Genomic DNA, 144,179 nt, shown 5'->3' with positions numbered 1-144,179 from the left:
GCCCAGTGTATACCGTACACACTTAGCTGATCAACAAACGATCAAAATGAACAGCCAACTTTATCTCCTTCCATCAGAACTGCCCATTTCTTCACTTTCCTTATCCTTATTCATCCCTACAGTTTCTTTCACACTGTTGTTTTTGTGAACTCTTACCTTGCGTCTCAGCCTGAAGATATCTTCCTCTGAGTCAGATGAAGGATCTTCTCCCTCCACTTCAATCCAAACCCCCCATCAGAGCGCTTGTCTGGTAAATAAAAGATGGCTGCCGCTCTTCCACTGCCACTGAAAGTGAGCATGAAAGAAATGATTTTTCTTGCGCTGCGCTGCTGTCACTCTTTCTCAAACTTTTACTCAACTTCACTAAATGGCCTTAGTAGTACTGTATCAGTCCACCGTGACGTATGTCTTCATCCTGGCAGAATTTGCAGCTTTCAGTATCACAGGAAGTGTTTTGACTTCACTGATTGGAAATACCTGCTGTGACATCACTGATTAGGGTGTGGCCAGAAGTGCAACATGCCCTCTGCTGCATCCAAACAGCATCAGCACTTTCATGTATACAAAGTAGTGCCTATGGCTACTCTCTGCTAACAATACCACAATGCATTGCTCCACATTTCACACACAGATATCAACAGTCATGTGACACTACACCAATCAGTGACAATGCAAAATGACAGAGATTTACAAGTGTCCTAAATCTTTACTTACTGCCCACTATAGAGTACAGTACTGGGTGTATTCTAACTAACACATAGGAACCTTCATGCATTATTCCAAGATGGTTAACCCCACTTCTAGACTTGTACTTAGCACCATTTTAACAGCCTAAGATAGATATATTAAAATACAATAACAGCAGGTACATGAACAAGGCTTCATGTGCTGAGGATTAATAACTTCTAGTTATAATAAAAAATGTACTTGTGTGTTAGAGCAATCAAAAGTAATCAAGTAAAGTGCTAAATGAGTTACTTTTCCCACATTACGTATTTCTTCCTTAAAGTGAAACGAGGTACAAACATGTAGCATTTAATCATTTTATTTTGAAAGTCCAGAAGAAGCCGCACGATTAGATAATGCAATCCCCATTCAAATCAACCAGATTGCCAAACCAGAACTTGGCTCATCCGGCGAAATTCTCTAATGCGCCTGCTCTGTGGGCCACACAATACGGAACCAGTTATATGATTGTGCCACTGAGCCGCCTTCATATGAATGTGAAGAACTCCACCTTGAACGCTGTATCCAGTTCTCTTTATATGCCCATGGTAACCGCCAATGATAGCTCAACAGCCATGTTGCCAGCAGTTTGTTGACACTTCTTTTCACCAAGTAGGAGATATCGTCAGTGTCAGAAATTCCTGTTTGTTCATTATTCCGGTCCGAACACTATATAACGGACACAGGGACGGTTCTGGCTCACTCACTGTCGCTGCTTACTGGGACACTTGAATAGAACGGAGCCATCATTAATGTTATTAGTAACACCTGTGCTTTTCCTACGAGTCAAAATGTCTGCAGGGAGAAAAAAAAACCCACATAACTTGTTTACACTGACTGCTTTCTGATGTCATGTTCTGCTGTTTATTGATGCACTCACTTTCTGCCAAATCCCATCCACGTCACTTTGGAGGTTTAATTCATTTGACTCCTGAGTCTTTAGATTCAAGGTAGACGCACCGGAGAGAACGCAACCGCTTCTGCCTCATTCAGCTAGTAATTTAACGACATAAATCTACATGATAAAGTCTTAAAATGATGTAAATTATTTAGTTTTTAGTCAGATGCAGCTATTAAATTAAACTGTGGTGTATAATATGAAATGATATTAGCCACAATTGGAAATAAAGGGTCTCTCCTTTTATCTCCAATTTCGTTGTATGCAAATGCAATGACAATAAAGGCTATTCTATTCTATTCTCATCTCATCTCATCTTCATCCGCTTATCCGAGGTCGGGTCGGGGGGGCAGCAGCTTTAGCAGGGGACCCCAAACTTCCCTTTCCCGGGCCACATTAACCAGCTCTAACTGGGGGATCCCGAGGCGTTCCCAGGCCAGTGTGGAGATATGATCTCTTCACCTGGTACTGGGTCTTCCCTGAGGCCTCCTCCCAGCTGGATGTGCCTGGAACTACTCCCTAGGAAGGTGCCTAGGGGGCATCCTTACTAGATAGATGCCCAAACCACCTTAACTGGCTCCTTTCAACACAAAGGAGCAGCGGCTCTACTCCGAGTTCCTCGCGGATGCTGAACTTCTCACCCTCTCTCTAAAGGAGACTCCAGCCACCCTCCTGAGAAAACCCATTTTGTCTGCTTATACCCGCGACCTCGTTCTTTCGGTCATGACCCAGCTTTCATGACCATAGGGGAGGGTAGGAACGAAGATTGACCGGTAGATTGAGAGCTTTGCCTTCCTCAGCTCTCTTTTCGTCACAACGGTGCGGTAGAGCGACTGCAACACCGCCCCCGCTGCTCCGATTCTCCGACCAAACTCACGCTGCTTCTGGAAACAAAGGGTGATATAAGAAAATAAATGCCAGGAAAGTGTTGTTGCCCTACAAGCAAGTGGAGTCTTGTAGGTGAACTCATATCAGGGGATGTCTTCTTTGTTCCTCCATCCTGTTAAAACACTTCATTTATCATGAGTTTCTCACTGATGGATGCAAACCAAAAAACAGACGTGTTCCCGTACTCATTGGTGTTAATTACTCCATCAATATTATGTAATGTAATGTAATCGAAGGGCTTACCCGGAGGTTTTTGCATTGTATCGTTCGACTTTGCTACAGAAAACTGTGCGGCAAGTCCTTTGAAGTCTTGAGCTTCATGCACAAAAGACATTTCTGAGTCACACTCTGATGGTAAAATGGATTTTTAGAAATATGATTTTCCTGTTTTCATCATTCATTGAAATCTTTCCCTGCCTTTGAGAATAAATAAGACTTTTCACCGAGGCCATCTATGTTACAACAGCTGTGACAAAGCACAGAAAACCATTAACTTTCAACAAGTGGGAGAGTATAGAGGACGGAACCTGCCAAAATAAAATATAAATACACAAATAAATAAATGACAAGATGAATAAATTAATATGGCATCAAATGTCCCAAAAGTATTACAAATAAATGTAGTGAATAATGAATTGAAAATATGCAACTTAAATTGATATTTCTTTTTTAACTTTCCTATTCAACTTACCATTTTGTTTATTTATATATTTACTTGTAATCATTTTAAAACGCATGTATTTGTTTTTGCATTTATTGTTTTATTAATTTTGACTATATTTTTTAAAATGTATTTATGCATGGGGATATGGTGGTTAGCATTGTCGCCTAACTGGTTCGAATCCCAGCTAGCACCCTTCTGTGTGGAGTTTGCATGTTCTCCCCGTGTCTGTGTTGCATTTTCTCTGGGTTCTCCGGTTTCCTCTCACAGTCAAAAGACATACATGTGTTAATTGATGACTCTTAAATTGCCCTTAGGTGTGAATGTGAGTGTCGTTGGTAGACTGGCGTCCTGTCCGGGGTGTACCCCGCCACACGCTCGATGTCAGCTGGGATCGGCTCCAGCCCCCCTGCGACCCCGATAGGGACAAGCGGTTAAAGATGAATGAATGGATGGGTGGATGTATTCCTTTCTCTATACATTTCTTTTTGCATTTCTTCTTTATTAGGCAAATGAGGGTGGGGTGTGTCATGCCCGACCTTTCACCTTTTTGGTTGAAAATTTCACAGTCACAGACCCACAGAGGCAGCAGGCTAACATCCTACCTTCAGTCAGAAGATCACTGGAGAACTGAGGCGGTCATGCAGCTGACACTCATCACTTTGTGGGCAAACCAGCTGACACTGCAACTGTAGTGCATTACTGACATTCATTGCATCAAATGGCCCAGATCGAGCTAACCGTGAGTTAGCCGCTGTGGCTAAAGCTAGCGTTAGGTTACAAACATTTGGGAGTAAGTCTGGTTTTAAAAAATACAAATGCATACTAAAATATAAATAAAAATACGGTTAATTTTGTTATATTCACAGGTAACAAGTATAAAACATGTCACCAGAGTTGACCACTTTGTGTTAGTGAGTATATGCTATATTATTTATGTTTGTATTATTATTTTATTGTGGCAGGTTCAGTCCTCCACAGTACACGGTGAGATAATTAACTGCTTTGTGAATTATAGCTGAGTTAAGTTTGCATGCAACATTTAGGTTGTAACCATTTAAGTAAATATAGAGACTACCGTAAACCGGAGTACATTTCTACCTCTTTAGAATCTGTGTACATTTACAACATGCATAAGACTGCAGTGTGACACACACACAGCCCCCCATTCAGCTCCCTTCATTCCTCCACTGATGCATCTCATCGTTTCTCTTTTCTACCTGCTACCACTGACTGAGGATGACACACACACACACACACACACACACACACACACACACACACACACACACACACACACAACACACACACACACACACACACACACACACACACACGCACACACACACACACGCACACACACACACACACACACACACACACACACACACACACACACACACACACACACACACACACACACACACACACACACACACACACACTAACACACACACACACACACACACACACACACACACACACACAGCTTTGGAAGAGTGAGTCACAGTGATAGTGTGTGTCCCTGGTCTGTCAATCAAGCCTCCATTAGTGGCTACTTGGCTGGGTGGCTCGGGGTCCACTGCTGTAGATGTAGATGTGAGATGACAGCTCTGCGTTTCCTCCTCAATATACACATTTTCCATCCATGTGTGTGTATTGTTGTGTAGTGTGTTAAACCAAGTCACAGAATAACACAAATGCATGTGCCTTACACACACACGCACACACACACACACACACACACACACACACACACACACACACACACACACACACACACACACACACACACACACACACACACACACACACACACACACACACCTGCACATGACTATGTTTGACTCACACAAGGAGAAGACATTTTTCTCCTTTTCTCATCAGTTATTTCTGTGCGTGTCTGTCCGTGCGTGTGTGCGTGTGTGTGTGTGTGTGAGCATGGAGATATAATGTTACCCCGAGCGACGTTGAGATTCCTGCAGGATTTAAATTGTATATGAAATTTGAATCTCATTTTGTGGACTCACGAGCATTTAAAGTGTTTGTGAGTGCGTGTGTGTCTCTTGTGCCCCCCCTGGAGGCAGGTCGCCATGAATCATGTCAAAGCAAATCTGCTATTAAAAGGAGCTTTCCGCAATGAATGGAAAGTGTCACACACACACACACACACGTTCACACACACGTTCACACACACGTTGGCCAGTGGCTGGTTTGTAGCCAGCAGTAGTGAATCACAGCGGTCATCACTTGGTGTTTCATATGCGGAGCATGACAGACACAGATTAGTGGAGCACTGCTGTATCGCTGGCATCTGCTCTGCTCTCCTCTGCACCTCCTCTTTTCTCTTTCTACCTCCTTTTTTATTTGCACATTCATCCTTCTCTTCTCTATCCTCTGTCTTTCCTCACGCACCTCCTTTCTTCTCATTGCTACACCTCCTTCCTTTGCTTCTGCACCTCCTGCCCTGTCTTTGAGGACATACCTGAACTCCTGTTCCATCCTCTGCACCTCCCTCTCTCTCTCTCTCTGTATCCCTCCTTTTTTTTCGCACCTCTTTTCTGTTCATCTGCATTTCATGTTTCATCTCCACCACCTTGGTTTTCTCTCATTCGTATCCCCACTGTCCCTTTCTCTTGCACTTCTGCCGCCTATTTCTCTTCTTTCCTTCTCTACCTTCCTTCTCTCTGTTCTCGTGCACCTCCTTCCTTTTTCTTTTGCACCTCCTGCCCTCTCTTCTATTACAAACGTTTCTGTTGTTTGCACGTCCTGTGGTTTACTCTTCTGGACGTATTTACGCATATGTTCTTCTTCCCCGCACCTCCTTCCTTCTCTTGTATACACCTCTACTCCTTCTGCTCACTTCTTGAAGTTTCCCCTGTCCTCCTCTCTTCTCCCTCAGCATCCCATCCTCCTTTCTCCTCTTCACCTCTGCATCCGTCTGCTGTCCTTTGTCCCACCTCTCTTTCCTTCCTTCTCGGTTACCACCCTCCTCCACTCAATCCTCGCCTCCTTAGTCAGCCCAGTGCACCGTTCAGTTAGGTCAATATGAATAATGCATGATTGGTAGATAAGGGATGTGATCAGGTCCAGATGTTGGAAAAAAAACAAACGGAAAAAAAACAGATCAACAAAATAGATCCGCTCATAATTACAAGTCAAGGATTAATTCTAAGTAATTCCCCCGTGGAATTTAACCTTGTGTGATTAATCATTTGCAGGTTGCCTCCAGGTTGCCTCTCAGTTGCTGCGTGTGCACGTCTTCGTGGTTCGAAACGGATAATAACTTGTGTTAATATGCTTTGGATAAATCTTCATTTCTTTCTTGAGGTTAAATTCTTTTAATTCCTTTTCAGATATTCTCTCGCTTTGTCCCAAGTTTGAACTGTTTATTAAAACATTTGGTGCATGAATGTTTCATGTATGGAGTAAGAAAATAACTGGGAAAGAAACACAGCTCAGGGAGAGTTATTCTACAAGACACGGCATGATGTTGGTGCGTAAACTGAGGGCAAGGCTGCCATCTATCGTCCCCACATGATCTCAACATGTTTGCATCCACCGTGGAGCCACACTGAGTCTTTCCTTCATCGACATCTATCACGCTGACCAATGCTCAGTGCAGTTAGTTGCTTTAAGGCTACTTCTCTTCAACCAGTAATGAGTACATGTGCATGTGTGGCCATTCAGTTTTAAAATGTAGAATATTGGGGCTTGTCGTCGGGCCACTTCCTCAAACAAAAATGCATTGTGGTCTCCTGCAGCTGTTACTCACACTCCCTGAAGGATTGCTGAATGAGAAATACCAAAGTGTTCCAATAGTGCTTCTACTGTGATTCTGACACATTGACACTAACACTCGACATTTGCTGTTGTTTTTACAAACGCACTCGCTGCTGCTGGAAATGTTCTTGCTGAAAGGCAGACCCATGTTTCCTGTTTTTATTTCTTTTGTGATTTTACACGTTTGGCTCCAGAGGGTTGAAATTATAGCTTATACTTTAATATTGCTTTCCACCATATTTCACATTTTACAAATCCCTCATTAAGCCGCCTTTTTTACCTTCACGACAGCAGTGGATCCGATGGGTAAACGCATTAACGATTAGGGATTTCAATGCTCATACGCTGCATTTGTAATGAAATGTTCAATAATTATCAAGCAGACCGCATAAAGGACTTCTATACACAATCAATGAAAGTTTCATTTTGGCTATGGGCCAATCGACTGTGTACAAACACACGGAGCCAAACTTTGTACTGTTATTGCTCACATTTCTTTAAAGCTCTGCAGTGAAGTTGTTTGCCTAAAGATCTGCTATGTGCTGCGAGATCTAACCTTAAAGTGCAATATGATGTTTGGAATGTCTGAGCCTCTGAGTGCAAATCCAATATATTTCTTTGCTTTCCAACTCAATAAAGTTCTTGAGGAGAAAATTGCATTCCTTCACCGTTTGTCGAAGCTACAGAATTATCTTGTTAGTTTTGCTTCAATTTTGCCGGATTATGTGACGGGCTTAGTTGTGAGGAGTTGCAGCAGACTAATGGAAGAGTTCTCTGGAATGCGTGTTCGCGGCTTGAAAATGAAAAACTACAAGTGTGGAGGACATAATTCAGTGGATATACTGTTTTCTTAGTATGACAGTTATTGTGTTTGATGATGCCCTGGGTTAAAACACTGATTTTGACAGTTAAACATGATGTTCAGATGCTTCTTCATGTGTACAAAGTGTGACTGCTGTTTTACTTTCGGTCACTTGGCAGATATGTTATCACCAGAGATGAGAGTAACAGAGGAGTAAAAAAATGTGTTTTAAAGCCCTGACTTTTTCATTTTTATGATTTATATAATGGGTTTTTCTTATGTTGACAGAAAAGAACAAACTCAGATCCTCATTAGTCGGTTTTAGAAGTCGTTCTGGTGTCTCTAGCTTGTGAGATATTTTCTTATTTCTCTAATTGTGTTTTAGACCTATGTTACCTCCAGGCACGTTGCCGTAGCAACCTCTAGTTAGGCTAGAAAAATACTACAAGGTTTTGATAAGACTTAGCCCCAATTAAGCCAGCCCACACAAATTTAGAAGGCCAGAGAGGAAATCGCAGAGCCATTCTTCCGGAGGGCTTTTTTATTCAAGAAATCTAATTTTGCATATTTGTCTGCAATGGGACTTTAACAAAGTAAAGCTTTACATGATTAACTGTTTGACTAGATCAAGGCAAAATTAGAATTATTTATCCATTCCCAGAGCTTTGTGTGGGTATCTGTGTGTGTGAGTGCTTGCGTTGGTGTGTGTGTGTGTGTGTGTGTGTGTGTGTGTGTGTGTGTGTGTGTGTGTGTGTGTGTGTGTGTGTGTGTGTGTGTGTGTGTGTGTGTGTGCGTGTGTGTGTGCGCTTGTGTGAGTGTGTTTCCCAGCCTTTCCTCAGTGCAAACACCCAAATATAAAGAGAGAACATAAACCTTAAAAATACACACTTACACACACACACAGTGCACATGTAAACATCCCTCACAACCAAGCCTAACGTATAAAACTCACAATACACTTGTGCAGGATGTTTTTTTGGATATGAAAAAAAAAACAAAATGTGAATTGACTGAAAGAGATAAGCAGTTGTTGTTTTTTTTACCAAGTGGGACCATAGGGGCAGGCAGACCAGACACTGTCATACATCATTAAATAAGGCTCGGTTTGAAAGCTGTCGATATAACAATATAAAAAAAAAAATGCAGCCTTGTTATAATTGGGTAGATAATGACATGGCCAGGGGGCAGTTTGAGGGAGCATGAGCCTAGCTGCTAGCAAATAAATAGGAGTTTTGCCTCCTGGGTCCTTGTTAATAATGTATTTTTCAGGGTGCAGGTCAGCTGGGACTACATTTTGCTCTCTTCCTATTGTTAAATTTGACCCAGCTGCTCAATTTATCACATAGGAAACGAAGAAGGGTTGTTTCAATACAAATATTATACACATCATTTTAGTTGGGCTGCTACAGCGGTTCAGTACATTTACATAAACACCATTAATTGCAAGATGTCAGTACATTGTGTTGCACACGCATAGGACACCTCCCCTTAATCTATACTTTAAAAACTTCACTAATAAATAATTTAGAACAATTAATTATATTAGCATGTGAAGTAAATGGTAAATGTATTTATATTGCGCCTTTCTAGCCTTCTAACTACTCAAGGAGCTTTCACAGTGTTTGTCACATTCACCCATTCACACTGATGGCAGTCGAATCTAATGTAACCATTCACACCACATTAACACACCCATGGGCAGCAGGGGAAGCAATTCGGGGTTCAGTGTCTTGCCCAAGGACACTTCGACAAGTGGACCAGGGGAGGTGAGGATCCAACCGCCAATCTCTCGAATGGAGGTCAACCCACCCTTCCACTGAGCCACAGTCGCCCCCAAGTCACTATGTCTAATGTAAAAGGTGTAGAGAATCTGCACCTGACTGCACCGATTTGATTTCCGGATAGTTGTTTTGGTTTTATATCCCCCCCAATTTTTTTTGCGGTCACTGTCATCACTCTCATGATTTAAGCTGTTTTCAGCAAGACAGCTCTGATAAACTCATTACACACTACCAGCGGAACAGACAGAGTTAACAACTAGCATTTAGCAGTTGTTGGAGACAAAGCCGGAGCTTAAAAAGGAGATTAAACATTACCGGCGTCCGCTGTTCTTGGAGTTTCTGGCCGTATTCTCAGATAAATTGGCATCACTACAGCAGTTGCCTTATAAATATCACCGCGGATGGAAAAGCATCTAAACATATGCCGTGAATTACATTAACATACAGTTTAATTCCCGCTCCACTCGTTTTTCTTCTGAATGACATATGTGCAGAGTTTGACATGAGAAAGCTGTTTTACATGAATCTGCTGAAAGTGGGAAGTTTCTCTGTGTTACAAGCGTGTTTGGGTTTGTGTGTAATCACAACTAGTTTGGAAGTCAATCCTGGTCCATTCCTTGAAGCGAGCAGTTCAGATACACAGAGAATAGTAGGAAAGTAGGAAACATTGTGTGTCCAGCAGGAACGTTTTTAGAAAGAAACTACATTTGCATATTCCTAGATTTGGGTATTTTTAATGAGGTAGAAGGAGTAAATTACTTTTAAAAAGATTTACACATTTTTAATGACATTTAATTTAATTTATATTTTCATACAAAGACATAACAGACACACATTATTGTTCCGAGCAGACTTTTATTTACGTCTTAATAATTGTCTGGAGGGGATCTTGAAGAAAGTCTATCAGCAGGTGGGGTTTTTAAACATTGTATTATTACAAACTTCAATTATAAATGTCAATGAGATTTTGAATGAGGTTTTCATCCGTACTTACTAAGTTCTGGTTTCACATTTTGGCTCCCTACACAGGCCACCCTCAGCCAAAAAAACTATCTTAAAGGTCAATTGTGCAGGCAGCTTATAATGACCAATATTAATGTTTTTTGTTAGGTGGCCTCTAGATGCTGTAGTAATTATTGCAGGGGTAAACAAGGAAGTAAGTTTATGTAGTAAAAAATAAGGAGGGAGGATGGGATGACGAATGGGTCAAACAAACACAGGACTTCCACACAGGAGACTGGAGTTCTGCTGGTCCTGTCTTTTGAGTTAACCAGCTTCCGTCTGTGATGTGTTTCTGTGTGTGACACATATAAGGCAAATCCATAATCTTTTTCTAACTTTAACCAAGTTTCGTTGTTGCCTTAACCTGACCATGTAGCTCTGTTGTCTCTGTTAATCACACTTACATGTAATAAGGAACAGTGGAGACACTGTATCCTGAGAAATTGTCACTTTGTCACTTTATATCATCACTACATCACCTTATTTAGTTGTATTGTGACTTAGTTCAGTAAGAAAGGCTGCTACACTTGACTGTACTTTACTGTAACTAACTTACTTCAGTAAGAAAGGCTGCTACACTTGACTGTACTTTACTGTAACTAACTTACTTCAGTAAGAAAGGCTGCTACACTTGACTGTACTTTACTGTAACTAACTTACTTCAGTAAGAAAGGCTGCTACACTTGACTGTACTTTACTGTAACCTAGTTGTGTAGGAAATGCTGCTACATTTTTAACACTGTTATCACTTATCGCTCCTTATCACTTATTTAGTTTGTACTTATCTCTTTTCAATATACTGCTAAACTGCACGGTGCGTATTGTTGTATATTGTATAAACCTACGTTTAACCACAATGTCTGTTGCACTCTGTCACACTTGTATGTTTTATACTTTATTTGATTTGATTTATGTTTTTATGCTTATTGTCACTCTGATCCTTTCCCATCTTTGTATTGAAACTGTTGCACAATAATTTCCCTCGGGATAAACAAAGCTTCTTGAATCTTGAATGGTCATGTGATCAAAGCAGTCACACATGTTTCAAACTGCCACTGTGCGTCTGTTTCACAGAATTATTAAATAGAAAAGTCTTATACGTCATTAATGAAGTCATCTGCAATCACTCTACTCGGTCATTACTCGTTCGATAATACGTTAATGTTCTGTTTGCAGATTGTTTTGGTCGCTCCAAAGTGGCCAAAAAGTCAAGTATTTCAACGACCTGCACATGTTTATTCATGCCCGGTGTCAAAAGGTTAGCACCAGTGATGGGAAAGTTGCAGTTTCTAACAGGAAATGGGGTTTTAAATGAGGAAAAACACAAATCTTTGAAGTCATATTTTTAGGGGTTCAGAATTGTTAATTCCTTCTGAAACAGGAAGCAAAATGTCATAGATTTTGATTTCCCTTTTGGAGTTATGACTGGTAATTTTTGTTCAGCCAAATCCTAATATTCTTCTACTTTGTGCCAAGTGCCTACTCTTCTATATCACACCATAATCTCAAATGCAGTAGCTACTGTGTGGGAGCACCACAACATAAAAAAGCACACTCCATTAAAAGAACTAAATACATATGAAATCAAAAGAAAAATCGAATCTACTGGTTATGAAATATACTGCATGTCCGTTTTATCTGCAACAACCTGCTCATCTCCTCCCTGCAGCATCTAATAACACTGTTTAAACAGAATTCATGACTTGAAATGTCAAGGCTGCTGGTTAACACTTATCTAATACGTCTGTGTGGTTGCTGTTAGCAATGGGTATGACATCAAACTGTTTTTTCTCCCCCGCTACCTTGGCACATTGTGCTGGAAGACAGAGGAACATCAGGAAATGTAATAAACTAGTCCCTAATGGCTCCACGGGGCTAATAAGCAACATGCTACATTGAGTCTGAGGGCCAGAGTTAATTCTGGGGTTTTTAACACGTTTAATGGAGCTCTCATTAAAAGGAAGGGTAAGAGGAGCTAAAGACACATTTAAGATCAAAGGTAACATCATTAAAACTGTGGGCATCAAACCTGAGATCTTGTTTTTATAATGAGAGTCATAGCAATCATTATTTTGACTTGTATCCATTTCTGTAGCTCTAGTATATTTTTTGTTAATAAACCCATATTCATTCTCAGTTTTTACTCCTGCTTTTCACTTCTGTGTTTTTCCTGTTTCACCTTCTGTTAGTTTTGGTTATTACTCCCAAAGGCTTTCTTTTTCTCATTTAAGAGAAGACTTAGTGATCTAGGCCCGTTTGGGGAGGCTTCCACGGCGGGTTGTTAAGGATAGATGCATTGGTATGAAGTGACGCCCAAGAGCTGACAGCATCTGAGGTCATCAATATCACAGCAGGTCTTTTCTTTTCAAACATGTTCCCGTTCGGACAGTCCAAACAACCCCAGAGAGTCATAGCAGAACCATCAGACCATGTCAGAACATCTTTAGGAGAGTGCAACTCACAGAGATAAAGTGCATACAGCTGTGATCAGCCGTCCCCCCGGTGGCCGCAGGGTCACGGATTCACAGGATGAGCACCTCTGACGGAAACATCGCACAAGTCAAGGACTTGGCTGTGCCTAGCGGGGCGAGACGTACAATGATGAAAATTCCTAAGAGTTTTTGACATCGAGCATTTGTTAGTCTCCGCAAACGGGGATCAAACTATGGATTGTGTTGTCCCGGTTGCCTTGAAAAATAGAATATCTGCAAGAAGCCTCATAAAGCATCAAAACAAATAACAGGAATTCCTAAAGCAGCACTGCAGGGCAGACAGAGCAGCAACTGCATCTTTGGTCCAATCTGATAAGCCTCTATCAGGAGAATGCAAGCGTTTCTATACCTTAATTTAAGTAGAGATGAGAGTCGTCCTCTATTGATCTGTCAGCAATCCAAGTGTCACGGTGCACGAGGGAAGGTGTGCTGAACCTGCACTAGTGATTAAATCCATTTATACATTTGTGCTTATGGCGCACGTATGTCTTTTTCCACATTTCCAATAACCTTGGGCTTTTCTTTTTCTCCAAGCTGCCTGCACTTCCTCATCTCCTGTTAAAAAAAGCATCTTTCAGAATAAAAGGTAAAATAGATAAATGAACAAAGGATTGGTTAAATAATAATATGTACTTCTGTTCCTCTTGGTGCACACTCACACATGTGTTTGAAGTTAAATCTGCGCGGATCCTTCCTGGGAATTATGTGACGTCAGCACATTCAATGACCAATAAAGATTAAGGGGTAAGGTATCCCGCCTTAACAGGTGCAACAGAAAGATGAGGGAGATGTCAATCAAGCACAGTCGGTACACGTCCACACAATTCAAAGTTTGAACTTGAGTCTTTGGGAGTTTGAACTTGATAAGTCGACTCATGAGGACGCTGCACGCTCAATTTGCAATTGGGACGACATTGGTTTTGCTGACAGCTCAGCGAGGCTCTGGTCACTGTCTACACTGAGGGAAATATCCACTCTATAGTCAACAAACAAGCTTTAAAATAAATATTAGATTTTTGGGGGGAGCTTTAAACTGTGTTGTTTATGAGATACGTGAGATAAGTCTTTTATCTTGACTTTATCTTTGACCAAAGCAACTTAACACCACCAGACCAAATTGCAAATACTTGTTAGTCTTTTTAGTTTTTGATTTCCAAGAGGCGTCTTCCACCTCCGTAGACCCAAAATGCCTCTGGAAAGATGTCCAGCTCATAGCCTCCACCGTGGCTGCTGGTACATGAAAAAATGCATGTTGGGATACTTATCAACCCCAGGCTGACACAAGCCATCTCTCCATAAACGTCTGTATTATGAAACGCCAGTTAGACACAGCAGAGCTCTCAGAAAAACGTTTCCTCATCTTAATTAAAACGAGGAAGTCTCTCTTGATTCTTTAATGATAATAAGTCCGACATGGCATCAGTGCAGGGTCAGATCTAATGAGGCACAATAAGTGACAGTACCTTTGTGGGTAAACCATAGGGAATTAAATATTGGCCACTTTGAGCTCCCATAGAGGTTGAGCTGGGTATCAGTATTTCTCCCTGTGGTATTCCCATTGAGACTTATGTACTGCGTGTAGGTGAAAGACTGTAAAAAGTGAATTTAAATGTAGTCTTAGTAATTTCGTTTTCAATTAAATGATAGAACTTAATGATCAAGAAGAGCCTTTATTTACAACATGGCCAATTCTTCTTTCTTTTCTTTAGCATCATCGCGTTGAATCTCTCCTTCACACGGATCCACACACACCCACGTGCACACATGTGTATAACGACATGATGCAACTCAAAGAAAGGTGTTGCTCTATAATGAGGTGTGCATGGGTCATCATAGTAGACATGAACCCAGTTTGTTTCCCACAATCATTATTGCCTTTTCTCTCTGCCCTTCTTAGGTTATCTCTATGTTATCTGATCATACTGGAAGGTGTAAAGATACATCTACGCACACTCACGCATCAAAGAACATCAAAGTTTCAGTTAGCTTTTTTGGAATATTCAAGTCACACACACACACACACACACACACACACACACACACACACACACACACACACACACACACACACACACACACACACACACACACACACACACACACACACACACACACACACACACACGCACACACACGCACACACACACACACACACACACACATGGAAACACACATCTTTGACAAACACACTGATTCCTTTAGGACAGCAAATGGAGCCACTTTATATCCATTTAAAAGCCAAATTACAACGTAATCATAGTTATTAAGCTTATGATTCTTCTGAAAAGTGACTTAAAACCAAGATGCCACCACTCTTACTCGGGAAGAATTGATAATAGCTACATAAAATACATGTATAAAGCCTCAATAAAAAATAAATTGTGGGCAGCAAATCCATCATTAATTTCAGCTTTTAAGAAGTGATTACAGGTCACTGATGTGCCTGAAGCCATCGGCAGAGAATGACAGAATCCCTCCTTTCTCTCCTTCCTGGTTTTAAACAAGACTTTTGGCCCTATTTAGATGATATATGGCGCATGGTCCAAAGTGCACGGCGCAAGTTAATTTAAGGCGTGTGCAACTCCACTTTTGCTAGTTAGACGGTGCATATTCTGGGCGTAGGGACAAAGGGGTTGTGTTTAGTCTTGTCGTTAATCAAGGTTGTGTTTTGGGTGTGACATGAATAGAAAGCATCAGACTGATATTCACCCATTCCCTTTAAATGCTTATTATGCTCATTTTTAATGCAAATTCCATTCGACTGAATATGAGCAAATGCACAGATAACCTATAGAAAGATGTTGCTTTTTAAATAATGTACTGTATGGATGTATTGGATGTAGTATGGCCATAATAGTTGAAACAGTTTGCCCAAAACACAAATCTCAACCCCAGGAAATCTCTAAATCTTCAGGCTTCATCGTCTGGGAACCCCAAATGCCTGCTCACATTTCTTTCTCACTGAAGGCAGCTGCGTCCATCGTGTCCGGTCTGAACGCAGCTTCAAATTGGGTACCTTTCAAGCCACAGTGGATCAAGGAGAAGCCATAAGTGCCAAAACGCTCAGTGTCAAATTCCACCTGACACAACTGCCAAAAAGGCAGCAGGTGCATAAAATAAGACAGAGGTGCGTAGAAAGTGAGAAAGAAACAGGTTGAAAAGCTCCTGTCTGACAAAGAATCAACAATCTACAATATTGTGTTTTTGGTAACTGCTGTATCATACTGCTTTGCTGGAGTTTCAGCATAACATTTCCTATTGATGTAATTATTATTTTAATGTGAGAGTTATAGAATCTTACAGAGATTAAATCAGGATTCAGAACATTAGTCCAAAGCTAAGGAGCTGCCAATATGCTAGAGCCCTGTCCAGAGCACCATAATAGTTCTCATTAAAGAAGGACAAAAACATATATAAGTCGCACTAGAGTATAAGTTGCATTTTTGGGGGAAATGTATTTGATAAAATCCAACACTAAGAAACGACATTTCATCTTGAAAGGCAATTTAAAATGAAACTAGAATAGAGAACAACAGGCTGAATAAGTGTACGTTATATGACGCATCAACAACGAGCTGAGAACGTGCCTGGTATGTTAACGTAACATATTACGGTAAGAGTCATTCACAGAACTATAACATATAGAACATGCTCTACGTTTACCAAACACTCTGTCACTAATCACACAGAACTATAACATATAGAACATGCTCTACGTTTACCAAACACTCTGTCACTAATCACACAGAACTATAACATATAGAACATGCTCTACGTTAACCAAACACTGTCACTAATCACACAGAACTATAACATATAGAACATGCTCTACGTTTACCAAACACTCTGTCACTGATCCCACAGAACTATAACATATAGAACATGCTCTACGTTTACCAAACACTCTGTCACTAATCACACAGAACTATAACATATAGAACATGCTCTACGTTAACCAAACACTGTCACTAATCACACAGAACTATAACATATAGAACATGCTCTACGTTTACCAAACACTCTGTCACTAATCACACAGAACTATAACATATAGGACATGCTCTACGTTTACCAAACACTCTGTCACTGCTAATCACTGAATCCACTGAACTCTTCTTCCTCGGTGTCACTTCTGAACAACTCTGCCAACTCAACGGTACGGAAGTAGCAGCTAGCATTTTTTTTTCACAATGCACTTCTGCCATGACCCGCCCCGAATCTTGATTGGTTGACGTGTGTGTGTGACGATTGCTGATATACGCCTAGTCTCTAAGGTGACTGAGATCAATAATAGCCCGGGCTATTATTTGATATTTTACGGTAATGTGTTAATAATTTCACACATAAGTCGCTCCAGACTATAAAATGCACCCCCGGCCAAACTATGAAAAAAACTGCGATTTATAATCCGAAAAATAAATATAAATATACAATTTCACTCACCAATTCTACAAAAAGCCTTCCAAAAAACTGTGTCCCTCTTACTGAACTATGGTTGAAGCTGTGGCTGAAAATGCATTTAAACCCAAAGAACAGGCCCTGTTGTGTTACATTGTCCCGGGAAGAATTGTCCCATAACCCAGAAATGCTCAGCAGAGAGAATTGCCCGGTTTTAACAAGGCCGGTAGACACAGCAAACCTACATTTGTCATTTCCAGCATTTCTTTAAAAACTACATTTAATAAGGAGGCAGCAAATCCTCGTATAAGTCTAACAAGGTGGATGCCATTTAATGTGAGCCACTTGACAGCAGCTGTGAGAGAAAACATTCTGACAGAAGGTGAGCGGTTGACAGTTTGTTAAAATTTAACAAGGATGGCAGACTGAGGATCCGTCCTCGTTCATTGATCTGTCTCCATTCATCCACACACGTCATCTCACTCGCCACTGATCAAATTTGGACGGCCCTGAGGGAATGATGCATGTCACTACCGCCCAGGATTTCCAAAAATTGCACAGCCCAGGAAGCAAGCCTCAGGTACAGGTCCAACCAAGTGGTCCCTCATGGTCCAGGGGAGGGTGTATTTGTTCTCGGCTTGTTTGTTTTTTTCTCTAGTCTTGAAAGGAGAAGTTGCAACATCCTGCAAAATACATACTCTTCTTCTGAGAATGAGTCATGTTTCTGTAAACAAGGCTAAAGGTCTGTCTTTTATTATGTTTCCATATAACTGATCTGCATTCTTAATTATATTCCTGGAATACATTGGTTTTGATATATTACAAATATATTTATAATAAAAAGTCAATGTTTAAAGTCCAGGAACTGAGGCCATCACACAGGAAACCACTGTTCCTACACAATAAACACACCCGGGCTTTAAACCGTAAACCCATCCGCGGTGATGCTGAGAGCATGTTCTCCTAAGAGCGCCAAACTCTGCATAAGGAGGAGGTAGAGGTGGTCGGGCTGGTGGAGGGATCACCAGCAGTTCATGTCCAGTTCATGTCCTGAACGTCACTGTAGTTATGTTGTAAACAAACTTATTTTAAACCCACCATCAATCTTTTCCTAACCCTAACCAAGTGGGTTTGTTCACTAAACTAAACCTAACCACATAGTTTTCCTTCAAGTCACAACATCATTTCTCAAGGTGAATCGGTGGCTCTTCGATGCTGCAGCTAAGTGTTGATCTCAGCTCCGATACACAGTAACAATCTCTAGTTTAAGGGGGAGTAGAGTGCTTGGACTATTTCTTGGCGAACAGCCCAGCACAGTGACCGTTTTCCTCAAGGGGGAAAAGCTAGCCTGTCTACGAGGTACACTGCAGAGAGTCAGCTTTAGAGTTGATAGTAGGTGTGCTTTTGAACTTCGGACAGAGCCAGGCAAGTAGTCTTTATGCTAAGCCGGGCTTAACAAATCCTGACTGCTTAGCACACAGACACGATGCATCATCTCATCTCACTCTCGGAAACAAAGCAAATAGGCCTATTTCTCAAAATGTTTATCCCTTTAAAGTGGCAGTCTGGGATTTCTATTTTTATTATTATTTCAACAGATCATGTTGGGCACAAGTGCTCACTGCTCATGAACATGATCTATTCAGACAGTGCATTTTAGCTCCACAGAAGCTTCACTCCAGGAGCCCTTTGTCCCTAAGAGAGAGTAATGACAACAGGCAGATAAAGAGAAGTCACCACATTAAACAGCATTAAGCCACTCAGTACTAGATGCATTACCAAGAGAGAAAGAGGGAATGAAGAAAGGGATGAGAGGGGAGAGAAAATGACAGTGAGGCCCGGAGAAAAGAGCAAGGCAATGATAAATCACAGGACTAATCCAGGCCACTACAGAGGGATTAATTCGTTCTCTCGCTGCGCGTTCGCCTGCTCCGTCAGACGGCAGAGGTTAAGCAGACCGCTCTCTCCCTGTCCCGTTTTTACTTCTTTTCTCTCATCCCCTCAACCACTGTCTCTCCTTTTCTCATCCATCTAATGGCATTAGAGAGGTGGAAGTCTTTAATCAGAGGAGCAATGTAGTGAGAAAGGCCTCTGCAGAGCATCACACACACACAGACACACACACACACACACACACACACACACACACACACACACACACACACACACACACACACACACACACACACACACACACACACACACACAGATACACACACACACTCAGGCACGAGTATTGAGCAGATGGAGTGTCGCGCTAATAGATGTCAGTGTTTCTGATAATCTGATGGAGGGAAGCGATAAGAGAAAGAGTCATTGATTTCCCTTGTGGCTGGTGTGTTTAAGTGTGTGTGCATGTGTGTTGCTTATTTCTGCGTCTCATTTGAAATGGACGGTACTATACGTTGTCTTGGGGGGAAAAAACAATTTTCATTGGTCTCGAAATGAAAAAACAAAAACATGAAGCATACACTCAAGTGACGGTGGCCTTAAAACAACACCTGCATATTACCTAATCTTGAGGTCTCGTCTTGTAGAGTGATTTAAATGGAGTCTTTTCTATTAAGTCAAGTTTACATTGTGTTAACGTTTACATAATCTGGCCTTGGTTGACTGGGAACAGTGAAATCACTTAAAAGGAGTCCAATGAGTCGAAAAATTTAGGTGAACAATAAAATTATGTAAAAAAATATTGTTAATTTATAATTAACATTAGCATTCATCACACTTTACAGACCAACTTCCAAGATTAGCTGCTGCTTTGGTTGTTTTTTTCCTGTGCAGTAAGAAATTATTACAAACATTTTGGGTTTTACTGCCAGTCGAAACAGATAATCTGGCTCAAAGGTTTGCCTGCTTAAAAACTGTCTGATCAGTTTCTTTTCCCATCTAATTTAATAATTCGGGATGCAGCGATACGTATACTGATATCATCGCTGACTCAAGTAGCTGGATGTTGTATCTGTGACAAGGGGGCTGATCTATTCAGTTTTATTTATTTACCAGTTATTCCACGGCCCCTTCCCTACGTTCTACCCCTAAATCCGGTCCTTGCTCGGACCACACCCATCTTTGACATCAGCCTTCATTTCGATCTCAACTACACACGTGTGAAGTATCAGGATTCATTCTTGCACGGTTGTGACCCTATGGCGATGACAGAATCGGGTGGCGGACAAAGAGAAGAGTCTTATAAACACATGGCAAAGTGCTCATAACCACCTCAGTGGGTGTTCACGCTACAGTGGTAGATACTCACCTAACCAAAATACAAGCCGGTGTCAACACACAGACAGTTATTTCAACATATCAGTTATGACCTCATAAGTAATGAGATAAGACCCAACCCTGTCTTTTAACCTAATTCTAACCATAAGACTTCATAGCTTACACTAGCCAGCTGCTAAATTAAGTGTCAACACTTGCATAGTATGCCAAATTCGTTTGGTATATGATGATCTACCCGCAATAGTAGGTGTGTCCAGGACCACATTTTGTCATGACGACACAGACACACACAAGGTGGCTGTTAATAAACCAGAAATTATATATAGGCCTATACGTTCTTGGTGTCATGTCATTAAGACAGCTATGTGAATGAAGTAGAAAGAGAAACAGCCCTATCAACACATATGATAGCACTATAGTAAATTACACACACACACACACACACACAAGCACACACACCAAAGAATCTTGTCTCAACAATATATGATGCAGGGACACCTGTGTATGCGGAGCTGTGTCTCTAGTCTACACACATTCTGCACTCTTACATTGCACAGAGAAGTTACACACTGAAATCGTCACATCTTTTACACACATTCTCTTGAAGCTGCAGATAAGAGAGATTTTTGCCACAACCTTCCCCTTGTGAACGGGTAATGACAGGCGTGGGTGTTTACCTCGGCACACGAAAGGTTCAAGCAGACACCAGAATGCACCTCTTTCTCTTTCTGTATTCTCCGTACAACCCCCACCGCAGCCCTCCTGCATCCCCTCGCTTTACGCTCCCCCCTTCCCCTCGCTGCAGTGGTAATTGGGTATGACACGGGATCAACAGGGAGAGAGCGAGCGCGCATTTGAATGCGTCGAATGTCGTCTTCCTCACTTCTCTTTTCTAACCTGCTGCCTTCCAGCTCCCAGCCCTCGCTCACTGCTGTTACCGTAGCAACATCTGCGTGACCGCATCCTCTACCCTCCCTCCTCCACCCCTGTGTCATTTCTTTTATTAAGATTGGCCGCTATTGCCCAAATGTGTGTGTGGAACAGCTCAATAGTGAGGTGCGTGGCAGCAGAGCGTTGCCAGCCTAACTCCCAGCCAATTACTACAGCCTCGAAACAGAATTGAAAGCTACAACTTAAGAGGAATTACCCCGAGCAGAAAAAAATGTAGCCACTTGAGTCAAACTTGTTACATTAAGTCAATCAAGTACATTACTGCACACCTGGGTAGACCTCACTGTTGCTCAAAAGCGATATAGCTGCTGCAGGAGTCACTACAGACGCCAAAAGCCACCAAAAAAAGGTGAAATACAATATTTTAAGATAGCCTTTGTAGTTCCCACGGGCTAAAAGGCTGTGGTTGAAAACTTGCATCTGTTTCTATGAATCTTTGATTTAAATATGAATTTTAAGACGGATCCACTTCTTTGAATGGCCTCTGGTTCAAATATCACTGTCAAGCCATATGTTGCATTGGTGTGTGTTTGCATTTGGTGTCAAATACTCTGATTTGATCTCCTTTTCTGTTGGCGGATCACACTGAGCTGGTAAAACCGTTGCTCACGACACCTTAAATTCGTTTCTCCTTAGCTGAGGGAGCTACGTAAGGGTGTTGAACAGAAAGCCTTAAAATGTTTCCTAAGGACAGTGTGAGCACGCTACACTGTCCTTTTGGCCGCGGCCAAAACCGGTTTTTCAGCTAAAGTCTAGTACCTTTAAGTAGTGTGAGCGCACCCTCTCCGCGCTCAACTGGGGCCAGCTGGGCCGCCACGGCCCGCTTGAAATAGGTGGGCTTTAGCGGAGCCGTTTGCACATGTACGAGCACGAGCGTGCGCACGTGCACGCGCACGAGCACGAGCCCTACGGCAGTAGCGTTATGTCCGCCTGTTCGGACATGTAAATAGAAGGACGGACCATGCGCGGACATTTAACAACAACAACAATGGTGGTGAAAGGTTCACGTTGGTGTGGTGCGGAGGTGGAGTGTTTACTGCAGATTTGGTCGGATGAAAATATTCAAAAACAGTCGACAAGACGCACAAAAACTCCGAGGTCTGTGGAAAGATTTGTAAACAAAGCCACACACACGCGATCAATGCGTGTGACGTGTTACGGCTTGAAGGCGTATGGACAGCAAGAAGTATTGGCCGAGGCCCTGGTAGTGTGAGTACAAACGGGGCTGGGGCGCGGGGGGGAGAGGGAGGGGGGACAAGTACCCTAAAGTCCGGGTCTCGGTCCGGGAGGATAGTGTGATCATTAGTTACGGAAAAATGTTAAGATATTGAAAAACATTTTACAGCAGTAAAATTCTACAGTTTCCATGGAGACTGTTTGTTTGCTTGCACTAGGGCTTGTGATACCATGGGTAAAGCCAGACTACTGTGCAACAAGGTTGGTTATTTTATCTTCATGATCTCAATCTACGTGGACATTGTTTGAAAGCGGATGATTTCACCTTCATATTGCACAAGAACCCAAATAGTTTCTGTCTAAGCTCGACCTGGGTCCGAACCCCGGCCGACGTCTTGGGCCCAAGCCCGATTAAAAACCTGAAATCCACTGCTTTTTTCTATCCATGCATGTCAGTTGAATGAAAAGGACATTTTAAAGAAATTGTAGCCCACCCTGGCCTATCTCGTAGTCCAACCTATCAGGGTGCATACTTTTGGGAAGGCAGCAACGTTAAAGAAATGCACTGCTATGTCACCACCCTCTTGTTTTGACAGGCGCTTTACCACAGTCTCATCAGAGGGGTAAAGGGTGGGCGTTTGAAAGTCAGTGAATGGCGCAGCACACCATTGTCCTGTGGACAGGAAGTGCCTTACCTGTAATTGACTTGAAAGATCACATAGCATAACACCACAGAGCAATCATTTATTGCAAAGGGAAGAGCACAGCTGCAGAAGGAACAGAGGCCCAACTCTAGACGGTCAGACACTTCATGAATTGACTGCCGGTCAAATGTGTAAAATCATATGCATCGGGTTCTCCCAGTCACGCAACACTCATCTTGGGATTAGAGTCTTTCCTTACTTTGGTTGCTAAGGTCTTCTTTGCAACAGTTGTACTAAATTGAGCGTAAGACCAAGATATTGAGAAAACCTTAAATACTTGAGTGAACTTTTTTAGGAAACCTTAAAGAGAAGATTTAAGACGTTTTGTGCCATTAACTGTATTTAAAGGAAACCTTTGCTGGGACTTGTGTTCTGTGCTGGTTTTAATGTACTGTATGCTTTTTAATATTCATATGAATGATCCCTCCCATCAATTTTGCCTCTGGCTTTGAAATTTGACTTCATACCCCATTGAACCATAGCCAAATATTGAGCTTGTCTTCTACATGTGCCCATTTAGTCACAATGGGGATCCTGTCTCCTTGTATTTTCGCTGACAAGGATCAGGATCTGTGCCCGTTATCCCACAGACGATTTTATTCAAATGTTTAACAGTGTTTGTTTATCTGCACTTGATTGCTTCTTTTAAGATGTTTGTAAAGAAAGGTTGTGACACCCCCTGTTTGACAGAAATGTGTAGTAGAGCTGGGTCTGGTCTGATCAAGTCCGTAGGAAGAGCAAGAGGCTGTGCAGTGATTCTGGCCAAGGTCAAACTTACCATTAAATATGCTGCAGCCCGGACACTTTTTCTCATGCATAAACATTAGAAAAGAAATATCTGGAAAACAATTAAGAATATTTCACACACATTCTGACATTTCTATGCGTATAACAACAATTTAAAGACACTTCAGATTTCAGTGGGGGTTGGTGTGATTACAACCATGGCGGTCACAGCAAGTACGGAAGTCTTGGGATTTAGGAGGCAGCAAACCATCTTGGAGCAGCTACTTTGTCAGTTATACAACAGATGCAGTTTTCTATCGTACCATTAGAGACCACTTACTGATTTCATGATACACACGGCATAAGAACCTTTCCATACATCGGCAGGACACAGTAAAGGAGTTGGTTACATTGGTGAGGAATTGGAGATGCGCAGTCTGTTGCCTTCCAGCTCTTTATCTTACATCTCTCTTTGGATGTTCCTGACTGTTCCACTGGTTCGCAGAAAGAAATAATGATAATAACAAAATGCACCATCAGCACAGACTACAGTGAAATGCACTCTATGTTTCATCACTTGAAAGCTTTTAATGTGCAGTTTTAGTTTGAAGCAAATCAGCTCTGATACGAAAGTAAAAGCGATCATTCCAGGGTGAGGTCAATATCAATGACATACAATTACTTCATAAAACAGTAATGCTGGATACATGCATGCATCGAGTCCTGTGAATCCCTGGTGAAGGCAATTTGAATCCAGCGCAGGAATGGCAAACTTCAACACTAGCAATGAAATCAATGAGAGAAGTGATTACCGGCCACGACAGCAATGTTGGTATTGTTTTCACCCTGTGAGTGAGTGTGTGTGTGTGTGAGTGTGAGTGTAAGTGTGTGAGTGTCATCGTTGCAAAATGTGGTGCTGGAGACTCACCTACTTTTCAGCATATGGGCACGTTGATAAACTTTAACTGGGGTGAACGGGATGCCATCTTAATACAGTATATCCATGGAATGGACGTGTACGGGTTTGCAAAAAAAAAAAAAACTTGCCAAGAAACATACAGTGCTGTGAATTGAACCATGAATTCTGCTCTCTACCAGAATGTCCGGCCATCAGTTTGAGACCTTAAGCTCAAGCACACTTGGGTTATGCAGCAGGACAATGACCCGAAGCACACCAGCAAGTTCACCTCTGAATGGCAAAAAAAAATAACCCAAAATGAAGGTTTTGGAGTGGCTTAGTCAAAGTCCTTACATCGGATTGAGATGGTGTGACTTGACCTTAAACAGACCGTTCATGCTCAAAAACACTCCAATGTGACTGAATTAAAAAAATTCTGTCACAAGTTTGCCACAAAATTTCTCCACAGCGATGTGGGAAAACTCATTACCAGCTATCACATCGCCAGTTGTTGGCGCCAAAGGTGGCGCAACCAATTATTAGGTTTAGGGGGCAATTACTTTTTCACACAGGGGTAGATGGTTTGGATAGCTTTTTTCTCTTATTAATGAAATCATCATTTAAAAACTGCATTGTATTGTATTGTAGGTTATCTTTGTCTGATATTAAAATGAGTTTGATGATCTGAAACATGCAAGTGTGACAAAAAAGCAAGAACAGAAGAAATCTGTGAGGGGGTAACTACTCTTTCACAGCACTGTATCCCGCAGAACTTATTAAAGGACATAATCACATGTTGTCATTGAGGTTTTACATTCTTATTAATAATAAGAATATTTCTTAGGTGCCTCTTCAATATCAGAGTGTAACATTTGTTTGTAGTTTCATTGTCATCGAACTTGGCTTCCAGTTGGCTTCTTGTATCTTGAGGAAACTCACCTCTGCATTTCTCAGTGAGGTCTCCATCATCGGCAACTCCCCTCCTTATTTAGCTGTTTCACATTGTGTCTAATCCTCACAGAGACATTTGACCTTGATCCCTCACAGCCCTTAAACTCACATCTAGAAATTATAGTTAATTTATTGAAAACGTTGCAGCTAACAGTTGCTGAATTGTTTTCAGTGTCACTATGCCTGTGAGTTGTTGTCAGTCTAGAGAACATCGAAATGGCAGTTAGTGAAGTGTCCAAATAAAATGTAAAGAAAGGACATTTCCACTGAAAACAACATAGCAGAATAGTCACAGCAACGTCCATTTTTATGTGCCCATATAAACCGACTTGCAGCGAGTCGTGAGGGAGAGGTTTTACTACAAAAGAACATTGCTGTTGTCCCGATGAGACAACTTTGTTTGGCTCTTTTTTTGTGACCGGCGTGGTGTGGAGTCATGACGGATTTAGCACACTAGCTAATTAGCCAGCTGTCCACTGGTTGGCTTGCTGGTTCTGCCGTGCTTTCATGCTGCATTGGTTACAGAAGACGAGCTGGGTCTAATGGTCCACTGACCTGCTGCTAACTCCAGCCCCTGCCGCTCCGAGAAACGTCTCCTGTGCTCATCTCCCAGTAAGCTGTGACACCCTTTCCTGCCCCACCATGGCTACTTAGAGAAATGGACATTTTGTTTTGTACTAGTCAAATGACCCTAGCAAACAGCTCAATGTCCTTTCTGTCCAATTCTATTTACATGGTTGTTCTCTTTAGTTAACAGTGTAAGGTTTCTTGTATCATTCACTATAGATCTGAAAAGCACATTGTTTCAGTCTGAAAGGTGATATTTGATGAAATTATGCATTTGTCTTTAGAAATCAATAAATCACTTTAGTTATAATGAGATGTACTCAGCTTTACAATGAAAAGACATTAAGAATTACATACATAAGCCAGCTGGGTAGATGGAAGGAAAAACTAAAGACTCAAACAAGAGCATCACAGGATATGAATGGTTTAATAAAATCATACAATACATCACAGGTCTGATGGATTTAAGTCATGGCCAGGTGTACCTGAGCTTATTCCTGTGTTGTTAAAAAAATACAAAACTATAACTCAAAAGCAATAAAACTCAATCAGCTTCTTTTTTTCCAGTCAGAGATCAAAACAAGGACGGTCCCTTTGCACCTGATTCATCTCAGACCTGAAGAGATTTTCTTATTTTTCCTCCTGACAGAGGAAGCAGAGTTTTGGACGTACACTGAATTTCACATTCAGATGGTGGAAGAATGACCCTGAATGGTTCTTTACAACCCAAATGTTAGAAATACTTTCTGCTGATCTGGTAACTGACAGAATTGAAAGTGTACCGACTCAGACCATGAATCTAATACACACAATCATTTATTTCTCAGAAGCGTCCCTGGAGAATGTAGCAGTGCAGAGTAATAGAGCAACTTTACTAGATGATACCGCAAATAAATAGCATTATAAGAACCTCTTAAAAACAAGGCATGCTTACAGCAAATCAACGCTCATAATTCAAAACAGGAAAGCGACGAATGCCGCTCTTAGTGCCAAAGTAAAAGCCTTCAACAGATAACTCTTTTACCCTTCTCCCATTCTTCATCCGTGGTTGACCAGCAGGTTCTAAGAGACAAAGAGAAAAAAAAAATCATTGAGAATTACTTTTGCCACACCCTCCGACCTTTGAGATGCTCTTAGGTGCAATGACTGTCCATGTTTTGTCCATGCTCTTCCAGCTTTCACTGACCAAAACAGAAAGGTCAGTGCTGCTAATAGTAGGAATTATCTCAGTAATGGAGTGAAGTTAATCTGTTGACCAATACTACTTAGCCCTACCTTGCTACTCCAGAGGCTTTTTCGTTTTGAAACAAATTGCACCTACAGGAGATAGACAAGATGAAAATTCCTCTCTTGATTACCCCAACTTATACCTGGTGTCCCTCTTTGTTGATGCAGTCTATGTTTGGTATTGGCTGTCTCTAACACAAAGTTCTGATTGCCAGACCTCTTTTACAGCCCAGTACATTTTGCTAGTTAATCAATTAAGTCTCATCTATAGGTTGGTTACATTATTTCGTTTTCTCATTGTTGAATATTTTTTAAGAGCAGCAAAGTTGGGTATTTGGACGAATTTGAACGCAGCCTATCACACAGCTCTTCTTATGTCTTTTCAAATCAATGCAATACCCACAAATGCATAGACTGTCTCGTAATGGAGAGGAGAGGAGAGGTAAGGGCAGTTAAGATTGTGAAAGCCCTTGAATTTCAGTACTTTTCATTTTTACAGTTTTATTTTGAAAGAGATTCAACCGTGGTAGATTTGTAGTAGAGCCCAACCAATACAGGATTATTGAGATCAATACAAATAATTGTTTGGAAAAAATCCAGGCAGCAATGTGTTCAAGATGTAATTAAATCTAGTGGTGATGTTGCAGATTGCAAACAACTGAAACTTTTCCCACGTTCCAAGCGTGCTGGAGAACTATCACTCTCAGTATCACTCTCTTCATCTAAGGGATTAGTCACACTGTCCATTCGTACAGTGCCCAAGCACGCTTCACGGCTGAAGTCTAGTTCGTTTGACCAGTGTGAGTACAACTGTTCCGCGACCACGCACGGCATGCTTGAGGGCCTTGGCCCGGGTGAGAGAGGTGGACTTTTGTAAAGCATGGATGCACATGTACGCCACAAGTGTGTGGACATATAAAAGGGGGGGCATTGATGACGGTACTGTTTTTATATTCATCTGTTCCCCAGGACGGACATTTAAATAAAGTTGCCAAACGGTTTGCTGTGGTTTGATGCGGAGGTGGAGTGTTTACTGCAGATTTGGTCGGACAAAACTAAATCCCCTAGGGGTGATGACATATGAGCAAAAAGCAGCCGCGGCCCAGATCAATTCAAGTAATATGAGTACAAGCGGGCCTGGGCCGTGGGGGAAGAGGAAGGGGGGGGGGGGGGGGAATCACCCTAAATCACAGGGCACGGTACAAATGGATAGTGTGAGCTGCCCTAAGAAGGATACAATGACCTCCGAGAGAGCTATAGCCTTCCAACTTGTACTTGAAAACAACTACATGCAATTGATCGAAGCAGTGTAACCTCCATTTTTCAACCAAAGATCAATGAGCTCCTTGAAACCCTAGCATCTCATTGTCCCTGAGAAAACCGGTCTGACACCATGAATCCAAGCTACCGTGTACGACCTAATCTTCAATACTGTGAGAAGCCTTCACCCTGATTGTGTGCTCTCCCACGAAATGGCAATGATCAATTAACACCTTGAAATCCTGGCAAACGATCCTGAGAGAGAAATGGCCTATCAGGCCAAGGCGATAACTAGCCAATTTGAATAAAGCTTTGCCACCATACAGACATAGTTCCTGTAACCTTGGAGTCAACCTATCAAAATAATCGAGAAAAGCTAGGTGATATATACCTATAGCACATTGTTAGTGTGATGGTGTCAACAGATCATATAGAATTATGTTCCATTTATAAAGTATAGAGAATAAGGATGCTCACATGCATTTAATGGTACGTGATTTGCCTCATATGAGGATTTCCAACAGAGACAATATCTAACAAGATGGCTCCTATAGCTATAATTATATTAGCTGATGACCACAGGAAGACCTGATCCTGTTTTTCAGATGTGGATGTGACACATTAACCTCAGTGTATTTATCAAAAAGCTGCACACGGCTGGAGTTGGCGTTTGGGTCCTTTTAGTGAGTGTTTACAAAGTGTTCCTCTCTTATTTCTGCATATTCCTTTTAGAAAAGATAATGAAAATGATTGGTGGAAACATGTCAACAGAGTGGGACTATTATTCCACTAGATTTATTAAGGTCACACAAATTTGTGTAGAACATTCTCAGGCGTAAAAAAAAACAAGCACAGGTGGGATTTAAACAAGCTACAAGAAAGGTTTAAGTGTAAAAAGAAATATGCATTTACCTTTATTCTAGAGACACTTTAAAAACATCACACAGAGTGAGCACACCGTGGTGTTATCCATAGGTATGGACTGTTGACTGTATGATGTGCTTTGGCAATGCTATGTCTCAATATGATCATGCCAATAAAGCCTCTTGACTGTATCAGTTACAACCTTACTGTGTTGCTAGAGAAGTCCTTCCAAACTACTTCCAAATTACGGGGAATTTTCAAATGTTAGCAACACACTAAATTAAGATTATGTGGAGGGTAACCATTACATGTTGTGACTAAGAGCATGTTAGCATGCTGACATTAGTAAGTACAGCCTCACAAAGCATGTCTGTAGACATTTGGTCTTGATATCTCACCCTTTGATCTATTGTATTTTCTGCCAATAAAGATTTCTTTGGTGAAAACAAAACATGGTTCAAACACTTGTGGCAATTTTGTTCATCTTATACTTTCTTTGATTAAGACAAACGTGTAATTCTGCATTAATGATTCCAGTAACAGTAAAGTTACATCGATTATTAGTCCATGGTTGTTTATTACAAAATAACATATTTTGTAAATTTTTAACTTTGGTGCCCAAGTCAGTAATCGATCAGGCTCAGCTCCACTTGGCTTCTAAGGCCGGACAGCAGCAGGGAGGAGGGTTCTGTCAGAATGACTACTGGAGCCAGCTGGTGAAGAAGCAGACGGCATGTATGTACTGCACAGTATGGGTGCATATATGTGTGTGTGTGTAGAGGGGGCATGGTATCTGTTTTAAGCATCACAGAGTTCACTCCAGCTGTGAAATTCAAACCATTAAAACCACAGAGAGACTCACAGAGCAGGGTGATCAATACGGAATCCCTCTTCAGTCCTCTCATCTCACCCCTCTGATTTCCTCTCCTCAGTTACCATTATCTCCCCATTCTTCTGCTCCACATTGTTATCTGTTCTCTTCCATGCCTCCCTCTTCCTGCACTACTCCGCACTTCACCGGGTAGTGGTAGGAGTTGACATATATTGGGATGTTCAGTGGCACAATGCATGTCCCATGTTCACACACCTTGTGGGAACTGTAGGGATGGGGGGTTGAGTCTTGGATCCTACAGTCCAATACAGTACAATGACTTAGAGTAAACCTGAGTACATATTCTCTCTCTCTTTTTCCTTAGAATTTGTTTAAATTGTTGTGAATGCAACTAATCACTTAAGAGAAAACAAGCAAGAGATGCTCTCAAACGATGTGTGTATATTCAGGAAGTGAGACCATTATAGACCACTCAAATGAGGCAGGGACGAGTAAACATGTGCTTCAATGCATACACAAACAGAAAGACTGAGGACAGGAGGTAGTGACCTTTGACCTTTGCAATCACAATTTGCTGCCTCAAACAACAACATTGCTGTAATGTAGATGTGGAACTACATGTCTCTATGAACCACTTGTGTCTTGCATGACACTGTACCTGCACCTTTCAAGATATAGAACTACATCTTTTCTTTGAAATAACTTACTGACTGACTAATGTGGAGAACAACAAATTAGCTTTCTAGAATTTAGAAATGAGTGATGCACTAAAAAAGACTAAGACTACACATAACCTGTATTGTGGTTTTTCCTCTATAAAACAGAGTCTTTATCATCTGCAATCTAATTACATACAATGTAAACCCCTTCAAAAGCATGCATGATGTAAAAATGGTCTTTGTGGCAAAAATGGGAAGATAAGTAATTTTCAAGCTCCAGAATTGAACCTCACCGTTTAAGCCAACATGAACGAGAAGTACTTAAAATGTTCGGTAAAGTGGAAGTTTAAACATCTAGAATTCTCCATGACGACTGGACAAATTATGATGTGGTTGAAAACTCTGAACATCAAGAAAACACACCTTTTGGTCAGACTGTTTTTTTTTTCAATCTATTCAATTCAATTTTGTGCCAAATCATAACAAAAGTTATCTCAGGACACTTTACAAACTAGGTAAAGACCACTGAGGAGAGAAATTTAGCTCCACCTGCTGCATTGGTATAATTGTGTTTGCCTTGGCAAATTATTTTGCCTGGTTAAATGATAAGGCTGGTGTACATTCTTCATGCTCTCAATGAATCTTATAAAAACCACCAAAGCAGCAATGTGTTAGTAAAGTGCACCGTAATATATGAACCTTACTGTATATCAAGTGTACGCTTGCAGAGAAGCAGTTGTTGGCAATGCATGTTGCAGAGATTAAATGCCATTTGTTGAAGAGGGTAAAACGATGTTGACGGAGGGGAATATGGGGGAGATTACTTACTGCAAGGATTGTCTCCAGCAACAAAAAATACAGGAACCAGGAGGGAAGCTAATGACTACAATTATTTTTTTAATTGATCAATTACTCCAAAACCCACAGATGTTCAATTTACGAACATGTGAAAGCAAACCTCACATCGGAGATGCAGGATATAGCATTGTGCTTTAGCGTAATAAGTGAGATAGTCTATGGATAAAGTTCACTATACTTGTTTAATGATGTACTGCTGACCGCAGAATGAACAGCAAAAGTAATTAGTACTCTGATACGGTCTGCAAAATGGTATCTGTTCACTTCTACTGTGTTAAAAAAAAAACTGGTAACACCTCAAAAACTAACCCACTAACAAACTAATGGATTTCCTACCTGTTGTTCTAATTGAACATCCATCCTGAGTGAAAGGAGCCATAGACACAGTCTTGCTGGGGTTAGACCACACTGCCTCTCAGATAACACATCGGTATCTGGGGCTTTACAACAAGCCTATTTTCATTTCATGTGGCCTGGCCAGCGCATCAGACAGACAGAATGAGGGGAGTGGAGAGGGAAGAAGAGGGACAGGGGCTGAACACGGTAGGAGAGAAAGAAAAAAACAAACGGAAAGTCAGGAGAGGTTGGAGAGCAGCAGAAGTCTGCCTGTTCTCTACTCTGCCTGACCCAGCCTGGGAGCCTTGACTCAATTGGAAATCCATTTGATCTGATGACTGACAGGCAATTGGGGCTACCAGGTGATAGGCTGAGGCTCTGTGGTTGATAGGCCTCCACTCCACTGCTGAGGGATGGAGGGATGGAGATGGAGAGGAATGTGGAGGAGAAAACTTATTACAAAGGTTGTCTCCACAAGTTCCTTTCAAGCTACCTAGATAATCAGCTTCCTCAACTTCCAAATAAACAAACGAATACTTTATTATCAATTGATCTGTTCATTCTTTTTTTTTTTTATGGATAAGTCCAAAACCCAAATATATTTACAAATATACAAAACACAGGAAAGAAAGAATTATCCTTTTTCAGAACTCTCAATCGCTTCCCTGGTGTGATGTGTGTGGACGTTGGATCGTCGGTCTTCAGAAAGTAACAGCAGTGGTCAGACACAGACGGAGTACACTGGCAGCTTTAAAGACATCTTCTTATTTTGCCTGGACCAAATAATAGCAACAGTACATCTATTAAACTAGAATTACCACCTTGTGGTTGTCTGAGTGATATGCCCATCAGTGTAGTTGATGTTTCCATCCACATTTGTCCAGAATGACATAATATATGTAGTGAAGATTTTGAAGGAATTACATTTTTTGGTGAACATGGATGCTTCACACACATCTTCAACCCAGCAGAACACATACAGTTACCACAGTTTCAAGATTATGGTCACCTATTCCGAACAAATATCTCCCTTTCTGTTCCTGAGTTATTGTATTGAATAAAAGCCTGAAAAGGGGTTTTTACAGAACATTATGATGTCACAGAGAAGTTCAGTTTTGACCTTTTGGATATGAAATGTCATCACTCCATAACTTATATCCTATTAGACATTTGTGTGAAATGTTGTCATTAGTGTAGGTATTCTTATAAAACATTATAGCTGTGACATACAATGATGCTCACACCTCAACAATCAGCTGTAGACATTTTCGTTGACCCAGTGCATCTGAAATCCGCTGATCACTTTTATCTATAGTGCCAAATGATAACAAACGTTACCTCAGGACACTTTCCATATAGAGTAGGTCAAACCAGACTGATTTGTTTATGATTTACAGAGTCCAAACAATTCCCCCATGAGCAACAAACACAAGTCACATCAGAATCAGTGACTTGGAAACAGTGGCAGTATCCGGTAACCTGACTATAGCCATATGACTTTCGTTCCGCCTTGACTCCCCAAGCTCCACTCAACCATTTGGGAACGCTCCATAGCAGAGGGATTTCAGGGTCCGTGAAAAGTTGTTGAGCCAATCAGGACCGCTGGGCGGAGTTTTATAGATGTTACGTAGCAGAGAAACGACTGTTATGATTCAGACAACAATGGCGGGTCGCATCGAGGAAGCAGGCGTCAACATCGATGCTGCTATTCCATATGTGTTGTCCAATGTAGCGAATATTTCTTTTTTAAAAGAACACCAGTTAACGGCTCTGAAGGCTTTTGTTGGTGAAAACGATGTCGGCTGTTCTGTTTGGCTTTTCCCTGTGTCGCTCTCATCAGCGTCACAGGTTGGTTTCGATGTGATTGTCTGAAGCAGCACAATGAAGTTATTTATCCAAACATATGCAAGGATTTTTTTATAAGGCCCAGCCTCCTTAAAATCGCTTTGCTATGGAGCGAGGGAAGCAAGGTGGAACGAAATTCATCTGGCGAGAGTCAGGTTAAGTATCCCGTACTTCACATCAAATTTTCTGAGAAATTTGAGTTAGTATGTGCTTGTTGTTATCAATTAAGAGGACATAATTGTATGTCAGAATACCTCGATATATGGTTCATCATAATACGATTCCTTTGGAAGACGATAAATGATCATATAGAATTATCAACCCAGACCTAGCGCTAGTAGCATGCTAACACACTGAATTAAAGTGTACATGGTAAAGGTTATACATGGAAAATGTCAAAGATTACACCTGCTTAGGGCAGGCCTGATAATCTTGTCACTGTGAGAATGCTAGTCTGCTGACATTAGCAGTTAGCTCTAATCACCACTGTGCCTAAGTGCAGCCTAGCATAGCAACTGTTACTCTTTCTCTTGTCATTTTACTGAAGTCCACTCTTCTTGAACAGCAGGAGAGTTGTGATGGACAGAAGTATACCTCACTGCTCTGGGAAGAAGTGTAACCTTAGCCTCTGGACATTGAAGACACTATAGAGCAGTGAGGGAAGTTAGTATAAACCGATAGGCCTAAAGCAAACACATGTATCAGATATAACCCTGAGGCTGACTGTAGGGCAAACCTTTGACACCCTCAATTGTAAGCACATGTCAAGATCTTACCATTTTACTGGACAAAAAACACTACAAATGTCAAGTTCATGAGTCATTTTCATACAATGCCAATACGCATCTACCTCTGGTACATTTGCTAGACAAAGCATTGTAAATAACTGTAAAAGCAATTTCAAAGTTTCACATGAAAGTGAACTTGTCAACACAGCTCTGGGAGCAAACAATAACACAATTGTATTTATTTATTTACAAAAAGGCCAGAGAAGAAAAAAAACAATCGATCTCTTTGGGAGTACAGGGTGTGAATAGGAGAGCAATCACAAAGGAGAGGCAGGCCTCAACTCATAAAGAGAAAGAGGGGGGGGGGGGGGGGGGGGGGGGGGGGTCGGATTGACTGACAACGGGACACAAAAGAGAGACTGGTACAAAGTGGACTGGTCCGATAACGTTGCGGCTGCAACGAAGGTACAAAAGCCAGTGAAAAACCCACCTAAAAGCCCTGCTGTTGTCCTCTCTTATCCCAGCTGGTGGTCTGGGTTCCACAAAACCTCTTGCTAATCATGCCAGAGAGGGGGCGATAAAATGCTGACCAGAATGTTGGTGTGCAATGTGCCTGGAAAAAAACACATCCGAGTGGCTCAATTTCTTATGCAGCCGAGGTGGTATTCAACGGAACACAATACAGGGCTGTGCCGAATTATTATCGGGACCCCCGTCAGAGAATGCAGAAAGAGGGAGAGATAGTAGGGGGTCTCGTGGCGCGAGCCGACAGGCGTGGTGGTGCTCAGAAAGGTCAGCGAGGTGTACAAAAGCTGTTGAAAATGCCTCCCTCAGGAAGCAATTGTAAGTACCCTCAACTCTACCCTCTCCCTCCATGTCTCCACACCATGACTCTCCCCTAGTTTGAAAGCTTTGAGGTTGTCTGAGAGCCACCAGGGGCCACAAGGCAGATAAAAGAGGAAACAGAGGCTCTAGATTTGGCTTGATGTGCTGTTCGATCGAACACTGCAGTGCAACAAAAGACAGGGAGAGGGAAATTCAGGAGTGGGAGGGAGTCAAATGGAAGAATTGAGGCAGAGATAGAGGTGGCAGACAGAGACTCAGCAGGTGTTATGTATCACAAAGAAAAAGAGAGTAAAGAGAAAGTTCCATGTGGATCACAACAGTGGCTGGAGAGTGGTGGAGGTACGCACACTAATTGTCAAAGACGGGCACATGCGTGGACATTAAAAGTTTCATTTCTTTGGAAAAAGAAGAGTAAGGTTGTGATCATTTACGCAGAAGTCTGAGGGAAAAGAGAAGAGAAGCTTAATTCACTATTTAAATGCCCAAATGTACAAGCTTGTTATTTCACTGCAGTGTTGAACTGCTAGACTAAGAAATGTAACCCACAGGGCACACAATACAAGATGGACGAACACCAAAAGAGAAATCACAAGAGCAGATAATGATGCTTGGTGGTGATTGGTTGTGATCGGCTGTACAATGATCAATGCCTGCTTGAAAGGAGGCAACGCTGATGGTTTATGACAGAAGGAACAACTGCCAACAGTATGAAAATGAAATCAATAAGTCAACCGCGGAGCAGGGAGAGAGAAATGAGGGAGGCGGCCAAGAAAAAGAAGAGAGGGGTTTAAAAAAGAGAAACAGATAGGCGAAGACAGAATAAAACACGAGAGACAAAGAGAGTGGAGTAGACACAGAGAGAGAAAAAAAGTCGCAGACAGACGTGGAACCTAGATGAAAGGTGTTGGTTTAAAGGAAGCAGAGGCAGGAAAAAACAAAACTGACAGATGAAGGAAGATTCATTAAAGATAGATAATAAAAAAAGAGACTACAGCAAAAATAAACTGACGAAAAATCAGACAGACCAAAACTGACAAAAACTTTTCTACAGACCCCGGGAGCTGATGTGAATGTACTCGAGCATTAGGGGTGTAACAGTATACAGAATTGAAGAAGTACATTTTCAGTACACTAGATTCGCTACATAGAAGACGTAACTGTGACACCAGACCCTGGACATTTGTGTATGTGTGTTATGTATGATCAGGCATCCATACATTGGAACAGTAAGCTGTTTGGCATTTTCTCTCAACTTCCTCAGGGAATTATGGCCACAGACTATGGCCACCTCCCCAAGTAAAGACATAGATTTAGAAATAGATCCTGCTTATTTGTATGAAAACATGGACAAAGAAGTACAAAATATTTGCCTGATATCAAACTGAATCGTCAACTAGTTACTCTCTGTTTACATCTTTAGTTTGACATTGCCTGCACACTAACTGATTTTCATTGGGGAGGGGGTTTTGATTTTCATGAACCAATCACAAGAGCCTTCCTGTCTGTCCAAGGACCCCTAAAAGGGCTTTGAAGCCAATTTGACATAGTGTCCAAACAGTGGAATTGCAACTCCCGGGTCCATCACCTGATAACCTGACTTGGCCAGATGGATTGATTAGCATGAATCTCATTCGCTCAGCATATCCATGTGGGAACTCTCGTTTGGAGAAATTTTGGGAAGGGGCAAAAATACTTGTTTCTAAATGGATAAACTATATCTATCACCAACATGTGGGCCAAATCAAACAATCAGATCAACGAAGTGTACGACATATCCCGTAACGGAGTCGAGGCAAAGCTCAGAAAGTAAACAACATGTCATTTAAGGATATCTGCCGTTTGTATAATGCGAATTTATTGATAAAATACACAATTACAGGTGCCCGGCACATATTCAACAGAAGGAGCCAAGAGAAAAAAAGCATTAGCGAGATAGCTGCGTTCATCCGTGGAAGCCACCATGTTTTTTACACTGAACAGTTGCTTCTCGTTGCGTCACACTTAGGTCCGCCTGTAAATGCATGGAAACATTTTTTATAGCATCACAAACCCCACGAAATAACTCGTTTCTGTATAAGAGTCTGAATTCTGTACAATGACATTTTATAAGTCTAGAAGAGCTTCCCGATTAAATCACTTAATCCCCATTCAAGTTAGCCGGAGTGCTAAACCGAAAACACCATTTATTTTTAAATTCGGCAGTTGAACTTTTTTGGCTTCATGTGCCATTGAACAAGCCAGGAACTTGGAGAAGGTAGACGTTCTCTTTATACATCCGTGGTTCTGCCTAACTTCTGGTTTAGCCATATAAAAACTTGAATGGGGATAAATATTCAATAGACTCAATACTGCGGCTGTTCTAGACTTTCCAAATGTTACTGGACTGAATTGATAAGGTCCTAAAGTCCTTTAGCAGAGATTGTGGTGCTCAAAACAAATTAGCCACAGTAGCAACAGTAGCAACGGAGTAAGCAATGGAGGAGCCTGTGACGTGAGCACAAAGGGACACACTGACTGTGGAATGCATAGTCAAAGAAAAACTAAACATCCTTCACTTACATATGTAGATTATCTTGCCAGTGGGATTCATTGGATTTGCCGAACATATGCCAAACAATTCACCAATCAAATCAAAACAAATGCTCACATTACTGTAACAAACCCAATTAAATCCTCAGTACTTTCCACTTTCCCTGCATTCCTTTTTTGCTTCCTCTTTCACTAAACTCTCCGTCTAACAGCAGCCTTCATTATGTTTTGAGTCAACACTTCCGGAAATTCAGCTTGTAGGAATCATCCACGCTTGAAATAAATCATTACAGCTCGGACTTGATTGGAAAGCAAAGTGTTACCCTCCTGAACACCCACACGTTGCTGCATCATCTGTGTGGACCCTCCATGGCAAACTGCCCCAAAATAAAGCCAGCATGGTTCTAGGTGGAAAATCAGTCACAGTGGCTATATTTCCATCAATCTTAAACTTTTACATTATTTAAAGTCACCTGAACCACCTTGCTGCAGAGTGTGGAATGCCTCAAACATACTTGCTGTGTCCAAGGTATCAAACATTAATGATGCAGGTAATAATATATGACGATTTGAGGGTCTATGGGTTTTAAGGGAAACAAACTACCTCTGCATGCACCCCACATTCTAGTATTGTCACTACCAATGGATCTATAATGATTAAACTACCAGCTCGGTTTATAAGCGCAACAAGTTGTTTACCATGCGATATCAAAAGATCATCACGCAAGAATCACGGGATCACAACTGCAGAACTGGAGAGTATTTTTTCATTAAAGGAAGAGCAAAGAACGCTACTGAAGGCTGTTCTAGATGGGCTCAAAACTCCAGCAACACTTGTCTTATAATATAATAACTTTTTTTGTTAGACTGACACTTTCTGGCCTTCATCGGGATCATTATCTAGCTCTTCTCAATGAAAAAGGTATTTTTCGCTCTTCTCCCAACTGGCTTAGGACCAAACATGTTCCAATGCGTTTCTCAGATGGTTCTGTGTAGCAAATCCGTGCTTGCACCTTGGACTCAACGCCATGGATTTAAAAATCTATGGTATTAACCATTGTATTAGCACTAACCTATAAGCATCAAAGCTCCATTAAAGCAGCGATATTATCCATTGATTGTTGCAACGATCCGCCATACCTTATCTACTCCTGTCTCTATGATACATCCATGATGTTTGTGCTAGGGCCATTAAATGACACATGACTGGTGAGGGTTACAAGATGTCCAGTGTACTAACTGAATTAATTTTACAGCCCCAGTTTTATTTAAAAAAAACAATAGTTCACTACAGCTATTGATTTGTCAGGCCAACACATAAAGAAAAATGAAAAGGACGAATGATAGAGACCTTCTTTGGTCTGCATCCACTCCAGGTATCCTTAACACTTTTGGTCATTGCACTGCACATACTACTACTACTATTGTGTTCTGGCAAGCTTAAGTCAACTTTTGTTCAACATCGTGAGCTGGGGTCGGGAAAAAAAGTTAATAGATTCCTTGGAGCTTTTTTCTTTTCTTGTCTGTAGGCAGTCATAGCTAATGAGACACAAACAGACCTTTAACTGAGAGCAGAAGAGAAAAAATCTGACAAACATGTTACCTTTTAAAATCAATTCAATGCCTTTGCAAACACGGTGGAAAAATACTACTGAACAATTTGTTAAGATTCCAGATTCTGCACTTAAAAAAAGTTCCATTCCCGTTTTCTCCAGTGGGCAGGAAGTTGCGGCGGTTCAAGCACTGAGTCACAAATAGAATGTCAAAGGATAAAAAAAGTGCGATGTGCACCATGGTACGTCAACTTTGTAGAAAAGTTCTGCACTTTCAAAGAAGAAATAAAAAAAAAAAACACTGCAAGACTTTAGCCCCAATTAAAGCAAGCTACACTAATTTAGAAGCTTGGTGTGAAACTCCCATGCCTGAGTTTTGAATCTGAGCTGGTTTCTCTCTGAACAAATATAAAATTGAGAGAATTTCTGTTCCTTAATTAGGCCTAGTTTAAAGAAAGCTACAACACATTTTGTAATATTTATTCATGCATAGCAATGAGGTCAACGTGGAGTTTTTACTTGTTCGCTTCTCACATTTTGTGTCAGAAATTGAGGACTACATACTTGTGTGTGGAAGTTTTGTGTGTGTGTGCGCAGTCAGCAGCGGGTCCTGCAAGCAGCTGAAACCCCCCATTCTTCTTCATTAGTGTTGACTGCTCAGGGGCCTGCAATCTCTTTCTCTCTGCCTGCATCTTCTCATCCTCTGTCCATCTCTAACCCTTCCTCCATAACCACTTTGCATATCCTCACGGTATCCTCCTATCTTTCTTTTCTCGCTTTTTCCTCCCCTTTCTCTCAATCCTCTCCCCACTGACACGAGCCTTATGCCTCCTCCTCCGACCTTCCCTTTTTCTCTCCCCTCTAGTGCGTCTGTGCAAGTATTTCTCTCCATTTTTCTCTCTCATCTCCCATCAACCCTCGTCTGCCTTCACCTCTGTTCAACTGTGCGCCTCCCCCTCCTCTTCATCATTTTCTCCTCACTTCTGCGCATCTCCCCGTTTTCCCCCCCTCGCTTCTTCAATTACTCAGTGTTCAACATCATGTTTACGAAGAAAATCTCTTTTTCTTCCCCTGGCTTCTCATATCTTTCTCTATATGTTTCACTTTTGTCTTCACATTCATTTCTCTGGTTCATTTTCTTGCAATGTCTCTCCAGCTTTACACTATCACTGCTCATCACAGTTCATCTTGTCTTCTGCTTAAGTCATTTTTCCTCTTTCATACTGCCTTTAGTCTACTCCATTATTCCTTTCACTTAAACTGGTCTCCAGCTTCTCCCTGTCAACATTTAGTCTCTGTCACTTTAGACCTAATCGTTCCTTCTTTCACTGTGCTCTCTTGTCAGGCTTTTAGCACTCTTCTCCTCTTTCTGGTTTTCTCTTTCTATGTCCAGTATTTCTCGAGGCCTTTCAGTCTGTTTCTCATTTGCCTGTCACATCTTAGAACCTATCTAACAGTTATCAGAGCCCTTTAATCTGCAGCGTGTGTTTTCTGCTCTTCAAAGCCTTCTCTTTGTATTTTTCTTCAGTGTGTTTGTCTATATTGTTATCTGTCGGTAGCGTAGCTGAGCTGCTGTGATCTTTGTACCGGCATGACTCCCGGACAATCAACAAAAAAAACTGAAGGTAAAAGAAAGAAGGAAAAAAAATCAATATTAGGTTCTATACCGCTGTGATTCAGTGGCTTTGCGAAAGTCAGTGTGCATTCAGATCTGTAACAGGTACAGATTTATTATCAGTATTGTCAAAAGGGTTTTCCCTTGAGAATGAGCTTATCAAAACTTGATGAAGCTATTTTCTTTATCCCTTTATCTTCCGGTGTGCTACCCATAGGGAATTATACATGTCTGAGAAACGGCACATCGGGCTCCTGCACAACAGGCTCGGCCATTTTGATACATAACAAGGTTCCTCAAAATTCATCCTTTTGTGGTTCTGTGGAAGGTTCAGCTGCGTTAACTATCAAACTGCCCTGCTCAAATGCTCTGCCCAACTTGCATTTACATAAATGACAGAGACAGAATATTGCGAACACGTATTATGTTATATGCAGCACATATATTGCAATGCAGCACATCGATGCCACCGACTCTGGTGTAAAAAAAAAAATCACTATGGAGATGAATCATTAGTCTGAGACAGGTAGGCCTTTTCCACTCCAGGAACTTAATGACCAGTAACTTAAGGTATATACATCGTTTTTCTCAGTTTGGCACTGCCCATAAGGTTGGTGCTAAATCCAATTTACAGGTATATACAGGAAAACAAATGCAACACAGCAAGCATGGTCATTTCTGACACAGAACAGTGACACGTTTCAATGATAAGTACACAAGGAAGTGTTTCTATACACAGGTAATATTCTGATTTAGAATATCGGAGCCGTTTGCACAATAATGAGAAGTACGTTTTTAGTTGTTGTACAATTTCCAGTGATGAGTGAAAAGGAAGGAGCCCATTGAGCCCACTATGAGAAAAGCTCTACCTTGACAGAGCAATTAAGAAATCTTTAAAGTGGCTTCTGATGGACAGCAACAGCATGACATATCATCAGTCAAGTCCATTATTTCACCTACCTGTAGCTGAACGGCATGACTGTCAACGACTGAACAGTCCAACAACCTAATGTGAGCTTATGAGCTAAGCAGAAGAAAGGGGAATTAAATATGTAAATGACTGCCTCTTACACAGGAGAAGGACAGTCAATCTTAATGCACTGGATCAATTTGGAGAATGTCTTTCACTATGATAGCTGACAAATCTGACATCTCATCAGCAAGTCCTCCTACTCCCTACTGTAACTCACCATCGCTATCAGGGAACCGGGGGAGTCATATGGACAGCTTACAAAGCACATAGGACAGGCAAGATGACAAAACACAAATCTAATTTGGTGACTACAAAAGTGCACTCAGCAGAATGCAGATCTCAACCAGGTGCGTCTCCCTTGTTTTATTGGTTTCACACAGGACACAAACACTGGTCTCCCGGGTGAAAGTCATGTGTTGCTTTGACCTTTCCACTCTGACCTCCGAAAGAAAATACACCGCTTCCGAACGTGGATTTGTCGACGTACGCCACTGTCCTATTACCAACCCTGCTGTGCCTCAAAAAAACAACACCTTTTTTCCACTCGCTTGCTGTTTGCACATCCCAGCTGTTACAGCAGCTCTAATGTCAAAATGGCGGCAAAGCTAAAGACAATGGATTTATTCAACTTGTATCGTGCATAACTTAAGTGGATCATAACATATTATGCTCCGATTCCAAATGAGACCAAACTTAGGCTGATGGGTCCAGTAGTATGCAAGAACAGCTGCTGACACAAACACACGAACGAACACATGATCACCATCCAGGTGTGTGTGTGTGTGTGTGTGTGTGTGTGTCTGTGTGTGTGTGTGTGTGTGTGTGTGTGTGTGTGTGTGTGTGTGTGTGTGTGTGTGTGTGTGTGTGTGTGTGTGTGTGTGCCTCAGTAGTTGGCCTGGCTTAAGTGGAAAACACAGCGTTTAAAATTTTTGAGGTCACAACTTGCAGCCGGACAGATCCGGACCGCGCTTTAGTTCAATATACATCAGTGATTCAACATGTTGCTCTCGTCTTTCTACATTTTCCAAAACTCTTTCTCCATTCAGGTGTTTTCTCCACTTTTTCTAATCTCTTTTGTACCTCCGTCACTGTCTCTCATTTTTCAGTCTGTCTGTCTTCTTCCCTCTCTCCCCCCTCTCTATTGTGGCACTGATCAGCATCAGAGCCAGGCTCTCTGTGAGACTGGCGCTAAATTACTTCGGAAACCCACTAGGCAACTATACAGTGCATGTTTGTGTGTTGTGTCTGCATTTGAATCTGAGAGCGCAGATAAATGACTAGAGAATCCCACTGAGTGTCTGGACAGTGTGTAGGTGTTACATGTAGCTTTGCCCACGTCAGGCTCAGCCTCCGAGAGGATAATGACTGGCGGTTGTCTTCTCAGTCTCTGTGGGCTCTGTGGGATCCTCCCTTCATTTGCCATCAAACACGCACACATGTACACACACACATAAAGATGGTAGTGTAACCCAGCAGGAAGATGTCTGTGATATGCAGGCCCGTCTGACCCGCTGTGGCACTGATCAAAACACATCACAGTCGCTTCTGTGAGTCTGGAAAGACAAAACAAGAACTGGACCACATTCAGTCTCACATTTAAAAGGAATGAAAATACGTCATCTGTTTGCTTTCTCCCCTCAGAGAAGTTCTAATATCATATCATTCTTCATTTTGATTCATTGAATAAGCAGTAGTCTCTCTTGCTTAGTCTCGGCCGATCCACATTTTTTAAAAGAATTATAACTTATATTCCCAATATAGAGTGCATCACTCATCAACTGTCCTTATAAATAAAACGAAAACAGAAATTAAAACAAATTTTCTCCAGGCTCAGAGCACACCGACTCTCCTTAACATGCATTTGTATGACATTCGTTACAACGGAGAGAAAATATAATGCTTGAAAAACGGTTTCCAAGAATAAAAACACCATTCTGCTCTTTCTAGCTATGCTAGCAGCTAGCTGTGTAGCCAGACTCCACTGCGCGGGGCCATGCAGTGCTACTAGCTAGTTAGAAGCAGCAGGCAAAATCATTTAATACATATCACATTACTTTAAGTTTGTCATCTTAATAGCTCTGACTTATTACCTCTAGAGCATGCAGGGCTTAGCTGCAACATAATGTGGGCGACTGTGGCTCAGTTGGTAGGCGAGTTGGTTCGATCCCCGCCCTGCCCTACTTGTGTCATGGTCGTTGTGTCCTTGGGCAAGACACTTCACCCACCTTGCCTCGCTTGAATGTGTCTGACTGCTGTATGTTTGAGGAGGTGGTCGGAGGGGCCGTAGGCTGCTGATTAGCAGCCACGCTTCTGTCAGTCTGCCCCAGGGCAGCTGTGACTACTACATAGTTTACCACCACCATGTATGTCTGTGTGAATGACTGGAATCTGGATTCTGTAAAGCGCCTTGAGCACTGAGAAAGACATAATAATTACATAACAGCCAAAGTAGAAACTGAGCTGTCAACACTGTCACTCTGGAGCCATTAGATATATTCAGCATTAACATTATTAGATGTGACTAAGTTTCAGTTAGTTTGTCAAGGCTACTGTAAATGAAAACCACAACTATTGATGAACTTTTAACTTAACAAACAAATCTATATCATTATACCACAAATGATTATGCCAATGCAGCCTCAAAGTTCTCTTCTGACTGTGGCATTTCTATTTAAATTTAAGTGTGCCGGGGTGAGTGTATTTTGGTATTTACAGATGGCGTTGTGCACCTTGAACGCCTAGAATTGGAAGTTGAAATTTTCAACTGGGAAATTCCAACCTCTGATATTGACTGGAACGCAGCATTGGTTAAGACAAACCCCAGTTTTTAGTACCAGGATGTAAACATTTTAAGTTCTGCTGTAAAGCTGGGCATTTTAACATGGAGGTCTATGGGGATTGACTCACTTTAGGAGCCAACCTCTAGTGGCCATTTGAGGAACTGCAGTTTTTGGCACTTCTATGTTGGTGTCATTTTTCAGCCCTGGAGTTTGCTGCTTGGTTGAAATGTTTTTTTCCCCCATGGTGTGTCAGGCCATCTAGTACATTAAGCAAGTCTACAGCCTACACAGCATCTACTCCACATGAAAAATCTGTGATAACTTAGTTGTGACAGCATCTAAAGACACATAATGGAGGAAGAACTTTATAAACTTTCAAATTGACGTTCAAATTGGGTGAAAGTCAGGGAGATGCCTCAGGGGCTATTCGGGAAGAAAGACCTTGATGTGTAGGTTAAAGCACACTGCGACACACACACACACACACACACAGATACACACAGATACACACACAAAGTGTATGATGTGCTGTGCTCTTTAAAAGAGACTTCAAAGAGTGTTCACTTCAGTCCTCGTTATCGCACACCAGCTAATATCATGAAGAAACTCTCACGAGAACAGGCACACACACAAACACCACGCCGATCCTTGTAAGGACATTTGGATCTCCCACACATATAAAAACCACAAACATAGGTTTAGCTGTCTGTATATAAAAGTGTGTTGGTATCGGCAAGAGTTTCATACAAGACATGAAACGCTACACACGCTATTAGAAGAGCACAAAGGTACAGGCAACCGCACACACTGATACGCACATACATTACACCAGCACAAAAGCAGAGGAATCAAGTTTGAGCGAGCTGATTATCACATGCTGTATTACTGTCTGCCAGGGGAAGCCTCAGTGCCCCTGAGCAACGCAGAGGAGATGTGAGCAGAGAGCACCATGAGGCAGAGTAATACGTCGTTTGGGTGCATGATGAGCAGCTGCTCCTTCAAATGCCTCTACTGTACAAACTTTGGAAGGGCAAGCTTCTAGTATGCTGTCCTCCAACTACCCCTCTTCCTCCCCACATTTTCTCTCAAACTTTCTGTGAATTTGTAACATTAAAACCGCTGCAGTGATGCACATTCTTGAGGAGAGGAACTTGTCTTTGCTTTTGAATAATACAGCAGTGGATCCAATTGAGGAATGTGGAATGCTGAAAGCCAAAGTAAAAAGGCTAGATTTGACTTAAAGTATGCATACGCAGTGGTTCTTAACTGATTTTCACCACGGATAAAATACAAAAAGAGTGACAGAGAGAAAAAAAGGCAAGATCTCTTGACTCGGTAAATACATAATTTAAGACGTTATTTGAGTTCTCAGAGAAAAATACGGCTCTAATGGAAAGACGAAGACGTAACTAGGGCTGGAACGGAATATTCAACTATTTGGATATTCATTCAGTGGGTCAGTTTTCGGTTTTCAATTTTCTCAGATTCAGAAAACTGTAGAATAACAGAATCCATAACAAAAATAATGCTTTTAATTAAACTAAAAGACACATGTTGCAGTACAGTGTTTCCATTTCAGCTCAGTGAGGGTTTTTAGTGCGTCTTGCTGTCATTTAGGGCGCAATCACACTGTCCCACCGTGCCCCGTGCGTTAGGGTTTTTTTTTTCTATGTCCGAACAGGCGCACATAAAATGACGTCAGAGCCACCGTAGGCCTCGTGCTCGTACATGTGCAAACACGCTTTACAAAAGCCCACCTCTCTCAAACGGTCCGTGGACGGCCAGCTGGCCGCAGCTAGGCACAGAATGGTCCCACTCACACTGGTCAAACAAACTAGGCTTTACCCGTAAAACCTGTTTTGGCCCGGTACAGAAGGACAGTTTGAGTGCGCCCTTACAGTCGCTTTTCTCTCCGGACGCTGGGGCTGGGAGTGAGCAGAGAGGAGCAGCAGAAGGGTGCAAAAACAAAATCTAAAAGTTTATACTTTTCCTTTAATTTGGTGGAATAGAACACTAATTAAATGTGTGTTATAACCAAAGAAAAATAGGAAGATTAAGAAGTTGGAAAACAAAATGAGCTAGAAGATAAACAAAGACTTTAAAAAATACAGTTACGCTTTAATCGATTTAAAACGTATGGGAGATTCAATGAAAAGCTTAAAGATATATGTAAATGTCTGTAAACTACCTCAAATTAAAAACCAAAGGGGTGAAGGCTGCAGTGACAAACTGAACTGCAATCGAGTACTTATGTCCTAGCAACCCAAACTGTGTCTGCCTTTGAAAAGGTGTCATTTTCAGCATTGGTAGGAGAACAAGTTTGGTAGCACGGGAGAACTTGGATTTCACCCTTTTACATCAGACATTCACACGGAAAGCTGTTGCTAATGACGAGGTTTTATTCAGTGTATAAACCTAACGTGACAGCACTCAAAATCCTATCAATCTGATTTTTTTTGGGGACCATAACTCCCACAGAAAAATCTTGATAACGTGAGAAAAAAAAATGAATTTCTTTCTTTTACATCAGACAGAGTGCTGCTCTGAAAACATCATCATCCCTCTCCATGGAAAACTTCAAAAGACACCACTCAGACTGGATTGTTATGTACCAAACTTCCCAAAACCCTTGCTTCTTTGAGCGGGTCTGTGAATTACAACATATTCAATTATAATAGAGTGTTATTTTTAGCAGAATGCTGCTATTGATATGGCTTTAGAAAGCAATCTTCATAATTAGGATACGATCTAGGTTTTTCCAAATTCATGGAAGTGCTGCCGACGCAATAAATACAATATTAATACATTTGTTATATCAAACTTTCCCCTCCTCCTTCATGTTATACGCCAAATCCTATCCATTTGAAAAGGAAAAACATTCTCACCTTCTTTGCAGCATTAATACACCGCATGTACTGTTTGGCCAGGTCTGAACACCTTAGGGTCTGGTCTCCGTTCTCCCTGTAGCAAGATAAAATCTGCGCCTGCAGGCCAGGACACACAGGGTCTGTATTGCGAGACCTGCAAACACAGAGAGATGGAAGGTGAAAAACAAATAATAATGGTAACTTCTGGTCCCCTCTCCCTCACTGACTGGGCTGCAAAAAAGAATGCAGACTGAAAAAACTATAATCACATGAGAACATCAAGGAAACTAATCAACTGATGAGCGTTAACATAATAATTCCAACTGAAGCTGGTATATCGGACCACACACAAAAAATCTCACTGATTCTGAAAGTACAGTAAACCCTAATTTCCAATGTTCAAAATAAACTGAAGTTTCACAAATCACTCTGCCTTAGTTGAGGATTTTGTGATCGTTGAATTAAAGCCAAAGGAAGTGAAGTCACACACTTAGCTTTACAATTTATTTTGGCTTCCCCTAGGTGGTCTAAAACTTATTATTGAAGGTTTAACTTCGAGGATTATATTTAAATAATTAACCTTAGCTTTCTGCTAAATCTTTGCACTTTTAACGTCAGCACTGTTTTCATTCTCTTTGTCTTTCTGTAATGCATTTTAATTCATGACATGTTGTGCTGTGAAGCACTTTGAGTCTGCCTTGTGTATGAAAAGTTATACAAAGGGGCGGCTGTCCACATTTCGAAGTGTCCTTGGGCAAGACACTGAACCTCGAATTGCTCCCCGTGCTGCGCATGGGTGTGTAAATGTGGTGTGAATGGTTACATTAGATTAGATGGTCTGTAGATGTCCACTGCCATCTGTGTGAATGGGTGAATGTGACACACACTGTGAAAGCGCCTTGAGTAGTCAGAAGACTAGAAAGGTGTTTGATTAGAACAAGCCTTGTTTCAGTGTTTTGTATATTTTTGACATTTTATACACTGTCAAGAAACATACTTTATTTATTTACTTCGGTAGGCATATATATGATTGGTCCTAACAGAACAGAAATAACATCTGAGCAATAAATGTTTTAAGAACAGCCACTGAAACACACTGAGGACTGGTTTTGCTAGTGCAGTTCATGGTTCTCTTCGACTTTCTGTTTCTTAGCCACAAAAGAACAAAAGAAAAAATGTTAAAAAAGAAGAAAAAAAACATGCACAAGGAAGAAGATATCTGATCAAATGAGGCAAGACAAAGATGAAAAACAATTAACAACCTCACCCACTGCAACCTGTTTAACAACCTATGCCGCGTATAGTACGTGCTTCACTGCAAATCACGCAATTAGGGCTAAATCACATTTAATTGAGTGGGAGGGATCATTCTGATAAAATACAGCTAAAAAGTGTGCTTTGAGAGACTGAATCAGCCATGCTTAATTTGATATGTGGGCTGTATTATAATTGGTATTTGCCTGTCTATCTATGTGATTGTTAACTATGACAGGCTTGCCTGCCTGGGTGCCTCACTGTAATGGATTCTGACTGATTGAAGCAGAGACAAGCGAGTTGTGCACACCCACGCAGGTATACAAAAGGCACATGCACATATGTACACACCCCCACGCGCTTTGTAGTACACAGTAAACATGAAAGCGCCACAAACGCGCGCGCGCACACCTCCCTACACGCCGACATGTGGATCCCCTCTACACTGTGCCCCTGCACGCACACTTTCTCTGTGAGGAGCATTTAACACCAGATTTAATTGAAAGCCAAATTAAAGGGTATTTTTGGCTTTGATTCACGGAGGAGAGCTGACCCCCGCGTTTCAATTACAGCATATCCATATCCACACAGGTGCACACATACACACTTTATCATCAGCTACAGTATCATGGTTTCAGTGAGTTTATCTGAGCATGGGCGATAGAGGTTAAAGAGGAACATGAACAAAGACAGATAGAAAAACATATAAAGGAAGGAAATAAGATAAAACAAATTCTTTCACAATTTTAAAAAGATGATTATCAGATGACTGCCCCCCCCCCCCTCCCCCAACACAACACCTCCAATGGTTTATCTTGCCTGTTTAATCAGTCTTTTTCCACTTTGACTATCTTCTCTCCTCTCTCACCCCCTCCTTCTCTCTCATCGCGTTAACAACATAGGGAGGACGACACCATCTTTATCTCTCTCTCCGTTTGAGGCCACTGAAGATAAGGAACTCTCTTTTAATTTGAAATAAATGGCCTTCATCAGAGAAGCCAGAGCCTCCCGATAGCGCTGCGTGGTTTATTAAAGCCGCTTGAAGCAGAAAATTGGCTCAGTCGCAGCGAAAGCTAAAGCTCTGTCCACATGCTACACCGAATTGAAGGTGAGGTCTTAAATCAACAATATTAACTGAGCCGCTTACAAAGAGAAATAAATAAATAGAGAGACAGAGAGCGGTAGAGGCCTTGTTTTTTTTTTCAGCTGCAACGAGGTAAAGCAGCGTCCCTGACAGCCTGTCCAGCCATGCACGAGGTTGTTTTTTGTTGTTAATGTGTCTATGCCCTGTGAAAGCATTTTAATGTGTGGGGGAGCAGCCATTTTTGGGGAGAGTTCTCCACGCATCTGTGAGCGGGAAATATGACAAAACAAACAGTCAGATTAGTTGGTTAATTAATGGTGCTGCCCATTATTTTTAATCTCTGGCAGCGAAGGCAGAGGCGGACGAAACGCAGGGGCCTCAGACTTCTGGACCACGCACGCCAGCTTACCGAGACAAAGAGAGAGGGAGAGAAATGAAAGGGGAGAAATTGGAAAATGGAAAAGACACAAAACACACCACCAACTACAAAAGCCTCTGGCAAAGCTACGAGACTGATAAGGAAGATGCTTTTATCGCCCCTAAACCATGCATCTCTCGGAGTTAGAGTGATGTTTTTTTTGTGTTTTCCCTTAATAGGTTTGGCTATACATATGAAGCATTGTTTGTCCTACATGCCATTTTATTTCTGTCAGCTACAAAGTATTGGTATCTGTTATGTGTTTGATGCAACTAATTAGAAAATCTTGCTAACATCTCACGAGAAGTAGCGCCCAAGGAGGAATAATGAAGAAATTCATGGTAAATGGACTGCTATTATATAGCGCTTCTACCTAAAGTGCTTTAGAATTTAGCCTCTCATTCATCCATTCACACACGCGCAGACATACATCAGGCAGCAAGCTACCATGTAGTAATATAGTGTGTCCTCGACTTTGCTGTAGTGCTTGGCTCTGGCTGTGTATCCCAATGTCAAAAACTGAAACAACTGCATATTTTAATCAATCTTTAATCATTAGGGGTGGTAAAGGAAATTAACAAAACTCCCTTATCGCAATCCAGACGCTTCCCAACAACAAAAACAAATGTCTTTATTATAATCGAATGGATTATCAAAGTCAGCTTCAGACCTACTATCTAGTGCCGAAAAACACTTTTTTCAACGGACTACTGCTCTCCCCATGCTACCACCGCTCATTTTTTTTTGTGTTGTTGTGGCGAAGCAAGACACAGGGACTTTACTTGGGTCTTGAGGAGCTACAACAATTATTCAAAGACAAACCCAAACCTACACTGTACATTCAGTATGACTTAACTGCTGCTTTATTCCCTGCTCAGAGTTTGCCTACCCTTAAAAAACATGATGATTGCCCGTCATAAACTCCTGTAATTGGTTCAAACGATCCAAAAAAGACGCTTTCACATTAGAAACAGACCGGACCGTAGTTCAACTTGATTCAGACTGAGACCACCTCTTTTTGTCTGACGAGGGTTCTGCTGTTTTGTCCTGACCGTGGTCCAAGGGACAGGGCGCACCTGGAGGTGTGAAAGCACCCTAATGCACCCATTTAATTAACCAATCCTGACAAAAACACGCATTTATCATGAGAAGTTTAGTCGCCAACATTTGTACAAGTTTTGTGAACCAAAAACTACGGTCGTTAATATCAGTTTGAGCTGTTGGACTATTACCATTATAGAACTCTTTGCATTCATGCAATTTGTCAGTAGCTGAGGTCATATATTAAGACCGAGCCATTTAAGTGAAATGGTTGCAGTGAGTTTATCTGAGCATGGGTGATAGAGGTTAAAGAGGAACATGAACAAAGACAGATAGAAAAACATATAAAGGAAGGAAATGAGATAAAACACATTCTTTCACTATTTTAAAAGGATGATTATCAGATGACTGCCCCCCAACACACCACGTCCAATGGTTTATCTTGCCTGTTTAATCAGTCTTTTTTTCCACTTTGACTATCTTCTCTCCTCTCTCACCCCCTCCTTCTCTCATCGCATTGACAACACAGGGAGGTCTGGCAGTTATTTTAGCCCTGAACAACTTGAGCCGACACTGTCAGGATTAACATTATGTTTGATATTCTGTTTAACACTCTGCTCTCTTTCTCCCCCTACAACACTTGTGAATTCCTCTTCTTAGCCCTCCTGTCAAGGAGGTTGCTGTTGTTGCCGTTGCAATTTTCTGCACTTACAATGTTACCTGGGAGTGCAGGCCTTTTATAGGAGGGACAGAGATACTTGACTTGTGTTGGTGTTTAGATGTCCAAATGAAAGTTTTGCACAGACGGAAGGAAACACAAGTGCATTTGACGATTTCCTGATAGTTACAAGAGAATCTCATGTCTGTGCAGTCTCTACAGTCATACATATGTACTGTAGCTTGAGCCATCGGGGGATTTCTTTAGCTTAGCATAAAGACTGGAAGTTAGGGGAACCAGCTAAGCTTGTGTGTCCATTTTTGTCAAAGATGTCCCATTAGCTTGAATGAGCTAACAAAAATGTACATATTTAGCACTGTCTTGAAAAATGCTAATCATTTGCTTAAAGTTGTAATCCATAAGATTTGAGATATGTCGAGTTTATATGTTTCTACCGGCCTCTGTGGCAGTTAGATGTAACTGCAGGCCTGAAAGACAATCAAACAGATGAAAATCTCACAGAGTAGAACTTTAAAACTGGATAGGTCCCATGATGATAAAATGTTCAATCCCTGGTATAGAGAGAAAGACTTGGGGAATAATTCTTTGAAAGGAGAATGTGGGACTTTGGGCTAAACGGGTCCATCCTTATCGATTGAGGCAGGAAATGGCATTTGATATGTCAGAGGGTCAGAATTCCTGAACAGACTGCTTTACCATTACCGACTTGATTAATACTGGTGTGGTGGTGAAGTAAAGAGAAACATAGAGATTATAACGGAGGGAGACGGAGAGCATGAGGTGGAGAGTAAAACACAGTTCCCTCTTATCTTTTGTGTGTAGCTTGTATACACCTGCCCCCTGACAGCTTTTCAATTGACTGAGGGCACACATCCTCCTCTCCCCTATCTTGTATCGCCATACCCCTTCACTCCCATCTCTCCATTCCTACCACCACCAGGAAGAGAGGATCCTCTATTTGCCAGTACCCAGACTTATTTTTGTGCCTGGTAAGCACTGAAGTGGAGGTGTATTTCCCCCACCTTTTCCACTCTTTTGTCAATGCTATATTGGCTCTAGTGAATATCCATAGCTTCTACGTGTGGGAACATTTCCATGACCTTAAAAGGGTTTTTGTTAATAGGTCGTTTTTGTTGTTTTGCTGCTCAGAAATGTTGTAAAAGGGGTAAACAGCCCGCTTTCCATCGAAGTCTGACACATAAAAAAAAAAAAAAAAAACTGAATCCGTAAGTTAATATCCCTGAGTTTCTATCCTATTGCCCCCATGTAACAACATTCATTTTGGTGACTTAACTTTCTCCTACTTTCTATTTTGTGAAAGAGGCTTGTACAAGTTTGGCACGTCAGATTCAGTGAAGGATTTGCATGTCAAATGATCTGTGTTAACACACTGAATACCTTTTATAAGCTCATGTTCCTGCAGCTGTAAGTTAAAGCAGGGTGTGATAACCTCAACGGCATGTAGGTTTTAACACGTTTCTTCTTCCCATTCATAGCAGGCTGCTATATAACAGTTGTCCTCAAATATCCAGTTGAAGGTTCAAAGCCGTGAACTGCACACATAAAATGTACTGACAAAATTGAGTGAGCTATACACCATGTCTTTGGTTGGCTTTTCTCTTACAGCACAACAACAATTGCCAAGTAGTTGGCCTTTTAACTTGGACCCTGGACTTTGCTTGTCAATGTTTTCAGCCTCATCACTGAGTGATCTCCAAAGCCTGGTATCGTCTGACACAGGCTGGGAGGATCTGACAAAGGCCGGCTATCAAGGCTAGTTGGACTACTACTGTAACAGACAGCTGGCCTTGTTAAAGTGCCTTGGATACTGACCGGTTTGACGTGGATATGTGCCTTGTCTGTCTTAGCCTTGCTCTCATTCTATTACTTTCAACTCTGAAGAGGAGGCTGACTCACTCACTCTCTAACTCACAAAATGTATCTTGACAAAAAAGAAAACTGTTTCCATCCTCACGTCTCTTTTCACTCCAACTGTAATTTCACAGAGGCCTGTCAAGCTCGCAAATGCAAAATCAACTAGAACGGCTTGCTACCACAGTGCACCGCTAATAGGCATGCTCTTTTTGTGTGGCAAACAACCAATAGCGGAGTAGCTGAGCTAGCTATTGCAGAAATCCTGTTTTAGTTAGTTTCAGATATACTGACTGACTCTCGCTAGAAGATTCACTTTCAGTAATTGTAGTCCCACCCTAGTACCGCAACCACCAGCCGCCATGGAGCTTTAGTGTGTTCGTATGTACACTATTAATGGGAGAACAATTAGTGTAGACTTAGACATGTTTCGCGCAAATTGTTTGCAAAAATATACAAAAATCAAAAGCACAACCATACCGCAGGTTGTGCAAATGAGGCGAATGACGTGAAGCAAAATTTGCACAGGTTGAAATATTCAAACTTCTGTTCGAACCGGCTATAGCCTTGGAAAAATAAATGTGTGGTGGCAAATTTAGTGGTTCTGACAAATTATTTGAAAGAAACTGAGAAAGGTTTGCTGTTTTTTTTTTTTTTTTACTTTCTTGTATTGTCAAAATATTTTATTAATTTGTACTTTTGTCCTTGGGTCTTTTTTTTTTTTTTACACTTTTATGCCAATAAGGCCTTTGAAATTGAACACTGAAACCGTGAAATACACAGGACAGTCACACACACATTGGCCCTGTGCTCTCGGGTTCTTTCAAACCCCAGAGTGCTGGCAGCCGAAGCCCCGTTTTTTTTTTTTAAGGATTAAATTGTGGATTAACACATCACACACGTACACACACACACACACAGGCACATATACACACACACACACACACACACATACCAAACACAGAATGACACAGACAGTGGAGCCAGGGGTGGGCTTGGAGTCACCCACATCATATTTTACAGTAGCTTTGTTCTACAGCTCTGCACTGAGAAAAACTTCCCTGGAACCGTTTACAACATAAAACCGTCAGAAGTTTCTCACTGATTATTCAACAGTTTTGGAATCTGAAATCTTCTTTGACCTTGGCTATTTTCTCTCTCTTCCTCCTTTTTCTGCAATCCGAACCATCAAATCAAAAAATCTTGCCTTTATGTCTTTTTGACCGCATGTGTCCAGAGCTGAAACCCATTTTGCAACAGAAATAATCATTTGTGCGAAAACAAAGTGCGTGAGTGTGAGTAAATGAAGCTTCGATGGAAACAATTTGATGAATGAGTTTCTTGAAGAATCGTCTCAGCTCTATCTTCAAGTGTACGTCATGTGGAAGACGAGATCGACGTTTTGATCGGCCCATAGTAATGTCACGGGAATGTAATATTACACTATTGATTGGATAAACCAATAAGCCTGGATCTGCGGAGAGGATGATCTCATAGCAAAGACGGATAATTCGCAATCACAGTCATTCTCTCATCCTGTGCTGCTTATGAACTTGTCATGGACCTTTCTCACACAGCTTTGGGCATAATAAGACAATGGCTTAAGGCTATTAACTGCTAATACAATCTTATCTAAAAAGTATATAGAACAATCAGTGAATACAACAGTTAAAGTTTGTTGAATAGTGCAAGAGCTAGAAAATATAAGAGTTAGGGTTAGGGTTTCACAGTTGAGGACACAGTAGTGATGTATTTAGTCACTTGCTGAAGACAGGATGTAATGGAAAGACTAGGGCTTATTATTAGATTATAGATTATTTGACTGTGATTATCTGGATATTCTTTCAATGGGTAGGTATTTGGTTTTCAATTTTGGGATTCATAACAGAATCCTTAAAAAAATAATGCATTTGATTAAACTACAAGACATAAAGTGTTTCCATTTCAGCTCAGTGTGAGAATCTTTACTGCCGTCATTTACATTCACGTTTTTCCCTTACACTGGGTCTGGGTGTGCAGCAGTGAGCTACAACAACTCAAAAGTCTACCAACTTGTTGCTGTGTTTCAACAATATAAGGGTTAAAATTCACTGCAGTGTTCTGAGCAGAGACAAGTCCGCTAGCCACTAATTTATACAGTGAAAACACTGAAACGCTGCAGCGCTTTGCCCTCTGTCTCAGTCAAGAACAGTGAAATGTCTGGCTGAATCGTGTTATTATCGAGCCATCTGATTTGTGTAGAGGTCTGTGTGGTTATACTGTAGCAACCTGGCTTCATTTTGAGATGATTTAGTGAAGATAAACACAGTTAAAGGCTGCACGTAATGCCAATGAACGCCACCTTTCTGATTCATGCTGTTCAACCGCCCGTGTTCTCAGCTTCACACACACCTCTGCAGTCTGCAGTTCAGTGCCATTGCTTCTCCCCTTCTCTGTCTTCTCTAAATTAGTGGGGAAGCCAACAGCAAAGCCTAACTTTACTTTTAATGTTATCAGACAAAGATAAATGTTCGTCCCTCGACCTAAAGTGGTCATAAATAGATACTGGAATATTTTCTTGTATTATGAATGAGGCAGTAGACGAGTTCTATCAGCAGCAGTGTGTGTGTGTGTGTGTGTGTGTGTGTGTGTGTGTGTGTGTTTGATAATTCAGCAATGGTGAACCCTACAAAGTAAACCCCAACCTGAACATCCCTGTACTTTCAGAAGGAACTAGGTTAAATGTCCCCAGAACATCATTTAGGGTACGTCCACATGATCAAAAACAACCTTTTTTTTCTACAAAGATACACCAACAACGGAGAAGAAGACAGAGAGACTCTGAGTATAATACAAACACCGGCGAGTTTCTTGCCAAATCTGGCGACTTCTCCTCATCCATCCTATAGAGAAATGTTTCTGGTGTTACTGGAGACTTTTTTTGGGTGTTTCAACAGTCTGATGCACAATACCCTCTGCAGTTACTGTCCTCAATGAGCAGCGGGCGCTGCCGTGAGCCCCAAAGCACCCACAGGCTGGCACTTTCTCGCTAGATTTAGTGCCTTTTTAGACCTTCATAGCAACTTTATTTCTAAAAAGCATCTAGCAACCAATTTAGCAACTTAATCAGATCGTCAGGGAAAAGGGAGAAATATATGGTCAGCCTAACTTATTCCCATGCAACCCACTCAGAGTACAGTTCAGTATACAGTCTATTGGTCCATCTTTCTGGAGTTGGGTTGACAATGCCGGGGGGGTTTCGAGAGATACCGTTTTCCGGCTCAATAACGCCTCCTGCGTGTGGATGATTGGCCAAAATGATACAAAAGTTGTGCAGCCATAGGAAAAGGTGTCTCAGTGTGGACAGGCCCTTAGATACTTGTCCCTGCAGTCAGAAATGCAATGAGTTCCTCAAAAGGTTCCTAGTCCCTAGGGAAAGTTTCTGCAGTTGAAAAGGCCTTAATGAGGACTCCGCTCTGTTGAAATGAACCATGTGGTAGCCACTGAAGTATACAGGACCACATTAAGTACATCCCATTGATTTTGTATAATTTGACAACATACACACAGACACACTCATATTCTCACACCTTAATCCACTCATTAAAGGAACACTACTGAATTCCCCGGAGGTTAGGGTTAGGATAGATTACAAAATGAATGAGAGCCTAATCCACGCTCTAAAGCCTGTAAAAGCAGTATATAATTGTCCATAAAGGTAGTCTCTGATAAAACGCTTGTGGATTTAAAACACCCCCCCTTCAACCTCCACACACACACACAACATCCGAACAATCAGAGGATTAGCAGTATTACTGTACGGTAGTCCCCAGAGGACTGATCACCTGGTCTTCAGCATCAGCACAGATCAAAAACATAAACTTATGATAACATTGTTCTATCACTGCCGATTACAGTGGAAAGGATGTATTACAGGGCTGGCACACGATGAGTTGTGTTTGTGAGTATGAGGGGCGAGCACAAAACCTCTTCCTTTTATTATCAGGCTTAAAACAAAACTGCCGGGGTTTTCTGTAAATGTGTAGCAGGTAGGGGTGTAATGATATGCCTATTCGTACCGAACCGTCGCTTTACAGGCAATTCTGGGCGGGTACAGAGGTGGGCCGCGGCCCGTAGATGTGGCATACAAAGCTTCAATATGGCGAAATCTTGTTTTGAGGTGCGGAACTTAAAACTTGAAGTGGCAGTTCCCTCCGGAGCGTTTAGCCACCGGCTCGGCTCTTTATCTTATTTGCACTACAGCATGTAAATTCTGTCTCTACATGGTACCGTGTTTACAATTCTCAGAAAGCCTTGGGGATTGACTTGTTCAAAGATTGTTTGATAAGAGGCTCTACTCCTAACCGGAAAAACGAAACTGAAACTTATCAGAGATCCTTTATTGTTTATTTGGAGAAGATGATTCACTCCTACAAAAAAAAAAACTCAACAGAATTAAACAAACTAAAATTCTATCTATCTATTTGGACCTTTGGGAAAATTATTTAAAAGACATTGTCTGACGAGTGTGGCTCACACAAAACACTGATTTAAACTGAGTTTGCATTGTGGCTCTGATTATTGCTTGTACAATTGTGATCCCTCTGTCTGCTGATTTTTACATGCTTGCCCCACACCCCGTAACGCTACAAACCTAGTTACAAACAAACACTGTTAGTTAATGCTGCAGTGACACTCATTTAAGAACAAGCCAACAGTTTAGACAGATTATCTGAACCACTTTATTTGGGGATGAGTTCAACCATTTTGTGGTTTTCTTCATGAATGAGGGAAAATAGGATGAAAGGACCGATTGGTACAGTGTAAACAATAACGCAGCCATTGTACCCGACTGTTGGAGCTCTTGATTTACCTGTTAAAATGATTTAAATCTCGTTTTACTCTGTAGCACTTTGGGATTGCTTTGACAATGAAAAGTGCTTTAAAAATAAAATGTATTTTTATTATTATTATTATTATTATTATTAATCAAAATTCCAACCCTTACCTCAAAGCTTTGGACTAGTGAATGAGATCAAGATACAATGCTTAACCAAGTGGATCTGTAAACTGTCATTTACAACAGACTTAATCAGTAATAATTTTACGGTGAGGAATTAAGTTTGGCTCATATGGGGGTTTGTTTAAAGCGCATGAACTTCTGACTGCTTGTTTCTTGCACCGTTGGCTTCGTTTTTTTTAAGCAACTTTCTATGCTGCACTTTTTAAACACGAGGACTACAAGAACAAAATCCAAGTTGTAGCAAATAAATAAATTTGAATTAATCCGACAGGAAAAACACAGATAAACATCACTAACGAGAAGCTGGCTACAGGATAAAACCTGCCTTCAGGGATAAGGACACACTGAAGGACAAACGTAAACAAGTGCTTACGTTATGTTGTCCTCATCCAAAAATACTAGCATGACTTGTTAGTGATTATTGGACCGGTGGGACACAAAATGTAACAGCAAGTCAAGGCCTGGGAGTTTTACAGACTGCAGAAGCAATAATTAGCTACCCTTTCCCCTGCTATGGCTCATTACAAGTCCACAGTGAGAAGCGAGTATGGGGAAATAGAGTATTGTTATATTTGACTTAATTAAAGCAGCCAATTAAATCACGTATCACAGTCGTCAGGTGTGCTCTAGAGAATGTACACATTTTACTGGTTATAAGAAATTAGTAAAAGAGCAGATCACTATCTATTGCTGCTTATTAGTCTGCTGTGTGCATACATGTACTTGTGAGTTGGGGTCTGTGTGTGTGTGTGTGTGTGTGTGTGTGTGTGTGTGTGTGTGTGTGTGTGTGTGTGTTGGTTGTGTGTTTGTGTGTGAGGCTCCAGGGAATAATTTCTCCTTACTTTTGGAACTGCAAATTAGTGTTAGCGTGTGTGTGTGTGTGTGTGTGTGTGTGTGTGTGTTTATGTGTGTGTGTGTGTGTGACTCTCACCTCACATTTTCTTCAGTCTTGGAGGCAGCTCGGTGAAATTCCTCCTTGCTCTGTTCATATCTTTCCAAATTCTAAAGGACAATTCAAGAAGACATAAACAGAAAGCATTAGTTTGGTTTTTAAATGTGTGCTAGGGCTGCACCTTCCTGGAAACATTTTTTTTTTTAAATTCTGCAATATAAATTGTGATAATAATGTGTAATAGCCTAAAGGAATTTCCACCCAAGAGAAAATGTTGTACATTTTAAAGTGAAATGCATCAGTTTGGTGTACTTGGAGAGAAAAATAAAGAAGTGATATCTGTGAAGAACTTTGTGCTCCAATCATTTAGATGTTGTTATCCTGTGCCAATGCAATTACCCATCATGGACATGTTTGTAGGCTATAAGTGAAAGGTGTATAAAGTGTTCATAGATTTTTTTTTTTTGTGTGTGTTGTCTTGTTCTTATCTTGTTTCATTTTTAATCATCACTCTTCCCTTTGGATATTTTACTTTTGAGCTGCTGTAACCAGTGAATCTACCCGGTGTGGGATCAATGAAATTCTTAGCTAAATTAAAAAAAGACACTCAAAGCATTGCACGTCCTTTGATGCCACTATCGCAATGTCGATGCTGAAACAATATATCGTGCAGCCCTAGTGTGCGTTAGTGTGTCTGCTTTGCTTTTGTATAAATAATTGTACATCTGTGTTGACAAAGGCTTTTAGTGAAAATAAAGCTCAGCAGTAACAAGATGCGTTACTCATACAATTTTTTAAGTAATTGTGATTTCCAACTTTGCAGCTTGCCTGCTGAGAACAAAACCCCGAGCAAGCAGGCCGTGGTATTATGATAAAACAAGCAGCTAATCCACAATAACTGCAGCCTTTCCTCTGCTGATCCTGCTAGCTTAGGCCCTCCAGCACCCGGTACCCACCCCCTCCGAACCCAAATATTTAACCATCAAACTGTACCAGGTGGGGAGGGAATGATGAGGTGGGAGAAAAAAGAGAGTGAAAACCTAGAAGGGAGGTCAGAGAAGAATAAAAAAAAGAGAAGCAGCAGATAGCATGAAGGTAAGAGGCAAGAGAAAAGAGAGAGAGTGAGGGAGAGATATGTGCACGCCCTGACTACTTTGGGTTGGATTGGACTCTGTGTGTAATACCACACAACACGGATCCACTGATTGACAGTATTTGAGTCCCCCAGTTGTAAAGGCTTTGACTACAATGATTAGGCCACCTGCAGCCTCTTAATTGCCATGTCCCCATTTCCTCATTACGTTCACTCACTCCATCCTGTAGACCTTTTTCGCTCTCTCTGCGCCTAATCAACCTTGCTCAGTAGATGCTCCCAACATTAAGTCTGCACAGAGGCTCTGTATGTCCTCCTGCCTTCCCCTTAAATATTCACATAATGATGCTGTATGGTTGATATTTTGAGAAAATAGATTATTTTAGACCAGTGTTAGGGATAACATTGAGGAGGAAACTCAAGTGCACGACATAGGAAAAATAATGAATAATGATGCAAATGTCTATGATTTCATTATTATTTTTAAAATGGCCAAAAGCCCCTCTCACACAACCAACAAAGCCATGCCGTCGTTGTTTGGTTCAGTTTAAATTAGCCAGCGTAATGGAGGATCTTCTTCACGCCAGTGTCAAAAAGCTTGTTAGCTGTGATAAGGTGGCAACAGTTGAATATTACAGTCATCAGCCATCAATGACCCAACAGACCTCTGCCTCTCTACCAATGATGATTGCAGCCAGCTGTCTACAACTACCCTGCACTATGAGATTCCGTTAATTCACTGTTAGGAGTCGGTGTCAAGCTAGAAAGGTAATTAGGTAGATTCATTTTTACTGTTTATTTCATTAGCTGTTAACTTATAAAGTAATGTAATTTTGTTAAAAGGGTGACACTGGAGTGTGGTGGTTAGCACTGTTGCCTCACAGCGAGAGGGTTCCTGGTTGGAATCCCGGCTGGGGCCCTTCTGTGTGGAGTTTGCATGTTCTCCCCGTGTCTGCGTGGGTTTTCTCCGGGTTCTCCGGTTTCCTCCCACAGTACAAAAACATGCTTGTGTTAGGTTAATTGATGACTCTAAAATTGCCCGTTGGTGTAAATGTGAGTGTGAATGGTTGTCTGTCTCTGTTCGTCTCTATGTGCCCTGCGATAGAGTCCTGTCCAGGGTGTACCCTGCCTCACTGTCAGCTCGGATCGGCTGCAGCCCCCCGCGACCCCGACAGGGACAAGTGGTTGAAGATGAATGAATTAATGAATTTTGTTAAAAGGTAGTTCTGAAATGGAAACACAACATGAAAGCTACACATCAGGATATAGGGCCCAAAAGCATGTGCCATGAAATAAACACAATTGCTAAAGCAGCAAGAGGTAAAAATTCTGCGGACATGACATTCTACATGATCTACAAGTGGGTGGCCACACACACACACACACACACACACACACACACACACAGACACACACACACACACACACACACACACACACACACACACACACACACACACACACACACACACACACACACACACACACACACACACACACACACACACACACACACACACACACACACACACACACACACACACACACACACACACACACACACACACACACACACACACACACACACACACACACACTTTGATCTAACCGTGAAGGGATGAGTCTTTTAACTCACACACACTCCCACATCATCTAGCCTTCTGGTCTGACCTCAAAGTGGCATTCACTGAACAACACGGAAGAATCATCGATGGTGTCACGCCGGTGACCCTGGGCTCTGTGTGGACCCGTGTGTATGTTAAGTGTGTGAGCTTAGAGAGTCCTATATGCTTTCATGTATTTACTTCCATCTACTTAGGCAGTGTTCTGTGGTGTTTATGTCTGACTGTAAATTCCTTTTCTGTACAGTAGCCACTGAGGGGTCACAGGAGTCGCTAATGGAACACCTAGTCAGCTAATCGTTATGAATAATAACTCCGTTAACATTAGCTGGGACCCTACAGCGCACACAGAAGTGTATACATTTTGACGCTTGGTTTTACATTTGCAAATGTTTGTTTTTTTACAGAGCCTGGTAAGCTGTTTTCTCCTTCTTCCGGTCTTTGCCCAAAGCCAGTCTATCTCATCAAATGTACAGTGTGGGTATGGCGCTGTTAAGTCTTATGTAACAACCTTTCAAAATACGATTTCCCGGTCCAAACGCTCCGTTGAACACGACGGCCAAACCTGTGAACAATAACAATCACTCCTTTCTTCAGTGAAACACAATTCCCTCTATAGGAAAGTAGTCCCAAAACCTAAAATACAGTATAAAGCACTCATTCTACAGCCAGAAACTCATATGCTTTAGAGGCAAAGTAAAAGTATTTCAACCACATTTATCCTCGCAACTTTAGAAGTTCAATTACAGTAAATTATAACCACTGTTGAGGAGTATAAACAAGCACTTTTTGTACCACTAAAGAAAATTAATGAGGCAACTGGAGTGGAAGCCACGGTTCTGCAATGTTCAGCAACGTTAACTTATTATGAAACTCATATCTTCATCTCCAGATGGGTGCGGCCTCGGTGGAAATGTTGCTAACAAGCTAAACTAATAAGCAGATTCGATGCCTCCGCTGCAGCATATTGAGCAGATAGCTTTTCTCAAGATGAAAGCGTTCAACTTTGACTCTGGTCTACATACGGCCCAGGGTGTACTCATTTCCATAAGAAAGTACAACATGGCAGAAAAGTACAGAATTAAAGAAAATAAAAAATACTTTCAGGAACACACATACCTTTACATAGCCTATAGCATGTTGTCTGTGAGAGAGTGTGTGTGTGTGTGTGTGTGTGTGTGTGTGTGTGTGTGTGTGTGTGTGTGTGTGTGTGTGTGTGTGTGTGTGTGTGTGTGTGTGTGTGTGTGTGTGTGTGTGTATGTATACAATAAGAGTGAGCACGCATGGTCATCTTAAGTACTTTGTTTTGCCAGGAAAAAAGGTACTGCCATTGGCATTATATGAGTAAAGATGTGTGTTTGTGTTTGTGTGTGTGTGTGTGTGTGTGTGTGTGTGTGTGTGTGTGTGTGTGTGTGTGTGTGTGTGTGTGTGTGTGTGTGTGTGTGTGTGTGTGTGTGTGTGTGTGTGTGTGTGTGTGTTTGTGTGTGTGTGTGTGTGTATACAATAAGAGTGTGCATGCATGGCCATTTTAAATAAGTCCTTTGTTTGGACAGGAAAAATGGTACTGCAATTGGCATTATATGAGTAAAGCTAGGTGTATGTGTGTGTGTGTGTGTGTGTGTGTGTGTGTGTGTGTGTGTGTGTGTGTGTGTGTGTGTGTGTGTGTGTGTGTGTGTGTGTGTGTGTGTGTGAGTTTGCAGATATATCTGGTGTACCATGTGGGGGCCCCTGCTGACAGCGTGTCAAGCAACCTGTCAGACTTGGAGGAGGATTATTATCTCCTTCTGTACGCTCTATTTCCACTCGCTTCAAACTATACTTTAAGATGACAGGAGTGTGCGCGAAAGAGTGAGAGAGCAAGACAGAGAGTGAGGTAAAGATGAAAAAAAGACAAAGGAAGAATTGGGCAGGTAGTAAAATGTGCATTTACTAACAAAAAATAATCAAATAAATGTTATTACTGCTTTTCCTGTATTGACATTTTGAATGAAATGGAAATGTAGAGATGGCAGTCTTCTGGATTGTCACAACAGTAGAAAAATTACAAATCTTGCCTCTCCCAAATGCATCGTCAAGTTTGCCATGAGCTGTTGTTACGTCTCAAACCAGCACATATGTCAATGCAAAAGGTGAGATAACATCAACATAAGCCTGGCTCACTTTGACTTCACTCATGATCCTGGTTCGGTTTAACGGAGCTGTTTGAGAAAACTAAACCTCAAGCATCGAGAATATTTTGAGCAGTCAAACAAAACACAAACACACAAACACACTGATCCTGCATACATCCCCCATTTACATATACAGTACACGTGCACCTGAATATACAGTATGCATGCAAAACACACACATCTCTCTCTGTCTGTTTCTCTGTCCCACATGCACACCCACATGTAGAGGTCTGTCTATAAACATCCTAAGCCCAACAGCAAACACAGCTTGTGCCACCCGTATGTCAGCCTGGCAGTCTTCTACTCGCTCTGCAAACCCAACCTGTTACTAATGAGACTAACACAAATAGCTGGGCATCTGACACCAAGACCTGTGTGTGTGTGTGTGTGTGTGTGTGTGTGTGTGTGTGTGTGTGTCTGTGTGTCTGTGTGCCTTTGTTTGTTTGTCCGTCATTTAAAGTAGAGAGCCACAGAATCATGGAGGGTGAGATAGACCCTCCTTCTTGTCTTCTCTTCAGCAGGACAGGATTGGACATGCCTAGTTTCCAAAAACTCCAAACTTAAGATTTAACCAAACAGGAAAAAGCCTATTCCTCGAGTCAGTGGCTACCAAGAACTCTATCCGCTTATGGTAGCTTAGGGCAGACACTCAACATAACCTCTACTGACATGCACATACGCACACATACACACGATTTATTCCTAACTTGGTTTGAGATTTTCTTTCCGTCAGTTTTCCAACAGCAATCAATGATTGACAATATGTGAATGGATAGAAAACCATATAAATCAGAGGCAGAGTGTATAAAGTCTAACCTGACTCTCACCAGATGAATTTCATTCTGCCTAGCTCCGCCTAGCTCCACTCATCCATCTGGGATTGCTCCATAGGAGAGGGATTTAGGGACTAGTGAAAAATGGTCGAGCAGATCAAATTTTTAGCAATGTGACGTAGCGGAGAAGGGACTGTTTTGCTTCAGACAACAATGACGGCTCACATCCAGGAAATTTGCTGTGCGGAAAGTTGCCATTGTCCGCAAATTTTCCTTGCACAGACGACATTGATCATTGTTCTGTTTTGGTTTTCCCTGCGTCACTCTCATCTGCGTCACTGGTTGGTTTCGATGTGAGTGGTTGAAGAAGCACGTAAATAAAGATAACGGACAAGTGGTTTATCCCATAATATGCAGGGATTTTTGATAAGGCCCAGCCCTGTAAATCACCTCTCCTATGGAGCGATCCCAGAAGGATGAGTGGAGCTAGGCGGAAGCAAGACGGAACAAAATTCTTCTGGCGAGAGTCAGGTTATATAAAGTCTACCCTCAGCTACAAACAGAGGAACCACAGGGGTTAACTGTAACGCTGCAGCAATGGCACTCCGATGTTAAGGTTGCCGTGTGACTCCAACTGCTCCCACCATCCCTCGTGCAGGACAGACTTCTATACGCCATAATAAACACAACGTAATGTTCAGATTTTAAACATAACGTCCTGTAAAGGTCTTTTCCATCTGAGAACTATGGGAGTGCTTCCCCCGGAGAGCCCATGTAAAGGTCCATCTTGTGTGGCGCCTGGTGGGGCTGAGACTTAACTCAAGACCAAAAGCTCCCACACCTTTTCTGCCGGGTAAATGTCAGACGGACAGATGAAAGGGGATGAAAGGGCTTGTAAGGGCTCTGTGGAGATGCTCAGGCTGCCTGAGTTCCCTTTTGAATTACCTTTACTGACACACCTTGTGCGGTACTTTCTCTATGGATTTGCGCGCACTTTACTTGCCGTCTTATTCTCCTGTGGCAGCTAGTTTAACTTTATATTAGGAAGAAGTGCAAAAGAAAACCTGAAAGGAGACTGACGCCTGGTATCCACCCACAGTGGCCTTGACAGTGCGCCTGTTCCACTCGCATTTTAGACTAAAGCAGTGTGCAAACTTTAAAATGTATTTAGGATTAACACACATAGGGTGCGTTAACGCAGAAACTCCCATTGAGTCGCTACAATTTAGTTTTAATATGTTGTCTTGCTGTTAGTAGTTCAGTTGTAAAATAGCAATACATAAGCCCCTTCATGCGCTCCCAGGTGACTGGTGCGAACTTCTGGGAGCCCACGGACCCCGCACATTGCCTGCAGCATCTTCAGAACAGTCAAAGACAGTTAAGTTAAGCTCATCGGGGACAATTAACCCTCTTTAAGTTCTCCCTGCTCACCTCTCCAAGTTTATTTCCTGTTAACATGCATACCTTTGTGAATTTTCCATTTTGTGTTCTGCAGCTCTACAAGATGTGCTGGCTTAAATAGAGTGGACGACAGTTTAGGTAACGGTAATAACTGCGGTTCTCTGAATGAATCGCTATATACACATATATAGCTATATATACATATATACATATATATATATATATATATAAATATATATATACATATATATATATACATATATAGCTATATAGTAACTTTTTCTATGAATGGAGAGCTGTTTTCTCAGATTGGCAGATTTTAAATGAATTGGAATGAGTTTAAATTCATTTTCAACCAAAAACAAATAACATAATTATTAAGTTAATAGTTTGTAACTGAAATAATTAAAATCTATCGTATTTTTTCAGATAAATTAAATTATTTTGCTTGTAAATGTCTTCTTCTATACCTTTATAAATAAAAAAACCCACATTATTTGTGTCTTTCTCATTGTGTTCCCAAAGTTCTTTATGCGCGCCTAAATTTTTCAACTTAGGAACACATGCGCCCCTCCGGGAAAAAAAGTTAGCATCCAGCCTTGACCCAGCAGCTGTTAATGTGACTGTCACTGTCACACAGTAGTACCTTTGAGTGTTAGAGCTGTGATTTCAGCAGGTGTGTTGGACCAGACTCAGAGAGCCGATGCCATTCATGTTGCAAAATTCCCATAAGAGAGTTACAACACAGACCATTTATGTCCTTCCACTTTCAGTCAGGGAGCGGCGGCTGAGTGAACATGCACAAACCATGTGGATTGTGCCTGCATTTGTGTGATTGTACAACAGTGCGAATGTTTGTTTGTGGGAGTTTATATACTGCATGTGTGTGTCCAAGTCTTACATGCGTGTCTATGCGTCTATACTGTAGTTGTGTCAATGTGCAACTTTGGGAATCTGTGAAAGCCTCTAATTATGTCCTTGTAAGTGTCTTTGTTTGTGTGAGAGAGAGAGAGAGAGAGTGTGTGTGTGTGTGTGTGTGTGTGTGTGTGTGTGTGTGTGTGTGTGTGTGTGTGTGTGTGTGTGTGTGTGTGTGTGTGTGTGTGTGTGTGTGTGTGTGTGTGTGTGTGTGTGTGTGTGTGTGTGCGTGTGTGTTGTACCCTCTTCTCCAGCTGTGCCAGCTGCTCCTTGTAGAAGGCATCCAACGCTTTCAGCTGTGAATCTTTTTTCTGTAGCCGCTGAGCCTGCAAGAGGGAACACACACACACACACAAGGGGATTAAACACTGTATACTGCTACACTTTCTCTCTAAAAGGTAGGAGACTAGTAAAGTATACAGTAGTAGCCAAGGTTTATTGGTTGATTAGATTCATTTAAATGGTAGTGATCATTTTCTGTTAAATGCTAAAACATGATATAATATCACAGAAAAGGATTAGCTGCCATCACCATGCATCTGGCTGTAGATGTTTGGGATGTTTATATTTTTTAACAAATGAAGAAAATGTTATTTTGAGCTTTTTTGTTGACCCCGTTGAACTGAAAACTGAACCGTTACCCCTACACCGTTGCAACATAGGATTGTTTGATTTGGTCAAGCAAAGGAATGTGAACAACTCTGGTGAACCAGCCAAATATAATTTGGTCATTTGTTGGAACTGGTTGGCCTAATGGCTCTTTCATCGTAACTAGAGAGAAGAGCTCATGAGGTAAAGGGTTTTATCCTCCACAGGCCATTTAGGATGATGAACAAATGAGGGATCCCTATTGTCTATCAGAGACCCATTGTGCTTGCACACATACAGCACATGGATACTTTATTCAGTCCAAGGTGAGGTTGAATGTAAAATAGGCTGCTTTTGACCTTAAAATCACATGGATGAAATACTGCAGCATGTAAAGACAGATGCACTGATCTGCTTCAGACAAAGCAATAGCACTTCTAAAATACTGTTATTTTCTGTTAATTTGATACAACAGCAGTTGTGGCTTTCCCACTGCTGTACAAGCAGGTTTTTTTTAATTAACCAAGGTACTACAACAAAAACCTTTATTTTGTGAAACACTTTCAGATACCTCCCAGATTTTTCTCAATGTTTTTTTTTCACAAAATAAAGGTTTTTGTTGAAGTGCCTTGGTTATTTAAAAAAAACAAAAAAAACATGCTAGTACAGGTGTGGTATAGCCACAGCGGATATATATATCAAATTATCAACAATCAAGATAAATACATTTCAGAATGAATATTACTATTTATTACTTGTTCTCTAATTGTCATCACCAGTGTACAGTATATACTGTATATACACACACACACTATATGCCACAAACACAAAGAGCACAGACAGCCAGCCACAAGCCTCTTAGAGAAGCTTCTTTTCACACCTGCTTCTCTCTTTTCATCCATCCATCCATCCATCCACACCATTGTGCTTGTGCTTTGGCTGGCAAAGAGAATCATGTCATACATCATCTCACCACATATTATGTTATTTTAAAGTAATTTGGCAGCACTGAAGGTGTCAGGCATACATATATGATCATAAAAGCGTGCACAGGTGTGTCATGTTCCTGTCTTGGTAATGCTCCATGGACATATTTCATATAATGGACAACGAAAAACACACTTTCTCACATCTCTACGAGGTGTTTCTATCCATCTGTAAAGAGATGCATTTCCTGACGAATTACGATTGAAAAACAAACTGTGTGGAAACCAGGTGTATCCGTTCCATGCAGAGAAAGAGAGAGAGAGAGAAAGAAAGAAAGAAAGAAAGATGCAGTGCTTATAGAAAGTTATGATACCCTTTTTGAAATAGTCACTTTTTCGTTTTACACCCTGAAATTATAAGCTTAACGTGATAAACACATTTTGCCTCACGACATTCAAGTGAATATTTGATAAATTGATAAAAATGAGAAACTAGAATAACAGTGGGTGGGAAAAGAGTACCCAGATTTAATACTTTGTCAAACTGTTTGAGTTCAGTCAGATTCTGTGGTGAGCTGCGATGGACTGCACTCTTCGAGTCTATCCACAGATGTTCTGTAGGATTCAGGTCAGGGCTCTGACCGGGCCACTCCTTTAGCCACTGTGTTGTTTTTATGGCTGTGTTTTTTTGATCGGTACCAACTGCCCAGTCCCCGCTGAAGAGAAACAAGCCGACAACATAACGCTGCCACCACCATGCTTCACTGTAGGTATGGTGTGTTTTGGGTAAACATAGTGCTTGGAGTTCAGCCCAAAAAGTTCAGTTTTGGTCTCACCTGACCATAATATCTTTTGCCACATGGCATCAGAATCTTCAATATGTATATGGGACTCAGTCTGACATTTATTCAGAAGAGACTTCTTTCTTGCCACGCTGCCATACATGTAGAACTTGTGAAATTGTTGTCACATGCACAGATCGACCAACTTCTGCCATTAAAACTTGGAACTCCTTCAAGGTCACCATGGGCCTCTTGGTAGCTTCCCTGATCAATCTTTTCCTGGCTCGGTCCTTCAGTTGTGAGGGGCGGCCTGATCTAGGTGAGGTATGGGTGGTGCCATATACCTTCCACTTATGACAATACTCTGATTGGTCCTCAGAAGGTTAGTCAAAGCCTTTGCAATGTTTTTATATCTTTCTCCTAACTTGTGCCTATCCACAACTTTATCCCGGAGCTCTTTAAAAAGCATCTTACCAACCATGGTAAGTTATTTGTGTTACAATGCACTACTAGGAGTGGAATCCTCAAGGAACAGCTGATTTTATTCTGAAGTAATCAAAAACATCACAATTGATGTCTGGTGGAGGCCAATTAACTTGGTGTGTAATCTGGAAGGTGATCAGTTCTAACTGAGAATGGGACTCATCACATTTCGAACAATAAGACAAAATGTGTAAATCAAGCTGGAAAAATATTGTTTTTATGTTTTATAATTTCAGGGTTTAAAACAAAAAAAAGTGTCTATTTCAAAAGGGTATCACGACTCTCTGTAGGCACTGTAGAAGGTAAAATCTGATTTTCATTCCTTTCTGTTTTTCATATAGACTGACAAAACGCAGGGCTGACAGGGTGACAGCAAGTCAGCCCTCTGAACTTATGTGTGCTAACAACGGATAGGTGCAACATGTTTTGCCAACACTAGACATCAAACATAAGCCAGAGACTAAATTGTATTAAGTTGCTTGGGGCTGTAAATTCATCACTCCAAAGCAGAAGACAGAAACCTCAGACTCCCCCTGGATCTGGGTCCACAGCTGCCTGTATCAGAGAACAGCATGAAAGTGAAGTGTGCTGCGGCTAAAAACAACATTACTTGCCTTGAAGAATCTCAGTCGACCGTCGGTCGATTTTCAATTGGTGATTGGAATCTTGGATCTCCAGGGGGCTGCCATAACAATTTACATTCCTACACCTGTTTGTATGTGAAACCTACAGTTAAAATGAATTATGAAGGGGCGGCCGGTGGAACAGTGGTTAGAGCAGTCGCCCCATGTAGAGAGGCTGAAGATCCTCGAGGCAACGGTCACAGGTTCGACTCTGACCTGTGGCCCTTTGCTGCACATCTCCCCCTCTCTCTCTCACCCTATTTCCTGTCTGTCCTATCTAATAAAAGGCCTGAAAAAGGCCCAAAAAAATAATAATAATTTTGAAAGCAAACTTGCAATGTAATGCAAATTTTATGCAAAAAGAGATCTGGCATCAGAGTCAGTATTGGTATCGGCAGATAAATTGAGGTATCGGATCGGTACTGAGAAATAGGTGAATCGGTACATCTCTACGTGTAACCAGTGCCGCACACGTAGAGATGTATCAATCCACTTTTGTGGGCGGGACATTGAGTGACACTACAGAGTGGTAACGATAGAAGGACAGATGCATCAGAGCCAAACTAGTGCATTTTTTTAATGTATTCATTTTATCAGCTAAAAGAATAATCAGTTGGTCCTTACTTACCATTGCATCTATATCATCTGCAGACTAGAGAGGTTGGGAAATAGAAAATAGAAAGAGTAGCAGAGATAGAGAAACAAAGCAGGATAGGAAAAGAAAGACCAAGGAGGAGGGACAGAGAAGCACAAACAGTAAGAAAACACCAGACAGGGTTTGGGTTATGCCTAATAAATGATTACTTTAATTGCCAATTCCTAAAATTTTACTACGGTATAAATCAGATGAAATTCGAAGAAGTAAAAAACATAACCCTAGAGCATTTACTATGGAATATTTCTAAATTGATTCAGTAAACATCCTTGAATTTTGCCTGTACCACAAAAAGACATTTCCCTCACAACGTGATATTTTCATTTTGATTTATAAAAGGGACACAGGGTAGATATAATCCTATTTATCTCGTTTCCATATATTTTGTATAAACTTTTTAAAACTTATTTTAAAACCCAGATGTAGCCAGACGTGTATCTTTCAGCAAACTTCGACAAGTCTGTCACTGCTCTCCCTGTCAGTTCTCTCCGTCAGCTCCATATGGGCTGTTTGAATGACTTTAATTTAAGCATCAGTATCTGGATGCACCAAAGTTGTAGCGTTGGCTGATTTGACCATGGACGGGAACTAACATCAGCCATATTACCGTTACAATAGTGTCCCATTGCCCTGTCACCACAGTACTGTGTCACCACGCGGTGTCCATGACAGAGTTTACAGCTTTAGTGTATAATTCTGCTTGTGTGACACCCAAAGTGTTTCCATACTTTACTTTCTGTGTAGTGTTAAACCACACTTTGGATTTAAAGTTTGAGGGTGCAGGTTGCATCTCTGCGGATCACGGACCATCTGCGATTGTCTGCTTTTCGCTTAAAGTTAAAGTTCAATAGATGTTCTGACTCAATCTTCACTGGTCCAAACTTAGCGATTGAAAACTCTCAAAAACTTCGAATCAAATTTCCCCGTAGCGGGTTTAATACAGGAATTCTTCTTCTTCTTCTTCTTCTTGATAGCTTAACTTCTTCTTCTTCTTGATAGCTTAACTTCTTCTTCTTCTTCTTCTTCATAGCTTAACTTCTTCTTCTTCTTCTTCTTCTTCTTCAAAGCTTAACATTTTCTTCTTCTTCTTCATAGCTTAACTTCTTCTTCTTCTTCTTCTTCATACCTTAACTTCTTCTTCTTCTTCTTCATAACTTAACTTCTTATTCTTCTTCAAAGCTTAACTTCTTCTTCATAGCTTAACTTCTTCTTCTTCTTCTTCTCCATAACTTAACTTCTTCTTCTTTTTCTTCTTCATAGCTTAACTTCTTATTCTTCTTCATAGCTTAACTTCTTATTCTTCTTCATAGCTTAACTTCTTCTTCTTCTTCTTCATAGCTTAACTTCTTCTTCTTCTTCTTCATAGCTTAACTTCTTCTTCTTCATAGCTTAACTTCTTCTTCTTTTTCTTCATAGCTTAACTTCTTCTTCTTCTTCATAACTTAACTTCTTCTTCTTCTACATAGCTTAACTTCTTCTTCTTCTTCTTCTTCTTCTTCCAAAATGAATGCAGTAGTTGCGTCTTATGTAACTGAATTGCATCTCACCTGCATAAACAGGGCTCCTCTTGTTGCTATTACAGTGAACTACTTATAGACCAGTATTTTAGCACGGTCACATCAGGAGAAGTTTTCCTCAGACTGAAGAATCTTGTTAAACTGCCAAAACTTATGGCATCAAAGTGTATCAACATTAGGAAAACTTCATGTTACTAGAGATGGAACTTACACCAGATGGGTACGTTTGTCACGTTAGAGAAGTCAACATGTAGAAAGTTTTAATAATAACCAAGTATCTCTTAGACTGACAGCCTGTCAGACACTATCTGAACTACCCTAATGTACTAAATCTCTTACATCTGGCACACCCTGCAAATTAATGCCAATCAATATGTTAACGCACTATTGTCGCCGGCAAACGACACTGTGGCACCGAGGAGGCGCAGGGAATCTAAGAGCACACATGCACGCACATACAGACGGGGGAGGATTCATCATAATTATCAGGGCTGCTGAACACAAAATCAAATCAGAGCAGATCGTCTGCCTTTCCTAAACAGACCTTAACTACGGAGAGACAAAGAGCGCTTCTGATGTGAGATACTTCCACCGTCGTGTGAAAGCCACAGCTGCTGCATGTTAATGCAGGTGAAAAGATGGACGGAAACTGTTCATGTGTTCATTTTATGTTAGACGAGAATCTGTTTGGTGGGGATTAAGCAGAAACTGAATGACTATAATTGAAAAAAAACAGCTCTCCTTCCTATCCGTCTGTGTTGCTCCTGTTTTAATTTGCAGTCAGAGAAGAAACTGCAAGTGAATCAGATGGCTCCTCTGGTGTCCCTCCAGGGACCCGGGAGTCTACGGTAGATTAACAGCCAGCCAGGCGTGACACACAGACACACACACACACACAGACACACGCACGCACGCACGCACGCACACACAGGATGGCTGAGGCTTACATTCTCATATTTGTTTAGTCTGTCTCTGTTGTGATACCTTGGACATTCAGTTTTCCGTTAGCACTGCAAAAAGAAAAAAAACAACAACCTGCAGGCCCCTAATTTCAATCAAATTCAATGAAATCGAAAACTGCTGCTGTGATCCCCCGGGAGAGCAGGTGTCCCATGTAGGCTGGGTCCTCCGCAACGCATTGGGTTCAGGTTCAGGTCTGGCCCCCTTTGCTGCATGTCAGCCCCTCTCTCTCTTTCCCGCTTCACTATCAATCTCCAGCTGTTTTAGTAAAGGCAATAAAAAGCCTTTAAAATAACCACTGAATCACCAAAAACGGTGTTGCATTTTTTTATGTACAAAGAATAAATACATAAACAAATGGAGCTTAAAAGTAACATTAACATTACAATAGACAAAGATCTCACATCCCTACTACGTGATCAACTGCTTGCGTCTTACAATATTTATTTTTTTTGTTTAAACAATTGTCGTTTGTCATACAGAATATAAAATTCATGTTGTTGGACGGGACGGCCAGTGGCACAGTGGTTAGAGCACTCGCCCCGTGTAAAAATTACTCCGACCTGCGGCCCTTTGATGCATGTCTCCCTCTCTCTCTCTCTCTCACACCTCATTTCCTGTCTGTCCTACATAATAAAGGCTTGAAAAATGCTCTAGAAATATACCTGTTAATTAAGTTGAAAAGCAATAAAAGAGATAAACACTCATCTGGTTGAGAAGAAGAAAAGATAAGGAAAGACAGAACCTCAAGAGACAAGAGGAAGACCAAATGCAAAACAAATGTAAACAAGTGCAGACAAATATCTTCAGTTATTGAGAAGGGGCATAATTGAATAGGGCAGCTGCTACCCATGAGTTAAACAGGAGATTAGCCTACAAACGTATTATCGCACATTCTTCCTGCTTCAGGCCCCTTCTGCAGAATCAATTCAGTGCAAAGCCAGAGGTGTGAAGCATCTATTTAGAAAGCTACACACAGCAGCAAAAATGTGTAAATGAGGAGACAGAAAAAAGAAGCAGGGGACAGTGAGGGGAAGATAAGCTCAAAACGATGAGCTGAAACAAAGAAAATGACAAACAAAAACCCAGAAAGTATGAGTGAGCGAGTGGGAACAAAAGATGAGAGCCTCTGTTGAAGAAACATCTCACAGCAAAACCTAAAGATGTTCTCCTTAAGATTTTCATCTATTTCATTGTCTTTTAAGATACTATCTGTCAAAGAGGGAGTTAAAACAATGGTGATTGATCATATGACCCACTAAAGAAAGCACTTCCACTTGCCTTCGCTGGATATTCAAATATCTGTGTCTGTGGTGACATTCCCTCGCTAAATGTAAATAGACTGCCATGTGAAAAAACTGTTATCCATCATGGATAATCCTCTCCAACTCACACTGGTCAGACAGCGGAGCACCTTCTCCAGAAGGCTGCTTCAGCTTCGCTGTCGTAGCAACAGATTCAGGAAATCTTTCCTGCCACAATCCATCACTTTTTATAATAACTCTCTCACCTCTGCCTGTTCTTTTCTCTACTGTTTTTTTGTTTTGTTGTATATATTATTATTGTTGTAGTATATTTTGCATATATTATTATTGTTTATTGTTTATAGCACACTGTGCACTGTATATATACACTATGTATATATTGGATTCTATTTATGTTATGTACAAAGTGTGTTATTTGCTGACTCACTACTGCTGTAACAAAATAATTTCCCAGTCTGGGATCATTAAAGTAATTCTATTCTATTCTATTCTATGTTTGACTGACGCTGCTGACAGTGGTAGTGTCTGTGATCACTAACAGTTATGCTGCGTTCACTTGTAATCGGAAATCGAGTACTTCCAACTTATGAGTCTTATTTGTAGTAAGGGTTTAATAGGAACGTGTGTGCTTGTGTGCTTGTGTGCTTGTGTGCATGCACGATTTAAGAGGGTAAAATATATGGGACGGACTGGAAGTAGAAAGGGGAATGTGTCAATAAAAAAAAAACTTGAACTTTTAACATTAGCCAATTTTTTTCTGGTGAAAATAAGAGAAATGATGAGTGCCACTAAATGCATTTGATCATTTTTTAATTTTGTTCAATCTATCTACCAATCAATATATCTATCTATCTATTTACAGTCTGCAGTTAAACATATATTAACATTTTATGAATTTCAAGAGACGTACTTCAAGCTAGGTGTGTAATGCATGGTGTATTATGTATGCAAAAATAAATAAATAATTTAAATTAAAATAAATATTGGCTCTGCTGTTGCTAAAGAACTGGCATGTTGAGAATTCACGTTATGCCTGTAAAAGTGATCACAGTGATCGGCTATCGGCCTGAAGAAGATTTAGCCTCTGAGGGCAACGGCTAATATTATCTTGGGCTCGCATTGACAAACTTTTAACACCAGGCCCTAGTAAAAAGAGGTAAAAATTAGAATCAATTCATATATATACAGCAAAAATCCAAAATATTAGACGTAAAAGAAAAAAACTAACTACTGACCCACTAGTCAGTTGAAGACAAAGATATTTTTACAGTGCCACAGCTCTGCTCTACAACAGCTATGATGCACTGCAAGTTTCCAGGCCGGGCTGTGGGGACAACAGATGGCGGCTGGCTGAGCGGTTAGTCAGTGTGTCTGCCGGGTCGATGTCACAGTGATATCAGCTATGGAGGGGCCAACACCCTCTTCCAGTACAGAAGGAGCACGTGAAGAGAGCATCCGAGGGCAGCGCACCAATGTTAACAGTCCAATGGATCATCAACACAACATGGGCATGGAACGCTAGTGTTTGGGCTTGCAACTGTGCTTGGGACAGGCACGTATAAATATACACTCACGCATCCCACTCTTCCCCTGTGGGCAGTTTGTGTGCTGTGTTGCCATCTGATAGCAGCAGCAGTGTGTTTTCCCATTTCCCTCTTTCTCCCCCTCTCTCTAGTTACTCTGCTGTGTTTATTTAACACTCAGCTCCCAGCGAGGCAATAAATTAGCACTCAATAATAATCTGACTGATAATTACAGTCACGCAGCTACGCAGGAGGAAGGAGTAGGACAATAAGGGCCACTGGCCCTACTCTCCTCCTTTATGTATTTCTTTTAGACACTTTTTCGGCCAAATTGAGTGCGTACAATGCGGGAAAATCAACAAAATTATAGGCAATGGACTCAATTTAACTTCATTCATTCATCTTCAACCGCTTGTCCCTGTCGGGGTCGCGAGAGGCTGGAGCCGATCCCAGCTGACATCGGGCGTGAGGCGGTGGTTAAATTTTGATTCCCTCTCCAAACCTATGATGATGTGAACCAGTCAGTGCACTGAAAACACATTTTTGTGACTGACCATAGGAGGTACTGTAAAAAAAATAAAAAATTTCCATTCATTTTTCTGTTTTAATACCAGTGTGATTTTTTTTTTTTGTTTAGCACTTTGAGCTACATTTTATGTCATAAAAGGTTTTGCATGAATAAAGATTATTATTATTATTATTATTATGATTTAAAAAAGCTTAGAAAGCCAGCCTTGATAATGACAGGCCTTTTTATCAGCAGGCATTTTGGAGCGGCATAAAAGAAAAGTGTTTCTAATAACCTTAACAATGGTTCTCTCCTGTTTGATTGTCCCGGTGAGCCGTGACAGTGTGACTGCCAGCCAGCATGAACACAACTAAAACGCTGAAACCACAGCCGTCATGATTCATGATTGAATTTTGATATTTACACCTGTCTTAGCTGCAATTTAGCATTTGACAGGATACGATATTTCTACTTGTTCACGATGATTTGATTTTCAGAATGAGATGTTACCTCAGTTGTAGCGGCATTTTCCCAGCAGTACCCTGTGTTATAGTGGTCTTGAAAGTGCTCTTTTATTGGTGAGGCAGCAATCTACTAGTGTTCATGTGAACCACTGCAGGTAGAGAATGACACATAAAAGGTAAATTACATCACTAAACCCAGTCGAGAAGTGTTGAGAATATTGATTTCGCCATAAGAAAATATGCATCCCAGTCCGGTGGGAAACATTTTGATAGCTTTCAATTTATCAAGCTGTATTATATAATTACAGCATGATGACAGCCCTTAACTGCTTCAGTGAGCGCTCACATCATGACAGTGGGACTGTTCTCCAACAGTTTTCTCCACCAAAATCAGCACATATTTGCAGATTTCATAAATGCAGGAAATCCCGCTAGATATGTGTGATAAGCTCCTTTTTCCCATTGCCAGTCCATGGTTCTTCATTATCTGGTTTCACGTTCGACATCACGAATGTGTCGGAAAGCAGCACGGAGAAATGTTATTATGGGTACTTTACTTTATACCCGTTCTCTTTCAAACCTGGTGCTGACTAATTTCGAAAAATACCAAACGCTGCTCGCACAGAGACAGGTGGAATTTGTGGCTGAGAGGACAGAATCACAGAAGTACCGACATGAGTCATAGTATCGTTCCGGAAAAAGGGGTGAAAATTAACGTGTTCGCCAAGGTGTCATGTTTCCATTACTGCCGATTGAAGCTAGGGATGATAAATACCTGTGACTACTGCAGTGAGCTACTGTTGATTGGAACATTTCCCACTAAAAACAAAAGCCAGATGTTAGTAGGTGCAAATGAGAAACGGATTTAAGCGTAAAAATAGTCAACATTATCGCTAATAACTGAAGATAAAAGCCATCTACTCTGATGTCTGATGTTTGGTCAGTCCATCTCCGTTTGAAACCAAAATGTACTGGGCTTCCCGTCTACCTGCCTGCTCTCTTGGCTCATCTTACCTTATCTGAATGTGCACCGAGGGGAGCTGGCTGTTGTGCACACAGTCAGCCTAATAGCTTTACATGCAGAACCATGTCAGAGACTGCAGATTACAATTACTGATACATCTGTAGGCTTATCTGTACCTCACTCCTTCCCTCCACTGCCATCTCCTCTGCACACTCATTTTCCCAATGTCCTCCTTCTTCTCATTCTTTACTGGTCTTCCTTTCCTTTTCACTCCTCTGTATTATTACATCTTCCCTCCTCCCCTTCACCCCTACCTCCTTCCCCTTGGCAGACCTTACTCTTTATTCGTCTGTTGTTTTCTCTTTCCAAACACTGGGCTCTGTGGTTAGCTGTGTGTGAGTTCATATACTTGGATGTCAATGTGACTAAATGCAGTCGAACAGTACACATATTTATACCAGTTTAAAGCGTGTGTGTTTTGTATTCATGCTTGAAGGATGTCAATTGAAATTCAAGTCAAACCCTGTGCAAAGCAACTCATTTAGACTGTTTTTGCGCTCATCTAAATGGCATAATAGCAGTGTGTTACCGTATGTCTGACTAAATAAGCAGTCAGAGGAATACATGACGAAGTATTAAGCTATTCGCCAGCTTATATGTACTGCTATAATGAAGCACGTCCTCATCTGCTTCTCTCCTGTGTGTGTGTGTGTGCATTCACACAGCTGTGTCTCTCACACCTGTAACCAAAGTCTGAATGAGCTTCCTGAGTGTGTAAGAGAAAGACAACACTGCCGCTCCACCAGCTGAGAACCTCCAGCTGATTACATGGGTGTGGGTATAAACGATGAGGCAGGTTTGTCCAATCAGAGCCAACATCTGGCTCATTCCAGCAGGGCTGCTTGACAAACAGACAGACAAGAGGGATCCAGGCGCTATCTTGCTCTGGAGTGGCGCTGCCGCCTCAGACTACCATCTGGGAATGAAACACTGGGAATTTGGCATAATGTTTGGCCCTGTGGTTTTTTTTTTGCTTTAAAGTAGTGGTGGTATTGTTTAAGGTATTCCTGAGATTATCTGAGCAGTAGATGCTAGTGATTTGGATATGTCAGGACTTTGACTGGAGCCACTCCGAAACCTTCATTTTGTTTTTTTTGAGCCATTCAGAGGTGGACTTGCTGCTGTACTTTGGATCATTGTCCTGCTGCGTAACCCAAATTCGCTTGAGCTTAAGGTCACAGCCCTAGACCGTCACACTACCACCACCACGTTTTACTGTTGCTCCGATGTTCTTTTTATGAGATGCTGTGTTAGTTTTAAGCCAGATGTAACAGGACGCACACCTTCCAAAAAGTTCCACTTTTGACTCGTTAGTCCACAGAATATTTTTCACATATGGCCAGGTTGGTTTGGATAGCTTTTTGCCCTTAATAAATGAAATCATCATCATTTTGGGGCGGCATCACTCCATTAATTGCAATATATATAGGTCCTGTCTGTGCACGTGTGTGTATTTCCGGCCTGTGTGTGTGTAACATGATTAACAACAATAATAGAGTGAAAAAATTGAATTTCTCTGTTGCAGGACTAATAAAGGAATTCTTCTTTAAAACTGCATTTTATATTTACTAAGGTTATCATTGTCGGATATTAAAATTAGTTTGATGATCTGAAACATGTAAGTGTGTCAAAAAAGGGGGCAAATACTTGTTCACGGCACTACACGTTGTAGTAGTTCTGCTGCTGTTCTGTAGGCTTGCTGTGTATATATGGCATAAGTCTTTCGCCATATGTGGGTAATTGTGTTGGGACTGCAATATTTACTAAGTGTTTGTGCTGAGCAACACAATAGAATAAAGTTTCATTTATTTTAATTTTGTGAAATTTTAAGGGACAACTTTCAAACTGTGTCGGCCCCTGCACCCAAATATATGTAAATGTTTAAACGCTGCTGTTTGACATATTAAAACAGGAGAAAGTTACGGTTTACTTGCTAGGATGTTTAATGACTCACACAATGAGTGTTATTAAGCCAGCATACCCAAAGCACACAGGTAGCGACTAGCGGGAAAACTAATGAGTAATAAGTAGTAAGCGAATTTGAATGGAGCTAATATTCCCTATTGATTGGTTTTCTTCAAGACTATATTCAATATCATCAATCTCTAGAAAAGCAGGTGAGACAATGAACACCAAAAGCTCTGGGTTTGTGAAACCCTCCTTTCAAGACAAAAGTCATTTGAACATTATGATAAAATGTTCCCTGTCACTCTGCCACTCTACAACCAATTCTGAAGTAATGATAATAATTGGAGAGATGAAAGGTCATTGTACCAGTAAGATTAAGTAAATGAGATTAACATGGGGAACCTGTGCAATAACATTTTGTGACTGGCTTTCCAATGAGAGAATTTCAAACTTGAAATTTAACTTAATATAGTGCATGATGGGTACAGAGACAAAGCAACGGACAAAATGTATGAGAGAGAGAATGTATGAGAGAGAGAGAGAGAGAGAGAGAGAGAGAGAGAGAGAGAGAGAGAGAGAGAGAGAGAGAGAGAGAGAGAGAGAGAGAGAGAGAGAGAGAGAGAGAGAGACTTCCACCTTTATGTAAAATCAGTGAATGCAATGGGCTTTTGTTGCCATCTAGTGTCACTGGAAGGAATTTGTTAATCCAGCATTTTTCTACACATCTGCCTTTGAGTGAATATGGTTTTATAAAGTAACAAATCATTTTTAGTGAAACTTAACTGAACCTTTGTCCTTTCACGTCAAAAGATATTCTAGATGTCCATCATTTAGAATGCACCTACCGTCACCCTGACAAAATCACTTCCCAAAGTTGAACCTCTGAGGTGAAGCTGTAAGAGAGAGCTGAGCTTTTCTATCAGGCTGCCCTACCCATACCGTCTAAATAAGACAAAAGGACCAACTGTTACAGTCAACACTGAAGTAAATTCCTAACTAAAAAAAATCCCCTGATTACATCACCAGGTTTACTTTCCTTATTTTCAGTAGCTGACTATATAGGGACTGGGCTTGGGAGCCGGAGGGTAGAGGGTTCAAGTCCTGGACAGACCAAGTATGGAGTGTGAACTGGTAGCTGGAAAGGTGTCGTCACCCTGACAAAATCCCTCCTGAAAGTTGAACCTCTGAGGTGTAGCTGTAAGAGAGAGCTGAGCTTTTCTATCAGGCTGCCCTACCCATACCGTCTAAATAAGACAAAATGACCAACTGTTACAGTCGACACTGAAGTAAAATCCCCTGATGACATCACCAGACTCATTTGCCTTATTTTCAGTAGCTCAGTCTGTAGGGACTGGGCTTCGGAGTAATTATGGAGAATGAACTGGTAGCTGGAAAGGTAGTAGTATATTAATATTGTAGGTTTAACTTGATTTGTAACATTGATGGACTGCCCCTTTAATTTGGATCAGTGAGGCCATAAACAATATTACTGGACAGAAGGTGGGTGTTGGGTGCAGAACAGTGACAGTAGAGTGCACCAATTTTGTGTTTCATACATCTGCAAACAAAAACGTATGCTATTAGCTTTGCCATTATAATGTGAAAATGCTATTATGTGCACATAGTAACTATAACCAGCTTACATTTCTCCCTGTCACATTATGTCCTCTGAAGATGCAACCGATGTGCTTTACAGGCATTTCCAAAGAATGAGAAAAAGCGTGGATGGCATTTTGTATTAGCTGAAGCTCCATCAGAGGAAGTTAAAGGGCAGCTAATAAAATAGGCTTCCTAATTGTTCTGCAAGAACGGAAAGAGAGAGAGCGAGAGAGAGAGAGAGAGAGAGAAATTTACCGTATGCTAATGTGGCTTATAACCTTTTTTTGCTTTCAACAGGCACCAGAAGGCCATTAACGCATTATAAAAAGAGAAAATCCCTTTTAGCCCTTTAGTTCGACTTGCTTCCTTTCTTTCCATTCTCCCGTTCCCCTCACTCATTCTGAAATTAATCTGCGAAAGATTTGCTAATAACAAAGGCTATTCACAGAGCCCAGCGCGGTGGGTGAGGGCCCCGGCTGCAAGATGAAAAATGAGAGAGACAGAGGAATGACGGGATCAGGCAGTTCACCAAGAAGTGGACAAAAGACAGGAGGAAATAAGTGAGGGAGTGAAGAGTGAAGAAAAGAAGGACATCATTGTCTGGTTCTCTGTGACATGTGACTCAGTGCCTTGCCCACGCTCACAGGACAGGGAGTACTTAGTCACCTGTAACACTTTCTCTCGCGTCCCCTCACACCTTTGTTCTACACTTGATTCCAGACTCTGCACCATTTTTCTGTCTGGGGTCGTCGCACTCCCCGTACACTGATTCTGTACCACACATTTAATCTTTAAGCTCTCTCCTCTCCTGCACCTCTCACTTCTCCTCCCCTTTATCGTATTTACGCAGGTAATCCTCACCTCACCTGTTGCATCCTCTCTCTCACTTAAATTCCCCCTACACTCAAACGTGTTTTCTCCTGTTTCTGTTCTCTAAAATCCCTGACACCGACTATACTGACTTGTATCTGAGCAAAGGTTTTTTTAGTAGAAAGGCGTTTTCACATTCCACTCCTGCAGAAGGAGATGTCTGTGCACTTCTCTGCAATCTCAGATTCAAATGTACTCCAGGCAGCTTTAGATGGAACATCACCAGCACATGAACCGACCGCTGTCTGATCTGTGAAACACTACTTGTCATAAATAGTTCCTGTAATGGAACTAATGTTGCCACAGTAACTGTAACATTGGAAAGGCAGTTAATGTATTGTTGCCTTGGTTACGGAAGACGCTTTTCTTATGCCGCTTTTTTTCGCTGGCATTAAAGTAAATATAAATGGATCAAGCCTATACGTGATCGTTTTACACTATTCAAATTAGAAAAAAACACCGGCACAGGAAACCTGATCCCTCCAGCTCAGAGCAGACTGTCACAGAGAGAAAACACACTGCGGTTATAGCTGTCAGCCACTGACAGTTACAAGTTACACAAGCTGACAAACAACGGGAACTAATACAAGATGCTAACTACACCTACCATTCTGACACGTCTGTTTGTCGCTGATTTTACTGACAACATATTCCTCATCTGAGTCTGGGTCTGAATGACACTGGGTTCAGATGCAGATCTAAACCCCATAGAGAATCTCTGGAAAATTCTGAGCGACGAAGTAATGTCTAAGAAACCCACTACAGTTTCTGAACTGTGGAAGAGACTGCAGAAGAACGGACCAAGATCAAACCAGAGCAGTGTGAGAAACTAGTGATGTCCTGTGGGCGCAGACGTGCTGAAGTCAGTCAAAGCAAGGGCCTCTACACTTCCTATTCATTTTTGAATCCTATAGCCCGAAGAATGCATTGTTTAAATCTTCTCTTCTGACACAATGGTTACTGTTCTCTAATTTTGCTCACTGCTTTTTTTCACAAATAAAAGGTTTTTGTTGAAGTGCCTTGGTTATTTTAAAAAAAACATGCTACTTCAGCAGTGGTATAGCCACAGCAGATATTCTATCAAACTCTGAACGATAAAAAATAATCAAGTTTTAATACTTTGTTCTCTAATTCTGTAAAATATTTTAATTTCAAATAAAATGTAATGTGTGCAGTCCTCATATAAGGCAGTAAAATGAAATGAAATGTAGGCAGTGTTCCAGGCAGAAAAGCTGCAACCACACCAACAAACATGTGGCGCGTGCACACAAACCCTGATCTCAGCTCCAAATGGTCCCGGCTTAGCCCCAGACCCTGTCATCTCCTAGGAACGCCCCTGACCCTCTCCCCTTGATCCCTGTGGTAATTCTTAATCAAATAGTTTTGCAGCACATCAGTCATTTTTAGTATGTTTGTTGGTCTCTTTTCCACAGCAAAACGTAAATGTCAATCATCATCTGTTGCTCAGATCTGCTTTCATCCCTCTTTTAAAAGCATATTCCCCTAATTCTCTCTCCTAAAAGCACTGAAGAAACATTACTCATAGACATTTTTTCCTCCCCGTCATCCCATTGTTGTACACCTCCTCACGATCCACCAGGAAATGTTAAGTCACTTGTGAAGACTCCTTTTTCGCCCCCTGGTTCATTCCTTCCACTTCAACTCAATTCCACAGGTAATGCACGTCATCTTCTCTTTCATTCCCACTCATTCGCGGCTCCTCTTTATTCTTCATCCTTCATATTAACTCCTTCACAAAATGTCCAGTCACTTCTTTTTCGTCCTCACGTCCTTCGTGCTTCCAATTACTTGGTAAATGCTTAATCAGCTGTCTCCTCACTTCCCCATCTTCTCATATGTTCAGTCTTCCTCATCCTGTTCTCCCGAGACAAAATTACATTACTGTCGTCTCTTTAAACTTTTCCATCACAGGGTGTGAAATGAACACGGGCCACCAGGTTGGTTCTGACCGAGGCATCACACAAATTTTGTTGAGATACCACAAGCCGAGCTGGAGAGCTAGCACTATGTTGTTGGTGTTTATAATGGCTTATGGCACTAAGTACCAATTGACTTCTTAATAATCTTATTTATGATATGTATGCAGTTCAAGAAATAATAAATGTGTAGTCAATGTCAGGACCTATCCCATGTGTTTTATCAGACACTTGTTTATGGCGTCTTCGTCTTTCTATAAAAACCGTTGCAATGTGAGAGGCTTGTAGTGATGAACCTACAGCGAATGATCACCCAGCTCTGCATCTCCCCTCAGCTCTACAGAGCGAGTGGTGTCTTTCGTGTCATTGTTCGGACTTCAAGACTCACTGCTCTCATCAACCTTGTTTACAACAACAACAAAAACCTCTGAACTGTATGCCAGCTACCCAGCACCATACGGGCGAAGTGAGCAAACAGCTGGGGTGGAGAAGAACAGCTCAAAACCAAGTCATATTTCTCAGGAGTTGGAGACCAACTTTTCCATCACAGGGTGTAAAATTAACATGGGCCACCAGGTTGGTTCTGACCACGGCAGCCCACAAATGTTGTTGTGATACCACAAGCCGAGCTGGTAAGCTAGCACTATGTTTTTGGGGTTTATAATGGCTTATGGCACTGAGTACCAATTGACAGACATTTTAAGCGATAATAAATCTTATTTATGATATGTATGCAGTTCAAGAGATAATAAATGTGTAGTCAATGTCAGGACCAATCCTGTCTGTTCATATATTCTGGTATCATTGCAATACAGAAGTAAGAATAATGGGAATGACTTAGTAATATTTAGGGTTTCATTGCTAAACTAAGCTAATGATGGGCTGAAAATATGGAAATAACAAGGCTGAACATCTCAGCAATAACAATGGAATAATGCATTACAGCAAATGAAAGATTCAGACTTTTTCCAAGTCAAGATATCTCAGCTTCTGCTGGTTTGATGTCTGCGATACTGTACTGTGAAGGACTAAATCACTGGAGTAATATGTCAATGGTATTTTCAAATGATTTGGATCATTTGATGTTCTGCAATCCTGCTTCTCCGTTTTACAGTACTATTAAAGTACTTATAGGACTATAGTCCACATTAAACTTCAAATATATTTCTTCAGTGGTTATATTCTTATAACTAAATAGAGTCATTACATTGAAACTAGGCATGGGACGAGATGAAAATTACAACTCTTAAAATGGCACTTAAACACACTTGGATCCCTTTCCCTTACATTTTGTTAAGAACGAAATATTGGGAAAGAGAGTGGGTGACATGTAGCAAAGGGCCGCGGGTCGGACTCTAATCCAGGCCGCTGCTTCGAGGACTAAGCCCCTTCTACCAGGTGAGATACTGAGTGCCCCGGTACTAACAATCTTAAATAAGGTCATCATAAATGATCAAAGTTATTTTTGTTGTTGTCGTGGTGGTGGTTGACAAATACATACACAGCAATGTTAATTAAACATGCAATAGACAATTTTAACTGCTTGACTTGGGCCAAATGAATGTTACGGTTAAAGCAAACCTGAAGTAAACTGCAACCAATTTACCAGTCAAGTCACTCGTGAGGATACTCATGATGTTCTCAATTATCCCGATAATAGACAGTCACCCTGATCAACTTGGTATGACAAAAAGATTACTGTCCCATCCCTGATTTAAACACTGATTGTCGTGGCTGTGTAATAATTATGAATCAGGGATAGAGAATACAAATACAGATGCATGTTTCTACCTAATTTGGATGAGTTTTAAAAATGAATCAGCTTTAACAATGAGAAGTTTGACGTGTTGAGAGCAAGAACACAACACTCCAGATGACACATGGGACTTCATGGACCTATTGTATCTGCAAGGAGGTACTATTTTAGGTATGTTTGTCCATTTTCGTGGCTAGGGAACCGATAGTTTGCCGGTTCAAGTCCCCGAACGGACCATGTATGGAGAATGGACTGGTCGCTGGAGCAGTGCCAGTCCACCTCCTGAGCACTGCCAATGTGCCCTTGAGCAAGGCACCGAAGCCTCACCTGCTCTCGGCGTTTCATCGTGGGACGGCTTCCTCGTTTTAACTTCTCTCCATTTATGCATGTGTAAAGGTCCTGTTTGTGCATGTGTGTATTTCAGACCTGTGTGTGTGTGTGTGTGTGTGCGTGTGCGTGTGCGTGTGCGTGTGCGTGTGTGTGTGTGTGTGTGTGTGTGTGTGTGTGTGTGTGTGTGTGTGTGTGTGACATGATACAACTGAAACACTGAAAAAATGGAATATGCCCTTGTGGGACTAATAAAGGAATGTTTTCTTTCTCAAGGCTACAGGATGTGGAAAGGGCTACCTTAAAGCTGCTCCTGCTCTCACTTGAGCCCAAACAGTGTTAGTTTGATAGCTGGCTGAGACAGGGACTCCAATTAAAAAGTGGGACTAAAGTCGCAGAGTGTAAGGAAATGTAACGCGCAAACCTGCCAAAACCCTGATTGTGTTAGTGTCACTTTCTCAACAGTTACAAAAAGCAGCTGTTTTGCTTGCAGGCATTAAATACAGTAGGACAAAGAGTTGGACTGATGGGCGATCGTGCCCTCGGATTCCACAAAAATGTAAGAAAATGCCCCCACACTATGTATAAAATATATGTATTAATAGCACAAGAAACGGTAATTACAAGGAGCCCTCAGAATCAGGAGGTCCGGTCTTACTTGACTGGTCATTCTGCTCATGACGTCCCTCCAGCTTTCTATTAGCGTTGGGAGTGTGTTGGAGTGCAGATAAGACAGGCACTACAGCATGTCTCAGCGCGGGGGGGAGGCAAGTGGATGAGGAGGGGAGCGGGGAGGAAGCATCATGTGAAGAAGGCACTGGCTGGTGTGTAAAACAAGCTCTCCCCATCCCGCAATTATGCCTCCAACCCTGCTCCACTCCTATCTCCAGCTCCAGGAAACTCTCAGGGTGCAATTTACTGCTTGCACCGCACTGATAATACTGTCTCCAGGGCAGGAAGGAGAGAGTAATGGGCTGGGATAGAAAAGAGAGAAAGACAGAGGTAGATAGAGGGTGGGGGTGGGAGAGAAGACAGAAAGAGAGCAAGGAAGAGAGGGAGAGAGAAAATGGTAAATAGAAAGGGGAGATAGGAAGAGAACAGGGATGTAATAGGTAAAAGGAGGAGGAGAACAAGGAGGAGGAGGCAGAAGGAGTATCACCACGGAAATTACAAATGCAATCCCAAAGCCCAATTTGTGTCCCTGCGAAATGCTGCGACGTGATTGAACGGGAGAAAACCTCACTGCAGCGAGTCCTGACTTGATTCCATACAAACTTATCTCCTTCTACTGAGAGGCACTCAAATGAATCCGCTTTCACACAGCTTTATCGCTGAACTCGCTGCATGTTAAACTTAAAGTGTTAAGTCAGAAGTGTTGGAATGACTGCCGACCAAAACTCAAAGAAAGGTGCGGCGTCATTACACACAGACTACAACAGCTCCGCCAGCAGGTCACTACTGGATGTTACAGCGGGGAGAGGATTTTTCCATCACCCACCACCTTACTTAAAGGACATATCTGAGTGATATGGCACAGGATGTTTTTGCATGTGTGAACTATAAAGGACAGTCAAGGACAAACTTAGCATGGGCCAATTAATGTAAAAAAGCTGGAAGAGGTGATCATTTAAATCACCATTATGGCCCTATCTTGGCCTTGGGCTCTCTTCCTCAGCCGGCTGTATACAGCAGGGGTGTCACAGTCATTCTAGTGCTGTCTGGGATTATGAAGGGCACCTTTACATCAGGAGGAAAAAACATTTCCGACAAGCAGCAAATGTAAAATGGAGTGCACCGGAGTAAAGCGTACCGTGTCATCGTTGTATTCTGTAACGTGTTTTGTTGTACATCTTTTTTTTTTTCTTTGCGTGTTTAATATTCTTTCATAAGTCATTTAAGTATTGTCAATTTCAATTCTGGACCTCTATGGTTTGAAGTTCATGTTTCCCTGTTGTAGCTGAGAAGACACGTCCTGATTTAAGCTAGTCAAGTATTACGGTTCGAACCTGGAGGATTGCAAAAAGGGTTGCACCCCTGTGAGTGCGTGAGTGCGTGAGTGCGTGCGTGCGTGCGTGCGTGCGTACCAGCTGTTTGGCGTTCTCGGCTTCCTGCCGTATTTGTTGTCTGTCCCGGACCATGGCTTTAGTCATCTCCTCCCTTGCTGCCTCCTTCTCTTTTTTGGCCACTTTGGCCAATTCCTCCTTCAGTATTGTCTGCTGCCGTTCATACCTGAAACACATAAACACACACACACACACACACACACACACACACACACACACACACACACACACACACACACACACACACACACACACACACACACACACACACACACACACACACACACACACACACACACACACACACACACACACACACACACACACACACACACACACACACACACACACACACACACACACACACACACACACACACACACACACACACACACACACACACACACACACACACACACACACACACACACACACACACACACACACACACACACACACACACACACACACTGATAGTCCTGCTTCCATTCGTTGCATACTGACATCACTTTCTGCTTTCCAAATCCTTTGATTGTGGTCAAGCTTACTTTAAATATATATTTCCACAAGGGGGCAGCATATACCTGATGTCATTGCACCAATCAGACACATGGAGTATCTAAGCTGTGATCTTAAAAGACAATATTCCTTCTCCTGTCATAAGAAGAATACTGAGAGTGATTGAGGAAACAGTCATTAGAAGATGACTTGAATCTGTTAGCGTTCAGTTTGATCTCCAGTTGTGATAAACATTATAACAAGATAAAAACAGTTTGAGATATAACTTTTGTTTTTACAACTTCTCTTTGTCAGTTTTCATCCGGTCTGAAACTGGCAATGACAGTTGCGCTGCACTTGGTGGAAGATAAAGCCCTTAAAGTTACATTTATAATACCCAGTAATAAATCAACTTTGATGTTTTTCAACTACTCAGAATGTGTATTACAAACCCACGTGTTCTTTAACGCACCTTCTCTGTTCTTCCTTGGCATAGGAGGCTGGTTTGCTAGTGCTGGACTGGGTCCTGGGTTGTGCCCCGTGCTGTGGGCTCTGCTTGGGCGGAGAGCTTGAGCTGGTGCTGTGAGAGGTACCTGGACAAAGACAGAGAGGATATCAAAAGTCATGCAGAAGACAAACTACAGTATTACAATTCAAATAAACCGTAATACAGATATAATAAATAAACGGTGTACTTAAATGATACTCGATTATTTAACCTGCTACCGCTTTTCCTCTATGAATTTTTTATTTTTAAAAAGGGTCTAATTTTATTCGCGGACTAGACAATAAGGCTTATATAGTCACAACATCAGATAGTCTTTTGAGTGAAGAGAGTAAATGTGCCATAACAGCTACTACAGCCTTCATGTTTCTAGGTTAGCAAGTCTCTTCATTATTCTATTTCTAGTGTCTGCTAGAGTTAGTGTTTAGTGTCTGATGGCTTGTCCGTGTTCATACCTGACAAGTGAAAAACGAGTGAAAAAAAGTCTCTCCTAATGTCTTTACTGCAGAAGCACCCGGTGACAAAATTATCTTCTAAGCTGTCTATATCCACCTGTCACAGAATATCATAATGAGGAACTCAAGAGTGTGAAAAGTGTTAACTACAAGAAAAAATGATCCTCAACTCAAGAGTGTGAGAAATGTTAACTACAAGAGAAACTGATCCTGAGCGCTTCGAGAGCCTGACAGGAGTGCCAGAGTGTGTGACTGACAGACAAACTGAATGAGAGATTTACGGAAGTACAAGTAGTGCGGGGTGTTACAATATGGAACATTTGTGTCATCGTATTTTACATGATTCTGTGTGTTTCACTGTATATCACAGTATTCGTTTCATTCATCTCTCATGACTGGGCCTTATTATAGGTTTATAGAGGCTTTATTAAACATAAAATATGCTATTCAGGGGTGTCATTTTGTAAATGTACAATTATTGTGTTACAAGTTGGGAGGTTACTGGTCATTAGGTAAAAGATACAACCGTTAGAAAGAAAGGTTAATAGGGCTCCTATCTCAATACTAGGGACGCCATGGTTCTCAATATGATACTGAACTGTACGGTACGCCATCCAAGGTTCAATACGCACTTTTGATGGGGTTTTTTTTGGTTTTGAAATCAAATTTCATGTATTTCATGCTTTCATGCTTCCATGCTTCGTATTTCTCATACCAATGAACCCAGTATCACAATCTGTATCGAATCGGGAGCTCAGTGTATCGTTACATCCCTAATGGCTCTTCCATAAAGTTAAGGATTTATAAAGTGAGAGATTAGAACGATCGATCAATACCCAAACATGAATCAAAAAAAGTCCAAAAGGACACGCACTGTGCACATGTACAGTGTGTGTGTGTTTATGTATGTGTGAGTGTGTGCGTGTGCGTGTGCGTGTCTGTGTCTGTGTCTGTGTGTGTGTGTGTGTGTGTGTGTGTGTGTGTGTGTGTGTCTGTGTGTGTGTGTGTGTGTGTGTGTGTGTGTGTTTGTGTGTGTGTTTGTGTGTGTGTGTGTAGCAGCACATTAACCACTCTAAGGTGCTTGATACCTGTGTCTTTATGAGGGCTTGAGGTTGGTGAGGGTGTGCGTTCTGGAGCAATGTTGGCTACTCCTCTCATCCTCTGGAGAACATCCTCTGACAGCTAGGCAGGGAAAAAGAGCAAGTTTTAAAAAAGGCAAAATTGGGTAGGCTACAGAATCAGAACTGAGAACCTAGGATGACCCCTTCGTTCTTTGCTTTGTTTTCTTTTGTCTTCTCTCTTAATAAGTGTTTACAGGAGCGTAGTATATAATGCACATTAAACTTGTACTCCAATAGAATTTACACACCCTGTTTCTAGCGGCCTCTTTGCAGTACGTTAAGATATAATTGCCTGTTCTTTCCCCTCCATCTTGTCACGTTCAAGGTCACTATGTTTGTTGCTCTATTTTTTTCTTTTTTGCTCTTTTGTAAACTTTATTTACACACATTCACCTCTCTACTTGAGGTCCATCCCCTATATGTTACCCTCTCAAATCCATACACACACACATATTCCTATTAAACATCTGCCCTTTTTACAAGCCTGACTCAGAAGTTGGAAGTTCCTGATTTCCGATTACATATGAACGCAGCATAACCCTTATAATGAGCTTCACTCATGGACATATTAAAGTATAGACAGCATACCAAAAAAAGGGCGCCCATTCATTCAGATGAAAGCTGCTCAGTGGTGCATGGTTGCTTCAGAAGGTCGCTACTTCCTGGTTGTGTGGCGTCTCACAAAAAGTGTGAGCACAGGAGTTTTGTCTGTGCCGGAGCCTTGCATTGAGCTCTACAGAGACGGGACATGAGCTTCTGAATGTGTTTCACCACGGCTCTTTTTAGATGCGCAACCTCCTTCTGCCCATAACTCGATTTTGCATTTGACAAGAGTGTCTGTCCTGGGGACCTGGCTTTACTCCGCAGACCAATCACTGCCAGCAGCGTCACTAACATGGCAGTCTATTTATATCTAGCCCGAGAATGTCGCCACTGACACAGATATTAAAATACTCAGCAAAAAGGCAAGCAGAAGTGCTCAGTCACTATTGTTTTAACTCACTCTTTGACAGATAGTACTTAAAAGACCATTAAATAGATGAAAATCTAACTACGTATAACTTAAAGTGGTGTCGTCTTTATTTAAAGGAAAATCCGCCTTTTGTCTTCTTTAAAGCTTTGTGAAGACAGAGTAAATTTGGCCAAAGGCAAACTATATAAACCTGCAAAATGTGCCAGAAAAGAGTTGGTTTCATATTTACATCAAAAACCACAGTAGGGAACAGCAGCCACTGACTCACTGTTTCTATGACTCACAAAATTTGAATGTGCGGGCATGGCTGGTGAAAAGGATTATCTGTGAGGCTCGTTGCGCTTGTGTTTTGCAAATACCTTTACAAACATTTTCATAATCATAACTATGGGTTAGGGTTAGGAAGTACCAGAGCTATAGACGTTTAACTTGCTTGAATTGCGTAGGTTTATCTTTTAGATTTCAATGGATGTTTGGTTTACTACAGTAGCTTGCATTAGAAGCACTTGCTTGTATGCAACGGAGATCTAATAATACAAATGCAGCAGAATCATGATTAATATGATTTACTGTGTATCACTATTAACTTCATTTAAAACATGTAAACATTCAGGTTAGTTAGTAGTTTATTATGTTTGGCTACATGTACAGTTGTGCTACTTCTTAGAGCGTGATCACACTATCCTTTTGGCCGCGGCCAAAACCGGTTTTTCAGCTAAAGTCTAGTACCTTTAAGTAGTGTGAGCGCACCCGCTCCGCGCTCAACTGGGGCCAGCTGGCCCTTAGTATACGTATTACTTCGCACACAAAATTCCGACATTCACACATAGCACTTGAAGGCACCAGTGTCAGGAGGCACGCCAAACCTGATTAAGAATCTGTCTATTTTAAGAAACCATTGTTATGAACAAATGTCCTCTTAGCTACAGCAACGTTTTAATATTGCATCACATCCACAGTGCTATTTAAGAGTTTCAACTAAATACTAGCGAGCTATGACGATTCGTCCGCCTCTTAACTGTTAGCTGAACGTGCTATCGTTGTTGTTGACAGATGCTAATAAATTGTGGAAAAATGTGGGATTTTTACTCATTTAATAACTTCTGAGTGGATAATTTATAAGCCGAATTTACCAGAAGACCCTGGGTATTTCTATAATAAGCTGGTCATCTGCTACATATGTTATTTAGCCAATTAGCAAGGCACACTTTTAAACGTCGGCTTATTATGACTGGAGTTTGGCGTAACGAAAAGGGTCGTTTCAGGTCGTACGTCCACCTGCCTCAGCCCCGCATCCTTTCACATCCTCCTCACTTCAGGAGCTGCTTTCCAGGTTTTCTACCAAACGTTAGTTCAACTCTGGAAACTTAATTTAGCACACTGTAACACGCTAAAGGCTAGTCCGCGCTGGGCGTAACATTAAAGTAACGCTAGCATGATGGCTCATCAAACGCTAGCTAAACAGTGATACCTTGACTCCGCGAAGAATCCGGACCCTGTCCTCATCATCCACACCGAAGGACACTTTCCTGGTTGTACTCTCCCCCGAGCCCATGCCTTCTGGTGTTAAGTGACAGCTTTGCTAATGACCTTGCGTACAATAATGTTATCAACATGGATTGATAGTGTCCTGCCCAATGACAAAATGTGTAACAGAGGGGATCTGGGTTGCCAGACTCTTGTTAATCCATCCCTCTCTTACAAATGTGTGGAAAAACCCGTAGCTTGTTTTCCTATTTATGTATTAATATGATGGACCAAAACTTGAATTATTCCTAATAAAATGTATCTGCATGTGCTTACAGAGGGATTTAGGTCAAATAAAAACGGCTGGATCACTGTTATTCACATGTTTACAGCCCGATCTGGCAACCTTAATGTCATACCTACATTAAAATAAAGCACCCAATTGAATCAACTGTCACAGTCAATACAAACTACCATACAAACATAACAAACATACAAACAACCAGTGATGTCCTGTGGTCGCAGATGTGCTGAAGTCATTCAAAGCAAGGGCCTCTACACTTCCTATTCAATTTTTAATGCTATAGCTTAAAGAGAACCTTTTTTAGGACGGCAGTAGCTCACTCCATAGGTGACTTAGCTGGGAACTTTAGGGTCGCTGGTTCAAGTCCCTGTGTGGACCATGTATGGAGTGTGGACTGGTGGCTGGAGAGGTGCCAGTTCATCTCCTGGGCACTGCCGAGGTGCTGTTGAGCAAAGCACCAAACCCCAAACTGCTTGGGGTGCTGGTCACTGGCAGCCCCCTCGCTCTAACATCTCTCCTTAATTGCATGTATAGGTTCTGTTTGTGCATGTGTGTGTATTTCGGGCCTGTGTGTGTGTGTGTAACATGTATAATAATAAGAGGGAAAAAAATTCAATTTCCCCGTTGCGGGATAAATAAAGTAATTCTTCTTTAAAACTTCTCTTACTGTTCCTATAAGGTATTTGTTGAAGTGCCTTGGTTATTTAAAAACACATGCTAGTTCAGCAGAGGTATAGCCACAGCGGATATGCTATCAAGTTCTAAACAATGAAAAAATGATCAATATATCAGAATAAATCAAGCATTCATCATTTGTTCTCTAATTTTGGTCTCCAGTGCGCATGCATACATACAAATATGGACTCACAGACACCATCATCAGAGTTTATTTGTAGCATAAACACAAGCATGTCTCATATTCAGCCTAAATGTCAGTCTTTGCGCACATCAGTGTTTACCGTAGGCTATATAAAGCAATACAAGGAAAACACCATTCAAGGGACATTCAGTTAACATTCAACAAACAGATGAATGGAAACAGGATGCATCTTAGTGTCTCAGATAAACAAACAACAAAATTAAATGCTTCATTTATGCAACACCTATATTGATCTACACATTTCACAAAAATCACCCTGATCATGAATAAAACCAAAGCTTTTGTAAACAAATTATCTTGTGTTTAAAATTCTCCACTTCGGTAATGAGTCATGGTTTTGCATAATAGCATTAAATTCTTCTTTCTTAAAAGAAAACACCTCGTGGAACATCTCATAATAAATTAGATTAACTGGCAACAGGTTATTAACTTGACTGGGTATAAAAATAGCATAGAAGTAAAGACGTGGGATGGGTTCACCAGTCTGTGACAGTCGGCGCTGGTGAATAGTGCAACAATTTCAGAATAATGTTTCTGAATGTAAAATTGCAAATCGTTTGTGGAAGTCATCGTCTACAGTACATGCAAGGGTGACTGTGGCTTAGTGAAATAGGGGGTTGTCCTCCATTCAAGAGACTGGCAGTTCGATCCCCACCTCCCCCGGTCCACATGCCGAAGTGTCCTTGGGCAAGACACTGAACCCTGAATTGCTCCTCGTGCTGCTCGTATGAATGGTCAGATCAGATTAGATGGTATATAGATGTCCACTGCCATCTGTGTGAATGGGTGAATGTGACAAACACTGTGAAAGTGCCCTAAGTAGTCAAAGGCTAGAAAGGTGCTATATAAGTACAAGTCCATTTACATTATATCTTTAAAAGATGATCTGAAGCAAGGCTGAAAAACAGTTTTGGATGGCCATGATCTACAGGCGTTCAAAACTGTCCCGTGACCCGACGAGTCAAAATTTTAAATTATTTTTGGAAATCATGGACGCCGCATACAGCTTGTTATCAACGCACTGTTCAAAAGCCAGCATCCGTGATGGTATGGGGTTCATTGGTGCGCACGGCTTTGGTAACCTGCACATTTGTTAAGGTTTTGGAACAAAATATGCTGCCAAGTAGACTTTCTCATTGCTTTCTTATTTCAGGACAACATGATGCCAAACCCCATTCTGCATGTATTACAACAGCATGGCTCCAAAGAAAAAAGAAATGCCGGGGTGCTAAACTGGCCTGCTTGCAGCCCCGACTTGTCACCAGTTGAAAATGTTTGTTGCATTATGAAACATAAACTAAGACAGAGGAGAACCTGAACTGTTGAGCAACTGCACCACGCAAGGACGTGAAAACATTAAATTTTTTAAAATTACAGCAATTGGTCTCCTCAGTTCCCAAACACTTACAGAGTATTCTGTTTTTATTTATATTTGATACAGCCCAACTCTGTTTGGAATCGGGTTTGTAGTTGTGGCTGCCAACGTTCTGAATTATGGGATTAAACCGATCAGAACAACAAGCTCATTTCTTAGTAAGGAAGCCGTTTTTTATACAATTACACATAAATGCACCATTTTGGCAGAATTCTTAACCAAAAGTATTTCCATACAGACATTCAAAACAAAGCATTGCATACAGAAGTACAAAGAAAAAGTTTACTGTAGTTGGAGGCCAATTTACTCGGTTGAACACCCAAATAAATTCCATGCATGGAAAATCTTATACAGCAGAAGTCGTGCTACATTCCATTGTGCAGTGAGATCCATGACTCTGATGTGTTTGAATGTAGACTGAACGCTGGGTAAACCGGCTCCCTAAACACAGCCCTGAAGGTGTGGAGATGCTCCCTGCGCCCTTTGATGCTGTGGAACATTAATGTCCCTGCCTCATAGTCCAGTGCTATCTCCACTTTCAGCGGATGACTGGTAATCTCCCCCAGAGCCACATTGCAGGAGGACTGGCACACTGTCAGCTTGCCATTTTTCCATTGCAGTCGCCAGGAAACAGAGTTGTGTCCCAAACGACTGTGGTCACCACGGCGTGGGATGCTCTTGTAACACACACCCAGCGACCACATGCTGTTTGCCCCAACTTCTACCACCCATATATGTTCTCCACTCGAGAACCCCTGGCTGCAAAGAACCTGGGGTGCGCTTGTGAAGCGCTCTGGGTGCTCTGTATACGGCTGCTTGCTGGGGCTGTACTTGACAGTGCGCAGATCATTGGAGACTATCAGGCTGGGGTTGGCAGTGCAGATGTTGAAGGTTAGCTCCAGGGGGTTCAAGAGGATATGAAGGGAATCCAAGAAGCGTGTCATTTCTGAGCGGAAGTCTTGGGTTTTGAGGGCTGCCTGGAGACGCTTGGTGTTGAGTGGAGCCTTTGAAGGGAACATGGAGGGAATGTTGCCTGTCACAACTTCTCTCAGTTTTTGTTCGATCAGCATGAACCTGGAGAACAGAAGAATTTCCTTAGTTGATTTCTAGTGTTACATGCTACCATCACATGGCGCCCCACATGTCTTTACTAAGGCTGCATCGATGCACAGACATACATGGGCTGGAATACATTTTGCTCGACGTACATGTGTGGACTGTTTATCTTATATTTGATAAGTGCTAATAGCTTATCATGCACGTGTTCATTCTGCACATTTTAAAAAACATTACCGTATTACGGCATTATTTAAAGATGATAATATGAATGCATGCATGACTGACACACAGCGTACGTAGGCGGGGCACATATGTGAGCTGACCGTCAGGCTCCCTGGGTGCTTACAGTGAGAGCTGAAAATTAAATGTATTGCTATTTATATATTACTTTTAATTAATTCTCCTTAAAATTCCGACTTTTTTTATTTGTGGCACTTAGACTGTGCCTGTGTCATGTGTGCCTCTGTGTCAGGGTAATCCACGGAAAACCCAGCAAACCAATTTATTCTGTAGCTACTGGTTGGTACACAACAACATGCTTTGACGTGATACAATATTCAATGACAATTTCCTTTATTCTGCATAACAGGATCATTTGAAGGGGATCATATTATGACAAACCATAAGTAGCCCAGGGGCCTCACAGGACCTTAATCCCACACTGTATGAATGGCAGTATGTTGAGATAGTATTTCTTTAGCTGAGATTTTATAGGTTAGGTTTGTATTTATTCATTCTTATTGTAAAAGCAGGATAGATGTCTGTTTTACCTGTGTATGAAGATGCATGTGTCTGTCTCATTGAGGGCCTGTGTGGCACTTTGCTGGGCCTCTACTAATTGCTGCGTTTGCTCTTCGAGTGCACTCAGTCCGAGATGCCAGCTTTTTCTGCGTTGGCCTCTCTCCTCCTCCAATAGCACACGCAGGCGCTCCCTGTACCTGAACACAACACAACAATGGCACATCCAAATGAGGGTAAGCTAGAAGCTCCAGTCAGCAAACATCATAATGACTATCCACCAACAGTAGAAATTTCCTTACTTCCTATTATTATTAGCATTGCTCTTACATACAGCGACCTTATATGTAAGGAAATCACACTTTACAATATTGACTAATGAAATAAACTCACTCAAGTCCAATTTTAGAGACGTTCTTGAACCGTCTATGACATTTGAACCCTATTAACTTGATCGAAAAAGTTTACCAGCAGTCTAAAAAATGCTGATAAACTGGAATCTCTACAGAGGTTTCTGTTCTTCAAGCCCAAAAGAGGAACTGCTTCTGGTAATTTGATGCACATAAAAGCATTTACACATAACCTCTGATTTACGGCTCGGCTACAGGAAGGGTTCTCCAACGTTTACGACCTTTAAATTTAAACATAAGTCTACCTATCTTCTTTTAGAACTCTTATAGTACATCACAATACTTAAATAAAAAGTGTGCATTAGGATTGGACAATTAATTCATCTATTAATAGAAAATCCAAAAATAAAAATGAAACTATCGATATCCTTCTCCCCTAGTGGACATTATAATACAGAGCAATATGTTTGTTTTTTCTTTAGCTGTAAGTTAGTGTTATTAGAACAAAATGAAAATGAAGTTCTAAAAAATTCCCTGTCATCCCCTGTACTCTTAAAGATACTGAAAACAAGGTTTTAAATTTTAAAAATGTATTATTCATATCATTACGTAACAATCGGGGTTTAGGAAAGAGGATGGTTGGCAGCTCCGGGGGTGTAATGGGTGGTGTATGGACGGTGTATGGGCAGTACGGGTGGTCCAGGATCAGACCCAGCTATAGGTTTCTGAAGAGCCCAAATGAATGCTACCAGCTCATCCAAAAATGGGCAAATAAGTGGAGGGTAGTCTATGTGAGCCACCTGTGATGGCACACCCACCTGTCATTCAAAGCAATAACCCCTTAATTATGCAGAACTTCATGTCATTTTAACAGATGAATTGTAGAGACCGAAAATGTTTTTGTTCCAGACTGTAAACATGTTTATTTCTGTTGTAAAGTCGGGCATTTTAACATGAGGTCTGTGGGGATTGACTCGCTTTGGAGCCAGCCTCAAGTGGTCATTTGAAGAACTGCAGTTTTTGGAACTTTGGCTCTGGATGATCTGCGGATTCTTTACTTCCTTTGCCACCAACAACGTATGCTAATGGCCGTGTACTGTGTGTACAGGGTGTACTATGTGTCGTGTTTTGTAGGGGGTGAGGCCGCAGTTGGACCCTTCTCTCAGTACCAGCACATGTGCAGTATATTACCTGTCCACCAGGGCAGCCATACTGTCCATGATAGTGACGGCCTTGTTGACCAGTTTGTCTCCTATAGCCTCAGAGGCTCCTTGGTCCTGTGCCGTCCTCTGTAGAAGACTCTCTGATATCTGCAGCCTGCTAGAAAGCATCTGCAAACACAGATGAAACATGTTAGAGATGTTTGTGTTCAACGCTCTCTCGATCTCTATAAACAAATATCTGCATGAATGCAGAACCTGTAGGCAACAACATTTATAGTCTATTTGAAGTCCAACTAGGGTTTAACAATCTGAAAACAGGCTTTGTTTGCTGCAGGTGCAAAAGAGCAAAAGAGGTGAACACATTGGCCGAGATGCAATCTAGGAACCCGGGTATTGTCTTAATATCTATTAGCTTTTTAAAAATGTATTTGCATTCATATGCATGTATTAATTACCATTATAATAAAGTGAAACAATCTGGTTCCAGACATTGTCACTCAACTCCCACTTCATTCTTGTGTCTCAAGGTATTAACCGGACTGTAAACAAAGACCGACGCACAGTAGAGGAAGTCTTGGCACAGATGTTCGTTAACCAGATTTCCTCTGGCACCCCGGAACCCTAAAATAACTGTTTAGCTTGTCAGTTTAAATGTTTTCTGATTTTCCTATAATGAGTTCCAGGAAATTACTCTGAAATTTGGGCATAAAATAAAATATTACCCTATGTTTTACTTTATCCCCAATACCCAACATTGTAGATTTTTGCAGAACTGATGATACACCTAGACTAAAAGTCTGTAAATTAATCAACAGCAGTACCTTGCAGCGGCTCTCCAGCGCTCGCCTCATTTCCTCTTCGGCGACACTGAAGGTGAGAACATCGTGGTTCTGGTGATGGCCCTCTATGAAGCATGTGCTGCACATCAAGGTCATGTCGTCGGAACAAAAATACTCAAGGGGACGCCGGTGGGTGGCACAGCCCTTAACACCCAGCTCGTTCAGGGGCTCCACCACAGTGTGTGCCTTGAATGACTCTTTCTCGTTGTGTCTCTGAAGGTGCCTGGAACACAGCGAAACCTCACACTTTAGGCAGGTCTTTACAGCCAGCGACTGCTCATCTATACAGTGGTCGCAGAATATCTCCATCCTCTCAGGTTCAGTCTCAGGCTCTTTGCCCAGCTGCATTGCGGTGGCCCGGTAACCCTCGATGATGCTGCAGAGTTTGAAGTTGTTCTGCAAGGAATCCACACCTTGATACTCCTTGCGGCACTCTGGGCAACGTGGAAGTGTTTTGTCGCTCTTGTCCGTGGTCATGCAGATACAGGCTCGACAGTAGTTGTGGCCACAGGGGAGAACCACCGGATCGGAAAAGAGCTGAAGGCAGATGGGGCAACTCAGCTCGTAGGCTAGCTGCTCCTCTGGCTTGGACAAAGACATGACACGAGGTGATGAGGTCGGTAGCTTCTTTTGTCACTCTTCTCTTTGTCGAAACCTCCAACCTGTCTTAACTACCTCTTGTTTCGTCTTCACTCTGTCTCTTCTTCCCACCCAGTGAGGCTACACGTGAGTCTACAATGACAGGTAGGTAGTATACAGAGCAAACAAGGAAGTCAGCCGTCATAAAGCAGGTGTTCCGTAAATGTGTGCAGGACAGCATTCCTTTCCAAGAGGCCCTGTTGTCTGCGCTTCCAGAAATTCACACCACCATAGGGGTTGCTGTTGATAGTAAAGATAAGATACATGTGATAGTAGTCATGTGAACTCAGAGCTCATTTTGGAAATGAGAAAGAATGCCAAGTGTTATGACCCATATTTACTGAAAACCACAGAGCACAAATCTAACCCTAGGCTACTGCAAGTTGCCCATCTTGATCCAGTTTTGGTAATATTCTTGTTTTAGCTTTAGTTTTCTTCAGTAGACTTGAAAACTCCACAACCCTGCCCATCAACCGTATTAAACTAGTCATGGAACATACAAAATGCATGACTGTTTGTTGGTTTTATCCAACATCTACATGGTTTGGTTCATTGAATGCAAGTGTCTGCATGCGGTTGGTTGTACACTAAACAGAGGAGCCCGGTATCGTATATACAGTAAAATCACATGACCCGATGTCGCTTGTTGACTGTAAACACCCCAAGGGGAAACACTCATCGCTTCCTTCAGAGTTGTTATGTTCTAATAAAGAATCTTGAGGATGCATTCACAAGACTTATCCTTAGGTATGAAGGTCACCTAACAAGGAATGAAACCAAAAGCCTTTCAGCGAAAGTGAAGAGTGTTCTTTATAATTAGACACCCAGCCATTTGAAAGTGGTGGCTCCAGTTGTTTCCAAAATAAACATAAAATGCAGGCAGTGTCCTGTAAGTCCTTGTTTGACAAAAACCACATGATATATTGAAGCATAAACTTTAGTTCTTGAAATAGAAAGTCAACTCATTGACTGACCATATATTTGCAATGAAATGGGATTATCTGACATGCTTCAAAAACACCCTTATAAATGTCAGATATGTGCACACAGTATTTATAATAATGCACATGTCTTATTCCCATGTGCATTATTAAGTTAACAAAGTAATTTCATTTCTGGAGCTTTTGACTTTTTAACTAGGTCCTTATTAGCAGTAAAGTCTTGTAAAGTCTTGTTTTTTGTAGATACTTTGAGCTTTATTGTATGTTATAAACTGTGATATATGCATAAAGTTTATTATTATCATTGCTATCATTATAACCATTTTTATTATTACTATTATTATTATTATTATTATTATAAAAATAAAAATAATGTGGAATAAACTGGTGATGAATAGCTCCTTTTCATGTGTTCATGTTTATATTTATGTAGGCACTGTCGAATCAAGTCAAATTCCTTGTAATGAAAATTGCCTGGCAATAAACCTGATTCTGGGGTTAGATCACACACTATAAATCTGATGGGCAAAGTCTATAGATGCCAAAAGTATGTGTACACATGCATTGTAAAGGAAAACACATCTCATAACATAGAGCTGTGTGTGTCATGTTCACCACGTAATCACTAAAAGATGAAATGATTCCACTTGTGAGGCATAAGGTGTCATCTCTGGCTCCACCTGGTGTATTAAAGTGTCACATCAGTTCCACCACATAAACATCTCTCACCTGTAGTGGTAAATACAGTAGCTTTGGTTGCATGGCGAGTTTTTAGATCTTCAACTTTGAAATGCACCATTTAAATCACATCTCATTTATGGAGCTCACGGCAGACAGATAGATTGGATAATATTATACTATATGATATCATATTATCCGGTGGATTGCTTACTCTGGGTAGGGAATGAGTCCTTACCCCAAGTGAAGGAGTTCATGTACCTCGGGATCGACAATCGGAGCAGCGGGGGAGGTGTTGCAGTCGCTCTATTGCACCGTTGTGATGAAAAGGGAGCTGAGCCGGAAGGTAAAGCTCTCGATCTACCGGTCAATCTCCGTTCCTTCCCTCACCTATGGTCATGAAAGCTGGGTCATGACCAAAAGAACGAGGTCGCGGGTACAAGATAAATGGGTTTTCTCAGGAGGGGGGCTGGAGTCTCCCTTAGAGAAAGGGGGTGAAGTTCAGCCATCCGTGAGGAACTCGGAGTAGAGCCGCTGCTCCTTTGCGTTGAAAGGAGCCAGTTGAGGTGGTTCGGGCATCTAGTAAGGATGCCCCCTGGGCGCCTCCCTAGGGAGGTGTTCCAGGCACGTCCAGCTGGGAGGAGGCCTCGGGGGAAACCCAGGACTAGGTGGAGGAATTATATCTCCACACTGGCCTGGGAACGCCTCAGGATCCCCCAGTTAGAGCTGGTTAATGCGGCCCGGGAAAGGGAAGTTTGGGGTCTCCTGCTAAAGCTGCTGCCCCCGCGACCCGACCCCGGATAAGAGACTGAAGATGAGATGAGATGAGATATCATAATATATTATATTAAATTCAAATAGAGATAGATGGAGTGACAGATGGCCATGGCTCAGATCACAAGTATTTTAATCATTCATTTTGATCACAGCTACACACCTGTATAGTTTCAGGAGTGTGTCTTGCACGGTTGGGGTGCTATTACATTTGACAAAATGCTGCTTGGCTAAAAATAACCTATCTTGATATTGCCTGTTCAAGGAGTGACTCCCTGAGCCCTGCTCCATAGCATATAGATTAACATGCTGTGTTTGAACAGTCTGTAGTTGTAATGGGAATTCTTAATGGAGCTGTAATGGAGCATCGTTGTCTAGTAGGATTTGTCCAGATCTGTTGTTTTAAACTTTCAGTTGTAGGTTGGCCGTCGACTTGTCCTAGCATAGGACATTCAATCGTAGGCAGGTGAAAAGATACTCATATTCTACAGTACTGTTAGTTTATGATCTCCATAATGCATGGTTTTGTGTGGTAATTTTGTGTGGTTTTAATTAAACTTTTTGCAAATTCTGTCCACAGTGGTCTCTTTTGTAAAGTACAGCTGCTGGGTGATGGTTACTGAAAGTTACATATTTCATGACAGCCCAGTTCTCACAAACTCAAAACCTGATCATCGACATTCTTTTCTGTGTGAATAGACGTTTACTGTAAATATGTGCAGGCCTGCCTTCCTGCCATGTCAAAATATGTTCTCATCAATTAGAATATGCTTCGTAGAAGTGAAAGAACATTTTCTTTTCTTTTTTTTACTTGAGCTGAGGGTTCACGTGACCAGATGATGTGTTAAGAGTCAAGGCAGTTGGAGTGTTATCGTTGATCATAGTTAAGGAATGTTACTTGTTACAGAATGCTGATGTTCCAGTTTTTTTTATTATTCAATGAGTTTGTGTTTCGGCTAGAAGTCATCTGTAGTACTATATAGTAGTGAGGGGCTACTGGTAGATGAGGGGGGAAGGGGGGAGCAGAGGTTGATGAAGACACGAGAGGCGACCGTATCATTTTACCAACCCATGCAGTTTAGGTAAAACCATGCCTACTTCTGTATGACGAAAGCCCGATCTTCATCCGAGGGGGCCTGTGTTGTACTGAAGTGCGTTCCCTGTCTAATAGTGTTGCCCTTTTTAAACAATAGGTGCTTTCCTCCGTGGTTAGGGCGAGGGCATAAGATTAGGTTCAGGTTAAGGTAGGGCAAACACATCTCGATGGGGCAACATTGTTTGACACAAGACGGCAAAGTTTGCTGACCGCTGCTGTCGGGAGTAGAGCTTTACGTCTCCTGCTGGAGATCCGACTGCAGTTCCAAGGTGACCTTCCTATGCTGTGCCATCAGTCGAAGCTCCGGCAAGAGATGGAAAGCTCTGCACCTGACAACAGTGGCTCGCTGCTCCAGTCAGGAGCAGAGCTGTTTGGCCAGTCCCCTCTGATGAGTCGACAGCCCCTTGTAGATGCAGGACCTGGGGCTCATCCCCTGCTTCCTGGGAGCCAAAACCAATACACTGCTGCTGGAGGCAGAGTTTCAGTTTGACTGATTTGGCTTTAAACCTCACTTTGAATCAGAAACTAACCTGAAATACAGTGGTGGAATCATATATACAAACAGTACATCCACAGTATGTGGTGGAATTGGCACAATAGCTAGCTAGCTGGCAACTAGCCCGCCACTCCACTGTGTAAAGTCTTCCGTTATATGAAAGCGAGCATGGGTTGGAAAAAACAATAGACGCAACCACCTTGTTCAAAACAACAATGGCACCTGCTAAAGAGGTTAGCTTAGATGTTGCAATTGCATCAGTTTTATCAGAACTGGAGAGTTTTTCTTCATTGAGAGAAGAGAACGGCACTGAAGGTGTTCTCACTTGCCTCTCTGTGCTTCCATAGCTAAAGACTTCACTGGCTACAGTTGCTAACTTTGTCTATTTAGCTCTAGGCATGCAGCGTAGCTTGTTTTTCAGTGCTTCTGATAACTTACTGAATCTGCACAAAAATGCTCCATGGAGCTGAGGGGAACAGCAGGGTTGGGTGATAATGATGATGAACATTTAGAACCATGCCGACAGTGTTTACCACAGATTCTTTAGGTATAGGCTATGTAGTCGTTAATATGAAAAATTGACTAACCAATTACTAATAACTGAAGAAAAAAAGGAAATATGCACAATATACAGTATATATTTCTGCCCCTTTGAAAAAAAACATACTGTATTCCAACACTTACTGTCTAATCCACCCCAAGCACTCATATGGTTAACACTAGTATCGTTTAATACTAGATTGTGGATTTTAGTCTACCAATCTATCAAAATTTTTCAAATGGAATACAAGCATAGCTGTTTTATGAAAAGGAGTGTTGCTCATATAAAATGACAACATTTTACCAGGTACTGTACCTAACATCCTTTAACTGGCTTTCTTATACAGCGTGGATCCTCTTTAGTTGTGTGTCCGTGTGAATTCATGCCACATTGTAAATGAATTTTCAAGCATGTGTGTGTGCCCTCTGTGTGTATATATAACACACATGTGATAACATTCTCCCATTTCTCTTAGTGGAAATATTTATGCTAAGTCCTCATTTGAGCATGCAGTTCAAACAGACAGGGTCTGGTGTTCTTTCCCCTTTTTCCAAACGCAGTCAGCCTCCGGGGGGCCTTCCCAGACAAGACCAAGCATTGTGAGCTTGGCCCCCTCCCCTATTCCCTGCCCCAATATATGTGTTTATATCAAGACCTGATATCCATTTTCCTCCACTCACTCCTTTAGCCCAGAGGTATTTATTTTTTGCAAGAAAGAAATAGTTTCAAGGTAGCTGAGATATGTAAATAATTGTGATCTGTCACAGGTGTCCCATCGCCCACAAAGAGGACGCACAGGCTGATAATGGTTAAAAAGAAGGAGATGAAAGGGAAAGACTAAGTTTGGAGTCCGTGCTCAGCAGTATTTCATTTCCACAACTACTCGGAACATTGCATGAGAACAGGATTGTTACTTTAACTCAGACTCTCTGATGTAAATATTTCTAGTCATTCAACACCAGACTGATTGTGTTAATATTAATCTCATTAAAGTGTGTTTTTTCATCTAAAGTTTGAGAAACACTTACTCACATACTCTTTTCAAAACTTCTAAGGCTCCAAAATTGTTTAAGCTGCATTAAAGGCCCTGTGTGAAACGTTTCACATGTATTAAACATCTTTCATTGCCAATGGGTAAAGGGGTTTTTGAAGACCTTCACCAACGCACACGGTTGTCTATAACGACTTGTGGACTGACTTTTAGGTTTAAGGTTTAAGAACCAATTTTCCAGGACAGTCCAAAGGATGTGATGTTGGTCGTGCTTCCGAGTCCCTAGCTTTACTGCAGCTTACCTACAGCCAACAGTGAGAGCTAAATGGAGTCTGCTAATATCAACAAATTTCACAGGCGTTTCAACACTAAACAGCAGAAAAATGGTGAACATAGGTGAGCACCTAGCAGCTGAGAGACATGGAACAGTGTGTGGAAAAGGAGAGTGTAGACTGGACTACATTCGTAAGGCCTGAGACACGTCTAAAGTCAAAAGGGAATGAGATTGAACACAAAGTTCATATATCAGGTACGATTATTGTTTTAGCTATTGAGGTTTTTAGCAGACAGTAAATATCATTTGCTCTTTAAACATTGAGTTGTGTTGTTAAAGTGAAATTCCCGCTTAATATTATCCCAGGGTCTTTTTCCGCAAATACACAACAAACAAGCCATCAAGACATTTTTTTCCTGTGTAACAACTATTAATGGAGATATCCCGTTGAACAGTTGCTGACAGCCGAATGCGGCTAAAACACTAGTTAGCTCGGGGCAGCATGGTGAACGCATTAAAACAGCTTTTTTAACCACTAATACTGCTTATGATAACGCCAAACCTCTGCAGTAGCATGATAAGAGTCCCTACACATTAACCGAAGCAGCAACAACGTAGCTAGTGAACCTGGAGTTTATTAAAAGAGTGTTTTGAAAGACTTAACTATTGGCCCCGGTAGCAGCTCCTCTCATAGTAAAGTCCATTTAAGTCAATTACCAAATGCAATCCAAAAGGAAGGAACCCATTGATGCTTCAGGTAATATACAGGGACTCCTATCATGCTACTGTATATGTTTGGTGTTATCTTGAGCAGTATTAATGGTTAAAAAAGTGTTCACCGTGCCATCAGTGTTAGCCACATTCGGCTGTTAGTGACTGTGCGGGATATCTCCGTTAATAGTGGTTACACGAAAAACATTGTCTCGATGGCTTATGGCTTGATGAGTGTATTTACCGAAAATGACCCTGGGATGATTTTACGCCAGAATTTGACTTTAATATGCTAATTGGCTAACTAGTGTCTTCAGCCATCCTGACAGTCTTCTGGTTTCCCTTTTTGAATGACAGATGACCGCCGCCTGCTGGTATAGGGAGTTATTTCCTCTCATTGAGGTGCAGAACGTACTTGTTAGTTAGTAGTGGGCTGTAGTCTTTGCGATGAGTTCCATTACAAATTTTTTGCGAGATATAGACCACGTCAGGCATGTAACAGTCAGCCTTCATCGCCACTAGTTCTTTTATGTTGCCTCGGTTGATCTGGGCCTTAATACGTTTCCCAGCTACATAGCTCTGTATGTGCCAACCTTAGAGGGATAACCTTATCTTTCCAGCAGCAGGATGCATCTTCAAAGGTTTGCTTGTAGTTTCATAGTTGTCTGCAGTCTGCTCACACAGAACGGTAACACACTTTAAATCAAATGTTTTCAACACTGTGCCAAGTTTTTCAGTAATTTCATTCAGCTGCTCTCCTCTTTGTTGTGCAAGCTATATGCTATGTTCACTGCTCTGACCTGCCATTGGCTAGGGCAACAGATGTTACATACATCCAGCAACTTTAACCACTAAGTCATGGTGCCAAGAGGAACAACAAGGGGAAAATTCCCTGGAGCAGCAGATAGTTCATGCTATGGGTTTGTCACCAGTCTCAAACACATCAGCAACTTACAATAACACACGGTGAGTCCAGGAGGAGGCAAGGCAAAGTGTGATATAACTAAATGGTCCTGTTAACTGCTACCATTCACCAGTTCATTTCACAAGTTTTACAATCGTTGGTACTTTTAAAGGTGATTTAGGTCCAAAAACATGTTGCCTGGTCTGTTTGTTTTATCTGAACTCTCCATGCAGCCTTTCTGAAGTGCCACAAAGTGATAAATGCACATATCTATTTAACTAAAAGCTGACCTCTCTTGTGGTGGCCACACTCTCTTTAACCAACCACACACAGCTGCATCCAGTGTTGCGGCATCAGAGATCTGTGCGTTTGTAACATAAGCAAAGACAGCCCTGTGATAGGAACATATAATAAGTTGAAATTGGGATAGGACTGCAACTTCAGTGAATTACAGGCACATCTAAGCACTGTGTGGAGGCTTGTCCTCGTTGGATTTGTACAGAGTATAGAAAAAGAGGGAGATAAAGAAGACAAAAAAAGCATACACCACTATGGTGAGCAGTAGTGTGCACAAGAGAAATGGTATCATCCACGGTCAGACAATAGAGGGTTGTCTTCTTGTTGTGGACTTGAGTCATCTCCGCGTTGACTCAGTGGAGAGACTTTCCAGTTCTGTGTCCAAACTTTGCCTGTACAAAATCACTTTTAATCAACTGTTTTATCAGAGAGAAGCATCTTGTCTCTGAAACGCAAAAACCCAAACAATAGCCTCTTCTCTTGTGGAGGTGTGGCCCAGAAGTTTGGACAGCAAAGTCCATGTTGGACTTGAACCGAGGCTTTTTCTAGATGTAGCTCAGTGGATGAAAGTTACAAATGGTCCCACAGGCATTCCTCTGATCCACAGAACTCATTCTTTCCTTAATGCTGTGATTAGACCTCAGTGCTGCAGTGCTGACTGAATGCCAGCTCCTCCCTCCAGGTCGCTGATGAACAACAGCCAAGTCACTGGCAGTGAAATAAAACACATTGTCTCCGTTGTTTCACAAACATGAAGTACCCTCTGTTAATAAGACGTATAACATTTTTAGCAAATGTGTCCAATCATTTGGCTGTTTTGTGCAGTCATAGAACACCAACAATGACTTTTGTTTTGGTTATTTGCCTAATGATGATGTCTGATTGGAGGCTATAGTTTATGTTATGGTAGATGGATTGTATGACCCTAATTATTTTTATTTACATGAAAGTATTGTACACATTATTTTCTGTTTCTCTTCAATCTATAATGATGACAGGCTTGACTATAGAAAAAGCAAATTTCACCGTAAAGCAGGCAGAAGTACATGACACACCAGAGACAAACTGAAACAAAGACATTTGCGTAGCCTCTTTTACAGTTTTCTTTCTCCTCTCTCAACTACATTGAAAGCAACCGATGATGGTGCTGAGTTGTGGAGAGTGGAGACGGGGGGGACAGAGAGCCAGGCAGCGAGAGGGGGATGGTAGCGACTTGCTTTGGAGGAAATCTGGAACCTATAAACTTGGGCAACTTCTATGACAAGTAGCAAACGTCACAGCGGTTCAATTTGGTTGGCTGTGCTACACACCTTTGTCTCCGCCTTGTCCCTTTGATAGGACCAATCGCTTAAGATTCATTCTTCCTGTTGTCTTAAGCTCAGCTGTCCAAAAAAAGTCCTTTGGACCAATCAGTGTCTCAGATGGGTGGGCAGCTCAAAGTTTCATGGTTCCCTCCCTTTAAAAAGTCAGATTCAGGTTGCTGTTGACTCACATGCAGCTACAGGAGCGGGACATGAGAGCAGTCCAGTTTGCCGATGCAGTGTACACACACAGAGACTGGGAAGGGATCATTGACGGGTTTCCACGTGTATGGATGAAGAAGCACTGTGACAATCCAAAGCTGAGTGATGATTACTTACCCATTTTGGCTCGGCATGTTCGGATTTGACAAAGTATAAAGCTGATAACTATTGGAGAAGAAGAACAACACAGCAGAAGGCCGGAGAAACACACAACGTAACAGGGGGAGTTCCTGAATACGAACAGGACAGAGGAAACCTGCGTGAAGGAAGCAGAGGAAGAGTGGAGTGAGATATTTTGAAGAAAAGAGAAAAGCGCTGGAGATATTCAGAGGAGTGAAGGATAGAGAAGAAGAAGAAAAACGTGGCCAAGCATGAGAGAGGAGGAGCAGTCTAATGATGACCACCCTGAGGGAGGGGTGGTTTCCAGTGAGGAGAACATAGGAAGACCACCTTCTAACGCCTGTCCTGTTGTTGTACCGACACCGGGGGTCACCAGGCGTAAACGGCAGACGGGCTCACATACGGAGGATCACATTACAACAGTAACTCCCACTACATCAGCACACGATGGCAAGGTCAAACCAGGGGACGACATCCAGATCTACACCCTGACTGCCCCCAAAAAACACAAGGGGAGTCCCCAACATCGGCCGCCATCCTCAGGTTCGTCCATCTCTCCTGGCCCCGGTACTAGCCCTGGAGATCTCTCAGGCCTTGAGGATCCACACGGCCAGCGGGTGATCGCAAACATCCGAGAGCGCCAGCGGACGCAATCACTGAACGACGCCTTTGCTTCGTTGCGTAAAATAATCCCAACGCTCCCATCTGACAAACTGAGCAAGATCCAGACTCTTAAATTGGCGTCGCGCTACATTGACTTTCTGTACCAGGTACTGCAGAATGATGAGATGGACACTAAGCTGGCTGGATGCAACTACCTGGCCCACGAGAAACTGAGCTATGCCTTCTCTGTCTGGAGGATGGAGGGGGCCTGGTCGACCATGTCTGCTGGTCACTAGCCCTGCCTGAAGGCGAGGTTTTTCTTCATACCTAAAATATTTCATGAATTATACATGACGCGGAAATATTCTTACTTGACACGAAGCGGAGGAGACACCTGAACTGTCTGCTCACCAGTGGACTATTTATTGCCTCAACCTAGATCATCGGTTTCCCTCAGTAATGATGGAAAGACTGGCACTTGAGTAGAGCATTTGGATAGAGCTGATTTTTAAGCCACCATCCCCTCTAACATGAAGGTTTCATAACAGATGGATTCTTGTAATCCTATTGTTTTGTGTGCCAAACGCAGCTCTTACTGCTCAAGTGTGCCAAGAAAACCATCACAACCAGGACATTGTGCCCAGTGTACGATTCCCAACTTTCTAAAGGAATTGTTTTTATGACATTTGTACTCTGTTTACATAGATCTCAATGGAGGACAGGACAGGTGACAGACAAAAAACAACTAACATCAGTCAACACTCATTAAATCCAACAACCTGAAGGTTGACTCCACATGTCAGCAGAGTTAATTCTGCTAGAGTCCTCTGACCCCTTGGTTTTCTCGGTTTCATCCTCATCATCACCCCTGATTTTATCAACCTTACTGCCATCAGTATCATCACCTTCATCATCATCATCATCATCATCATCATCATCATCATAGGTATGGATACTTTGAGACACATTTGAACTTCATTTCATGTTTTTATTTAACTTAATTTCTGCCTCGGGTCATCAAGTGTGTAAAGTTTTGCGTAATATAAAAGGAGCAACAACTATAGAATGCAGATGAGGGATTGAAGGAAAATCAGAACTGCAAAGACAAGATTGGATGTTTCAAAAGAGATTGGACCTTTTGACTTTTCCGTATACTTTCGATTCCTTCTTTTCTAAGACATATCGTGAATCCCTGACCACCTCTGAACCCAAGCGACAGTGGAAAAAGATCGTCCTGACTTTAGTTCCTCTTCTTTATACCCAAACCAAGCCCCTTTGTTTCTTCTTGTGCCAAAAAAAACTCCTCTTGAAATTCTTTCCTCTCATTCTGGCCCAAATTTGCTTGCGTTGCACGAAGCCGTGATGCAGCTACAGCGAGCTGACGAGGAGGCGTAATGAAAACAAACAGTCTCTAAAAGCCATGAATCATGTGTGTCACCATCAAAGGGGAGGCTGATGTGGTTCCCTGCTGGGCTCCCATAAACCACTGGAAGTGATGGAGGAGGTGAGAGCTGATTTACACACACAAATGTGCACACATGCATAGGTGTAACCGTGCAAACTATAAACTATAGACATGCAAAGAAGCGACAAAAAAGTCAATTTTGTAGAATTATACCATTGATTCTTGTACTGACTTTAGAACTAATAACCAATCAAATGAACATCACATGAAGGGTTTAGCTTTATTTCATATAATCAGCCAAACTCCAAAGAGATAAGGGTTGACACTCTGTTTGTATTCAATACAAATATATAACAAACCGTTTCTTTCTGTATTGCCAATATACAAGAAGCCCAGCAGCCTATCATTAGTATGTCCCAGGGAGGTAGCTAATGTTTCCAGCTCCTATGAAGTCTTGTACTGAGCCCGCAGTCAGCAGTGTGGTCTCAGAGGACTAACCTTCACTGACATGTTAGTTGACTTGACATTTGAAAAGAATTCTGCTTTGGGCCAAAAGACAGAAGCAGCCCATTCATTTTGTTTATTAAGTAAGAGTGACTAGCCTTGAGATGAATTTGAATGCACATTCATTTCACGCGGCATTGTGTGACAGCTACTGATTGGTTTCAGATCTTTTTTTTTTTTTTTTTTGGAAACAGTGGCCCAAAGTGCATTTGCTAACCCCCCATATAAATGAATACTGAACCTCAGTTTGCATTTATTTGTATTATTATATTTAATTCAAGTGTTCTGAATTGGTATATTTTATTATTATTTATTTTAGCTTGTTATGAATACAAATGTGTATTTCTGTTATTTTACGATGATGTCTTCCTTTTGTGGCACCTTGGAAATATTAAATGACATCTTGTAATGGTCAGTGCCCGACGTTTTTGTTCTTTAGGAGCAGTTCACATCCAATGATGAATTTGTCAGATGTATCCAGGTGTAACCTGAATATCTGTCGTTACCACAGTAACATGTCTGTCTTTTTTTTCTTCCCAGCTGCTGAATAAAGTGACCGTGGTCTTCCCCGTACATCTCTGCTCCGTGCTACTATTACTGCAATTCTAATCCTTTGGACTTTAATGCAAAGGGAACTTTTTCGTTAACTCACTTTGGAGAAATGGACTGTTTAAGAATATTAAAAGGCATCTTGAGCAGGATGCAGACTGACATGGGGAAAGAGGACATTTCTGGACCGACTAAACAAACACAAATGTTTCCGTTTATTGAGAATACAGAAAAATACAGGAATTGACAATACAGGTAACACACACTGCTGTATTTAGAGCATGTGCCCCTCAATAATGTCATAGACACAATGCCTCTGGTAGAGTTGAGGGCAGTATGCAACCTCAAAAGCAGCAGTTTCAATCTGCCATAAACCGGAAAGAAAAAAACGATTTTGAGGTTGCACTTGGTCTAATACAGCCGCAAATTAGAGCGAGAATATTAGGTGAACAGAATTCTAGTCCGTCAACTACAACAGAGTATTAGGGTCACTGTTAATAATAATCTGAGATTTTGAGAATTAAGTCAGAATAGGTTGCTTCAAGTCATGATATTAGATTTTTATATTTTGAATTGTCACCTGTGTTTTTTCTCACATAAATAAAAACACTTTCAGCGTAAACTGGTGCGTAGAATTCCACCCGGATGCAGGAAATTTGTGTGACGCTCAAATTTTTCAGAGGGTGAACCCTCAGACCCTCTCTGAATATGTGTCCCTCACCCCAATGTTAAAAGAGAATATGTGCCCTCGCTCTTTTTCCCGAGGTATTATTCTGAGGAAACCTATATAAATGCTTTCACTGTAGGAAATTGAATCTGCAGTCAAAGCAAGACTTCAATCAGGTCAGTGGCCGGTGTGTTTGTGTCTTGTGCACAGTTAACAGACGGGGCGAGGCTTTGTTTTTAGGTGCGTACTTGAAATATATACAGTGGGGTGCTTAATAAAAAAACGAATGACACTGATACAGTATGCCTGTTCTTGACTATCACAAGCAGATGGATGTCTACAGAATTAGATGTGGTGATACATACAGCACATGAATCAGTAATTGTCTGAAAAATAAAAACTCTCTTTAAACTATTCATGAGATTCTTGTCGTTTTTGGTAAAAGTGCATGATGAACGGTGCAAAGATTTATACTGGCACCACACCCTCTTTGTCTCCTGTCTCTCTTGTTAAACTGCCTCTCTTGTTTTCCCCTTCCTTCCTCCTTCCCCCGTTTTTTTTTTTTTTTTTTTTTAATGAGGTCTGTGTGCCTTTGCCTGGTCAGTCAGGAACAGTTAATTCCTCCAAAAAGAACACGTTAATGTGCAATTAAGGGCTCTGGGAATATTTATAGCCTGTTCGGGCCCAAATTCTAAGTTGTAGTTTGATCTTTTTCAGCGCATTACAGTGGCCTGCGAGTTTACTGTTGCGTATCCTGATACTTAAGCAAGAGAGAGAGATCATTAAAGCTTTGACACAATGTTAACCCACAGGAACATAGTTACAGTATGGCATACCAACTCTGATCAGGGTTGGTGTAAACTGGCCATATTCCATTATGTCAAATGATGAAAAACGAATTAACTTAGCAACAAAACAACAGATAGTGGCGCAGCTATTGTGAGACGTCACACGCAGGGACAACAGCAATATTCTCTTCAGTCTGCTTGTTCATATACATGTAGCTGGTGTTTTTAAACATATGAGATTATTAGATATTAATTAGTAATAAGGGTCTCAGATTAGAATTTGCTGGGAGTTGACGCTGAGGCATATTCAATTTGAATTTGATTTGATTACATCCTGTGCTTAGCTTTAATCTCCCATTGATTTTAACTGCTGGTTTGTTCTTCCTCTAAAACAATACAGCACGCTTTGAAAAATGGTTTGTACAAATGTTTTCAGTGGTGGAAAGTAATTAAGTGCATTTGCTCATGCAGGCTACTGTAAGTGCATATTAAAGGTACTTCTACTTCACTTGGGTATTTGGTTTTTATGCTTTATACTTCTACTCCATTGCATCACAGAGGGAAGTATCATATCCAGGAATATCTGACAGCTACAGTTACGGTTTTCACTCCCTTCCTTTCCAGTGAAAACCATGCATATGCAGGGGTGTTGATTTTGAATATCCGTGATAAACCGAAGGATGAGGTGTTCCTTTGTACGTGTTGAGAGAATTCTCCTACGTCTTCACTTCAATAACGTATTTGAAAAGCATCTTGGATCAGCTGGAAATGCATAGTCACAAAGCGGATAAGTAGACTTTCTAGAGATACGCGGTTCTCACAGGACACGCTCCAAACACATAATGATCTAACAGAATATGATGCAGGTCAGCAGTTCATTACCTGACAGTATATAAAGGAGTTAACATGAGCACAACTTTAAACATCTACTGCAATAAAACGCAACATAAACACTAACGCAGCAGTAATATTAACCCAAAACATAAGATATAATAAGCACTGACAGGAAACATTTTTACTGCACTATACATACTTTTACTCCATGTAGGCCTACTTTAAGTACATTTTAACGATGATACTTACAGTACAGTACTTTTACTCAAGCAAAGTTTTGACCGCAGGACTTTTACTTGTAGTGGTGTACTTTCACAGTGTTGCATTTGTACTTTAACTTAAGTAAAGGGTCTGAATACTATTCACACCACTGGCAGTATTCTCTGAAAATACTGCTAAAAGCAATGCTGCAACTAGTTGAAGGCTCTGCTCACACACAGGTGTTTCCAGTTGCTCTGATTAGTCCTCCGCTCAGGTTCAAGTTGTGATGGAAGTTACGTGACGTCACCAAGATCTACAAATTGGAAAGATAAAAGTATGAATTGTTCCTAATTAAAATGTGCAACGAAGCTAACAGGAAAGCGAGTGAGATGGTAATCAATCACAGTGTGTACACACACACCTACACAGAGGTCTACTCAAGCACAACTTCCCCACAAGTGAAAACACCTGTGGGTACACCAGGATGAGGCTTCATTAAAACAGTAAAATAATCTTAAAGTGTTTTTAAAGTCACCGGTAACAATGTCATTTAAAAACATCAGGTTTAGGGTCTCTGCTGTTTAACAGGAAATGCTAATGTACAATGTTCTGTAGCTCAAAGTTTCAATTCAACAATTCTTAGCTCGATGTAATTTGGACAAAATTGCAAAAACAGTGCAATCAAGTTTTCTTTCTGCTCCTTTTCCAGTGGGCCGTGTTATTTGACGTCTGCTCTTAAAATGTATAACGTTTCTGTTCTCAGACCTGAGAACTTGACTTGTTCTGTGGATCCACGTTTTTAGCAGCTGACGGCAAAGGGAGGATAGCGATTTGCATCCATCAAATTCCCAGCTGGGATCAATGCTGCATTTCCATCCCACAGAATGCATGGGAAATATGTTGATTGCATCAAAGCATTCAGTTCATTTCAAGACATATTTACTGACTGGAACAGAATTCAAGTGGTCACAGTGTAATTATGTGTGAAAGAAACAAAACATTTTAGCAGTGACTGAAAATGTGTCCCTTGAAGTCATAGCTCATCACACCTACCATTCACACAATGCAAAAAATGTAATATTAATGAACAAGAAGGTTTTCTGACTACAGCGTAAACACAATTCACATTGACAATAGAGCACAATATTAGAGTTTAATTGCCATGATTGCTGAGGTTAAGGATTTATATTCGTACGCTTTTTCAGGCACTATTTTAAGGAGTTTCTCTGAACAAAGCCAGTTAGGGGCTACTTTAAACCTTTGGATTACAATTTGAAAGTCAGAAATAAGTAATTACGATAACTACAATTTGCATGAATGTGGCATTAATATGGTGATATTTTTAGATAGCTATTAATAACAAAACACTACTGTTCAGTTTGTGGTAACCAGCATGTCAAGTTCAATATTAAAATTATGCCTTAATATGTTCTCATATAAAAAGGAAAAGCTCTTCTCCTTCCGGTGGACCACCATGGGACCTTATTTTGAAATAAATATGTATGGCAGTGAACGTATTTGTTGATTCTTGTTCGAACAGTGCCATGAATTACACATACGTTTGTCAATTTAGAGTTGTACTATATAAGATTTTAAACTTCTTCATTGTCTTTTAAGTTACTCTCTATCAAAGAGTGAGTTAAAACAATGGTGACTGATCACATGACCCACTAATGAAAGCGAGTGTCTGTGGCAACATTCCTCGATGTAAATAAGCCGACATGTTAGTGGCACTGCTGACAGCGGTTGGTCTATCGTCAATAAAGGTTCACTCGTGATCGGAAAACGGGAACTTCCAACTTCTGACTAAGGCTTGTACTAAGGGCAGACGTTTATACAGTAAGCAACGTGTGTGTGTGTGTGTGTGTGTGTGTGTGTGTATGGATTTAAGAGGGTAAGATGGGGATGGACTGGAAGTAGAGAGGTGAATGTGTAACAAAGTTTACAAAAGAGAAAAAAAAAAAAAAAAGTCAACTCACATTGTGACCATGAACGTGACAAGATGGAGGACTCTAGAAGAACAAGCTCACCTGGAATTACATCTTACTGCCAAAGAGGCCGCTAGAAACAAGTTATCCTAATTCTAATGGAGTACAAGTTTAAAAGAGAATTTGCAAGTGAAGAAAAACAGTTTATCACAAAGCCGTTTAAGTATAAAACTGTAAAAAATAAATAAGAAAACTGACCCCAGAGACACATTAGTGACATCTCGCTGAAGCTACAATGTCTGGGTGTGTGTGTGTTTTCTACCAGGATAAACTGTATACTGTTAATCATAAGAGCAACGGGTCGTGCTCATTGTGCTGTTGATAAAAAAAAGAGTGACTTTGCAGAACACATTACAGTAGGTAAGATAACATTACATGTGTTGCGCAACATAGCTTAGTTAGCTAGCTAGCACGCTAAACAAGCAGGGTGATGAGAGAATTCACGACTGAGCTGTTTCACACAAAACGAAGAGGTATTACAACAAACTGAGGCTTTCATGACCTGTTAAGTGATCTTTTAGACTGGCAGACATCACATTTCAAACAGGATCAAACCATTATTTGTCACTCCCCATTCACAACCATACATACTGTGTTTTATCTGAAATAAGGTCTCAGGGGGGACACTGAAAGGAACAGATACCTGCTAGCTAAACAGTTACGATTGATATCAAAAACGACCTTGCTAGGTGGCTTATCAGTGGTACATTGAACATTTTTTAAAATATATTTACTACTCAATTTTCTCAAGTTTAGGCTAATATGAGCTTTGAGCTAATACACATTCTTTGCCAGAAATATTCCCTTTGAAAAAAGCCCCACTACATTCAGAAGAGGAACCCTGTAGAGCCAGGCACCTTTAGTTTCACAAAACACATCTGTTTCCTTGAATTCCATTCAGTAGGTCTACCAGCGTGAACATTTCATCAAAATGTGCTCACTAAAATGTCTGTAAATCCCATCTGGTAATATTGTGTTTTCCATATAGGCCTACCGTTACTGGGATCCTACTTTTTAGAAACAGAGCTCCCAACAAATATAATGATTTCCTTTTTTCCCATTTCCTCTTATTCAGTGAATACTTAAAAATAGAAATAGAGAAATAGAATTAAGGTATTGTGAAGACTATCATTGTTATTCATTGTGGATCATATACACACACATTTATATACTGTAGTTCTCTGGTTATTTTGATTACTGAAGCAAGACTTTCTGGACTCTGTTGGTTTTTTTTTACTCTAATTTATATGTCTGGACAAAGAGGCTAGACACAGACAATGAGGATTTTTTTTTTTTAATCAAGAGGAAAAATAACAGTAAAAAATAGACAATCTTTCTATACATACACATGGTAGGAAAAGTGAAGCAAAAATAACAAATACAGGTAAATAATAAAGAATAGCATGAAACAAAGATTTCAATGTCATGTTTATAGATACAGGGTTACTGTAAGTCCAGTTAGTCAAGAGTTACCAATACACATACTACTGAATGCATCAAGGCACATGTGTGACATGTGTATTTTGGTCTTGGAGTTTCTATTTACAGTGTTCCTTTTAAGAAGAAGGTACAAATGACATCTGTTATAAAGGGAATTAAGAGTTGAGGCAATACTGGCCTCTACATAAGACAAAAACTGGAAATATAATACAGGAGGTAATGTACAGTATTTGACGGACACACACACACACAGACACAGACAACACACACACACACACACACATCCTTGCAAATGCATGCACAAGACACATGACGGAAGTCTATGTACTAGTGCACATGCAGTTGACAATGCTCCCCTCTCACACACTCACACTCATTAATTTCAAACACAACATGCACCTGCTGGGCATGCTGGATAAAAGAGACACAGCATATTGTTTCAATGCCATCACTTGCTGAAGAATACTATAAACAACATTAAAAGAATGACACACTGTTCAGTTACACCCATTACAGAAACCCAATCCTCTATGCAACGTTTACTTTAAAAATCCTACTGGGATGGAGCAGTAGTGCAACAGCAGCAAGAAGTCTGCGAAGGCAAAATCGTAACTTTTAGCTCTCGTCATTTTTCTTTATATAAAAGCTCTGAGGCATTCTGTAGGGCAGACGATGCCCAGGGTCGGACTAAAGCAAACTGAACACTCATACAGTTTCCTACCTGGATGCTTAACAGACAATACTTCCTCGACCAGTCACATTAACTTGCTGTGGAGATTGTGCTACTATCAATCTAGATTTTTTACAAAAAGCTACATTTACACACAAACACCAGTTCAAAGCTCATCAACTCCTCAAAGTCCATCAAATCTCTGCAGGCAAGAGTTGGAAATCAGACTGCTCTGCTTTAAATCCAATCATGGATGATAAACTTAAAGGAAAAGGTCTAAAACAACACTTTTGGACAGCCGTGTAAATAGTCAAACATGAATTTCATTAGTCTCGGTTTCATTGGGGAGTTTGACTGGTCATTAAAAGCCTAAACTGGTCAAACTTAGTGTGCAAGAAAAAAATGGATTTTTAACAAAAATCTTCAAACTAAGAAACACGATCTTGTTATTTTTACTTTTGGAATGCAGAGCCCTTACGTGCCCTTTTAGCAGGGCAGTCAGACATTCTTCACATATATGAGCAACATGACCTCTACTTCAAACATGAGCGTAGATGACGGGCTGACGTGTTTAGTACGGCATTGTCTGGGTTGATTGTAACACGGCGAGAAGAGCTGCTACAAAGCACAGTTGCAGAGAAGAGTCTCATGTGGGAAAACTTCACTTCCAACAACAACGCAATGCATTCGTTTCCTTAATTAGACTTTGATATAGGCAGGAACTCCCAGACAATGAAGAAAACATTAAAGCCAGGCTCGCCCTCAAAATAAACAGTATACAAAAGTCTGCACATATGATGTTCACCTAAATCCACAGGTTAAAATGTTGTCTTTTAAAAAGTAGAGTCACTGTAAGAGCAGTTCCATACTGGTCCCTTGTGCTGCTTCCATAAAGTCCCATTGCCAAGTGCAGGCTGTCTTAAGGCAGTTTTCTTTGGGTGATGTCCATTAAGTGCATTAAAATTATTGCTACTGTAGAACAATACAATGGTCCTCAGTGGTGCCGCGGTGGAATGAACGCCCCTTTAGTCTCAAATATAAACAATTATATACAGTATTCAATACTAGTGGTACATCGACAGTTCATCGTTGCTTTGTACATGTGTGTGTGGGTACGTATTGTGTATGTGTATGCATCTAAGACACTGAACAGCAGTGAAAAATGATCCTGCCTACTTTTCCGATCGACTTCATAGAAAATAAAACTACAGTATTTTGGCCAATATGTGTCCTCAGAGAGAGTCAGAGACTTCATAAGGCATCCCAGATGACGAGTGGGAAAACGATAGCAAACACAATTTCATCCAAATCTTAAAAAAAAAAAACTGTTAAATAACCTACAGAGAGGAGTTGTTTTTTGTTTTTTTATCCCAGAGTTTTGGAATTTCTTACGGTTCACATTATGGAATGAACAGTGCAATAAAACAACAAGGACATTTGCCTTTTCTTTGTTTTCTACAAAACCACAGTTGTCCATTTTGTGTCTTCATTTACTTCTCTTTCCCTCGAGTTCTTTGCTGTCTTCGTTTAGTGGTTAAACTGCATGTAATGACATCGTTAAACAACAGACGATCCCCATGTCTTGATGATGTGGCCCCTCCTCGTTGATATTTTTGCATCCATCAGATGTATTGCGTATATGCTTTCACCTGATGTCAGAAGTCTCTTTCTTCCGAAACGTATTGGTCCTTACATTAAGGCGAAGATAAGGCAACAAAACAGCTGCTGGTACATAGTGCTTCAAGAGGATTCAGAGCTGGACTGAATTACGTCGGTTCCTATAAGGTTTGTGGTCTCAGAGCTCTGGCACTGGACTTCACAACAAAGAGAAAAAATATAATGTCAGTCAGGAAATCATTGCTCTTTGGTGAGGTCTCAGGAGGTTTCCCAGCTGCAGGTAGTGCTGCTGGCTTCAGCTGAGTGGTTACCAGCGTTGAGGTGGTCACACTGCAGGCCTGTAGAGGTTCAGCATTGAGTCTTGGTGAATGTGCATGTGTGTGATTAAGGCAGGTGGGTGGGGCTCAGTGGCATTACAAACGTGCCCTCTTCATGGTCTAGTGACAGCGCAGGAGGTTTCGAGGCCCAAAATCCTGAAAGTGAGTTCTGTGAGGTGATTGGTCGGATATTTCTACATGGAGTCACTGTCATGCTCCATCGGCTCGTCGGGGAGGCTGGAGGAAAGGGCGAAAAGTAGACACGAGTGGAGAGTTAGTGTCAACACGAGGCATGAAGGTGTGATTTTTGTCTTTGTTTCTCATGACTGTGTGACCTGACCATGTGTTTTGTCTGTGTGTGTGTGTGTGTGTTTGTGTTTGTGTGTTTGTGTTGTCTGTGTGTGTGTGTGCGTGTGTGAATGTGTCTGGGTTGTACTGTACCTCTTATTGGAAAGGACTCCCACAGAGAGTGAGGCCAGAGCATTGACAGCATCTGTTTCCTCACAGTCTCTTCTCTGAGCAGCCAGGAAGGACAGACCCACTGATCCACTGTAAGCCTTCACACTCTGCCAGCACTGACCTGCAACACCCACAGACATACAGGTCACTGGTGTAATCATGCAAACAGCACACTGATGTGATTTCAGAATTGTACCTAGAATGGCAATGATGGACAGAAAAATAATAGCCAACTATTTAGATAATCGATTGAATGTTAAAATTATGTTTAATACAAAAATTCTGTTTTTCAGACTCAAATATTCATGTTTTTTTTTTTTTAATATATTATATTAAACTGAATATCTTTGAGTTTAGACTGACAAAACAAGACACTTAAAGACATCACCTTGCTCTTTGAGAAACTGCTAAGCACATTTTTCACTATTTTATGAGATTTTAATGACAAAATGATTAATCAAGAAAATAACTGGCAGATTAATTGATAATGAAAACAATCTTTAGTTGCACGTGTTGATTACAATAGTAAGAATGCAGTGAAGAAAATTAATATACATGACACTCAGGGTACTTTTACAGGATTAACTAAAGGTCAAAATTACAACAAAAAAGAAGAAAAGAATAAAATGTTAGTGCTGCTCACTTTGTATCTGTATGACAGTCTGCAGGGAGCGGACTGCGTTAGCGTTGGGCTTCTGGAGCAGGACTTCTTCTGGCAGTGGGTCCTACAGGACAGAGAGACAGCCATGAAGACAATTCTGGCATCTCTTCTGTGGTTGAACGCTTAGTTAACTTGAATTACCGCCCTGCGATTGCATGTCTCCACCAGCCAGCCAAGTTTAAATCCATGTCTGTCCAGACTTATATAATATATGTCGTGAAGACTTTGAAGAAACAGCATTTAATAAAATGTATAAAGTGTATTTTTGGTGATACGTGGCCACCTCACACACATCTTCAACTGGCAGCACAGAAGATCTATACAATAATGATCAAGATCAAGATTAGTGTGAATAATTCTGTATCCAACCAAATGTCTCCTCTTCTGTTCCTGAGTTATGGCGATGAATATTGGACAGAAATATTATGTTGCAGTGAAATTGAGCTTTCACATCATCATTCTTTCTTATTAGACAGTCGTGTGATGTGTCCTCATGAGTGTAGGTAACTGAGTTATGGCCAATAAAGATTGGACATTTGTGCCACATTTGAAGAAATTCCTTCCAGGGGGTTCCTGACAAATTGTCTTCACGAATGGGATGAACTGACACAACATCATAACTCCAGCCACAACTATCATTTGTGTGGAGACATAAAAAGTGACTGAAGAGATATGGTAAAACTGCTCAGTGTTAGTTCTTTATTTGTGCATATAAAAAAACCTTCAGCACTGAATATGGATTCATCCTCATCCATTGGTTAAACTGATTACCCTAAAGTAGACATCTAACAAGAACTCCATTTCCAAGCATTCCTCACCTGTATGTCTAGGAGTGCACTGACACAGGCTTCGGATGCGTCACAGATAGCTGTGAGGTCGTGACCTCCCTCAAGGGACAAAACCAGACGGCCCCCTGCTAGAGACATCAGCTGGCGGGTCAGGAAGCTGAAACCTGTGGTCGACAAACACACATAACACACACAGAAATGTGAACGTGCAGTATGAACCATGCTAAAGTCAGTCAGAACGAAGCTTGGACCAAAGACTCACTTTACCGAAACCAGTTTTGCCATAATTTCCAATATTCTACGAAAACAAACGTATATTTTTACCTTGTGGATCCTCCCAGAGAAACATACAAACTACTAATTACTGCTGTATAATTATGGTTACATCAGTGATGCAGCGAGGTACAACAGAAGGAGGCACAACTCGGACTCTTTGGTCCATGCATGACAGGCGCTGTAATAATCTATTAATATCTCTAAATGCATAAAGTTCTTATTGGCACCCCTTTGCTAAAAACGAGAGCCTGAGGTCAGTGCAGTCTGTGGGGGAGTACTATGCTTACATTTGGCAGTGACCTTGTACCCTCCCAGAGGAGCGGGGTTGCCCTCTGCAGCGTCAAACCCAGCTGACACCAGAACAACGTCTGGAGAGAACTCCTGGGCGATGGGCATCACCACAGACCTGTTGGGACACAAACACACAGGCACTGTGACTTCAAGGGACTGGAAGAGACGCGTGTGTTGTTGCAGTTCCTTCTGGTTGCCAATAGAGGTTGATACAAGTCATGTATTACACAACACTCTTTAAAGGATAACTCCAGCGTGTAATTTTATCTTTCCTTTTTTTTACCACTGTGCACGTTAATGAAAAGCCTGCTGTGTTTTGCCATTTAACATATGTTGTACTGCAGCTTTGTGGGATCTCCTGGCTGTAATATAATAACACATTGGAGAGGTCAGAAACACACTGCTGCACAGTGGACAAAATGTGATCTAAATTACATGTGTATTGTAGTTTCCCCCCCCTGATGGGCACACATGAGGCATAATTATACAGTTCGACTCAAAGAATAGAAGGAGAGGATCCAAGCTGGGCTTTTTCTTTAGAATCAAATAAAAAAGCAATAGAAGAACACCACAGAGTATAGTTATGTATTCACGGGAAGGGAGAGTTTCAACACAAGTCTCAATGATAACTTATGAAATGTGGACTCACACTATGCCAGTGATTCTACTCCTTCATACTCCAAAGAGATTCTGAAAACTATTGAAAAGCTCTGCAGGCAACACTGAGACATCATCGAGAATAGTTGACATTGAATCACCCACGGGGTGACAAAGGCACAGTTAAATCTTTGTTGGCAAAGCAAAATGCAATTCTGTTTCAAAGGTCAAATCTGGACCAGAAGCACACTTCAACACACTTCATGATATTGTACAACTAGCTGTATCCCACACCTCAGTTGATTCAAAGGTTAATAAGTTACTGATAGATAGACTTGATCTTGGATTTATTAGCTCATGAAGACTGATCCTAGTATCCCGCGAAATGTATCAGTTCTCAAATCAAACTGGGAAGTCTCCTAGAGATGACAAATATGCATGTTAAAATCTAAAGAAACGTCATTAACATGACAAGTGAAACCAATGTATGACTGATCCTAGACTCAGCAGCACAGGCAGAGTTGACAAAGGACCATTGTTTCTCTGTTGGACAAGCTGCCCAGCTTTGAGTAAGACAAGTCTGCTTGACAAAGTCATATTGTTTCGTCAGCTCTTATTATACTGTAGCTGCTCCGAGTTGTTTGTAGACTTCAAACAGATGAAGATTCCCTTAATGCTATTGTTGTTGGGAAGAGAGCGATGCTGTCCCGAGGCGGAGGGAGGCTCAACTCTGTGGCACGATGCTGTCGGCGGAGTTCAAAGCCGCAGAGTGTGAGTCTGTTTCCCATTAGAGGCTTGTCACTCTCCTCACGTCATTGACAACACAGAGAAAAGAGGAAAAACAGTCCATCTGGGATCCATTTACCTTCATTATTCTGCCTGGGGACTTTGGAGACCTCTCTCCCTCCCCTTTATACACATTAACACACAGACACACACACGTACGTACACACACACACACACACACACACACACACACACACACACACTTAAACACATACTGCTGTCATGACTGCATACAGATGGACAACATGAGATCATAGAAAAAAATGAGGATGGAGATGAAACGTACATTCCAGCATATACACAACACAAAGACATAAACAATTTTCACACACATACAGATGCAAGGCAGAAATAATTCCCCTGTCATCCTGTCGGTAGTGTATTAAGTTTTGATTCATAGAATCATTTCAACCCATAAAGCAGACCTAGACTTTATCATAGTCGCGTGGATGTGAAGCAGAGCGTGCACACACTCTTCACTCGTCCCCACACATACACACACACACCTAACCGCAAAAACCCAACCCCTGCTCCCCTGTAGAGCCATTAAAGCTGCCACGCTTCCCCCGGAGAGAGTAACTACAGACAAACTAATGGAAAGACGGAGGGAAGGGGGGAGGGTGGGGGAGCGGAGGGGACGCTTATTAAAGATCAATCAAGGGAGGAGAGAAAGAGGGAGAACCGTCTGTGTGTGTGTGTGTGTGTGTGTGTGTGTGTGTGTGTGTGTGTGTGTGTGTGTGTGTGTGTGTGTGTGTGTGTGTGTGTGTGTGTGTGTGTGTGTGTGTGTGTGTGTGTGTGTGTGTGTGTGTGTGTGTGTCGGCGTAATGGAAAAGAGGGGAGGGTGAGAGTGAAGGATAAGGTGAAAATACAACAAAGCTCCCCCTCTGAAGTTGGAGCACTCACAAACTTTAACCCATAAAATGTTTTCCATTAAATGGCTTATACACTTATTTTCTTCTTTTTTTCCCACAGACCATTCAACAAACTTTATTAATTGCAACGGGGGCGCGTGGTGCAGAAGTGGTGGGGGGCCTTTTAGATTTCGACTGCTTGAAAGGAAAAATGCTCTTTTTGAGGTGTTAATGCACAGTGCCTCATCATTAGAGCCTTAAAAAAGATCATGTGGACTGGCAGTCTAATCAAAACAATTATTAGTAACTCCCAAAAGAAATTATCTTTCAAAACAGCCGAACACACTTTTACTTCTACAGTGCAGTTATTGACTTATTCTGCACCGTTGCTCTTAAAATTTAACTCCAGCACAAAATCATCCCAATGTCATTTTCTGGTACTTACAGACATCATATAAGCCATCGAGACAGGTTTTTTTCGTGTAACAACTATTAACGGAGAAATCCGGGAGAGTCGCTAACAGCCGGAAGTGGCTAACACTGATTAGCTCGGGCCAGTATGGTTAAGGCATTGAAACGGCTTTTTAAACAACTAATACTGCTCAAAATAACACCAAACCTCTGCAGTTGCATGAGAAGTATGCGTACACATAAAACAAAGCATCTATGGGCTCCTTCCTTTTGGATTGACTTTGGTAATCCACTTGAATGGACTTTACTACGGGAGGAGCTGGTGCCTGGGCCAGCAGTTAAGTCTTTCAAAACACTCTTAATAAACGTGGGTTAGCTAATTATGTTGTTGGTGCTTCGTTTTATCATACTACTACTACAGGGGTTTGGTGTTATTTTGAGCAGTTTTAGTGGTAAAAAAAAAAATCTGTTTTAATGCAATCACCGTACTGCCACGAGCTAACCAGTGTTAGCCACGCCCGGCTGTATCAGTCTCCACCGGATTTCCCCGTTAATAGTTCATACACGAAAAAAACTGTCCCGATGGATTATTTGATGTATGTAACTGCAGAAAAAGACCATTGGAATCACACCTTAACATGATCATTGATTGAGAGCCGTGTTCTGGCCTGTAGCTCAGTGAGACACTGTCTTAAAATTAAACTGGACTGCTTATTGGTGGCCTCGGTTGCTCAGAGACTGACCAAGTTATCACAATGTCCTCCGTTCAAGTCCACGTTTGTGTCATGTCATCCCCTCTCTCTCTCTTCCCACATTTCCTGCCATTTGTTTCACTTTTTACTAGCTAATAAAGGCAAAACTGACACAGTAATACTGACTTATGTCTAGTTCTTTCTATCTCGTCTGTGTAAAAAGGCAGAGGTTCTGTTTTGTTTCTTTTTCGCATATGTGTCACCTGGAATCTGTGATCCTAACTCTCACGTCACATCTTAAAATTATTTTCTATAACTGGGCAGACAATTATCTGACCAGTTTTAATGTGGTGAACTCTCCCCATCTGGGGCTCCAGGCAGATGGAAACAAACAGAGAATACCAGGTCAGGTTTTGTTGTTCCCAATGTACTTGAGGAGGCATGAACTGCTCCGCGTTCCCTAATTCTGATGACTTTGGAGACGGGTTCAACTTCATTTTGTCATTAAATACTTTTTCAAAACATTTTCTGTTTTGAATTTGACCAAATATATGTTTTTCTGTATTTTATCACGATAGGAAACAAAAAGCCTCACGCTCTGATTCCTCTACTGAGAGAACACAGAACCTCCACAATGTCCAATACTTTAAGGAGGTCTCTGACCATGAAAACAAAACACTGCAGCCAGCATTACCTAGTTCAGTGCGCTCACAACTTTCCCTGTTCAGTCCTGATGTTAAGGAGCAAAAAACAGGGAGGGACAGATTTGAATCTTAATTTTGAGCAGATGGATCTGAAAACATCATTAAATGCTTTTCTTCAGACTCTAAAGGGGACATCGTTTAAACCATGATATCTCAGGTCAGTATCTGGTTGTAAAACGTTGGCTTTCTCCATCCAACTGGCACAATCACTGTCAATAGGAAATGCAATTATATATGCATATAAAGGACCTTTTGGGCTTTTGTATCCACCAGCAAGATGCATATTTATAGTTTTTCTTGTATTTTAAATGCTTTACCTAACCCCTACTGCACATTAAAGGAATCTAATCTAACCACCAGATTGCAAGTACATTTTGAGTGTTGTCAAAATTCAACATGTCATTGCCATGGAGGTGAACTGTTCCCAATCAAAAACACAGGGTGCACAACCCCCCGGCCTCGCATCATTCTCATAGGGAAATGTGTTGAGTTCAAAGGTCAGGGTCATGCTACAGAGAGGCAGTCCTGGAGCTGGAAGGGAAACAGAATTTAGAAGGAAGGACAGCCTCCTTTAGTATCTCTGCTTTCTATCATCGCTCTGCCTTTTGACGTCTAAAACTCCTCAAATGAGCCGTAGTATATCTGAATAAATCTCACATTGTTTCGAGGGACCTGTGTAATATTGGAGGGTGACATTAACTTAATTAATCATTATGGACTTGCTGGAGGACCACTGGGACACTGTCAGCAAGTATCTTGTCTGATTAGTTTACTGTATGTTATTGTATTATAGTATATACTGTATGTAATACTGTACTTCTCTCAAAAGCACATGGCCGTGTGTAAACGTACTGACTGTTTGTAAGTTGTCTTCTGTTTGTAAATGACTTTCTTCTTCTTTCTTTTAGATTCTTTAGAACATTTTACATCTATTTGCATCTTGCTTCTATAGTGTGTGTATAGTGTGGCATCTCTTACCAGCCCTCAGGGGTTTCTTTTGTCCCACCTGTGCATTTATGTATTTACATGTATAATTTATGTGTCATTTTAATCTTATTTATTTTGCGCAAACAAATAAAATGAAAATGAAATGAAAATTGACCTTTTATGCAAGACCTGCATAAAATAAAAGGCAGATCATTGCTGAGGCAGCCAACCTATTTTATAATTTCATTAGTCCCAGGATCATCAGATATGTGTATGTGTGAGTGCATCTTGTGTGTTTGAGCTTTAGTACTGTATATAAACTTTTACATGTTTGTGTGCATACGCACGACTCCCCCTTATGTCTGCGACTTTTCCAGTAACCGTGTGGTTACCACAGTTTCCTCCGGGTTAGATGCACCAGACAACCAAAAAGCCCACACTACTGAAACTTTATTGGTCCCAAACACCCCCGAATGACAATTATCCAACCCACAAGCAGGAAGTAACGTTCCACAGTCTGTCAAACACAAAGCCTGGAGGCCATTTAGTGTAAAGCATCTGCAGTTATTGGAAACAGGGAGCGCCAGACACATGCTCTCCAAATGAGGAAGATTATTAATCACGCAGGAAGTACGTCAGAGGCAATGTGAAGCTGAGCCTCTGATCATCTTAAGTGTGTCTGTTGTGGCTCAGGGTAAAGGAAACTAGAGAAATTGTCTGATTTCAGCTCCACTGAAGAACTTAATCCTAATCAATAAAAACTGGAACACAGCTGGTGGCAAAACTATTGGGGACAGTGAACCAACTTAGACTTCTTTGTCTGTTACCTAATCTGCTGGATTTTACATCAAAGACACAAACAAATGCTTTCAATGTGCATTGGGCTAACTTTTAGAGCATGCCGAAGCACAACACGGATCTATTTTAGCTCACTTTCTCCACACTGAATATATTTGTGGCTCCATCCTTTATTAAAAGAGCTGCAGGAAACGTATGAATAATTTTAAGCACGATTCAGCCGTTCTAGACCTGCAGTGTATAATAGACACAGCCCCAGATGTTATCCATGTTCCATCAATATCCTGCCAACTTCACAAACTCAGATGGGACTTCCCAAAAGAAGTTTAAAACTCCATTTCCTCTCCTTGTGTGCTGAATCTGAGAACCAGAAGTAAACAATAGTCTATTGACAGTATCTCCACTATTCTTGCAAATAGTGGACATACAAATGGGTGACAAAGTAAAGACAATTCATCCATCTTCAACCGCTTGTCCCTGTCGGGGTCACATAGAGACGAACAGAGACAGACAACCATTCCCACCTAAGGGCAATATTAGAGTCATCAATTAACCTAACACGTGCATGTTTTTGGATGGTGGGAGGAAACCGGAGAACCCAGAGAAAACCCATGCAGACACGGGGAGAACATGTGTTTAAATAAAGTTGTTGGTTCTACCTGAATGCAGCAAGGTATTCAGCATCTCCCATGGGTGGGTCCAGTCCTCCGGTCCACGCTACATTCACATTGAAGCCCTTGCCTGCTCCAGAACCAACCTAAACCCAAAAATACTTGCATGTCATCCGTGCCACCATTCAGTAAAACATCTGCAGTTTACATGTCACATGTCAGGCTGTAATATCGTGTGGATGACAATGTGGCCTGGACGGCACCCACCTCAGCTGGCGACCCACTGCCAGGGAAGAAGTTTCCATCGTCATAGCGATGAAGTGAGATGTAGAGAACGCTGGGGTCGCTGTAGAACACTTCCTGGGTGCCGTTACCATGGTGAACATCCTAGAAACAGTATGAGGGAAGACAGTGAGTGAGTAATAATGCAGAAATTAACATATATATTTTTTAATAACTGGTACGAATGCACACAGAGAAGAGCATATTGAGCAAACCTGTTAGTCTGGCTCTACACAATAAGCCTGAAGTAAAAAACCGGGGTGTTATCCTCGACTCTGAGATACGTTTCAAATCGCATATCAACAACATTACACAGATTACCTTTTACCATTAGGCCCTACAAGTTGCCAAAAAGTTGACCCATGCTATTGAGTTTTCTCTCACTGATTACTGTAATGCTCTATACTATACTAGATACTTTACTGGATTACCATAAATATTGTTTAAAATGCAGCAGCAAGAATTGTAGCAAAAAAAGAGAAAAAGAGACTATATTACACCAGTACTGCAGCCATTACACTGCATACCTTTAACGTGATATCATGGCCTTTTTTTTTTCTTTAATCGCTTCAGGTCTTTATTACAGCATTTTTGCTCATTATGTCTCTTGTTTTTAATGCCTGTGTTATTGATTTGTTTCTCTTGTAAAGCCCTTTGAGCTGCATTTTACGTTGTGAAAGGTGCAATATAAATAAAGTTTTAGAAGTATTATCATTATAATATTTCTATTATACAGAGCAATAACACAGCAGATAAACTCCCTAAGTGTCACAGTGGGTTCACATCGATATAAAGCACGAGTTAACGAGCGGCCTTACCCAGTCAACAATGAGGATCTTGCTGACGCTGAGCTTGTGTTGCAGCTGCTTGGCAGCTATGGCCACGGAATTGAAGTAACAGAAACCCCTGATGGACACAGAGAGAAGGAAACATAAGTGTAAAGACAGATCTGGAGAATTAAACCAACATGCAGAAAAAATAATTTATCTAACTTTGTATTTATTTTGTCCCTTTGTCTTCTATCTATCACTTCATAAATATCCTCCACAGAGAGGCTGCTGACAGCACAGCGAGAAGAGGAAAACTCACAGAGCATGTGATTCACGCACGCACGCACGCACGCACGCACGCACGCACGCACGCACGCACGCACGCACGCACGCACGCACGCACACACACACACACACACACACACACACACACACACACACACACACACACACACACACACACACACACACACACACACACACACACACACACACACACACACACACACACACACACACACACACACACACACACACACACACACACACACACACACACACACACACACACACACACACACACACACACACACACTTACATTGGATTGGAGGGGTCTGCGTGATGTCCTGGCGGCCTGACCACAGCAAATCCATTCTGTGCAGAAGAAGACGCTATTAATCAGAGTTTCACTGGATATGAAGAAATGTAAGAGCTCTGTTAAGAAACTAACATGCTGTTCATTATGTACAGGAATATAACAGATTTGGCACACATAAATGAAGAAGCCTCTTTCTTAAAGTTGTAATATTCTTTCTTAAAATAAATTCAAAACCTGTCATTTAGAAACGTATAGACGACAGATCTCAAGAAGAAACACGATACAGCAACTAATGTTTCCTGATATGCATGTAAAGTTTGTTTATGTCAGTGCTGTCTGTATGTTTAGCAGTAAAGTAGAAGTAGTAATAATAATTGTTATGTAATAGCAAACTGCTTATTTTGACTTTAATATTCTTAATGTGTATATAAGATTTACATTACATTTTTAAAAAGACAGTGAAGTGACTAAAACTCAAAGAATAAAGTAAAACATTTCATGATCACACAAGATCAAATGAATGGCTTCAGGTGGTGGAGGCCATTCAACTTACTTATTTTGTCTTGTAAATTAGTATTACAGTATACATTCCCTTATATATGTATAGCTTTTCTGGGCTGGAGCGGTTGCACTGTGGTTGTAGTGTGTTATAGTGGTCGTGTAGTAGCCCTGCTCAGTATAGACTGAGCTTTAGTTTGGTATTTATTGTCTTTTTAGGCTAAAACTGTGTGGATTAAGGCTGCCAGCTATAAATACTTTGTGCCAATTATACTTCAACATTCGACCAAGAACAGTTTCATGTCTATCCCAGAATTAATCATTGTGAGGAAGAAGAAAGAAAGAAGATTTTAGGCCATGATTTCAGTTTGAAGTGGTTCACTTGGTCCTTCAGGCAGGGTGAGGCACGCTTCTTTGCCGGATGCTTTTCTAAGTTGACGTGTCTTTCTGATTTTTGATGTTCACATACAGAAATCACAAACGCTGCTGGCGATGGTTACAAACTCCAGAATGACATCACAATAACTCAGTTCCATGACCCAGTACCTGAAAAGGCACTGACTGACCGTCAGGCTCTTTCTTCCAGGGTTGAGTTTCTCACCTTTAGCTCTCCTTTGGCAACTCTGCAAGCCAGCTCCACAACGCTGCCTGCTGCCATGCGTGATGCCGTTGAAGTGTGCGACTCATTCCAGATGGTGTCATTATCAACCTGCATATCGAAGGACAAATGACAGAGGCTACTTAGTGACAGAATAGAAACAAATAGCGTGGAAATATTTATATCTGTCGTATGAAGCCTGACTATGTCGAAAGTGAAAATGTCCAGACCCATAGTGCTGGTCATTTTCCTTTCCATTCTGTTTTTTCTCTCGTCTGTTTGTTCACAAACTGGTATTACTGTCCATCTGGCTCAGACAATGAAATCTGAGGCATTTCTTTTATCCCCGGTCATGGACATGTTGTTCTCATTAGCTCTGACTTGTCATGGTCCGACACGGACTGTCAGGCAAATGTTAGCAGTGGGCCGAGCCAACTCTCTTTTCCTCTTTAATATCCTGTCTTTCTAGTCTTTCTCTCTCTCTCTCTCGCTTGTCTTTGTTGCTTTTCTTTGAAACAGTATCGTCTTTCATCAGCGCAGTATTGTATAGCTTTCATTAAGAGCTTTGGAGGATTTCAGTATGATCAAAAATAGAGCTCTGTGTGTGCGTGTGTGTGTGTGTGTGTGTGTGTGTGTGTGTTGTCTTACCCCTACACCCCCACATGGTAGCATCACAAACATCCTTTGAGAGAGGATTCCTTAGGGAACAGAAACATTACAATTTACTGTATATGTTTACATGTTTATTACGTTTCAGTTTCATGAGAATAGAAACCATAAACTGAACTGTCATTAAGAGAACTCATGGTATGGGATGATTTGTAATGATATAGTCAGTACGCTATGTACAACTGTCACATTTGCAATTTTTTAAAAAGGTACCTTTTATTAAAATAACTTTATATCACATTTGCACAAACTGTCTATTTATAGCCGATAGCATGAGACGGATCTGTGAAAAAATAGAAAAAGCAAAACAACCGATAAGAGCAGAGGAGTCTTTGACACAGTGTCAATCACTGCTTGTTAGGAATTCGGTTACTTTATTTCCTATTTCTGGCCTAAAATGTTTAGACAACATATTTTAGTGTACGTTTTTTTTATAGCTGTAAAATGAGAAGGTCTGCCCCGGCTGGTGATCGGGTCACAAACTTTCTCATTTTACAGCTAAACAGTAAACGAAAACATTTAAGGTAAGAGATCGAAAAGGACACTTTACTGATTTAAATCCAGCTCTGTGTCATGGCAGTGTGCAGATGAACGGTTTTAGCTTTCCACAGCAGAAAGCTCTGTGCACTGCTGCCACGGAGTTCATCTGCACACACTGCCCTTTAACAAAGCTGGATTAAAATAGGCAAAGCATCCCTTTAAGACAGTGAGGCATACCAGCCAGTTTGCGGTTATCCAGTTTGAGTCTGTTGAGCGGGTTGGTGCCATAGAGCAAGACATGGCGTTCAGTATGGACCGACTGCAGCTCCTCCAGAGTGGCTTTACGACCACGAATAGTCTGTTTGAACAGAAAATTTCATTTGATGTCAGGACCAAAAAGATGGCATTACATAGGGCATCATATGCACATGGATGATGTATAACGTATAATAAATAATAATGTTACACAGACAGATTGTGCTCCAGCAGAATCTCATGTACCTGTGAACTCAACTGCTCTTGTTTTTATTAGACAGACAAATAAAATCTAACCTTTGTAGGTCAGATCATGAAATGGGTGTCCTGTGCCATACCTCACACTGTCCCCTCAGGCCTCTCTCCTGTAGTCTGGACCAGATGCTCTGTATCCTCCCAGCATGCTCTGGGTGACTGCTGTTGTCTCCACATGTACACTGGTGCTTTAGCATCTGAGAATCATACACCAGGCCTGCAAAAACACACACGCAATCAAAAAACTGAATTGATCACAAAATGTTGCAAATACATGATACGACATTAACCTCTGCTGATCAGTGCATGGTGCTAGTGGCTGGGAATTATATGAAATAGGGATGGGCAATATAGAGACACTCTTTTTAATAATATAATCATCAGTAATGTGAATATAATGACTAAGTGTGAAAGGCAAATAAGAGGAGAGCTGGAATGGTCTGTTTAGAAAATGACATCACTTTACTGTAACGCAGCCTCACATTATGATATCCAAAATCTAAGATGATATCTAGTGTCATATAACAATATACATATAATATTGATATATTGCCCATCTCCAATGTGAAATATAATTGTTAATTTATTATTATTATCATTATTTGGGACATGACTGGAAATAAGAGAGAGAGATGGGCAGCAACACGCAACAAAGGCCCCTGGTCAGACTCAAACCGGGGACGTTGCGGTTATACAGTATGATCAGCGATTTAACCCCTAAGACATGGGGGCACCCTGAACTTGAAGCATCATTAAGAAAATGATAATACATACCTGTAACAATACTATATCAAGAGAACTGACTCACCAGTGGTGAAGCGTGGTTTGCTGCTGGTATCCTGTGCGGTCAGGCTCAGAGGTTTCTCAGGCAGAGTGAGAGAGGTGGAGGCTGGGGATGACTGTGTACGTGACAGGGGGCGATGGACACCCAACCCACTGCCAACCCCGCCACTGCCGCGTAACATGGGCACTGCCAGGGTCTCCATCTGTCGATGCAGCTGCTGCAGCTGCTTCTGCTGTTCCCACAGCAACGACTAGAGGAAGAGCGAGGGAGATAAGGATCAAACATAGTCATAGTTATAATTACACTAAATACCATGAACATAATAGTAAAAGTAAAGAGTGAGAAAGTGTAGAACAGAAACTGTAGTGGGGCTATTTTGTATTCTAAACCATGGATATATCAGTGCTCATAACATCAGCTCCATTGCTACACATATGGTATGCAGCTGTACATCCCTCTAAAACTCTCTAAGTGATTGGTATTCAAGGCTCACATCGAGTGCTGAGAAGCACTGAACTTCCTCCAGCTTAATGTCAATAAAATCTGAGATGGCTTTTATTTGGGCCCTCCGATGACCTGTAGAGCCGCCTGGGTCTGTCAGTATCAAGTATACGGCTTTGAGTGTGGAAGTTATTTTTGACTCTGATCTCTCCCTTTAAAATGTGGGTACTAAAACCATTCAATACCGCCTAACAAAGCCTGACGCCTGACTATGTGTTTTGTCTCATCAGGGACTGACACAGTAATAGCTCAGCCTACAGTGTATGCACCCTGTAAGTATATCATGCTAAAATAACCGCTTTGATGGAATGAGTACTTGTCAAACCACAAAACTATGCAGCGGTGTTAGTCTGCCCCCTACAGGGCAGTGGGATGAAGAACACGCGTGGTGCTCTACCTGCTTTCTGAATGTGTATCTTATATGTGCAAGTATGCAATGTTTTCAAACCTGGTTGAGTATGAGTGCATGTTGCAGGTTCAGTTGGTCTTCGTGGCTCTTAGATGCCGTTGGCTCCGCCTCCCTCAATGACTCCGCCCTCCCTCTGCTCTGATAGGTCGGCTCTGTGGGCGACGTCGCGCCACCGTCCTCTGAGTCCATATCCTCAGAGGGGATCTGATGCAGTCTGGGCTTCTCGCTGGACTTAGACATCAACTGCACGTACACACATTTACATTTAAAAATCTACACAAACTGGATAAACTATCGTCTGAAGTCTGAAGAGGAGGACATCTCAGTTCTACAATCAAATCAACATTTAATATCACGGCCTTTAGACTGTTGTGGTTCTCTTCTGTTCTTTAGCCAATGCAAAATAATTTGTTGCCATATTTACCTCCTATGTGAATATGCTTAGCTTATGGGTTGTAATATAAAACTTTGTAAAAGAGAGCCTTTAATCTTTCACAAGGAGGCTAACTTGAAGTCTGACCTTATGCAAACACCGCATATGGCAGCAAGTGTCATTTCAGGACTGAAATGACTTAATTAAGTAAATTTATATATACATTCAAATGGCTAATTGGCAGACTTAAAGGTCTCATATTGTAAAAAGTGAGATTTCTTTGTCTTTATATATTATAAATCAGGTCATGGTGTTATATAAATACTGTGAAAATACCAAAACACTCAATCCACAGAGAAATGCACACAGCTGAATTACGAAACTTTGCCTTTAAACAAGCCGTCAGGACTTGAATATGACTATATTTAGATAAAATGTGCTGCTATATTGCCTTTACATTCTGATGGTGCAGAGACTAAGAGTGTAAAATGGAGCGTTTCAGACAGGTCAATTCAGACAGTATGAGGAACACAATATAGAATGTGAACTGGTTGTGAAAACGGATACAGATCCGATACGGATCTATGCATTTTAGGGATTCTTTTTTTGTGTCTCTGTACCTTGCCCAGGTGAGTTTGCTGTTTGAGCCTCTCCAGTAGTTGTGTGTTGTGCTGCTGTTGGAGGAGATGTGTGTGAAGGTTCCGCGGGCTCTGGGGGAGGGGCTCCGAGCGTGTTCTGCTCAGAGGCTTGTGAGGGTGGGTGCCTCCAGGAGAAAGGTGGTCTAACTGGGGGGCAAACTGTAGCGGGACGGTGTCTAGGCCTGGAACTGGTCAGAGACAGAAACACAAAGGTGGAGAAAAAGGATTAGTTTCTGTGAGCATAATAAAATAAAACAACGCCAAACTGGTTTACTTGTTGATCCATCAAAGATAAAAAAAAAATATTGTTCTAAATGTAACCACTAGGTGGTGCTCTAACATCTCAGACAATTCAATTAAAGGCTTACGGTGAAAGTTGATGAATGTATGTGTCCATGGTTTTTGTTTTTTTGTTTTTTAAATCTAATCTTAAGACTCACCTGTTCCGCTCTGCCTTCCCCTAGGATCCTGGATCATATGTTTGGGTCTCTAAATGTAGTTTGTAAATGTTGTTTTAATTTCATTCATCATATTTTAACTCTAATTTTTATATTAATGCCTTTAATAATGTTAATGATGTTTACCCTCACTGTGAGGCACCTGGGGATTCGGTTGCTAGGGTTCTATATAAATAAAATGCAGTATTATTATTATTATTATTATTATTATTATTATTATTATTATTATTATTATTATTATTATGTGTGCCTGTGTACTGGGTGTGTATATGCATGTCCATGCCCACAGTAAATGTGTCAGCGTGTGTGTGTGTGTGTGTGTCTCACCAGTGAGTAGTGGAGTGTGCACCAGTCCAGAGGGCTCCAGGATGATGACAGGCAGATGAGGGTTCAGCTGCCCAGGCTGGTCCTCTCTGCTCAGGGGGAGGAAAACCGATGAGCCTCCGGCAGTAACCACTGGCACCCGGCCAACCCTCAGAGAGGACAGCTCTCCTTCAGCCTGCACACGTACACACACACACACAGTTCAACAGCTTTTATAGCAGGACATAACAAGCTATCTTTATCACAGCTGAATTTACGGGCATAAAAAGAATGAGATGAATACATTTCAGCATGTTTACAGGGGGTGATTGTTCAGATGACACAAAAAAATGTATCCAGCTGACGTGATGAGGAAAACTCTTGACTCACTTAAATCTAAATATAGTTCATCAATGTCATAATGAAACAACAGTTAAAGGGCACCGTGCTTCCTGTATTTGATGTACGTCCTGTTTAAAACAGGATAATGGGGAGGGTACATTTCATTCATTCCTACATTTCATTGAGATATTCAAGTCATGGGATGTTATGAGTACACACTGCACTGTACAGTCACTGCATTCTAATACACATCTCCTTAAAAGCTAAAGTTAAACATTTCCTCATTAAAATGAGTACAAAACGAGGTGACTTATGAACTTACACTATCCCAAATGTTTCCAACAAAGTTCAAACCAGAAAAATCGATCATTTTATTCTAGGTAACCGTCATCTGGTAGCCTGTCAATGGAGTCATATCCCCTTGCGTTGTGGTTGTCTGCCAGAAACTGTCATACATTGATTTTTTATCGAGTTTTAAAGTACATACTTGCGATATATCTTATAGTATATATGGAACAAGAGCTCGCTCGAGGAGTTTCCATCTCTCAACGGTCCCCCGTCGTCTCTACAGTGTTTTCAGAGTGGTTGAAGAATATTTTAGGGTATATTTTAATACCGTTCCCAAGTTTAGTGTATGGTTTCATTCAACTCTTAACTGGATGGAGGATTTTAGTAATTCAATATGTGGATCTGAGGTTATCAGAGATAAAGCTGAGCAAACGTTAGCTGCAGCTTGGTTCACAGCCCATCTGCTGACGAGCCACGTTTTATTTTAATGTAAAACTGCTTCATTAAGTATTTCGGTGGTGGTAGTGAAGACAATAACTCCCCTGATCCCACGGTACTTAACATTCACATATTTTGTTATTGTTTTGATTGAGAGAGAATTAAATATTGTACCGTAGAATGAGATTCCTTTATAATTCAAAAGATATTTTTGTAAGTGTGTCTTAAACAGAGCATGTCACTGCTTTAGTTTGGTGAAAATAGAATTTGCAGTTTGAACACATCTCCCCCCTGTTTCAAAGAAAGGACATGGTTTAAGAATAGAGAAGTTGTCATGATAGATGTTTTGTTGCACTTCAGTGTTTACCCTGGCGTTGGCTGGTAGTCCCAGTGTGATGGTGGGCAGAGTGGAGGGACTCTGGATGGTGAAGTTAGCCAGAGTGCCATCTCGGAGCAGCAGCCTCTGGGCCTGGACATGACAAGAATAATTACTATTCAAGGCAAGGCAAGTTTATTTGTGTGCCACTATTCAACAGCAGGGTATTTCAAAGTGCTTTACATTACACATTAAAAGCACTGGAGGGGAAAACACATGAAACATAAAATATTTAAAACATATAAAAGGATATTTAAAACATATAAAAGATTGTTACAGATACAGAAGTTACAGTGCAGTTCACTGAAAAGCAGCGGCACACAGAAAAGAGTTGCAGCAGACTTGCAGTTTTCTGGAAGTTTGTTCCAGTTAGATTCAAGAATAATACATTTGTATTCAAATCTCAAATGAAATATGTTCAAAGCAATACACTTCAGATTCCATTTAACGTTTAAGACCCATGCAGGTTGTGTATCCCATAATAAAGTCCCTTTCTTGATGCCTGCTCTGCAATAGATACACAATAGGCCTTTTCTATATGATCTTAATGCTGGGAACAAATGTCAGGCTTTCATTCATTCATTCATTCATCTTCAACCGCTTATCCCGGGGTTGGGGTCGCGGGGGGGCTGGAGCCGATCCTGAAAATGCTAAATACACAGTAATCTAAACCAATGTGGTCTAATTAAACCTAAGACAGTGTGCTGTCTTGACACTGGAGAATGATGAGTCAGACATCCACAGCAGGTGTGACAGAGGCTGACTTTTGGTGATTAAATGAATGATGTATAAACAGCTGACAAACACGCAGTGCTTCCATACTCTTGTGTCATTGCTTTAAACATGTCATTACCTAGCGTCTCGGCACAACTCATGAACACGGAACACCTTTTTTTCTAATCAAACCGCGTCCTTACTTGTTTGAAACTCTCTCTAAGACAGAAAAACCTCTTCTCTTTAGCTATCCAACCTCATCAGGATTACCTAACAACCAAACCAGTTTTCGATCAAACAGGTAAGCTCTATACCAAAGAACTTAACTGTTTTAAAACATGGTTATTTTATTTCAGTTCAACTTGAGCTGACGTTTTAATCTGAAAGGACTCAACAACATGATGCGTGTGTCTCTGCTCACCTCGTGCGACAGGCCGCCTGTAGATGGCAGCAGTCCGTTTTCATTGGGCAGACTGTCATTGGGAGAACTGCAGCCAGAGACCGGAGTGCTGCTGCTGCTGGGGGACGAGTCTGTTGAGAGAAAGGCGGTGTGTGAGTTTAGAATATGATTATGCAACTTGTTCACGCTCAACATTTTAAACGTAGTATTAAAGAATGAAAACCAATGTTTGTCGTGAGCCTTATTACCCAGTGTCTCAGGTACTCTGTGCTTGACGGTGGCGGGGGCACTCTCTTTGCGGGTGAGCGGGCTCTTGCGGGTGTTTAGGTGTTTCTTCAGCTTGTGTTTCACCTTCAGGTTGGGCTCAGACGCTAACAGATCAAAGCAACGTGGGGAATGTTACTTTATGTGATTGAACAAGGATGCAGCCTCTTTACCGTTAATGAAATTCGTCACATTTACGGTTCACAGCAGACATTTTGACTTGTCATAGTAGGTAATAGATGCTAGTAACGATGGCTCTTGTATATTCAAGTGTCCCAGTGGACCAGCACATACAATAGAAGGACACTGAAACTTAAGCAGCTGAATCTTAAATGGTATTCCTTCATCCTTTACAGCTTAAATATCTTTATTATCATTTCTGTTTCCTTTACTATTTTCCATGTGTATTCAAAAACTTCTTGTCTCCATGCAACTTTACCAATTCAGTAGATTCGCATTAAAAGAGCGCTCGATCAGTGAGCCAGGTCCACTTAGTCTCCCGCAGAACAGCATTGTTGCAAAATCAGATTGATTACGTCCCTGCACTCCTAATGGCAACTGAACATTGTTAGGTTGTCAAATGTTTTACCTGCTCTGCGTAAAGGCGTCCCTTCTGGACCCTCAGGAGACGACTGTGACGGAGGTGAGACCAGAGGCTGGGAGGACACACTGGGGTCTGGGCCCAGCTTTCTGGGAAAACACAACACATACACACACGCAAATTGAAATACGACTACTACACATACCATATAGGCTAGAGGTTTATTTAAAATCCAGATTTTGGAGTTGGACAGAGAATCAAGGGGGGTTATTTAAAGAATTATCGGTGCGTAGTAGATTGGGACATGTAGTACAATCAAAGTGTCCATGATATTAGTATATAGCATATTTAGTGTTTTGATATTGTTACACTATACTGTTTGTGTGTATTGTGTGTCA

At 41.3% G+C, this 144,179-nt stretch overlaps 4 protein-coding genes across 6 annotated transcripts in view; 1 reads left to right on the top strand and 3 right to left on the bottom strand.

Moving 5' to 3' along the window:
* Window positions 1-27,040: 27,040 nt before the first annotated feature.
* Window positions 27,041-95,578, bottom strand: LOC310951628 (MICOS complex subunit mic25a-like). Its single transcript, XM_083919949.1, has 8 exons — window positions 95,423-95,578; window positions 92,946-93,039; window positions 91,370-91,490; window positions 90,421-90,565; window positions 68,864-68,947; window positions 60,686-60,756; window positions 48,423-48,558; window positions 27,041-27,694 (listed from the first exon to the last, which is right to left on the bottom strand). The coding sequence occupies exons 1-8, from the start codon at window positions 95,504-95,506 to the stop codon at window positions 27,671-27,673; spliced, it is 759 nt and encodes a 252-aa protein (XP_083776075.1). The 5' UTR covers window positions 95,507-95,578; the 3' UTR covers window positions 27,041-27,670.
* Window positions 95,579-98,342: 2,764 nt separating this feature from the next.
* LOC310952170 (E3 ubiquitin/ISG15 ligase TRIM25) lies at window positions 98,343-102,726 on the bottom strand (the record flags this gene model as incomplete). Its single annotated transcript, XM_083920678.1, has 4 exons — window positions 98,343-99,051; window positions 99,807-99,974; window positions 101,316-101,455; window positions 102,109-102,726. The coding sequence occupies 4 exons, from the start codon at window positions 102,724-102,726 to the stop codon at window positions 98,343-98,345; spliced, it is 1,635 nt and encodes a 544-aa protein (XP_083776804.1).
* A 9,256-nt stretch (window positions 102,727-111,982) lies between these two features.
* Window positions 111,983-116,169, top strand: LOC310951729 (uncharacterized protein). Of its 3 annotated transcripts, XM_083920114.1 has the most exons (3): window positions 111,983-113,660; window positions 114,161-114,218; window positions 115,164-116,169. In XM_083920114.1, exon 1 carries the CDS (start codon window positions 112,363-112,365, stop codon window positions 113,008-113,010), a length of 648 nt encoding a protein of 215 aa, XP_083776240.1. In that variant the 5' UTR covers window positions 111,983-112,362; the 3' UTR covers window positions 113,011-113,660; window positions 114,161-114,218; window positions 115,164-116,169. The 3 variants fall into 3 exon arrangements, with proteins under 3 accessions (XP_083776240.1, XP_083776241.1, XP_083776239.1); XM_083920115.1 differs by lacking the exon at window positions 114,161-114,218; XM_083920113.1 differs by having other exon boundaries at window positions 111,983-114,218.
* A 4,759-nt stretch (window positions 116,170-120,928) lies between these two features.
* Window positions 120,929-144,179, bottom strand: part of hdac7a (histone deacetylase 7a) — a 24,528-nt gene continuing 1,277 nt past the window's right edge. Inside the window, exons 4-24 of the mRNA XM_083920780.1 lie at window positions 143,830-143,930; window positions 143,225-143,347; window positions 142,998-143,107; window positions 141,854-141,955; window positions 140,443-140,614; window positions 139,640-139,845; window positions 138,686-138,889; window positions 137,761-137,986; window positions 137,036-137,169; window positions 136,680-136,800; window positions 135,942-135,991; window positions 135,297-135,404; window positions 134,198-134,253; window positions 133,647-133,734; window positions 132,814-132,933; window positions 132,595-132,692; window positions 126,166-126,284; window positions 125,633-125,766; window positions 124,797-124,878; window positions 124,136-124,274; window positions 120,929-123,931 (exon numbers count right to left, since the gene is read on the bottom strand). Of these exons, the coding sequence (XP_083776906.1) occupies window positions 123,889-123,931; window positions 124,136-124,274; window positions 124,797-124,878; window positions 125,633-125,766; window positions 126,166-126,284; window positions 132,595-132,692; window positions 132,814-132,933; window positions 133,647-133,734; window positions 134,198-134,253; window positions 135,297-135,404; window positions 135,942-135,991; window positions 136,680-136,800; window positions 137,036-137,169; window positions 137,761-137,986; window positions 138,686-138,889; window positions 139,640-139,845; window positions 140,443-140,614; window positions 141,854-141,955; window positions 142,998-143,107; window positions 143,225-143,347; window positions 143,830-143,930 (2,536 nt within the window). The 3' untranslated portion in view covers window positions 120,929-123,888. The remainder of the gene's footprint in view (window positions 123,932-124,135; window positions 124,275-124,796; window positions 124,879-125,632; window positions 125,767-126,165; window positions 126,285-132,594; window positions 132,693-132,813; window positions 132,934-133,646; window positions 133,735-134,197; window positions 134,254-135,296; window positions 135,405-135,941; window positions 135,992-136,679; window positions 136,801-137,035; window positions 137,170-137,760; window positions 137,987-138,685; window positions 138,890-139,639; window positions 139,846-140,442; window positions 140,615-141,853; window positions 141,956-142,997; window positions 143,108-143,224; window positions 143,348-143,829; window positions 143,931-144,179) is intronic.

This window comes from Echiichthys vipera, assembly GCF_963691815.1.
Source record: "Echiichthys vipera genome assembly, chromosome: 9".
NCBI classification, from domain to species: domain Eukaryota; kingdom Metazoa; phylum Chordata; class Actinopteri; order Perciformes; family Trachinidae; genus Echiichthys; species Echiichthys vipera.
This window is presented reverse-complemented; position numbering and strand designations above follow the sequence as displayed.

Excerpts from the sequence above, each read along its gene's own strand:
- LOC310951628 (XM_083919949.1), bottom strand. The coding sequence starts at position 95,506 with ATGGGCTCGGGGGAGAGTACAACCAGGAAAGTGTCCTTCGGTGTGGAT. Across the intron at positions 60,757-68,863 it reads TGGCACAGCTGGAGAAGAGG|AATTTGGAAAGATATGAACA; the intron begins GTACAACACACA and ends ATTGTCCTTTAG. Across the intron at positions 48,559-60,685 it reads AAGACTGAAGAAAATGTGAG|GTCTCGCAATACAGACCCTG; the intron begins GTGAGAGTCACA and ends CTGTGTTTGCAG.
- LOC310951729 (XM_083920115.1), top strand. The coding sequence starts at position 112,363 with ATGAGAGAGGAGGAGCAGTCTAATGATGACCACCCTGAGGGAGGGGTG.